The sequence below is a fragment of the Cetorhinus maximus genome, chromosome 4, assembly GCF_964194155.1.
Source record: "Cetorhinus maximus chromosome 4, sCetMax3.hap1.1, whole genome shotgun sequence".
Lineage (NCBI taxonomy): Eukaryota > Metazoa > Chordata > Chondrichthyes > Lamniformes > Cetorhinidae > Cetorhinus > Cetorhinus maximus.
In genome coordinates, this window is record NC_135882.1 from 107,376,726 (window position 1) to 107,486,963 (window position 110,238).

At 42.6% G+C, this 110,238-nt stretch overlaps 1 protein-coding gene across 1 annotated transcript; it reads right to left on the reverse strand.

The window, feature by feature from the left end:
• Positions 1-38,181: 38,181 nt before the first annotated feature.
• kcnk9 (potassium channel, subfamily K, member 9) lies at positions 38,182-101,554 on the reverse strand. Its single transcript, XM_078539719.1, has 2 exons — positions 101,005-101,554; positions 38,182-39,023 (listed from the first exon to the last, which is right to left on the reverse strand). Exons 1-2 carry the CDS (start codon positions 101,552-101,554, stop codon positions 38,182-38,184), a joined length of 1,392 nt encoding a protein of 463 aa, XP_078395845.1.
• Between the last annotated feature and the right edge of the window lie 8,684 nt (positions 101,555-110,238).

A 110,238-nucleotide genomic window follows, 5' to 3' on the forward strand; every position in this document is an offset into this window, starting at 1 on the left:
CTCTTCAACAGAACTAAGTAAAAATAGAAAAGAGGTGAAATATAAGCCGGTTTAAGGGGGGGAGTAGAGGGGGGAGGAAGAGCTGGATAGAGGGCCAGTGATAGGTGAAGATAACCAAAAGATCACTGGCCCTCTATCCAGCTCTACCTTCCCCCCTCCACCCCACTTAAACCAGCTTATATTTCACCTCTTTTCTATTGTTGCTTAGTTCTGTTGAAGAGTCATACGGACTCGAAACATTAACTGTATTCCTCTCCGCAGATGCTGCAGACCTGCTGAGTTTTTTCAGGTATTTTTATTTTTGTTTTGGATTTCCAGCATCCGCAGTTTTTTGCTTTTATCTAAGTGAATAAGAAACTTGGTAAAGGGTCGGAAACAACAAGAACATTTTAAAACAATTTTGTTTGATTGGGGGTAGCTATTGACTGTGATGCCTAAGGTCTCTGGTTTAGAAGCACAATTGTTTCAAAATGTATGTAAGTGACCTGTGTTCAGAAACTCAATGCATAACGATTGAATTTGCAGATGATACCAAATTAATGGAGGGCAGCAGAATTGGAATAGGAGGTTGAAAAATTACAAAATGAGTCAGTTAATATATTTAAATGAAGTAGCATAAACAGTGAAACAAACCTGTCGGGCCAAATGGCCTGTTTCTACACTGTGAATTGCATGTAAATGGGTTGAGCAATGGAGATAAATTTCAATGCAGACCAGCAGTGTAATGCAGATGCAGTGATCAAACTTAATAACTGGTGCCTTATACATCAGGCATGTGCTCCGCACACCAAAACAATGCACAATCCCCCATCTTTTGTTGCCATAGCTGCAAACGGGTGGGTCCCCTGAAAGGATAGTGGAGAAGTGTAGGGAACTGTGGGGTAGGGAACAATTAAGCTTTCTTAGTTGGGCCCAGAGGAGCACTCCTGCTTTTCTTGGCCTCACCATGAAAGTTAATAAAGAAAAATGTGGGCACCACATTTGTTAACTTTATTAACTCCTTTATTAACTCCCCCTGGTTCCTATTGCTGTAAAATTATCCTGGCCATTGTGACTCCCACATGTGGACCTCCAGTTAAAATTGCAGTTGGGCCCTGATAACATTATCGGAACTCAATCGTCATATTTCAAGAAGGACTCCACTGGCTTCTGGTAAGTGCCCTTCCCCTCTACTCAAAAGAAAGATTAATATCACAACCAGCAGAAAAGCAATGGGATCAGAGCTGGACCATTTTAACTGTCCACCCACAGTTTTCGCTGGTGAGGAGGGTAATAATCAACCCTCTTACTTTTAAAAATTCAGAATTTTCCATAGGAACGAGCCCCTGGAGCTCTTCATAACTCTCTAAAAATGTAAAACCAATTTTGTAATTTTAACCCCTTCAGGCTTCCATGTACTTATGTCCTTTCTCGCTCCATTACCAGTGAAGGACTGTTGGGTGCACCTTCAGCTTACATTACAAAACCCTGGCCGGGATTTTCCTGCCCCACTGCAGTGGGACCTGCTGCAGAGGATGCGGCAGCCCAGCCAAAAGTCCATTGACTTTCAACGGGACCGGATGATCCCGGCAGTGGGCGGACGTGGAAAATCCCACCCTATGTAACTAAATGTTAGGATCATTCTTTAAAAGCCTGGTTTTGGGGACTGTGATAACTTGTTTCAAACTGTTGGCAAATCTCTGCTGAGGTCCTCAGTTGTATGAAATTAAATTGAAGATATCATCAAGAAACAGATTGATTAAACCTTTATTGAAGTTAATTGACTGTACCCTTGTGAATTAGAGTTTAAAGTAAATTAATAATTACAGGAACACTCTAGAGGGACTATTTAAAAGTAAGTCAAACAAAACTTTGAATGGTTTCTTCTCCCCTTATTTTTAACCTTCAGGGTTATTACTGCTCAGCATTAAGCTATTCCAGATCCAGTACAACTAGATGCTGAGTTAGGCTTCTTCCATTCTGCCTTAACAATGTGTCTCAGCCCCAAATTCAGAAAAGCATAACTTACTCTGCCAGTCTGATTTTTCTTTCCATTTCCCACAGCCACAGGGTGGAATCGTCCCAAATTTGCACTAAGTGCAGTCGCAGGCCGGGAAATTAAGTTTAATCCGCCGGCCGCACTGGCGGCTTTTCACATTGTATCATCCTAAACCCGCCGCATTAATTATGCATCCACGGGAAACACGCCATTTCGATGGCAGGTGGGCTCTCATTTACTAGCCACTCCATCACCTCGCTGCTTCATTATACTGGGCACCACATTGAAAGTGAAGCCGTGCACACACCTCTAAGAACTTCCAGCCAGGACTGTTGCACAGAAGGCAGGATGGTCCTGAAAGGCAAAAAGACTGCAGCCCCCCAGTTCAGTGATGCATCCCTTGAGCGCCTTTTGGATGCAGTGGAGGCCTGCCGTGATGCCCTCTACCCCAGCTATGGCTACAGGAGGGCAGCAGCATCACAAATCCAGCATGGGAGGCAGTGGCAGTGGTGATCAGCGCCAATGCCCCACAAAAGAGGGCAGCCACCCAATGCCGCTACAGGATGAATGGACTCACCTATTCCGCCTGAGTAAGGCATTCTTCTCATCACTATCAACTCACACACTCACAAACCCATCACACATCCACAGGGATCTCACACCTCAAGGGGCCACAGCACTAACTCTCACACACACCCTCCCATCTCCATCAGGCTCATATCCTCTCAAACTTGCGACCTCATCCTGTCCATGGCTCCAGTCACCACACAAACATTTCACACAGTGTCATGTGTCCTGCTCACACTTTCTCCATCTATTTCCATGCAGGAAATGCCTGTTCACATCAGCAGGAGTGGAGTGGCCCACATTAGGCCCCTCATTCACTTTGAGGAGGGTGCCATCGTGCTGACTGGTGGGGATGTGGACTCTGCCTATGGCAATGGTGAGGTTGGTGGCGAACACCCACATGAAGATCCTGCACCACATCATCCCCCTTTCAACACAACTGTGAGTGCTCTCTCTCCTGCTTTTGGCTCTGCTGTCATGCACTAATTATCTCTACTTTGGCTCACAGGGAACTCTGCCAAGTGACCAACACCCTCAGCCAGATAGTCCCTCAGCTCCATACAGGTCCTCAAATCCAGCCAAGAGGAGTTCTCGCATTACCTGATGCTGCTGCCCTTCCATGTAGAAACAGACCACAGGCCTCTCACAGCCCTCCTAAACTGCACAGAGACTGATAAAATGCCCATACGCATTCACGATTTCACCTCCATTTGATGTGTTACCAACATATGGCCTTTTATGTCCCAGGGAAGTCACAAACCACAGCTGCTGATCTCTACAGAGCCACAGTAGACCACGCTACTGTCTTCGATTCTATGTTTGTCTCGGAACTGGAAGTATTCTCTGTGACTGCCATAGGCCTACTACCTATATACATCACGAAGATCCAGGATGTCCAACGTGTTCAAACAGAGGGTACTGAATGCATTCAAGTGTGTGAGTTCTGCCTCCAAGGGTGATAAGCCAGTGGAGGAAGTGCCAGCAGTGACAAATGTGGGCAAAGTGGGGTCATAGTGTGTCAGGGTGTCCGAGGAGACTTTAAATGGATTGAAAGGCATTGCATTTTTCAACGCCCCAAAACCATTGCTGGCCTTTCCGTAAGAGGTTTCATAGGGGTTCTGTGAATGTGGCCAAGTTAGGGATAAACTTGCCTACTTGGTTTACAGTCCCTAGGAACGGATGTCTGTGGTACATGTTGGTTGGGAAAAACCGGTAATGGCCTTTGTTTTGTGTGGGTCCACCATAGTACCAAGTCTTTGGATGATATAGCCCAGAAATTTTAATGGTGGTCCTGGCGAATTCACACTTATTGTTCAGCGTGGGCTTGCTTGCTGGAGAGCCTTGAGGACTTCTCTTACCAAATGGCCGTTTTCTGCTCAGGTAGAGCCATATATGAGGATATTGTCCATATGACAGATGACACCTTGTTTGCCCTCATGGACAGTGGACATGGTGCATTGGAATATCTTGGGGGCAGTCGAGATGCCAAAAGGGAGATGATTAAAGCAAAACTGACCAAACAGCATGATAAAAGTCATCAGCTACCTGGGCTCCTGGTTGAGAGGTATTTGCCAAAAACCACCGTTCCCATCAAGCTTGGTAAAAAGGATGCTGTTGGCAAGCTTTGCCAGACTGTTGTCTACTGATATCATTGGGTGGACTTCCCTCTGCAGAACTTTATTAAGCTGCGTGACATTCACATAGAGCCTTAGGTGACCATTGGGTTTGGAACTATAAGACCGGAACACCACATGGTTGGTGTGTGACTGGTGAAATAACACCACTGCAAAACGTGGTCAAGTTCCTCCTTAACCTTTGGCAATAGAGGATGTGGCACCCTTCTGGAAGTAAACAGGCACACTGGCATGGAATTTGGGAGCAGAGAAATTTGATATCCGTTTTTCAGCTTACCCAGCCCTTGAAAAAGATGCAGAAATCCCTGACTGAATGTGGTCCTGGTGTCCTATGGAAGGATTTCATTGACTTTCTGTATGATGCCCAACTGCACACACACATTCCTGCTAAGTAGAGAAATAGTTTGGTTGTGCAGGATATTAAGGGCCTCTATGACCTGTCACACCTTGTGGCATAGTGTGGATGTAACCTGACCCTTGACGTGAAGGTCAGTTCCTCCTGGCCCTTGGAGTTTAATATTTGGAGGCTGAACTGGAACTGTGTTGAGGTATGTACGGTGATCCACCTGTATGATACCCCTGCAACATGTCTAGTTTGAAGCGGGTTGGGAACCCTTTGATCTCTAAATTGACCAATCAGAAGAGTTGGGAATGCTGTTGCACTTCTCCTAGGAAGTGTGAGATGGGCTTTATTTGCTTGTGGTTCATTTCCTGGGAGAACTGTGCATAGCAGTGATTCCGTTGTTTTCTCCATTTGTTGGAGATTTCAACTGAGCAGAAGTGCTGGAAAAGTCCTGTCCTGCTGCATCTGAAGCATTCCCTGCTGGGCAATCCTGCCATCTGCGTTGTTTCATGCCACAGCTTAAATATTTCAAAGGACACGTGTATACCACCCACCACTCACACTTTGGTGGGACCAATTAGTCCAATGCTTGGGTTCTCACCAGATGACTCACACATTACAAGTGAATCGAGCAGATGGTGGTGGCAGGCACAACAGTGCAGAATCCAAGTTGAAGAATGAAGCCGTCTCCAAGCTCTGCTCTGCTGGACATGGATGCTGTACCTCAGGGCTGTTGATGAAAAGGATAATCATTGAGCCACAGTAGACAATATGGGATGCATTGACAGGCTTTCAAGCACCCTGACCAGGATTGAGGATAGAATGGATGAGTCCACCTCAATCATGAATAGGTTTATGTCACAGGACATTGTGATGATGTGTTCTTCCAAGGATAGAATGACAGGTTTCATGGAACATTAAACATTTCAATCAAATGAGTCCATGCACGTCTTGATCATGCCCATGCAGACTCTGGGTGACAGATACCTTAGCCTTGGCCTTATAGTGCTGTGCAAAACTGCACCAAGTGCTCTCCAGGAGAGTGGCAGCAATGAAATGCAGCTGGGCCATGAGAGGGATGACAGCAAAAGGGAATGAGGAAGTGGGGACTCTCAAAGGATGTCCACATCTCACCCATTGGCCCCCCATTCAGTCAATGCCTGACATGCTGTCACATCCCAATGGTCAAACCTGCATTGCACAGGAGCAAGTAGAGCACACTTTGAATGACCCTTACAGGTTCCAAAACCCAGGAGTCATTGGCCAAGAGCACCTCTGAGCAGGGATGTGAGCAGCCTGTTTCTACCTCTCCTCAAGCAGCAGGTTGCATCGTATAGGAGCAGAAGGACAAGGAAGAGGAAAGCTTTGTAGTTTTACAAGGGCATGCAGATAGATGTACAATAAAATGCAATTTTGCTATGTTACTATTATTTAGTTAATCTGCATAAATTTAATGTTTTTGCACCAATTTCCTATTGTGTCAATTCTTGGTTACTGGATGGAAGTTGTCTTTTAATTAGTTTAATGATGACTGGGAAGACATTAATTGATGGGGACCAATGGGAGGATGTACAAGGAAGGGGTGATTGATTATTTCAAAGACTGCTCTGTGTCAATGGTATTGGGCATGCAATGGGAAGAGTGGCCCTAGCATGTGCGTCTAACATCCATCCAATTGGTGCAGCCTAAGTAAGCTTTGCATTAAACCTGGCATCCTGGACAGCAAGGTGAGCAGCTGGGATGCTTTGCCCTCATCATGTTCCTCCTCCTCATCTTAGTTCTCCTCCTCCCCCTTCGAATCATTCAAGGAGGATCTGAGCTCTTCACCTTGTTCCTTAAGCAAGTCCAAACTCTGCTGCTATAAAACCATAAGAAGAAGGAGCAGAAGTAGGCCATTCAGCCCATCGAGTCTGCTCCGCCATTCAATGAGATCATGGCTGATCTGATAATCCTCCACTCCAGTTTCCTGCCTTTTCCCCATAACCCTTGATTTCCTTACTGATTAAAAATCTGTCTATCTCAGCCTTGAATATATTTGACGACCCAGCCTCTACAGCCCTCTGCAGTAAAGAATTCCACAGGTTGACTACCCTCTGAAAGAAGAAATTCCTCCTCATCTTTGTTTTAAGTGGGTGCCCCCTTACTCTGAGATTATGCCCTCTGGCCCTAGACTCTCCCACAAGGGGAAACAACCTCTCTGTGCCTACCCTGTCAAGCCCCCTAAGAATCTTATATGTTTCAATAAGGTCGCTTCTCATTCTTCTAAACTCCAGTGAGTACAGGCCCAACCTACTCAACCTCTCCTCATAAGAAAATCCCTCCATACCTGGGATCAACCTATTGAACCTTCTCTGGACTGCCTCCAATGCCAGTATATCTTTCCTTAGGTAAGGGGACCAAAATTGTTCACAGTATTCTAGGTGTGGTCTAACTAGTGCCTTGTATAGTTTTAGCAAGACTTCCCTATTTTCATACTCCATTCCCTTTGAAATAAAGGCCAACATTCCATTTGCCTTCCCTATTACCTGCTGAACTTATTTGCTAGCTTTTTGGAATTCACGCACGAGGACCCTATGTGCTGCAGCCTTCTTCAGTCTTTCTCCATTTAAATAATATTCAGCTCCTCTATTTTTCCTGCCAAAGTGCATAACCTCACACTTTCCCACATTATATTCCATCTGCCATGTTTTTGCCCACTCACCTAACCTGTCTATATCCCTGTGTAGACTCTTTGTGTCATCCTTAGCACTTGCCTTCCCACCTATTTTTCTGTCATCTGCAAACTTGGCGATAGTATATTTATTTCCCTCATCTAAGTCATTAATATATATTGTAAATAATTGTGGTCCTAGCACTGATCCCTGTGGCACTCCACTTGTTAGAGTTTGCCATCCTGAAAATGCATCTCCATATCTCAACTCTCTGTCTTCTATTAGTTAGCCAGTCCTCTATCCATGCTAACATACTAACCCCCAACACCATGAGCTCTTATCTTATAAGTAACCTTATGTGTGGTACCTTATCAAATGCCTTTTGGAAATTCAAATAAATTACATCTACTTGTTCCCCCTTTATCTATCTTGCTTGTTACCTCCTCAAAGAATTCTAATAAATTTGTCAGGCATGATTTCCCCTTCATGAAGCCATGCTGACTCTGCTTGATTAGATTATGCATTTCTAAATGCTCTGCTATTACATCCTTTATAATAGACTCCAACATTTTCCCAATGACAGATGTTAAGCCATCTGGCCTATAGTTACCTGTTTTTTGTCTTCCTCCCTTTTTGAATAAGGGCGTTACATTGGCAGTTTTCCAATTCTCTGGGATTTTTCTAGAATCTAAGGATTCTTGGAAGATTACTACTAATGCATTCACTATCTCTGCAGCTATTTCCTTTAATATCCTAGGATGCAACCCATCAGGTCCAGCTGACTTATCCTTTAGCCTTTAGCCCCATTAGTTTCCCTAGCACTTTTTCTCTAGTGATAGTTATTGTATTTATTTCCTCCCAACCTTTTGCCCCATGATTATTTAGTATTTTTGGAATGCTATTAGTGTCTTCTACTGTGAAGACTGATGCAAAGTATTTATTCAACTCCTCTGCCATTTCCTGGTTCCCCATTATTATTTCCCAGCCTCTTTCTCTAAGGGGTTTATATTGACTTTGGCCTCTTTCTTCCTTTTTATATATTAAAAGAAGTTCTTACTGTCCATTTTTATATTGCTAGTTTACCCTCAAAGTTCATTTTGTGTCTCTATTTTTTTGGTCATCTTCTGTTGCTTTTTAACACTTTCTTAATCCTCTAGCTGACCACTAATCTTTGCAACATTGTATGGGCAGGGCTTTCCCCCCATCGGGGGGGAAGTTGAGGTCCGGACGTGTGGAAATGCGCCTCCGATCGGCGCCCCCAATCGGGGGCCCTCCTCCATTTTACGTGGGCAGGCCAATTAAGGCCCGCCCAGCGTGACGTCCACACGGAAGCACTACGCACTCCCTGTGCGGGTTGGGGGGGGAATCCCTAAGTGCTGCCCCAGGGAGATCAGCTCTACTGTCAAAAATATTAAAAATAGAGAAAAAAAATTCCCTGACCTGTCCCCTCATGTGAGACTGTCACATGAGTTGAGACATGTCCATAACTTTTTCAAAAACTTTAATTAATTTTTTAAAAACCTACATGAAACCTCATCCCGCCCGTGGATGAGGTATCATGCTTTTTCTAATTCCCACGAGGGCTCCTGGCCTGCCCGGCAACCTTAAGGTAGGACGGGCAGGTCCATTAATTAGTTTAATGACTCTGTCAATGGCCTCAACTGGCCATTGACAGGTCAGCGGGCGCACAGCTGATTTTGCTGAGCCCCCACTACCGGAAAATTTAAATGGGGCACGGTGACGTCGGGAGTTCCGCCCGACGTCACCACGCATCATTTTAAGCGTCGGCAAGCAGGCCCCGCCCCCCCCACTCGCCGACAGGAAGATCCTGCCCTATGTTTTTCCTTTCACTTTGATGCTATCCTTAACTTCCTTGGTTAACCATGGTTGGCTTATCTGCTTCCTACAATCCTTCTTCTTCACTGGGATATATCTTTGCTGTGAGTCATGGACTATTTTCTTAAATGTCTGCCATTGTTCATCAACCGTCTTTTCTGCTAAGCTCCTTTCCCAGTCCACTCCAGCCAACTCTGCCCTCATTCCTTTGCAATTACCCTTTTTTAAGTTTAGCACAGATGTTTCCGAACTAAGTTTCTCACTCTGAAACTGAATGCTAAATTCCACCATGTTATGGTCACTGTTTCCTCAGGGATCTTTTACTCTGAGATCATTTATTAAACCTGCCTCATTACACATTACCATATCCAAAATAGCCTGATCCCTGGTTGGATCCACAATATATTGTTCTAGGAAACTGTCCCAAATATACTCTATGAATTCTTGCTTGAGGCTACCGCTGCCAGTTTGATTTCTGTACAATGTTGTGCAGAGTGCAGCACACAGGGACCATCCTGGAGATCCTGAATAGTGTGAATTATAGGCTACCTCCCTGTCTGTCTAGAAACCTGAAATGAAACCTCAGCATGTTGATAGCTTGTTCAATTATTCATTTCACATTCATTTAGTGCTGGTGTGCTTCATTGTTCAGGTTTCTGGTGTCCTCAGACAGTTTTGAAGTGGGTATCCCTTGTTCCCTAGCAGACTTAAGAGTGCTTGCCGGTCCAAAGGCATCAGGGAGCTTGGAATGCCACAGGGCAAAATAATAATGGCAACTCACCATAAATTTTGCAAACATCTGTGATTACACACCTGTGATTATACTTTTTTAAAATTCATTTACAGGATGTGGACGTCATTGGCTAGGCCAGCATTTATTGTCCATTCCTAATTGCCCTTGAGAAGGTGGTGGCGAGATGCCTTTTTGAACCACTGCAGTCCCTGTGGTGTAGGTACACCCACAGTGCTGTTAGGGAGGGGGTTCCAGGATTTTGACTCAGCGACAGTGAAGGAACAGCGATATATTTCCAAGTCAGGATGGTGAGTAGCTTCAACAGGAAATTCCAGGTGGCAGTATCTGCTGGCCTTGTCTTTCTAATTGATAGCAGCCGTGGGTTTGGAAGGTGCTGCTTGGTGAATTCCTGCAGTGCATCTTGTACATGGTACACACTGCTGTTACCGTGCATTGGTGGTGGAGGGAGTGAATGTTTATGGATATGATGCCAATCAAGCGGGCTGTTTTGTCCTGGACGGTGTCAAACTTCTTGAGTGTTCTGGGAGCTGCATTCATCCAGGCAAGTGGAGAGTATTCCATCGCACTCCTGACTTGTGCCTTGTAGATGGTGGACAGGATTTGGGGAGTCAGGGGGTGAGTTACTCACTGCAGGATACCTAGCCTCTGACCTTCACTTGTAGCTACGGTATTTATATAGCTAGTCCCATTCAGTTCCTGGTCAATGGCAACCCCCCGGCCATTGATAGTGGGGGATTCAGCGATGGTAATGCCATTGAATGTCAAGGTGGGATGGTTAGATTCTCTCTTGTTGGAGACGGTCATTGCCTGGCACTTGTGTGGCACAAATGCTATTTGCCACTTGTCAGCTCAAGCCTGGATATTGTTCAGGTGTTGCTGCATTTGGACATGGACTGCTTCAGTAGCTAAGGAGTCACAAATGGTGGTGAACACTGTGCAATCATTAGCGAACATCCCCACTTCTGCCCTTGTGATGGAAGAAAGGTCATTGATGAAGTAGCTGAAGATGGTTGGGCCTAGGACACTACACTGAGGAATTCCTGCAATTCCTGCAATGGAACTGAGACGGTTGACCTCCAACAACCACAACCATCTTCCTTTGTGCTGGGCATGACTCCAACCAGCGGAGAGTTTTCCCCCGATTCCCATTGACTCCAGTTTTGCTAGAGCTCCTTGATACCACACTCGGTCAAATGCTGCCTGCGATTGCACACTTGTGAATACACACCTGTGATCACACACCTGTAATTTCACACCTGTGATTACACACCTGTGATCAGACACCTGTGATTGCACACCTGCAATTACAAACCTGTGATTACACACCTGTGATTACATGTCAGCTTGACATTAATGGAGTGATTCACAAACACTCCTGATTGCTCTATGGATGTCCGGATTGCCATGTGCTCAGTCAATGATGTCCTGCACATGTGGAAACCTCTGGATGTGACTTTAAATGTAAAGCTAAGTTGAAATAATGCTCCAAACAAGTTAATTGAGTTAAATGAGGAAGTTGGTGGGCTGGAGCTGTCTTCCTAACACACTTGCATTTTTTTGTCCTTTTTAATCTACGCTCATATCCAAACCCAGGGGCTCCTCCAGGTTAAAATTCCTCCCAAGGTGCCAGTGTAACAAAAGATTTTCCACATTATTTAATTATGCTGAATTATTAAATTGCTTCCTTAATTAATAATTAGGAAGTTCATGGAAAATTTAAATAATAATGATAATAGGATTTGGTGACCACAAAATGTATATTGAAGCGAATTGATAATTTGATCTGCTTCAACTCTTACATGAAAAAACTGTAAAATTATCTCTTGCATGACAGGAACATTTATATTTGCTTGCCTTGAAACTTGTTATTACTATTATTTTAAGAAGCTTTTTAAAATAATAGTACTTTTTAAAGAAATGAAGAAATGTAATATATGTCCAAAAGTGGGAATCACATTAGAGCTTGAATAAGCTCTGAAAGTCAAAATGAATATTTAAGTGGATATGTCAGGAGTTTTACAATGTGGTAACCAACCAAAGCATTTCTATTGATTCAGCAGTGATCTAATCACTACCTGTCATTGAGCCATTAGTCATGGCAGTTACTGCTGCAACCTGAGGAGTAGTAACACAAGCTGAAGGAAGTAATGACCCTCCATCATGCTTATTTCACACATCAAGATGGGTTCTTACCTTTTATCACCAAACAAAAAATTATTGATCACAGAACAGCCACCTATTTGAAAAGAAAATCAGGCAAGATGCCAAATGGGCAGTTAATTCACAGTCACCCATTTTACGCCCGTGAGAAACATTAAAATAATCCCCTTTTTATCTGTTTTCTTTTGCCCTCGCTGTGTCTCTCACTTATTTTTCATTTTCTCCTCAAATGCTTCTCCCCCTTTCTGTATGGTTCACAGACCGTTCTCTCCCTTCATCTCTGTATGTTTACCAATCTCTCTTTTCTTTTCAGCCTAACAGAGTTCTGAAGTTAGAAATATTATTGTCTTTTACTGAGTACAAAATCTCTACTTTCAACCTGAACACCACCTTAATCTCCAAAATACCATAATAATATTTCAGTCAAACTATACAACAAAAGACTTCTTTTATCACCATCACCATCAGTGATGACATTTCACAATGCCTCCTTCAGCATTGTCAGGGGACTAAGACCTCACACTCTACATTTTTATTATATATATATATAGATATCCTCATGGCTAATTTCTTAAATTTTAAAACTGGACAAAGATCTTTTAAAATGGCCAAACTTATGCCTGTCTGTGACCCTTGAACAAAAGGAGCCACCTGGCAGTTTCGCAGAAACTGACACCTTGTTATCTTGAAAAGACACAAATTACCCCATTTGGGCTATAGAGACCAAATTCAAAGAGAACTGTACAAAGGCCATTTGCATTTCATAAGCCAAGCCTGGTCAACCAGAGCCTATTTGTCTGCCAGGACGAAGCACCCCGCAACCTCCCTTTCAAGTCTTAATGTTTGGAACATTTAACAATCTCAAGGACCCAGACAAAGGGATACACACCCTTTGTCAAAGCCAGGGTGGAGAGGTGGGGGTCATGTGGTATGAACCCCTAGCTGGTGGAACCAATTATATTGCCTTGCTGTACTGAAAACTCAAGTCTGCCATTTTACCATTCATAAGCAGCAGCACAGAAAAGAGGCTCTGCTCAGATTGAATACCTCACCCAATCTATACTGTTTTTAGTGGAACTTCTGGACTATCGCCTACAGAACTGATTTATCTCTACATACCCATCACCTTGTGTGACATCAATCCACTGGAAAAATGAGTTACACAGCATCAGCTTACAGCTTGCTGACCTATCTTAAAGGAATACCTCATTGGACTTTAATTCTGCACTCTGGACACATGTGAAACAATAATTCTTTTCTCTGCGGCCTTTGCCCTGTAAATCTCTCTTTTCTCTACCACTCTTTTACTGTATGAGTGCACAGGGGGCTACGTGGCAACCCCCCTCCTGTGTTTTGAGCATGTGCAAATAAATTAACCCTTTGAGCTCACCCTTTCATGAGTTTTCTGTGGGGTTATTAATAGAAATTGGATCACAGCAAAACAGGGGTTGGGAAATACGCTACTGCTTATAAAGTGGGGAAGCAAATCAAAAACACCTTTCTGTTTATGGACAAGTGACGAGAGGAGAAATCAGTGCTGTTTAAATTAACCCCTCTCCTGACAATATCAAGCATCATCTAGTTAAAAATCTTTTACTTGATATGAGAGAGAGAGAGAGGATTAAGTTAAATCTCAATGCTCAAATCTGGTGTCTGATCCAGTGCGGTGCCCTCTACAGGGGTTTGTGCCATCTGTGAGCAACCAGGCTTATTAACCAATCACATTAAAGAATCCTACTGAGAAACATGGGGTGGGAGAAATTCGTTTGTGTAGCAGCGCTTCTAATCTGCGCCCATTTTTGGGGACTATCCAGCTTTGATGCCCATTTGTCCAAATAGATTATTTCTGCAGATATATTTAAATAGTTTATATATAATATCCAAATGCATACATGTGTTCATGCATTAATGAGGTTGAGTTTACTCATCAGAGTCACGAGCCCAACATGGGCTAAATTCCAATTCATGAGTCCTGACGTGTGTGTGATGAGATATCTGGCACAATCTTCCCAGAGGAGGCCAATTAAGAAGCTACCTCTGGGATCATGTCCAAGAAAGGATAGTGGGTAGCCTGAGGATGCAGGATAGCCAGTTAGAGTGCCCAAAGTGAAGGGCTGCTATCAGACCTACTGTGAATGTTGTGTGCTGCTCAGGTGAATGGAGAAGGAGAGGGCAACACAAACTGTAGGTCTCACTACTGATGGGACTGGCACCCAATTACTCACACTCGACACTATCTGGTGGATTCATCTGCAGGGGACAAGCAAACAATTGCAAGAATTTCTCTATGTATGTCCTAAGGTTTGCCATTTCTATTCTTTGAAGTTACTACTACATGTGAATCTCATGGTGCTCTCCCCTGGCCTCCCATGAGAGACAAGTTGCAGGCACAGCAGGGGTCCTATGCGCTTCCTGAAAAATTCCATAGCCTTCCAAAAATGCATGTTAATTGCCTCCATAATTACCTTGTTTGGGTTTCCCTGCACTGCTGACTGGGGGCGTTTGCCAGGATCAGATCCAGCCCACACTGGGAAAAGCACAGGGAGGCAGGAACGCATTGGAGACCCAGCTCAACACATTTTTTTCAAACTTTCCCAGCAATCCCACCTCCAAACCTGCCTCCAAGAGGCTGGGAAAATTTCCCCGTAAGTCTGATCTGGTACCTTCACATAGTGAAGGGAAATCTGTGGTTTTCAGCCCCCATTAACACAGGTACAGAACTTCACTTTCTGCAATAACAACACTCATGCTGAGCTCTAACTCAACCAAGCACCTCATAAAATATAAATGGTAACGTGTTTCAAGGAATACTGTGTGAGAAACAGAGTGCTGAAGATGAATGAGGAGAAGTGCAAGATAATAATAATCAAACAGTTGGAGGGCAGATGTCTTGCAGGTTGCTAGATCTTTTTCTATTATTCTATTATTATTCCACATGCTTACCTTATATGACCAGTTTTGAGATATAACAAAAACTTAATCAATAACTTGAATTTACATAGTAATAAAACGTCCTATGGTGCTTCAGAAGAGCATTATAAAACAAAATATGACACCAAAACACATAAGGAGATATAAGGACAGGTGACCAAGGGCTTGATCAAACAGGTAGCTTTTAAGAAACATCAAAAAGGAGGAGAGGTAAAGTTGGATAGCTTTAGAAAGAAAATTCCAGAGTTTTAGGTCTAGAATTGCTGGAAGACATTCAACATATTGAAAAATCTCTTATCTCCATACAATTAATACCGGTGGAACATAGTCTGGTGAGATTTCTTCAAACTAACATGGGCTGCTTTATGATTAAGAATCACAGACATGAAATGTTAACTTCGTTTTTTTCTCCACAGATGCTGTCAGACCTGCTGAGCATTTCCAACTTCTTCTATTTTTATGCGCAACTTTAGTTTGTTTGGAGGATAAACAGGTAGCCACAAGGGATAGATTCCTGGAACACATGGATGCCCATTGCTGTACACTAAGAGAGATCGAGGGCCTTGTGGATATGTACAATCAGTCGTGGCAAGAACCAGAAACCCAAAGCAACAATTTGGCCCTTGCTTCAGTTGCAATACTGTGCCATCATATAGCTCTGCAAAAGTGACAACCAGTACAGCACCTGAAAGCACTGAACCCCCAGTGATTGTGCTAAAGAGATTCTTGGTACAGATGCAGGGATGCAAATATATAACAAGAAGTCACATGAATCTAGCCAGCGATATGAATACTGCATGTGGCTGCCTGCCTTAGTAAATGTCTACATCTGCTGCCTCAGCAGGAGGTGCATTTAGGATTGGGATTCCTAGTGAAGCTCCGTAAAGATGTGCATGACTGAAAGGCAGTGGTTAAAGTGGAATTTATTAAGAGGTGTACACTGGAATAAACTTTGACTTCATTCCTATCCTTAGATCATTGATCATAGAATCACAGAATCACACAGTACAGAAGAGGCCCTTCGGCCCATCAAGTCTGCACCAACACGTGAGAAACACCTGACCTACCCACCTAATCCCATTTACCAGCACTTGGCCCATATCCTTGAATGTTATGACATGCCAAGTGCTCATCCAGGTACTTTTTAAAGGATGTGAGGTAACCCACCACTACCACCCTCCCAGGCAGTGCATTCCAGATCGTCACCTCTGGGTAAAAAAGTTTTTCCTCACATCCACCCTAAACCTCCTGCCCCTCACCTTGAACTTGTGTCCCCTCATGACTGACCCTTCAACTAAGGGGAACAGCTGCTCCCTATCCACCCTGTCCATGCCCCTCATAATCTTGTACACCTCGATCAGGTCGCCCCTTAGTCTTCTCTGCTCCAACGAAAACAACCCAAGTCTATCCAACCTCTCTTCATAACTTCAATGTTTCATCCCATGCAACATCCAAGTGAATCTCCTCTGCATCCGCTCCAGTGCAATCACATCTTTCCTAAAATGTGGCGACCGAAACTGCACACAGTACTCCAGCTGTGGCCTTACCAAGGTTCTATACAACTCCAACATGACCTTCCTACTTTTGTAATCTATGCCTTGATTGAGTGGGACCACCCCACTAACATGCCCCTCCGCCTTCAGAGATCTATGGACACACACGCCAAGTTCCCTTTGTTCCTCAGAACTTGCTAGTGTCATGCCATTCATTGAATACTTCCCTGTCAAATTACTCCTTCCAAAGTGTATCACCTCACTCTTTTCAGGGTTAAGTTCCATCTGCCACTTATCTGCCCATTTGACCATCCCGTCTATATCTTCCTGTAGCCCAAGACAATCAACCTCACTGTTAACCACCCAGCCAATCTTTGTGTCATCCACAAACTTACTAATCCTCCCCCCCATATAGTCATCTATGTCGTTTATATAAATGATGAATAACAGGTGACCTAGCACAGATCTCTGGACTCTGGCTTCCAGTCACTAGAGCAGCCTTCTGTCATCACCCTCTGTCTCCAACTACTAAGCCAATTTTGAATCCACCTTATCAAATTACCCTGTATCCCATGTGCCTTTTCCTTCTTTATAAGTCTCCCATGTGGGACCTTGTCAAAGGCTTTGCTGAAATCCATATAAACTACATCAACTGCACTATCCTCATCTACACACCTGGTCACCTCCTTAAAAATTCAATCAAATTTGTTAGGCATGACCTCCCTCTGACAAAGCCATGCTGACTATCCCTGATCAAACCTTGCCTCTCCAAGTGGAGATAGATTATCTACTTCAGAATTTTCTCCTTGTTTCCCTACCACTGACGTGAGACTCACTGGTCTGTAGTTCCCTGGCTTATCTCTACAACCCTTCTTAAACAGCAGTACCGCATTAACTGTTCCCCAGTCCTCTGGCACACACCCCCCCACCACCCCCCTCCTCTGTGGCCAGAGAAGAATTAAAAGTTTGGGTTAGAGCCCGTGCGGTCTCCTCCCTTGCCTCCCTCAGCCGTCTGGGACACAAATCACCCTAACCTGGAGATTTGTCCACTTTTAAGCCTGCCAACACCTCCAATACCTTGTCACTCCCTATATCAATTTGCTCAAGAACCTCGCAGCCTCTCTCCCCGAGTTCCATACCTTCAACCTCATTCTCTTGGGTGAAGACGGATGTGAAGTATTTGTTCAACACTGTACTGATGTCCTCTGGTTCCACCCATAGATTGCCCCCTTGGTCCCTAATGGACCCTACTCTTTCCCTGGTTATCCTCTTCCTATTGATATACTTATCGAATATCTTGGGATTTTCCCTACTTTTACCAGCCAGAGCTTTCTCATATCCCCTCTTTGTTCTCCTAATTGCTTTCTTAAGCTCCACCCTGCACTTTCTGTACTCCACTAATGCCTCCGCTGATTTGCTTCCCTTGTACCTGCTAAAAGCCTCTCTTTTCCTTCTCATCGTATCCTGAATATTTCTGGTCATCCATGGTTCTCTGAGCTTGTTACTCCTTCCTATCACCCTAGAGGGAACATGTTGAGCCTGTACCCTCCCTATTTCCTTTTTGAACACCCCCCCCCCACTGCTCTTTAGATTTCCCTACAAGTAGCTGTTTCCAAACTACTTTGGCCAGATCCTGCCTTATTTTACTAAAATCCACTGTCCCCCAATCCAAAACATTTTTTTGCAACGTGTCTATTTCTTTGTCCATAACAAACTTAAATTGTACCATGCTGTGGTCGCTATCACTAAAATGCTCCCCCACCACTACCTCAACCACCTGTCCGGCTTCATTCCCCAGAATTAGGTCCAGCACTGCGCCATCCCTTGTTGGACTCTCTACATATTGACCTAAAAAGTTCTCCTGTTCAAATTTCAAGAAATCCACTCCATCCAAGCTCTTAACACTATGTCTATCCCAATTAATGTTGGGAAAGTTGAAATCACTTAATATAATTGCCCTATTGTTATTGTTTTTATACACCTCCGCGAATTGTGCACATATTTGCTCCTCAATTTCCCGCTGACTATCTAGGGGTCTATAATAAACACCTAACAATGTGGCTGCCCCTTTTTTATTCCTAAGCTCTACCCACAAAGCTTCATTCGATGCCCCCTCCAAGATATCATCTCTCCTTACTGCAGTAACTGACTCCTTAACTAATAATGCAATGCCTCCTCCTCTTTTACCCCCTCCCTTGTCTCACCTGAAGATTCTATATCCTGAAATGTTGAGCTGCTAATCCTACCCCTCTGTCAACCACATCTCTGACACAATTCCACGTGTCAATCCTCACCCTTAACTCATCCATTTTACCTGTAATACTCCTGGCATTAAAGTAGAGGCCATCCAGCCTTGCATTACTCCCTTGAAACTTAATGCAGCTATACTCCCTCTGACTTGATTGTTTTACTGTATTGTGGTGTGTCCCTATTCTGCTAACATTCTGTGTCCCCTCCCCCTACCGAATTGGTTTAAACTCCTCCCAACAGCACTAGCAAACCCGCCCGCAAGGATATTAGTCCTGCTCTGGTTCAGATGTAGACCATCCCACTTGTACAGGTCCCACCTTCCCCAGAAACGGTCCCAGTGATCCAGGAATCTAAAACCCTCCCTCCTGCACCAACTCTTAAACCATGTATTCATCTGTGCTATTCTTCTATTTCTGTGCTCGCTAGCAATTGGCACTGGCAGTAATCCAGATTACAACCTGAGATGTCCTACTTTTCAGTCTATTGCCTAACTCCCTGAATTCTTGATGCAAGACCTCATCCCTCTTTCTACCTATGTCATGGTACCAACATGTACCATGACCTCTGCCTTATCACCCTCCCCCTTTAGGATGCCCTGCAGCCGTTCAATGACATCCCGGACCCTGGCACCAGGGAGACAATACACCATCCTGCAGTTACGTTGACGGCCACAGTAGCACCTATCTGTTCCCCTGACTATAGAATTCCCTATTACTATTGCTCTTCCTCTCTTCCTCCCCTCCTGTACAGACAGGCTGCTTGTGGTGCCAGAAGCTTGGCTCTGTCTGAACTCCTTGGAGGAACCAGTGCCCTCATCAGCCTCCAAAATAGAATACCGATTTGTGAGCGGGACCCCTGGGGACTCCTGAACTACCTGTCTGTTTCTCTTGGACTGCCTGGTGGTCACCCATTCCGTTCCTTCCTCAAGCCCCTTCAGCTGCGGTATGACCACCTCGCTAAACGTGCTATCCACGATGCTCTCAGACTCGCGGATGCTCCACAGCATCCCCAGCCGCCGTTCCAGCTCTGAAACCCGAGCTTCCAGGAGCTGCAGCTGGGCACACTTTCTGCACATATGCTAGTCCCGGGCACTGGAAATGTTCCCGGCTTCCCACATGGAGCATGAGGAGCACACCACAGCTTTGAACCCTCCTGCCATGACTTATCCCTTTAAATTAAACCTTTCAAATCAATTACTCTTGGGCCCTTCTTTCCTGATCATCTTTACTATAGAATATACAAACTATAAACCACAAAAAGACCTTAAACAATAAGCGATAAAAGTAATAAATACTTACCCGACCTTACCCACTACTTACCAGTCATTTCTTTCCCTTGTCGCCTCTACTGCTGCAGCAGGGCAAGACCACTCTCCGAAGATTTAAGAAGTTGGATAGCAAAGAAAAAATGCAGAGAGCACCTCTTCCCCTCTGCACCGAATTCCCACTGTGCACCAAATTGCCAATACCCACACTCACTCTGGCTGTGTCTCACTCAGGATGAGGTCTCTCCCCTGCTCGTGTGCAAGCTCACTGATCTGTCCAGGTATTTTTTCCATTTCCCATGCACACTTTACTAAATCAATTCAGTTCATCATTTGAGAATTACCTTTTTAAAGGCAAGGAGAAAACAGCAAAGTTGATCTGTTCCAAGTTAAAAAGAACTTGTTCAGTGAATTTGAGTGAAACAAGGAATGGAGAAAGCTGAGTAAGTTTCCTCATTAACAGAATGCAAAAGAGTGGAACTTCACTCCCTCAATCTGAATGACTGAAATTCAGTTTAGCCCACTGTAATCCAAATAGGTGTCATTGAGCTGAATGATTCGACTTTCTTTACCATGATTACAGATTTACTGAGACCACATGTTCATCAAACTTATCTGAATGCCTTGTTTGACTGATGAAACCGCAATAGGTTTGTGCAGCTGAGGGAAGAATTGGGATGAATTAACTGACTACAAAGCAGCATTTATACAACAAAAACAACTGCACTCTTGGTCGCTGTGACTTCAAATTGAAGAACTTTGACTCAGATTTATTGGACTGGAGTCTGGGGTGCAGATATTGTGGTACATTAGAGAACGGGAGGGTTGGCTGTACATTTTGACTGAGGAGGTCACACACCTTAGGTTAGGTAATGGTTTAGACTTGGTTAGTGGTCAGGTACAAGAGGTTATGACTGTGGCTCAGGCAAGTAAGGGGACCTCGGGTTCTGGTGGAGTCTCAGCCTTTGTCATTGTTCAACAGGTACAAGGTACTCGCTACCAGTGTGGGTGACAACATAAACTGCAGGGAGGAGGAGCAAATGGAGCATAGAAACATGGTACAAGAGGCCATTTAAGTGGGGAAAGTGAAAAGGAATGTGGGCTTGGTAGGGAGATAATATGGTCAGGGATATAGATACTGTTCTCAGTAGCCAATACCAGGTGTCCCAAAAGCTGTGTTGCCTGCTAGTGACTGTCACATTTGGAGGGGAACTCGTTGAAGGACGGGCAGGCTCCCAATGTCATGGTTCACGTGGAAACCAATGACATAGGTAGAACTAGGAATGATGTTCTGCTGAGGGAGTTTGAGGAGCTAGGGTACAAATTTAAAAACAGATCCTCAAAGGTAATAATCTCTGAATTACTACTGAGATACACACAAATTAGCATAGGGACAGACAGATTAGAGGTTTAAATGCCAGGCTGAAGGAGTGGTGTGGGAGGCAGAGGGTACAATTCATTGGGCACTGGCATCATTACTGAGGAAAGAGGATGCTGTTCCAATCAAGTGGAGAACACTTAAAAACTGGGCTGGCACTAATGTCCTGGCACATTAAATTACCACGTAATAGATAGGATTTTAAAATAAGAAGGGAGTAGGAGGGCTCAGGTAAGGGTATATCTAAAAAAATGAAGAGAAAAATTAGCTCTGTAGAGAACAGTGGTGATTTGGGTAAAATCAAATAGATTGTGTCAGGAAGGAACAGAGAGTTTATATATGCCAGTAGAGCATTCATGACCAAAGTCTCATCAGGGAAAAATATTTAAAAATGTAAAATTAAAGCAGGAAGTTTCATATATAGATGAAGTAATGGTAGAAATAGAGATAAATGGGTTTGTTCTAGGAGACATTACTGAAACTAAATATTCCAGGGTACTTGACTTTTCAAAGGGAGGGGCAAAATGAAAAAGAAGGTGGGGTAGATCTGATATTAAAAGATGAGATAAGATATGTAGGGAGAAAGGATCCTAGCACAGAAAATTAGGATGTAGAATCAGTATGGGTGGAGATAAAAAATAACAAAGAGCAGAAAACATGAGTGGGAGTTAGTTTATAGGCCCTCTATCAGTAATCATGGTGTAGGGCAGAAGATGAAATAGAAAATGAGAGGAGAATGTATTCAGGGTAAGGCAACAATCCTGGGTAACATTAATCTTTACATAGACTGAGTAAACCAAATTGGTAAAAGTAGTTTGTAGGTTGAGTTCATGGAATGTATGTGAGATAGTTTTGTAGAATAATATGTTAAGGAACCAACTAGAAAACGAGCTATTTAGATCTAGTAATGTGTAATGAGATAGGGTTCATTTAAAGACTCTTCTGGGGAGGGGTGATCATAATATGATGGAAATTTCATATTAAGTTTGAGAGTGATGTGGTTAGATCCAAAATTAGGGTCTTAAGTTTAAACAAAATGATTATGGAGGCTTGAGGGGCAAGTTGGCTGAGGTCGATTCGGAAATTAGATTAAAAGATGTGATGGTAGATAAGCAATGGCAAGCATTTTTAAAACATTTTTATTCTCAAAGAATATACTATCCCTTGAGGAATAAACACTCCACTGGAAGTTTGTGCTACTTGCTCATTACCATGGTTGCAATGTGCAGCTGGCGCCAACATGCTGTTGATTGGCTGCATGCTTCAGCAGGGGTCTCAAAATCATGAGAGAAATCAAAAACACAAGCTAGAACTAGACTGCACTGCTTAATGTGTAGGCTCCACCTCTTAAAGGGGATTTGCATTGTGTTTGAGGCAGTTGGTAGAAGTCCTTATACAATTCACTCTGACATGGAATAAGGTTAAGTAATGACACAACATGGGAGACAGCATGCTCCAAGTTTTTCAAATGCTGCACTGGAAGCTTAGTGGAGGTTGTACAAAGGCGGAGAGAATGCTGTATCCACAAAGGATTAGGAGGCCCTCCAGACTTCATGCTCAAAAGGCAATATGAGTGGATAGCCATAGAGGTCAATGCTGGGAATCAAGCCCTAGGTAAAGAAAAAAGTTCAATGATCTCACTAAAGTGGTCAAAGTCAGTGCATTCTATTCAAATGTCATATCCTACCATTTGCCTCATGAACCTCATACACTGACCAATGCACCATAACCCTATCACTCTGCTGCCAGCAATTTTTATCAATCAGGACACTTACCTAACTTTCATAGCTGCACCTCATCCTCACACACTTCGTGCTCTTGAAAGCCACACACCTACATGCCACAACTTACACACACTGTCAGCAATTCAAACATTACAGTCAAATCACCAAAACAGAATACATTACACTCACTGATACATTTCCTTCTCTCTAAAAGACAAGGGTGGCATCCAAACAGAGGTGGGACCTGCACGTGACAATGTGCATTAGTGACCTGCAGACAGGCCATGGGGCAAGAGGCTTCACATGATTTTTGATGCAGAGAACTCCGATCAGCACTTTGATGGGATGGCTACAGAAGAAGGCCAAGGGGATCCATTTTGAAAGCTTGCTGCATTAAAGGGTCTGCCAGAAATCTTGCAAGCAATGGCAAAGAAGATGAAGGAGTCCAGCACCAATTTTGCACAGGGCTTGGAGTCCATTCTTTCCAGCGTGGAAGTTACAGACAAATCCATTAGCAAACTTGCAGATCTAATCATGATGCAGCGTCTGATGGCTGATGTTTCAGCTTCCACTGCAGCATGCAGAAGTCACCCAACATCTGGGTGCTGCAGTGGAAGATCAGACTGAAATGCAAGCTCAGCTTGCTGCTATGTTTAGGGCAGCATTTGTCCTCCCACAACTATCACAGCAGCAGTACCTCTGCTGTTGTTTGTCAGCCAGCCAGCCCAGACTGCTGTCACCCTTACCAAAGTGGTGAAGTCAAAAGGCAGGCCTTTTAGGCCCAGAGCTATCCAAGGTCCTCCTCCAAGGCCACCTGCAGTCCTTCCACCACTAAAAGTCAGCAACCTTCCAAATGGTATACTGCAGCCATCGGGATAGTACTACATAGGAGCACTAGGACAGGCAAAGGTACACAGAGGGGATTTGTTTACATTTATATGCAATATGGCATGGCATGGCTTGATTTATAAATTTGGTTAGAAATGGGTTTTTTTGTTGGCTTTTATTTTTGTATTGTGGCTAAGAGGATGCTTTGATGGCCAGTGACAAGGGAAAGATAAGGTATGGAATTGTTGGTGAATGAGGGATGGGATTTAAATTACTGGTATCACAGTCAGATGAGTTATTTACAGGCAGCTTGGTCAGAAAGAGGCTGTCTAGGTTGCCTCTTCCCTTTCTCTTTCTCCTTCTCCTGCTCCTCAGCTGTTTACCATATATCTGATGGCAAGATGGTTTCCTCATGATGGTGAGCTTGCACACCATACAGCAGACTACAACAAACCTTAACACTTGCTCTGCTGAATATTACAGGCTGCTTCCAGAGTGATCCAGACAGTGGAAGCAATTTTTCTGCACACCATTGCTCTATCACATTCCATGTGGCAGATTGGCTTTAATTATATGGGTGCTGCCCACATGTGTGTGGTTTGCATACCAGACTCACGAACCATGTTGTCAGTAGTTAGCCCTTGTCACCCAATAGCTATCCTTTGGTTTGCTGTGGTGGCTCAAACACCGATGCCACAGCAGATTGCTATGGAATGAAGGCATTATGACTGCTGCCAGGATACCAGGCATTGACCTGCATAACTGGCTGCCTACAGTCACACACCAGTTGGACACTGAGGGAGCAGAATCCCTTTTGTTTGTGGTTCATCTCATAACTAACCTGTGGCATCTATAAAGCAACTTGTATGTAGTTAATCACCCTGCAACATGGGGATCGCTACAATCCTCACAAAGCTACAGGCTTACTCCATCTACTGATCCCTGGCAAGAGAAAATTAAATGTAATCATCTCTCTCTGAATAGAGATCCTCAGCGGCCTCCTTTACCCAACAGTTGGATGGTAAATGGTGAGATGTTACAAACACGTCCAGGTCCAGTCTAGAAGGGTCCAGACACATAAAAGTTTATCACTACAGTCACCTCCACAGCCAATAGCATGCAGTCCTTGCCCCTTTCTGAGATTGTAGTTGGGACTGCAACAGGAGGCAGATTTCAGTGACAGCGTCCTATCTGAAGACATTTCATACACTGTCTCTTATGAGGTTCACATAGGAGAATTGCTCCCTGAACACCCTGGATGAATATGGCCTCCTCCTAAGAGAACTTTTTCCTCTCCTCCTCCCTCTTCTAGCAACTTGTCCTACTCCACATCATCTCTACCTATTCTCCCAGTCGTGCTGTATTTCATAAGGAATGCCTACCATTGTAACCATGACAGGGAACAGAAGCTTGAAAGTCAGGGCCAAGTCCTTTAGCATCGGCCGCATTACTCCCTGTAGACTATAGCCACTTTAAAGAACTCTAGAAAGCACCAAACACTCACACAATCATAGCAACAGAAGAATTCAATCAGCAATCACCCTAAAAGTAGTTCTGATCCCTTTAAATACCACTGGTGGGGGCTCCTTCCAGCTGTTGAACCCATGTTCAGCCACATGTGTTTAGGAGAGGGCCTTAGCTGAAGTGTGGAGCTTCAAAACATCAGCACAAGGATCAAAGCAATGATTGATGTCATGATCTGTCTACTCCGCTTAATTACAGCAGAAGCGCACTGTTTACGCTCTAATGCCATCACAAATATAACATCTGGCATGACTTGTACCAGAAGTGTGTGTGTGTGTGTATGTACACACATTGGTGAGACCATACCTAGAGTACTGTGTGCATTTGTGGTTTATTATACAATTGTGGTATATGAGACACTCATTAGACCTCAGCTGGAATATTGTGTACAGTTCTGGGTGCCACATTATAGGAAGGATGTGAACATATTTGAGGGGGTGCAGAAGAGGTTTACAAGAATGGTTCCAGGGATGCGAAACTTCAGCTATGAGGATAGGTTGGAGAGGTTGGGACTGTTCTCCTTGGAGAGAAGAAGGCAAAGAAAAGATTTGATAGAGATGTTCAAAATCATGAGGGGGCTGGACAGAGTAGATAGGGAGAAGCTGTTCCTGCTCTTAAAAGGATCAAGAACAAGAGGGCACAGATTTAAAGTGATTTGCAAAAGAAGCAAATGTGGCGTGAGAAAAAACTTTTTCACATAACGATTTGTTCAAGCCTGGAATGTGCTGCCTGGAAGTGTGGTGGAGACAGGTTCAATCGAGGCAATCAAGAGGGCAATAGTTGGGCCGACCCATGAGTGATTCTGGCCTCGTGCAAGCACTCTCACACGCAAGCAGATCCTTCACGTTTCATACTCATCTCAATGTCCTGAGCATTTTCAATACTGCCTGCTGGGATTCGCTTTCAGTTGTTCACCTGAGCTGACCTGCATCTCCGCACACCCAATGATCACACTCCCATGCAGCACCTGATCTCATCCATCACGACTGTCTTTTCACTTTCGATTTGGACAGCATGGTGCTGATTCAGTTTTACTTTTGCTCCACTGTCCTTTACCCTCCCCCAGTCAACCATTTCCTCTCCCCCATCACAGTTGATACCCCCCCGGCATCACCTTCCACTTCCCCTCTGTTTCCTACCAGCCCCAACCCTATTCCTTCAGGGATGTCCAGGTGAATATGCATGTTCCCTTCCTTCATGAAAATCCTACCCCCATCCACATTCACCTCCCTGATCTTCTCTTTCCCATCCCCAGGGTACGTGTCCGCCTCCAAGTCCCCACCAAACCCCCTTAATGTCCCTACTATGGCTATCATCGAACACCCACCATCCCACCCTACCGCCTCATTCTGCCCTCGGTCATTCTCACCCTTCCTCCAGACCATGCCCACCCTTAGTTCGCTCCCCAGGAGGCAGACATGGACAAATCAGACCTGTCCCGTGCATGTTCACCTGCACATCCGCCCTCCGCACCCCTCCCTCCGCTGGAACCCCTTCCCCACCAGAACCCCCTTCCCCTTCAAACCCCTTCCCCCTTCACACCCCTTCTCCCCTGGAACCCCTTCCCCCCCAGGAACCTCTTCCCCTTCCCATAGTCCTCCCACCCCCCCCGGACTCCCTCCCCCCGCTTAGTCCCTCCCCACTCCTGATTCCTTCCTCCAGCCTTACATCTTCCTCCAGCCTCACTTCTTCCACCAGCCTTATTTCTTCCCCCTTCCTGACTCCTTCCTCCACTCTTACTTTTTCCTCAACCTTTATTCCCTCCTGTCTCCACACCCCTTCCTCCCCCCGGACACCCTCCCCTCGCCACACTCCTTCATCCCCCCGGACACCCTCTCTTCTCCACATCCCTTCCTTCCCCTGGACACCCTCCCCTCTCCTTCCCTTGCACCTTACACCTACCTCCCCAGTTGTGGCCTTCTCCCTGTTTACCCCCTCCTCCCCCCGTTTTCCCTCCCCCCAGCACCTTCATTCCCCACCTCCCAACCTCACCCCATCGTGATACCTTCATTCCCCCCCTCCCGACAAACTCCCCCGATCCTGACACCTTCATTTCCCCCCCTCCCAACCTCAACCTCCTCCAATCCTGACAACTTAATTTCCCCCCTCCCAACCCCCCCACATCCTGACACCTTCATTCCCCCTCTCCCAACCTCCTCCCCCCAACACTTCTTCCTCTCCCAGCTGATCCTAGCCTTTCCTCTCCCATCACCCATTGTGAGCATCAACGGTAACTATCCAACTTCCATTCGCTGCTTCACAGCAAAGCCATGTCCATGAGAATCCATCCAGCATGCCATGGACGTTCCTCCAGTGTGCCTCTGGTGTCAGGCTATAGCATCTTCTGCTCTTCGGTTGCCCACAATGTGAGCAAACCCCTGGTAGGTAAGTCCCAACTTCTGCACGTCACAGTTGTTAAAATGTGTTCTATACCGGCCTGCTTTCCCGCCAATGTGGGCAGACGATCCAGCGGGTGGGGGGCGATTCCAGTGGGCAGGCCTCAGAATGATATGTTGATGTGTTACAATGAGGTTCACAGTGTCCGATGGCAGAGATTGCGAACTGGTTTCACGCTGTCATGAAACCGATCGCACCATGTTGTCAGTTCATGCCACCGAACATGCCTGATGCCAGCAGGCATGAAAAATCCTGGCTGTTGGCACAAATAGATTGTTTGTATAAAATATAACCCAATTTTGCTATAGCAGACCATCTAATATTGTCTATCATAAGACAGACACAACAATGCACCCTTCAGTTTAAATTTTAATATGTTAAAAATTTGAACTTTGACTTTTTAAAATTTACTAAAACAGTTCACATCACGAAAGAGTGAGACTCCACACTTATAATAGTTAATGTTTGGTGTCGGAGAGGCGATTGGCAGTCATTATATTTTCATGTCATTAAAAGGGCATCCTTGTAATGACATTCGTAATTACTATCCCTAAATATCTGTGGCCTATTTGGTCCATGCAAATACAGCAACTTCATGACATTGAATGCTTGTCAATCCTGAGGAAGACATTGAAGCACCACAAACAGCAACTTTTGGATATGCGCATTTAAGCTCCTTGCATGTTGCACCATTAGCCTCACCATTAGTTTGACAGTAATATGTGGCCCATAATAGCTTTCAGCTATTGGCGGGTCGTACTACTATTTAAACGCATAATTGAATCTGAAGGTGAGCCTCCTTAATTGTGAAATAATTTTGCATTTCTAATGTAACAACACACATAAAGATAATAGAGGAGGAAACAGATGTGCAGCACTCTCAAAGTCATTAAGGAATTAATAAAAACTGACCAAGAATCTCATTATCAGAAATCAATTGACAGATCAGTTATAATGATTTATAACTTTTTCAATTCTCTGTATTGCTTGAAGAAAATTTTTGGTTAAACACGATGACTTAATTGTAGCTACTGGTTTAGCACATACGTAACTGGTGCTGAGTCATTCCCGAGTTTATGATTGTATCTTTATTCAGGTTATTTAGCTTCCTTGCAATTAGAGTCAGTAAATGCTTCAAGTCAGTACTCTAGGGTGATATCATTACCAGTAATAGCTGAACAGAAACAGTTTAAGTAAAAAAAATCTGACAGAAATAGTCAGAACCATTGCATATCACAGTTAATAACAATTTTGTTGCAATTATTTGATTTTTGAAACAAACTCAGATGCTGTGATTTCCAATTCCATTATTTTGCTTAATTCTAGTCAATACATCAGGCAAAACTTTACCTAATTAGACTAAGAATCAAACATAAATACTGTTACAATTTAAAATCCCTTATATAAGTTTCTTGGACCCATATGTCATATAGATAGGCTTTGTGAGCTATAATTTATTGCATACATTGCTTCAACCTAGGGTTGGATATTCCTGACACCTTGGAGACAGGGTTGGAGGTGAGAGGGCTGGGAAAATTGCAGGTTGGGTTGGCTCCCCAACACATTACTGCAACTGGGGAAGTTCCGCAGGGGCAGGTTGGGAACAGGATCAGCTGCCCGCACTATGGAGGCAGGCAGCCACTCAGGGTGATTGAGACTCCAATTAGGGGTGATTTTACAGCCTTCCCAGCATCTTTCTGCTGGCAGAATGGTCACCCACTGTGTGCAGAGCCTGCCAGCTCAATGGAGAAGGTTTTCCTGTAGCAGACTGGGGGCCCATCAGAGCTAGAGACTCCATACCCCATTGACGGCACCTCAAGCATGAAATCAACAATTGTGGCCAGTCCAAATCCAACAGAGGGATTTCTCTTCCATTCAGATGAACCTGCCAGCCTCGATCCTGTTAATTTCTGCACTGCAGTGGAAGCCAGCGAAGGTGTCTGGCAGTCCTTGACCTGCCTCAGCAGCGCCCACCATTTTCAGTGGGGCTCCCAAGGCTCTAGTGTTGCTGGCTTTCTGATTGGGCTTGCCCATCCACCATCTTTAATTGGACAGTGAGCTTGGAAGTGACTGATTAAGAGGCTGCATCCCAGAAGATTGCTGAGCCAGTCTCGCTGCTGGCAAGTGTGGGCTGAGGACCCCTATTTGGTCCTGACGGAAGGTTCCTGAAAACCAGGGGAAAGTCCAGCCCTAAAATTCACTAACATAATCTATTTCAACACAATTGTCACTTAAATTATGCATTTAGGCAACTAGGCAAAACAATGACTTGCATAGGCTCATGTTCTGGCTAAATGCTTCAATTAAGTTAACTTCCTATTAAAGGCAAACCTTTGAAGACCAATAAATTATTGTAATGACTATAATGTTAAGGGCATTTCTTTAATTTAGCTAAAACATGCACTGAAGCAGGCTTGTGTAAAATGTGATTTTTGAACTGGAATGCTATACATAGGAATATAGGAACAGGATTATGCCGCTCAACCCATTGAGTCTGTCTTTCTATTTAATTAGATCCTGGCTGATCTGCATCTTAATTCCATCTACCCACAATGTACTTTTAAAAACTAAACAATAAAGATATAAGCCCTGCTTGAAGTATATTCATATGTTGAAGCAACACACTCAAGGCCTTCCTGCTGTATGTCTCAATTATTAATATGGCTTTGGGAATTCCTAGTGTTAACACTGGAAAGCAGGCAACAACCAGAGAACAACAGCCTGAAGTCTGACAATATCCTAGGGAGATCTAAGAAATAAATAACTTCCCTTCTTCTTTTCTCTCAGGCTTCTCTGTGGACCCCCACAAATGCTCTGATCCAAGGAGGCCCTGGTACTATTCCCAATACTTGGTTTCTTTAAGCACTTTGTTGATTGGGCACCCAATGGAATGATACGAAGGAATGTGAGGTAAGGGGTGGTAATGCTTCTCCCACTTCATTTGGATCTCTGAAAGGTGCCTACTTCTTCTTTAGTTGCGGGCTCAGCTCCTTCTTGGACAAGTCACAGAAAGTCCAAGGCAAAGTAAAGCAGGCAAAGCTTCAGATCTTCTTTCCTGATCTTTGCACCAAAGAAATCGGCATGCAGGCCTTTATCTCCTCATTGTCCTTTATTTTATGAGGAGTTAAACACATTGACCTGAATTTTACTCTTAGCAGGCGTGTGTGATCGGCGGGCCCAGGAGTGTCTGGGAAACGGACCCCTGATCGCAATTGGCTCTTGACCGTGATTTCATGCTGGCTGGCCAATTAACTGAAACACCCGCTGAAAAGCTCAGCGCTGTCAGGGTGGGGGTGGGAAGAGGGCAGGCAATGACATCACTGCGGGTGCAGGTGAGTGCTGCAAGAAAGCTCCCTGAAGGCAGACAGCTGCCTTAGGGAGCTGCAGACCTTCAAATAATTAAATAAAGGTTTAAAAAGCTGCAAAAGAAATGTCCATGCATCACAATCAAGCACCTGACAATATATCTCATTAAAATGCTATCCACTGATATTTACTTTGGATGAGGTTTGATGAAAAATGCAAAAGCCGCCTAGCCAATTTGCTCGTTTGCCAACCGTAAGGTTGGACGGGCCATGAAAAATCGGAGCCAATTGTGCCATTAATGGGCTTAATTGCCCACTTAATTGTCAGAGAGCGTGCTTCTGACTTTTGCGCACGCCCACCAAGCAGAATTCACACAATTTTACGCTCGATCGGGTCAGGCATGCACCCGCCTGCGGGATATAAAATTCTGCCCATTGAAGCCCTGTCCAGTTATGTCAACACCCTGCATCTCATTTTCTGTATTTCTCTTTCTCTCTTTGGAAGGTGGGTGTGAGATTTTGGAATTTTCTTTCTTGCTATCTCTTACTTGAAAGTAGGAAAATAAGTAAATGTCGGGCTATGCTAGCAGTTGTAATACTGAAAGCCCTCCATTAATATGATAAATTCCATCTGAATTGAGAATTTTCACAGTCATTTTTTATATATCTCACATTTATGCGTTTTGGGATAGCCCTGCCTACCTAGCAGTGCTTTGAATTACTAACACAGTCCAAATATCTATCCTGAAGCACTTATTAAACTCCTGAATGTAGACGAGTTAGTAGGTTCCTATCTGTGTCCTAACTGTTCTACATTGGCAAAGTGTCACAAACTGAATGATTTTGATGGTATTGACTGATTTGATTGATAGCAACAATCATGATTACATTATTTATTATTCTCCATCACTTTTGCCATCTCTCTTCACCCTCTCTCCTCCTCCCCTGGAAATAGGAATCCTAATTGCAACATGGCTCCACAGACATCCAGTTTCTCACTCAAGGGAGCATTTGTAATATGTGAGTCTTGAGATTGAGTTTTGACAGGCTACCTGTCCAAGAAAGGCAACTAAACTGAGACTGATTTTTCCCTCAACTAACATACACACATCGGGACAGCGAGCTGGAGTTAGTAAATGGTGATCAGGTCGGGGATCCGAACTGTTTTTCTCCTACCTAGCACAGAGGCACCAGCCAATTGTAGAGGTCCACCCCCAACCCAGCTGAACTCAGCTAAGATTATATATTAAACCAAGGACTAACTGGAATCATAATTGTTTATTTTACACATATGATTTGGATGCTGAGTGTCAAATAAAACAGGTAAATCACTGATGATACAAAATAAGGGGAGGGGAAGAGTTCAAAAGTAACAAATAAAACACAGGGAAATTGGATCATTTGGAAAGCTGAACTCAAAATGGCAATGGTCTGATACAGCAATGTCCAATAGAAATCACTGACTAGCAACAGGTGTGGCTACGGTGACACTATTTGCCACATACTCAGAGCAGAATTTTGCTGTCGGCAAGCAGGTGGGGGGGGGGGCTGCTTGCCGATGCGTAAAATGACGCGGGATGACGTCAGAGGGAACACCCTACGTCATCCCGGCCCATTTAAATTTTCAGGAAGGCGGGCCCGCAGCAAAATCAACTGCGGGCCCGCCGACCTGTCAATGGCCAATTAAGGCCATTGACAGGATCAGTTATACAATTAAAGGACCTGCCCGTCCTACCTTAAGGTTGGCGGGCATGCCAGGAGCCCCGGCGGCAAATAGAAAAAACATGAAACCTCACCCAGTGGCGGGATGAGGTTTCATGTTGAGTTTTAAAAAGTTTAATAAAGTTATTATGTAAATTATGAACATGCCCCATCTCATGTGATATTGTCACATGAGGGGGACATGTTAAGGATTTTTTTTTCTATTTTTAATATTTTTAAGAATGTCAGCGATCTCCCTGAGGCTGCACTTAGCCTCAGGGAGATGTGCGCTCTTTCGTGCACATGCGCAAAAGAGCGCACTCTCGCTTTTGGGGAATCCCCCCCACCCCGCCCGCTCAGGAAGCACATAGCGCTTCCCGCCGGGCGTCACACTGGGTGGACCTTAATTGTCTCACCCATGTAAAATGGCAACAGGGCCCGCTTCTCTGGCGGGGATCGGCTCCCCGCCCGCCGGAGATTGGGTCAGGCCCGCCCGCCCAACAGGCAGAAAATTCTGCCCACTAACTTTATACATACATGTGCACAATACAGGTAAATGTGTTTCACTTGTATGTTTACTTAACAAACACTTATCATCATTCGCTACGAAACTTTGGAGTTTCTTCTCTTTCCCCAAAGTTTGGATTTCTGGCATGAACTTACCAGACACACACATCTTACTGCAGCTTCTAAGATTTTGCCCAGCAGCATCGAGCAGTATTTTGAGTCCATCAGAGTGACTGCTGAAAATGTCCTCTTGCACAACAAGATCCATCAGATCGCATGTGCTCCCAATCCAGTGGCTATATTGGACAACAGGAGTCTAATGTGAATAAATGCAGAGTATGACAAAAAGGCGAGGGTAAAAGTAGAAAGAGTATAAAATATTGCTGAAGAAAGACATTTTGTTGAAGCTTTTCATCTTGCACTCATCAGAATCGCAAGAATGCCAATGTCAGGGGAAGCAACAACTTTATACTGTTGTTGCTTCCCCTAACATTGGTATTCTTGCAATTGTGCTGATGAGTGCAAGATGAAAAGCTTTGACAAAATGTCTTTTTGCAGCAATGCTCAAGTCCTGTACAACCAAACGACTAAAGAATATAAACTTAGTAGTCACAATCTAAAGGATGAGATACTGGAAGGTTATCTGGAGGCACTAGATGAAACAGTAAACACAGCAAACATGATTTTGCATAGAAATTCAAAGGATTAAATCATACATATCAGGCCATGGTACTGAATTTGTGCAGAGTATTGGGCTAACCCTCTCATAGAAACTATAAAATTCTAGCCACTGTACTGCAGTGGGGATGCCTATGTCCCAAATTTCCTGTCAGGCTATGCTGGCTGGACAGAAGAGATAAAGTTCTCAGACAAACATGCAACCTCGACCCATAGCACTTTTTCATTTACTGCTGGAAATTATATCAGACATAAAATACATCCACCCTACTCAAATAATATAGTGAAAGGCAAATTTGTAAATTGCATCAGGGAAGTCACCACATTTCGTAGTTTTTTTAAAAAAGTGTTCAGAGACCCAAGGTCAATGTACCCTTTTGCAAGATGCTACAGCGATTGCCCTCCCTCTCATCCAAGGTAGATAATGCAGAAGCACTGTAAATGGCCCAGTCACTGGCCTCCTTCCCATCCCCCCAACCCACTCCTAGTCTTTCCTCCAGAAAATTACCATCCGCAACGCCCAACCCCTCCTGTCAGACTATACAACATTTCTGCTCCCTCACACCCAACCCTCCATCCCACTCTGCCTATCTAGTCAAATTTTGCCCCTCAAGATAAATTTCTGGCCTCCATCCCACACCAATCCTGCATGTTTTCAACCTGCTTCCAACCCCCTATCAAGAAAGATTTCAACTCCTTGCCAAAATAGAAATAGCTTGAAGAATGTAAGTGAAAGGATGCAGCAATTATGTTAGATACTGAAATGTTGAAGGAACAGTATTTGCCTGCATTTGATTAAAATGAGCAGCAAAGAAACCTCCCACCCCATACCTGCATCTTTCCCTATGACCTAGAAAGCAACTTCCTTCACTAAACGGATATGATGGGTCCTTCCCAATTAGCAGTAAGTCATGGATTGCACTCTTCCCTATGCACTCATTGGAAGTTCCTGTTATGGAAACTGACTTTACAAAATTGTCACATTGTAATTATAACCTTCTGCCAGGGGTGGTGCTGCAGTGTGCCACTTCTGTGTCTCTTATCTCCTCAATCTGTATTGCAGAGAAATACATGAACTCCAACTAGCTCTACATCTCTGCTTCCCAAACTGCCTGTTTTGTTATTTAAATATATCAATCAAAGTATAATATTAAAATATTATGACTTTTTATATATATGACTTTAAAATATACAGTGAATATGTATATACTTTATATTATGTGGCCCTGACTTTCAGCGGGCTTTCAGTCACAGCATTATGGTAACCTTGCTGATAATTTAACAGAAACCCATCTTCAGGAAACACACCTTCAGTGAAGTTATGGGAATGCAGCAGCAAAATGTCCAAGGAAATTCAGGGTAATATAGGAGGAGGTGGTGGCATAGTGGTATTGTCACTGGACTAGGATTCTAGGAACCCAGGGTAATGCCCAGGTTTGAATCCCACCATGGCAGATGGTAAAATCTGAACCCAATAAAAATCTGGAGTTAAAAGCATAATGATGACCATGAAACCATTGCCAATTGTTGTAAAAACCTATCTGGTTCATATCTGGTTCATTTCCCTTTAGGAAATTTGCTGCCCTTATTTGGTCTGGCCTACATGTGATTCCAGACCCACAGCAATGTGGTTGACTCTTAAATGCCCTCTAAATTAGGGATGGACAATAAATACTGGGTCAGCTAGTGATGCCCACATCCCATGAGCAAGTTCTTTAAAAATCCTATTAACAATGTTGCATATGCTGGTCTAACTCTAACCTCTATCTGCACTGCGCTGAAGACTGCCCTTGGTCTGACATCCTCCCATTACCATCCCATCTCCTCCTATGCAACACTATGGGGCATTGACGAGTATTAATAATGTTTGCTAGGTCACGGTTAAAAATGCTAACCCATTTATTTTAAATTCTTAACGCCTCCATTAAAATAGTAGACAAAGGAATGCGCTAAGCATTCAACCATTAACATCGCCAACAATAATACCTAGTCACACATTTTATAAGTGAAAAAAAAACTTTAACTTAAAGGGCAAAAGGTGCAGAGGCATTAAAAATTACATTGCTTTACACACATGATAGGGAAGGTATGCAATAGACTGCAATGGGAGACTGTGGTATGTTTAAAGCAAGCTAAACGGTTAGTTGGTGAAGGAAATGAGTGATGGGGATAAGAGATGGGGTTGTATACAACATTTTCTGACTTTTCAGAATGGTCTGAAGAATCATTATCCAGTCCAGTGCTTTCCAGTCCATGTCTGTATGACTCAACTGCACACTTGGCCATCAAAGGAATGATACAGAGTTCATTTATTGAAGCGCATACAGCAGTAAATGATGGTCAAGAAAGGTTTTTTTGCAATTATCTGAAGTTGATCATTTTGATAATTTGTATTACATCAAAGGTTTGTTTCTCACAATGGCTGATTAGGCTGGAAATGTGGCTTGATATCTGCAGGCCATTTATATACAAGTGCATGATGATTCCTAGCACTGTACATCATTATAAGCTTGTACAGTGCAGTCTGAGTGAGGTCAATCCTTTGTGCTGGTAAAGCTAACATGAGTTCACTTTGACTTCACCATGTGGCCTGTACTGAGTCTAATATGTTACTACAATCAAATTATGAAAAAGTTGCAAGGATTTCTTTAGCACCTATAGTCACTATCATCCATAGTTAAACAATTAAACCAAAAAGTTCTTTAATCCATTAATGAAAAAAAAATCAAACTCTCTGGCCATATTTGGTAACACAGGTGCTGCCATTATGTTACATAGAAAAGAGGGTACTGCATGGGAAACTGATTATCTTTTACCAGTGTATTCATTTGTCCAGTCATTGTAAACGATGACTGTGATTGACTATAAAGTTTGATTGACTGTAAATTTGATTTGGGAAAGTTTGTGAATGTCACTTTGCACATAAGAGTTGTTAAAAATGTAATTTTTATTGCATGCAAAATATTTGTCATTTATAACATCTCTTTATACTTAAATTCATCAGTTAAATCTTCTCTGTACATTTTCATTCAAATTTGAATATATTATATATATATTCATAAATCTCTATGATGTCTGTTCTTTTGTACAAAATACTACTACTGAAGTTAGCTTCTGTGGTGCAAATTTACATGATTTCTGTTAACCATGTACATTCGTTATAAAAGCAACAATGTACATCTTGAAACGTGCCATATTTTAATGAAAAAATTAGAAAAGTGCATTATTTTACAACATCGCAGTAATTGTAAAGACAATGTAAAATATATACATGTTAGTGCAATCATTACAAAAAAGAAGCAACCCCAATAATTACATTTTGTACATAAGTCTGAGAGCTACCTTGAGTTGTAAACATTTTGTTACAGCTTCCTATCATTTGAACTATATCATAGAACAGCAAAAAAAAATCAGTTTTGGAAATAACAGTTAAAATCACTTAAACTGTTAGACCTTCTAAAGAGGAAAATCTTTTTTGTTGTTGATTTTCTAGTCTTATTGTTTTTATCCAGGCATTCAAAAAGTAATTCCAGGTCATGCCAGTCATAACTGCACTAAAGTTACTAAATGCAACTCCAGCCATTCATTTTCACTCCCCACACTCCACCAAATCCCCACAAAAGGCAAGAAAGAACGAATGGCTGGAATTTCCGCAAAAGCATAAATACTCATCATAAATCAATAAATATTAATGGTTTTATTAATTTCATTGCTAGTTAAGTTGTGTTTTCAGGTAAGTTACAATGCATACCAGTTGTACAAAGCGCATGCATTTTAACTGGCATGCTAAAATGATCTTTCTGCACTTTACAATCCAGTAATAAAGAGCCAGCTGTTGAAAATACAATGGCACATCCGGTATACCGGCTGCTTCATGTGTTATCGCGCATGCTGTTTTGGCAACAGGATTTGGGTTCTTCTGTTCTGTTAGTCAAATCTGAAACTCAGTATTTAAACTGTTTTACAAAATTAATACCTGATGCATTGTTTCCACACACATCCCACTTCCATAATAACACTCTCTCATTCTAACAGTTTACTGTCTTTGCCAAGCAGAATAATTCCCATCTATTGAGTCCTCTTGCTTGTAGTTTCAGTGGATGCGCAACGTGTTGCTTGTTCCTAAAATTCCAACTGCCACCTGTAAGGCATATTGTTGCTACTGTAGAGCTTTTATTAACCATGCTTCATGCTTGGTTTCTGAGTTCCAGAGAAAGGTTGCTTTATTTTCCTCATCTTCTCCAGCACGCTCAAAAACAAATCAAATTAAAAAGTGTTTCAAATGGACTTTCTCCTTCTCATGAGCCTGTGATTCTCATTGAAGCTATTTAAACCTGGTGACACAGAACTCACCGGGGACGGGAACAGACTGTTTTTCAATGTGCTCGGTGAAATCTCTTCTATCTTGTAAGATACTGAGTGAAAGTACTGTGGATTGAGTTGGGAACTGAACGAATTCTGGTGAGATACCACCTGATTGGTATATTCATGGGACCTGTAGCACATGCAGGAGCAAACGGACTGCAGATCTGTCACCTCAGTTTTGTACCGCTGCCGACCCTGTTGGGGATCCTCCTGGATGTGGATGATCATGCTGTTCCTATTTCCCGCCAAAGAAGCTCGCTCTTCGGCATCCCGCCGCTCGTCTTCACTGTTCATGGTCAAAAACCTGAGAACTACCAAGTTGAGGAAAGCTCCAATAACCGTTAAACCCACTAAAATATACATAAAGCTAAAGGCCACATAGAGTGGCCTTTTCTGCAGAGCCTTATCTTTTTGGAGGGCCACAAAGTCCCCGAACCCTATTGTAGTCAATGTGATGAAGCAGTAGTAATATGCATGAAAAAAGTTCCAGTCTTCATAATGTGCGAAGGCGGCTGCTCCGATGCACAGGGTCCCCATGCAAGAGAAGAAGCCCACGGTCACCATGTTCTCCATAGACACATCCGTGCTTTTCATGCCAAGGCATTTCTTTATTCGTTTCAAAAGGTATTTGACAAATGTGTTCATCCGTTCTCCCAGACTCTGGAACATGACTAGGGTCAGTGGTATTCCCAGCACGGCATAAAACATGCAAAAAGCTTTACCTGCATCAGTGTCTGGAGCTGCATGGCCATATCCTGCAAAGCAAAAAAAAAACACATTCATTAATCAAATTGTACTCAGAATCTTTGGGTGTTTGTGAATTTAATCTTCAAATCTTACAAAATTCCCTGGAGAGTTAATATCAGCCATTTCTGACTGGAATACATTTGTTTTATTTCTTGTTGGCCTTTGGCACCTGAAACAGGTATTGTGCTCTCTCTACATTGCAACTTGTTTGTCTTTGAAATGTTTAAAATGTGCACATCACCAACACATAGGAACATAGGGCTGAAAAATTCTCAGATGTTTTTGTCATTAAAGTATGAAATAACAAATGTCTTTAATTTCCAAATGATTTCATATCAATTTTGAATGTCAACAACAGTAAAAAGAAAGCATAGAGATAGTATAAACTTAAATAAACACAACAATCCAAAAACAGCCTGGGGTCTGGCAAATCTAAATTTTCATGTTTTAAGGAGAAAACAGCTGAAAATTATTATACTGTGGATTCATGTTGACTTGGGAACTGGAAACTGGGGACTTGATTGATATCAACCAAACTCAACCAAATTTAACATATGACATTGGTAAAAGCAATGTTCATTACCAGAACATTCTTGGACCCATGTCTCCAGAGGTTTCAATTCACAATATCACTCAACTTCTACATATGTACTCTTCAATCCTAATAAATACTTAACTGGATTGCCAAGGTTTGAATTGTGATTTCTATACGCAATAGACAAAAATTGCCTTTAGCTATTCTTTCATTCAGTCAGCAATTCAAAAATATATGTGGCAGAAAATTTTAAACAAAGAGTAGTTTGGCTTCTAAAATGTGATGCAATTCCAGGTTAAATGTAGCAACATATTATCAAGTATCCTGTAGACTTGTAAGAAAAAAAGAGAGCAATTTATTTCTGTGCATTGTCTTGTTTGGTCATTTTAAACAAGGGCAAAAATGGGAAATGCATTGGTACAATTGCTTTTTACAATTAGATCCCCCAGAGTGAACAAAGGTTATTCAAGTTCTAATAATAGCATGAATAACATTAATAACATTAATAACAACCATGTCAGGACCCACTGCAGTGTCAGAGGGTAGGCCTGTCCCACTCCTCTGATTGAAGGGGAAATTGGCATGGAGGGAACACACAGTAAAATCACTGTATGAAAAATTCATTAAATGAAGGCAAAATTACAGTTAAATATTTGAAGGCATTTGATTTCTTCACATCTACACAAACGTGCAAGATTCTTTCATTAATCAGCACCAAGTAACATATCAGCCAAGAGTTTCCTGGAAAAATTTGGTGTAATTACACCGTGAAATTAGAATTGTGCCATTTTGTACCAAATTTTCACATTTCTGATTTACACCAGTTTTTCCTCAATTATTTGTGCCACTCTTTAGTTATGTCTGCCAAAATCCAAATTAACGCAGATAGCCCTGTTCAAAAGTCCAGAGAATGTAGGTTCTTCTGAATGAACATAAATTTCTCCCAAAGGTTTAGGTGCAGCAGTATCCAAAGTCACCATTTCTGGTGTTTTATACTGATTTTTATTTATTTCTCCATACTGCGACCTGCTCTGCATTTCCTATGGGCAGAATGTTCCGCTCGTCGGGCGGGTACGCACCCGACCCGAACGAGCATAAAATTACGTGCGATGCTTCGGGCAAGCGTCCCACTTGCATGCTATTTTGGTCGGTGGGCGCACGCAGGAATCAGCAGCGCACCCACCAACAGTTAACAGGCCTATTAAGGCCAATAAAGTACCAATTGAATTAAGTTTATCGCCGCCCATCCAACCTAGCGGCCCTTGGATTTTTTGGGAACCCTCATCCACGGACAGGATGAGGATTCTAACAGCAATTAAAAATTAAATAAAAATGTTAACATTTCATTCATAACATGGTCCCTGCTCATGTCACAGAGTCACATTAGGGGACATGTTTTTTAACATTTTAAAATTCTTTATTTTTCATTTTTTAAATCTCCAGCTCCCTGAGGCAGCTCTGAGCCTCAGGGAGCTTTCATTGCACGCGCTTGTGCTTGAACTTGTGTGCTTGCCCTCCTCCTCCCCCCACCCCCCAACCCACACACAGGCATCGCTGAGCACTGCACATGTTTCACAATGAGAGGGCCTTAATTAGCCCACCAGCGTGAAATTACAGTCATGCCCTGATCGCGGGCAGCGTCAGCTTCCCACCCCCACTGAGCCCGCCCAACAAGGGAAAAATTCTGCCCTATATCTTTGAAAATTTTTATAGCTTCTGAATTTGTAACGTTAAAAAGAAAAAAAAGTCTGCTATGATATTTTCTTAGACATGCAATGCTTAATGCGCATAAATGATTATGTGATAGCTTCAAACTTTATTTTTCAGTGCATCAATAAGATAAGGAGGAACTAAAGAAGGAAGACCTATATTCTGCACTTTTCCTTGTGCACCAATTGTTTACACTGCTTTCTGCCTGTTTTACACCATTTTTTTAATACTTACAGGCACTGAGACTGTCAGGAAATTCTGGCATGAGTTGTCATCATCAAGCTCAGTGTAATTTTGTCATGAGTCAGCTTGAGGAAATCCCATCCCATTAGTTAGTTTGTCATCTGATTGGTGCCTGTGGGATCCTCTATTGCATGAAATTGCTGCTGCATTTGCCTACATAACAACTAAATACCTTAGCTGATTATTTTTACAATAATAGGCTCTTAATAAATTAAAGTTGTTGCTGTAGGCATTGTGCTTCATGGGAAGTCATTGTATGTGAAATATTTTGAGACATTTCAGAGATATGTAAATAAATGCAACTTGTTTTTTACCCACAAAAATACCTTTACCAAGGTAATTCTTTCCACCTCACACCTCAAAACAATTAGGGATTGAGATTCTACCATTTGCTAAACTGTTGTATCTTTGCAATGATAGGAGTGTTGGAGCAGGCATAGACCACTCAGTCCCTCAGGTCTGTTCCATCATTCAATGAGATCATAGCTAATCTGTGACCTACATCCATGGGCAAAATTTTTACCTCGGTGGGCAAGCGTGCATCCGACCCACTCGAGTGTAAAATGACGCAAGTTGACATCAGGCTGAGTCCACTGGACAAGGGCTAAATTCTGCCCCGTATGACCGCTTATGCTCCAAATCCCTTACTGCCTTTGGTTAACAAAATCTATCAATCTCCATTTTTTAATTGAGTACCAATTGCCATTTGTGGAAGACAGTTCCAAACTTCTATCACCCTTTGTAAGTAGAAGTGTTTCCAAATTTCACTTCTAAAAGGCCTGGCTCTAATTTTTAGACTATGTGCCCTTGTCCTGATTTTCCAACCAGCAAAAATAGTTTCTCTCTGTCTGTCCTTTCTGTTGCCCTTAATATTTTGAATTCAAAGCTATACAACACTCGTTTGTGTAATTTGACCTCATAATTTAACCATTGGAGTTAATTTAAACTGCACGCCCTTCAAGGCCAATGTATTTTTCTGAAGGTGTGGTGTCCTGAAATGCTCATAATACTTCAGGTGCGGTCCAGGCAGGGCTTTGTATAGCTGAAGCAAGACTTTTACCCTTTGTCTTCCAGTCCCCTTGCTATAACAGCCAACATTCCATTAGGCTTTTTGATTTTTTTTTTCAACCCGTTCAAGACATTTTAATGACCTATATATCTGGACTTCCAAATCTCTTTGGGCCTCCACTGTTTTTAACCTTTCACTATTTAGAAAGTACCCTGTCTATTGTTTTTAAGTCCAAAGTGGATGACCTCACTTATGCCCATAGTTTTGCCTGGTTCCTTAATTTATCAATATCTCTTCATAATGTTATGCTTCCACCTACACTGCTTACAATTCTGTCTATCTTTGTGTCATTGGCAAAGTTGGATTTGTGGCTTTCTATCCAATCATCAAAGTTTTTAATAAATACAGTAAATAGTTGAGGCCCCAACACATATCTTTTCAGGACACCACTGGTAACATCCTTCCAATTCGAGTACTTGTCCATTATCCTTGCCCAGCCAATTTCTAACCAGATCAATACTTGGCCTTTAGTTCCACTGATTTCAACTTTAGCTAGCAGTCTCTTATGAGGGACATTATCAAATCCCTTCTGGAAGTCCATATAAATAATATTCATAGATATTCCCCTATCCACTACTTTCATCACCTCTTCAAAATTTCCATTAGATTTGTTTAGGGATGACCAATGCTTTAGAAATGCATGTTCACTCTCTCTGATCAACTGAAAATTTATAAAGGTATCCAGTCACATTATCCCTCATTTAGAGTCTAATAATTTCTGGACAACAGATGTCAGGCTAACTGACCTATAATTCCACAGATTCCCTCACTCATCTTCCTTAAATAGCGGAGTGACATGTGCAATTTTCCAATCTAAGGAAATGGTTCCTGAATAGAGAGAACCTTGGAAGGTGATAGTTAGGACATCCATTAAGGCTTCACTTACTTTGTTTAAAACCCTGGGATGGAAACTATCTGCTTCTGGAGATAGGTTGGTTTTTAGTGTCATTATTTTCTTCATTACTGTTAGTTTATGTTAGTTTGGGTGTGTCACTGACGCTGACTCAATATTAGTTTCCTTGGAGTATCTGGCATTTTTAAAATTCATTTCATGGGATGTGGGCATCACTGACGAGGCCAGCATTTATTGCCCATCCCTAATTTCCCTTGAGAAGGTAGTGGTGAGCTGCCTTCTTGTACCACTGCAGTCCATGTGATGCAGGTACACCCACAGTGCTGTTAGGAAGGGAGTTCCAGGATTTTGACCCAGCGACACTGAAGGAATGATTGTATATTTCCAAGTCAGGATGGTGAATGGCTTGGAAGGGCACTTCCAGGTAGTGGTGTTCCCATGTGTCTGCTGCCCTTGTCCTCCTAGATGGTACCGGTCATGGGTCTGAAAGGTGCTGTCTAAGGAGCCTTGGAGAGTTCTTGCAGTCCATCTTGTAGATGGTACACACTACTGCCACTGTGCGTCGGTGGTGAAGGGAGTGAATGTTTGTGGATGGGGTGCCAATCAAGCAGGGTGCTTTGTTCTGAATGGTGTCAAGCTTCTTGAGTGCTAATGGAGCTGCACTCATCCAGGCAAGTATTCTATCACACTCCTGACTTGTGCCTTGTAGATGGTGGACAGCCTTTGGGGAGTCAGGAGGTGAGTTACTCGCCACAGGACTCATAGCCTCTGATCTACTCTTGTAGCCACAGTATTTATATGGCTAGTCCAGTTCAGTTTCTAGTCAATGGTAGCCCCTGGGATGTTAATAGTGGAGTATTCACTAATGATAATGCCAAGGGGCGATGGTTAGATTCTCTCTTGTTGGCGATGGTCATTGCCTGTGTTTTGTGTGGCACAAATGTTACTTGCCACTTGTCAACCCAAGCCTGGATATTGTTCAGATCTTGCTGCATTTGGACATGGACTGCTTCAGTATCTGAGGAGTTGGGAATGGTGCTGAACATTGTGCAATCATCAGCGAACGTCTCCACTTCTGACCTTATGATGGAAGGAAGGTCATTGATGAAGCAGCTGAAGGTGGTTGGGCCTAGGACACTACCCTGAGGAACTCCTGCAGTGATGTTCTGGAACTGAGATGATTGACCTCCAACAACCACAACTATCTTCCATGGAAGTAGGTATGACACCAACCAGTGGAGAGTTCTCCCCCTGATTCCCATTGACTCCACTTTTGCTAGGGCTCCTGGATGCCATTCAAATGCTGCCTTGATGTCAAGGGCAGTCACTCTCACCTCACCTCGGAGGTTCAGTTCTTTTGTCCATGTTTGAACCAAGGCTGTAATGAGGTGAGGAGCTGAGTGGCCCTGGCGGAACCCAAACTGAGCAGTTATTGCTAAGCAAGTGCTACTAGAAAGCACTGTTGATGACCCCTTCCATCACTTTACTGGTGATCAAGAGTAGACTAATGGGGTGGTAACTGGCCGGGTTAGATTTGTCTTGCTTTTTTGTGTAAAGGACATACCTGGGCACTTTTCCACATAGCCGGGTAGATGCCAGTGCTGTAGCTGTACTGGAACAGCTTGCCTAGGGGCGTGGCAAGTTCTGGAGCACAAGTCTTCAGTACTATTGCCGGAATATTGTCAGGGTCCATAGCCTTTGCAGTATCCAGTGCCTTCAGCTGTTTCTTGATATCACATGGAGTGAGTAGAATAGGCTGAAGACTAGCATCTGTGATGCTGGGGACCTCCGGAGGAGGCAGAGATAAATCATCTGCTCGGCACATCTGGCTGAGGATGGTTGCAAATGCTTCAGCCTTACCTTTCACATTGATGTGCTGGGCTCCCCCATCATTGAGGATGGGAATATTTGTGGAGCCTCCTGCTCCAGTGAGTTGTTTAATTGTCCATCACTATTTATGATACGATGTGGCAGAATTGCAGATCTTAGGTCTGATCCGTTGGTTATGGAATCACTTAGCTCTGTCTATCATTTGCTGCTTATGCTGTTTGGCACACAAGTAGTCCTGTGTTATAGCTTCACCAGGTTGACTTCATTTTTAGGTATGCTTGGTGCTGCTCCTGGCATGCCCTCCTGCACTCTTCCTTGAACCAGGGTTGATCCCCCAGTTTGACGGCAGTGGTACAGTGGAGGATATGCCAGGCCATGAGGTTACAGATTGTGGTTGAGTACAAATCTGCTCATGCGGATGATCCACAGCACCTCATGGGTGTCCAGTCTTGAATTGCTAGATCTGTTCAAAATCTATCCCATTTAGCACAGTGGTAGTTCCACACAACACAATGGATGGTACCCTCAATGTGAAGACAGGACTTTGTCACCACAATGACTGTACGGTGGTCACTCCTACAGACACTGTCATGGACAGATGCATCTGCAGCAGGCAGGTTGCTGAGGATGAGATCAAGTATGTTTTTCCCTCTTGTTGGTTCCCTCACAACCTGCCGCAGACCCAGTCTAGCAGCTATGTCCTTTAGGATTCGGCCAGCTCGGTCTGTAGTGGTGCTACTGAGCCACGCTTGGTGATGGACATTGAAGTCCGCCACTCAGAATACATTCTGCTCCCTTGCCACCTTCAGTGCTTCCTCCAAGTGGTGTTCAATTCTCTACTGTAAATACAGATGCAAAGTTACTGCTTAGTATGTTTGTCATTCCCATATTTTCATTAATAATATCACTATTATCAGTTTTCAAGTGGCCCACATTGCTCCTGAACACCCTCTTTTTCCAATGTAATTATATTTTGTGTGCTGATTTTGATATCTTTTGCAAGTTTTATACTTCCTTTCTGTAGCTCTTATCTGTTTAGTCACCCTTTGCTGTTGTTTGCATCTTTCCCAGTTGTCACAATCTGCGCTATATTTTGCATTTTGTATGCATTTTGTTTGCCTCTTACCTCTTTAATTGTCCATGGTGTTACGATCTCTGTAGAGAACAATAACTTTTAAAAAGAGATTCAAACTTCCAGTTACTAGCTGAAAGAATGACACAAGATTGCATGTTTTAAAACTTTTACTGCAACAAATGACTAAATAAAACATTAAACACTATTTCCTTTTTGGCAGCAACTTATACTTTAAACTACAGAAAGTGACGTCCCCCTTTTATACTTATCACCCATTGCACTCTCCATGGAATTACAGTCCTTTTAGCAAATAATCCACAGTTGCTCCCAGCTTCCAGTGAGTTCCTATATCCCCATTTCTGCAAGTGATAATTTTGAGTGACTGTCTCCAGGCACTTTCCTCAGTTTTCGGAGTGTTTCTTAAATCCACCACTGGCAGTGAAGCCTGTTCTAATGATTCTTCTTCCCCTTACCCATGCCAGGATGAATCTCCCAGAACCCTTAGATGGCTGTAGGATACAGCTCTTTGGCTAGAGACCGCCTGTCTCCCTCCTGCATCTGGCAGTGGTAGTTTGCAAAACCAAAACAGTCTCTTCTCTCTGTCGACCACACAGAACTGCTGTTGGACTGTGATATTCATTGATTCGTAGGGAAGCTTGTAACCTAATCTCAAAAATGACTTCCTCTGCCCTCTTCCCCATGGCAACATGAAACACATTAACATTGCATCCAGGTAGAAATGCTGATTAGTTATTCGTGACCCCAATTCTTTCATCTTGGAAGTAAGTGGGCAGTTTGCAGCACAACTGTTTACAACCCAATACCGCCAACATTTTTCTTGGACTTTGGGAGACTCAGAGTCAACCCATTGTGAACTCAGAAAGTGCTGCTATTGTCTCCAAGCGTAAATATCTTGCACCTTCTTCCCAGGGAAACAACCTAAGCCTTCCTTTAGTCTCTGACAATCAAATTACCCAGACTTACTGTCAGGCAGATTTCAGAATAGGTCACATGACCCCTTTCATTTAAAGATACAATCCAAAACATAATAATCTCATAAACCTCATGACATAAATCTCAAACAGTGGTTGTCTTGCCCCTTTTGGGTATAAATTGTTTCTGTATCGCATTAAATTATTTTTGAACACCTCCCACTGCTTTTACCCATTTCCAGATTTTTCCAATATACTGTGGATGATTATTTCTTTCCTGTTGCAATTTCTAACTGAGGTAGTTCAGCCATTATTTTATATATCTTCATCTCTTCCCATATCTTGGTGGCACATGGGGCAGAAAAAGCACACATGCCTATGTCTGTTTCCTACAGCTAGGTTTTACCTGGAACAGGTCACTATCCAGTGCAAGAAGTTATAGCTTGAGGGACACTCTTCCACATCAAGCATAGCTGACCAGAAGTTTCTTATGCTCTTACTACCTGCCATAGACATTGGAAGGATCTACAGATTAATAATAAGCCTGTTTGGCCACATTATGAACACACCTTCCATGCCATCAAGTCCTGGAGTGGGACTCAAACCCAGATTTTCTTGCCCAGGGGCAGGGACACTACCCACTGCACCACAAGACTTCTCATGTTATATATGGCAATGTTTATTATGTTCTGTATTGTTCATTTTATTTTAGGATTATTACTGATTGATAGCATTTTCAATTGAAAGATTATACTGGACACATTGGGCCAATTGGCTCAGATGCTTCGAGTGTGGTGCTTAATAACCCCAACAGTGTGGGTTAAATCCCTATACTAGCTGAGGTAATTTTGGGACCCACCTCTTCTAAATGCCTCATTGTGATATCATGGCATTCTGGAAAAACTGTAGAGATAGAAATGTATAGAGAGCCATGATAAGCAGCCTTTAGACAACCAAAAGAGAGAGAGAGAATACTCTATACTGTATTTCTTTGAAGGCATATATTTAAGATATGGGCACATAAATACTATTGTATCATTGGGTATAGATAAATATTAAACTGTCAAACTGTGAGAGCAAAAGTAGAACAGTACAATACCTCAAACCCAGCTATCTAAAAACCAGCAGTGTCCAAAAACCAGACATTTTTTTAAGCAGGCCATGCAAGATTTTTAATTCCTATTAAATGAGTGAAAACACTTACTAGCTTGTTCAAGGAGTTGCTGCATTAGCATGGTGGCCAATAGTTATCCCATTTGTGCGCCTGACGTTTTCTGCACTCCAAGTGGCTCCGCTTATCTTAGTTTTCTGCAGGGGTGGATTCACAATGAAACACACTGGGCAGAATTTTCCCCCCCATTGGTGGGATGTTGATGGGCGGGCACGTGCAGGCCCGCTTCCAATCGGAGGCACGGCGCAATTTTACGTGGGTGGGCCAATTAAGGCCTGGCCAGTGTGATGTCTGTAAGGATGCACTATGCGTTCCCTGTGCAGGCGGGGGGGGATGCCTAAAATCGAGAGTGCGCTCTTTCACACATGCACACGAAAGAGCACATTCATCTCCCTGAGGCTAAGTGCATCCTCAGGGAGATCACCTCTACTTTAAAAAATATTAAAAATAGAAAAAAAAAATTCCCTTACATGTCCCCTCATGTGACAATGTCACATGAGTTGGGACATGTTCATAATTTCCAAGAAAACTTTATTAAAATTTCTAAAACCCTACATGAACCTCATCCCGCCAGTGGATGAGGTTTCATGTTTTCTCTATTTGCCGCCGGGGCTCCTGGCCTGCCCATCAACCTTAAGGTTGGATGGGCAGGTCCACTAATGGCTTTAATTGATCTGACAATGGCCTCAATTGGCCATTGACAGGTTGGCGGGCGCGCAGCTGATTTTGCTGCGCCCCCGCCTTCCTGAAAATTTAAATGAGGCGCGATGACGTCAGGAGCTCCACCCGACATCGTCGCACATCATTTTACATGTCGGCGAGCGGGCCTGTGGCACGGGACCCACACACAAGGGGGACCCAAAATTAATGAGTTTCAAAGATGTTCAAACTGGGTGTGCGAACTGATGCTGCATTTGCAAAGTTAAAAAGGGAAGCACTGAGTCAATGAGTTATTTTGGGGACCAAGTCCCCTGTGTGACGGGAATGACAGGCACCCAAAGTGGTCTCGGCAACATCTCTGCCTCTGATCAGCTACAAAAACATAGCTGAAGAAAATACCATTCAGATGCACTCGCTTTACTGACAAATGATCATTTCGCAAAGCGGGTCTGTCTCAGTCTCTGTCAAACTTTCACAAAGTAAGTAGTAAGACTCCGCTATTCTACCAGGAAAATTATGCTTAGAAAAGTAAGTTTGAAATGAGATTGAAGTGTTCAGAAATGATATTAACAGATAACTAAAAATTTCTCCTTTTCCAGCCAGTTGCTACAGCAATTATATTTCCCCTTTTTTTTTGATAAATTCCTCTCCTCCCACATACACTCTCTGTCTGATACAAGGCGTGCCACTTGCTAAAAGCATAGAGCAGACCACAAGGGGCACATGGTGAGCCAACTCACTTTACCCAACAATAGTGAAATCTGAAACAAAAACAAAAATAGCTGGAAAAACTCAGCAGGTCTGACAGCATCTGTGGAGAGGAATACAGTTAATGTTTCGAGTCCGGATGACTCTTCATCAGAATAGCTAAGTCTGTCCACTCCCCTCAGCCCATGATCGCCAAAGCAAGTAGGGAGCTCACTCACTTGTTTGAATGAATAACCAGGGCCATAGGTTAAAAGGTGTCGGCGGTGGCTCCAGTGCTAGCAGTCTAGCCTCTGGGTCAGACAGTTGTGGGTTCAAGTCTCACTCCTGTCCAGACGGACACTCCAGGGAAGTGCTGACCCGTCAGAGGTGCCACCTTTGGCTGTAAAAGATCCCATGAGGCTATTTTGAAGAAGAGCAGGTGAGTTACCCTTGGTGGTCCAGCCAATATTTATCCTTCAATCAACATCACACAAACCAGATTTTCGTCATTATCACATTGTTTGTGGGAGCTGACTTAATGCAAACTGGCTGCAGTGTTTCCCACATTTCCACTTCAAAAGTACTGCATTGGCTGTACAGCTTTGGAACTTCTGGCGGTCATGAAAGGCACTATATAATTGCAAGTCTTTAAATTTTGGTATGGCTATGAGGTGGTTTTAAAAGTACCAGCCCACCATGCTGGGACAGGAGGAATTGTTGGCAACACACACACTTACAGCGAGCTTCTTACCTCAATAATGCCAAGTTAGGACAGAACAGGAAATAAATAGAGACAATGTTGGCCTGACACTGCTCTGGGCTATATCCTATCAGCTGGTTTCATAGTCACATCTTCAGAATCATTCCTTGGCTTTCACTCCAGACATTGTGTCCAGAGAGACACCAGAAACTGGATTGGAAAACAGACCATGGTCGGATGTTGGAGGGATGGTGCTGGGCAGTCCCAGAGCCTCACTCCACATATTCTCATTCTCTCTTAATAACCAACAGGCTTTGATGGGGAGAGGAGTTTCAGTAAAACCTCGGACAGTTTGGTCAGAGGTTAAAGCATTGACCTCGAGCCGAGTTTTAATTTGATTTTAATTGAAATGATTGTAATGCGGGCCAGCCTGAATCCACAACAGCAGCTCATGCTCAGTGTCACGAGTGACACTATTATGAGATTTTCCAGCAAGTGATGAGGTCTCAGGAAATTGCAATGTTTCTCGAGTCTCCTAGGTAACAGATGTGTTGTCAGTGATGTTTCGCCTCAGTAAACTGTTGGCACCGGAGCAGGACTCCAGTCTGCTATTTCCATCTCTGAACAAAATTATACCAATAGACTGACATATCGATGTTCGAGTGGGCATCTAGTCAGTTCCCCTCTCCTACCTGCAAACACTCTCTCTCCCTCTCTCTCTCCATGTACAATCTGTCCTTGGTTTTTGGCTTTTCTCATCAGCAAGTTCCATGTTCGCTTGCCTCACGTTGCAATAATTACAGTCTTTACCATCACTCAGACAAGAGGTAAGCTTAGATTTCATCAAGGCAATTGTTCATGTAGGCATGTTTTTATTTGAAGAAGCACTGATCAATTTGTGTATTTTCTTGGCTTCGCCTTTTGGGTCCTGGTGGTGGGGGAGGGAGCGAAGGGTAGGGGTGCAAAAATGAAGTTAAGCACAAGGCCCCACTAACTGTAAATCTGCCACTGGTTTTCTAGCAGATCCACTAGCACACTCGTAATTTAAATCCAACACACCCTGTGAGTCAGCCTTGCCTACCTTACCAGTGAAGACGGCTGAACTATTTCTAGAGTTGGCCGAGACAATCGATGAAAACGATTGGGATTTAAATGAAGTCAGTGCAGATGTGACAGAGATGGTTCAGCTCAACCAGGAAGAACAAAAGATGCTTGCAGAATATTTACCTATGTATTCTGCCCATAACATATTTTCAGTAAGGATAAAAGCAGCAGCACAATTGCAGAGAAAACTTCAGAAGTTAAAATCCAGCAGAAGAGTGCGAATTCATAAGTAAGAAAAGTCTACCTGAAAATAAAATCAATGTGTCAGATCCATCTTTGTTAACATCAACAGAAGGGACTGGTGAAGCACCTTGGCAGGAAAGTGTTCTAGAAAGGCTAGAAACTCTGATAGATAGAAAACACTTCAATATATATTCTAAAGGAACTTATTCTCTTGATTTAAAAGCAAAATACTGCGGATGCTGGAAATCTAGAACAAAAACAAAAATACCTGGAAAAACTCAGCAGGTCTGACAGCATCTGCAGAGAGGGATACAGTTGACGTTTCAAGTCCGTATGACCCTTCATCAGAACTAAGAAATATAGAAATGAGATTAAATATAAGCTGGTAGAGGGGTGTGGGACAGGAGGAGCTCAATAGGGGCCAGTGATAGGTGGAGGCCAAGAAGAGACTGCCAAGGATGTCATAGACAAAAGGACAAAGGGGTGTTGACAGTGGTGATTATCTATAGGATGTGCTAATGGGGGCATTGAGGGTAGCAAGCAGGACAAGCTAGTGGCAGATGGCCCTAGTGGGGGTGGGGGGAAGGGATCAAAATGGGCTAAAAGGTGAGATGAAACAATAGATCCAAAAAAAATTTAAAATAGGTGGGAAAAGAAAAATATATTTGTAAAAAAAAATTATAAATTATTGAAAAAAGGGTGATCGGAAAGAGGGTGGGGATGGAGGAGAGAGTTCATGATCTGAAATTGTTGAACTTAATATTAAGTCCGAAAGACTGTAAAGTGCCTAGTTGGAAGATGAGGTGCTGGTCCTCCAGTTTGTGTTGAGCTCCACTGGAACTTTACAGCAGGCCAAGGACAGAGATGTGGGCATGAGAGCAAGGGGGTGTGTTGAAATGGCAAGCGACAGGGAGGTCTGGGTCTTGCTTGTGGACAGACCGAAGGTGTTCTGCAAAGTGGTCACCCAGTCTGCGTTTGGTAGAGGACACCGCATTGGGAGCAGCGAATGCAGTAGACTAAATTGAGGGAAGTGCAAGTGAAGCGCTGCTTCACTTGAAAGGAGTGTTTGGGCCCTTGGACGGTAAGGAAGAGGGAAGTAAAGAGGCAGGTGTTGCACCTTCTGCGGTTGCATGGGAAGGTGCCATGGGAGGGGGTTGAGGTGTAGAGGGTGATGGAGGAGTGGACCAGGGTGTCCTGGAGGGAGAAATCCCTGCAGAATGCCACCAGGGGGGGTGAAGGGAAGATGTGTTTGGTGCTGGCGTCATGCTGCAGTTGGCGGAAATGGTGGAGGATGATCCTTTGAATGTGGAGGCTGGTGGGGTGATAAGTGAGTACAAGGGGGACCCTATCATGGTTCTGGGAGGGAGAGGAAGGTGTGAGGGTGGATGCGCGGGAGGTGGGCCGGACACGGTTGAGGGCCCTGTCAATCACCTTGGGTGGAAAACCTCGGTTAAGGATGAAGGAAGACGTGTCAGAGGAACTGTTTTGGAAAGTGGCATTATCAGAATAGATGTGATGGAGGCGAAGCAACTGAGAGAATGGGGTGGAGTCCTTACAGGAAGCGGGGTGTGAGGAGCTGTAGTCGAGGTAGCTGTGGGAGTCGGTAGGCTTGTAATGAATATTGGTGGACAGTCTATCACCAGAAATTGAGACAGAGAGGTCAAGGAAGGGAAGGGAAGTGTCAGAGATGGACCATGTGAAAGTGATGGAGAGGTGGAATTTGGAAGCAAAATTAATAAATTTTTCCAGATCCAGACGAGAGCATGAAGCGGCACCGAAGCATTCATCGATATACCGGAGAAAGAGTTGTGGGAGGGGGCTGGAGTAGGACTGGAACAAGGAATGTTCCACATACCCAATAAAGAGACAGGCATAGCTGGGGCCCATGCGGGTACCCATAGGCACACCTTTTATTTGGAGGAAGTGAGACGAGTTTAAGGAGAAATTGTTCAGTGAGAGAACAAGTTCAGCCAGACGGAGGAGAGTAGTGGTGGATGGGGATTGTTCGGGCCTCTGTTCAAGGAAGAAGCGGAGAGCCATCAGACCATCCCGGTGGGGGATGGAGGTGTAGAGGGATTGGACGTCCATGGTGAAGAGGAGTCGGTTGGGGCCAGGGGACTGGAAATTGTTGATATGATGTAGGGCGCGAGAGGAATCGTGGATGTAGATGGGAAGGGACTGGACAAGGGGAGAGAGAATGGAGTCAAGATAGCAAGAAATGAGTTCTGTGGGGCAGGAACAGGCTGACACGATCGTTCTGCCGAGACAGTCCTGTTGGTGGATTTTGGGTAGCAGGTAGAAGCGGGCTGTCCGAGGTTGGGAGACTATGAGGTTGGAAGCTGTGGAGGGAAGATCTCCAGAGGAGATGAGGTCAGTGGCAGTCCTGGAAACAATGGCTTGATGTTCAGTGGTGGGGTCATGGTCCAGGGGGAGGTAGGAGGAAGTGTCTGCGAGTTGATGCTCAGCCTCTACAAGGTAGAGGTCAGTGCGCCAGACAACAACAGCACCACCCTAGTCAGCAGGTTTGATGACAAAGTCAGGGTTGGACCTGAGAGAACTGAGTGCGGCAAGTTCAGAAAGAGACAGGTTACAGTGGATGAGAGGAGCAGAGAAATTGAGATGACTTCTCAATATTCTCTTGATTTCATGTGCCCTTATTCATTGAATTAAGATTACAATCTTTTTTTCGAAAACTAGCAAAATCTAAAAATCGGCACAGACTCGGTCCTGAGGTTTCCAGTTTAGAGACACTCTTCCTGTAGAAGGACTGCAGTTCTTATAACATAACAGTATCATGTGCCCAGAACTGCAATATGATTGTGGTTCAACAAGAAAGGTGGCAATGATGGACCTAGCTCTAGGAAATTGATTGGAGCAATAGGTATTGTAAGGGATGATGAACATCCAGGAAATAATAACCATAATATAATTAGGAAGGGGACCGATCAGCTGATGGCTAGCATGTGGTTCAGATTAATGTAAACAGCATGGGTTTGATCCCCATTCTGGCTGAGTGGGCTTGGGATTCACCTCCTCGACCTGCCCTTGAGGCTGGAAGGCAATGGCAAAGCACCACTGACAAAACTACCAAGAAAATGGTTCTGGATAAAGCATCAGCAGACAATGAGCTGGACCTGTCGTTGGGCAGAACACACATGAATGAATGATTGAAAAATATAATCCGGTTTAGTATAAAAATTAAGTTAAATGTTAAACATACTTAAGTTAAGAAAAGCCAATTTTAATGCGATAAATAGTAAACTATTTTGGATAAATTAGAAATAAGAATTGGCAGATAAGAGGGTGCTTAAACTGTGGGAAGCTGTCAAACAGGAGATGCTTACTATATAAACCAGAGGTATCTGCGCATGAAGCAAAGTTTTTTTAGCAAAAGCTGAGGCTCCTTGAATGAACAGAAAACTTAAAAGGGTAATAAAGAAACAAATGACAAATCTATATCTAGTAGTAGAAAAGAAAATCAAGCAGAATATTGAAAATAATATTATGAGGAAGGAGAAAAAAGAGATTAGAAGATTAAGACATAGTATGAAGAAAAACTGATGTATGGCATAAAGGGAAATACAGTTGCAAACAGTTAAAACATTCATTTCCTATATTGGCCAAAAAGCAATAACCATTATACAAAAACAGAAAATGCTGGAAAAACTCAGCAGGTCCAACAGCATCTGCGGAGAGAAAAACAGAGTTAATGTTTCAAGTCTGTATGACTCCATATGGACTTGAAACGTTATCTCTGTTTTTTTCTCCACAGATGCTGTTAGACCTGCTAAATTTTTCCAGCATTTTCTGTTTTTGTTTCAGATTTCCAGCATCCGCAGTATTTTGTTTTTTGCTTTAACTATTATACGTTTATATTAATGTCAATTTCAAAGTTGCTGTTTATAATGTTTTTAGTGCTACTTTTATTTCAAACAGAAACAGTTATGTTTACTCAGTTGTTCACATAATTATATAAAATAAATTTGAGAATCAAATCCCACTATGGCTTCCAAGTATATTAAATCCACAAGCCTCTGTTGTCTATTTGGTGTAGCACACCTAATACATTAAATAGGATTACATAGGATAAATGGCACAGAAATAGGCCATTTGGTCCAACCAGTCCATGCTGGTATTTATGCTCACTCAAGCTCCCTCTGATCTTTCCTCATCTAAATCTGGCATCATAACCCTTTATCCCATTCTCTCTCCCTTAACTGCATCTAGACTATTCACTTCAACCACTCCTTGAGGCAGCAAGTTCGACATCCTCACCACTTCTGGGTCAAGAGGTTTCTTCTGAAATCCTGATTGGATTTCTTGGTGACTATCTAATACTGATGGGGTATAGTTATTCTCTTCCCCACAAGAGGAAACATTCTCTCTGTATTCACTCTATCAAAACTTTTCATAATTTTGAAGACCTCTATTTGGTCACATTTCAGCCTTCTTATTTTGAGAGATAAGAAACCAAGCCAATCAACCCTTTCCTTATATGTATACATACGCTTTTCTGGTATCAGCCTTGTAAAATTTCTCTGCGCCCCATCTAGTGTCCCTATATCCATGGCACAATATGACAACCAGAACTGCATGCAGTACTCTGGCCCAGACCTTTCTAGAAGTAGCAATGATCATGGGATTGCCACTTCACTTGTAAATTCCCCCAACTTAACACTGCTTTGCATTTCTTCCAATGCCTTCCGAGCCCAGCTTCCACAGAAATACACAGCGCAGTGCAATATGGGGAATTCCACAGTAGATTAAGGGGAAGACAGGACACACCCCTCTTCTATGGCACTAACTGCGTATAATAAATTTAATGGTCCAGTTTGAATGTTAGTGAATGAATATTATGAGTGAATGGGTAAGTGGATGAATGTCAATAGGTGAGTGGATGAATGTCAATGGGTGAATGACGGACTGGGTAGGATGGGTGAGGTGTTATGTGGGTGAAGTGAGTAGGGTGGGTGAGGTGGGTGAGGTGGGCAGGTGTGGGGAGTGGGTAGGGGGTGGTTCGGGGCTGAGATGGTAAGTGGTTAAGGTGAATGGGTAGGTGGGTATGGTGGTTCAGGTTGGGGGGGCGAAGGTGGATGAGGTGGGTAGGGTGTGTAAGGTGGGTGAATGTGTAGTCAGATCGAGGGGTAGTTCGGTCAGGTCAGGGAGGTAGTCAGATAGGCTAGGGTCGGGAAGTAGTTGAGGTGTCGGGGGACTAGTCCGGTCCCGGGGGTAGTCGGGTTAGGTTGAGGGCATAGTGGGTTGGGTCAGATTGGGGGGGTAGTTGGGTGGTCCAGGGAGATAGTCAGGTGCGGGGGAAGGGGTAGTCGGGCCAGGTCACGTAGATTGCCGGGTCAGATTGGAGGGGGGGTAACTGGTCAAGGAGGTAGTCAGGTTCTGGGGTAATTGGGTTGGGGGTAGTTGGGTCAGGTTGAGGGGTGATGGGAGGCACAAGTTGTGTAGTTACCCAGGTGTTAGACTAGGTTTTAATTTGCCTAACATCCCCTGGGTAACTATTCAGGCAAGAAGTGTGGATCTGTCCAAAGTCTGCGATTCTAGCTCAGAGTCAGAGACCTTCGTGCAGGGTCTCAAGGAGCACGGGAATTTCCCATCAGAAGTGAAATTTCCAATACAATTCCCACATAGAGATCAGCACTCCAGAATTTCCACAAGTGCCAGATGCACATCTTCAGTTGCAGGTCTGGTCTCTGGCGACCTGGAGACTGGAAGATTGGCCCTCTAAGTGTGGTCTAACCAAGGTTCAATACAGATTTAGCATAACTTCCCTACTTTTTAATTCTATCTCTCTGGAAATGAAATTTAGTGTTCAGTTTGCTTTTTTTATGGCCTTGAAAACCTGTGGTGCTTCTTTTTGTGATTGGTATATTTGTGCTCAGAGATCCATTTGCTCCTCTTCCTGACCTAGACTTCCACTTTCCAAGTAAGGACTGACATCTCTATTTCTCTTACCAAAATGCACAACCTCATGTTTTTTTCTGTGTTGAACTTCATTTGCCAATTATTTGCTCATTCTCCAAGTTTATTAATGTCCTCCTGTAATTTGTTGCAGTCCTCAATATTGGCTAACCCCCCCACCCCATCCAATTTGGTGTCACCTGCAATTTAGAAATTGTGTTTTTGTTTCCAAAGTCCAAATCATTCATGTAAATCGCTAACAGCAGTGGCTCCAGCACTGGCCCACTCTACTTTCTGCCTTGAAGCTAGCTTGCAATTCATTCTGCCACTTGTCTCCTGACTCCACATTCTCTGACCTTATTCATAAGGCTATTATCTGGCACCTTATCAAAGGTCTTTTGAAAATCCAGAAAAGTTACATCTGCATCTTTACCTTTGCCTATTCTCTCTGTTACCTGGTCAAAAATTCAATAAGTTTTGTCAAGCAAGATTTTCCCTATTGCAATCCATGCTAACTATTCATTACTATATTTTTTTTATCTCTAGATGTTCTTCTATTCTCTCCTTCGGTAGGGATTCATTTATTTTTCCTCTCACCAATGTTAAGCTGACTGGTCTATAATTCCCACGGCAAGTTCTACCCCCCTTCTTAAATATAGGAATTGCATTAACTATCCTCTAATCTACTGGCACTACATCTCTTCCTAACTAATTGTTAAACATATGTAGTAATGTCCTTTCTCTAGATTCTTTTAAAATACTTGGATACAATCCATCCAGACCAGAGGTGATATCCTTTTTATGTTTGATTACTATATTCAAAAATATTCTTCTTTTTCATTTTAAATGCATTTCTCTCTTTGCTCATTTCATGATTTAGTGCCATGTTTACCTTTTCCAAAATAATTATTTAATGTTTCTGCCATCTCTCTATTAATATGTGGTATTTTGCTGTCTATTACTTAATAGTCCTATTCCCAGCACAGCCTTCCTTTATTATTGATGTGCCTGTAATATATTTTACTGTTTTGTTTAATGTTCCTTGATAATTTCATTACATGTTCCTCTTTGCCCTCTGAATTGTTTTTTTCTACTTCTCTCCCAAACGCTTTTCTCTCTTATCATGCACTCCTCTGCTGTCTCTATCCTTCGTGTATATCTTTTTCCTAACGTTCAAATGTTCCCTTATGTCTTTATTCATCCTTGGAGTCTCGCTAGTGTTTAGTTTGTTCTTTCGTTTTCGTGGAATATATATTTCCCGCACTCTGTTGAACACAGTTGTTCTACGTGATTTTTTCCAGTTTGTTTGTCTATTTTATTTCCCTAAATTCTATTCTCTGCCACTCATAATCAGCTTTTCGCCAATCTATAATCCTGGTTTTCATCATACATATGTCCTTCTCTATCATCATCTTAAAGAGTATGATTATCCAGAAAGTTAAAAATGTTTTAATGCTGGAGTAAAGTGGGCAGTTTGTGCATTCCTAACATGATAAAGTATTTTTGGGGGAATAGAGCTCTTTGCGTATGTCCAAAGATGGTCTGCTAATGTGTATTGTTACAATCCCCATGAAGAAAATAACTTTTTAAAAAGAAGGAAAACCACATGACTCCAATGGAAAAAAAACCACTGGGCAAGATTTCACTTTTTAAAACTTCTACTGTGACAAATCAACTAACATGAAAACATAATTCAAACATTAATTAACAGGTGAAGGCTATTGCAAATAAGAAAGGTAAATTTCACTTTAAAAAGTCAATACAACAAAGATATGTCTCACATAGTTACAAACACTCACATTACTTCCTGCACAAATGTGGGACCACATGCAATCTCACAGTCTATCCAACTCAGCCTTTGCTTTGTACGATCTCTCACTCCCACTCAATCATTTTGGCCATTGAATCACATTCACCAGCAGCTGCATTCCACCGAAGACCCACGATACAGTTACTGCTGACAAGACTCAGGTGTGGGCACCCTCTTTCACTCAGGTGTCTTAACGGCACTGTATCCCCAAAGATTCCCTTCTCCAACCCTTTTAGATAGTCCAGTGAGCTCTAAGCAAAACTGAAACAGCAGCAATGGGTCTTGTCCAATCCATTGCCCTTCCCGTCTCCAGCTCACTGCTCTTCCAACAGTATAACAAACACAGTAACACAGTCTGTGCTCTATTCTCAGAAACCTGCTTCAACACCAGGACCTGTTTGAAGACTGGCAAACAGAAAATTGTTCCAGTTGGGGAGAGCCTTGCTTGTTTCCTCTTCACCTGAATTCTCAATTTGAACTGAATTGCCAAACAGAAAAACACAGGCTGACCCAATCCCATTGCAATTAGCTTTCTATTTACCATTTGCTTCTAAGCTGTTCATCCCCATAGTAACATCAGGTCAAAAGGGCACTTTTGGAACCTAATAATGTCATAATCAGAAAATCAATTAACCCTTTTTCCGAATTCTTCCAAGCCCACTTTGGTCTTAAAGGGACATTGCATAAAAGAAAATACAGGGGCCTGCATTTTTCCCGCTTTGGGTGGGCTCAGCAGGAGCAGGTGGGGGCAGCCGGGGAGCCGAACCGCCACCCGTGGTCGGCTCCGCACCGCACTGCAATTTCACGCAGGTGGGCCAATTAAGGCCCACCCTGCATGGATCACGAGTGGTAGCGCTCAGTGCTACCTGTCCAGCCGGGGGGGAGGAGGGAGAGCAGGCCTGATGCGCAGTACATGCATGCGCATGAAAGAGCGTTTCAATCTCCCTGAGGCATGGAGCTGCCTCAGGGAGATTGAAGCACTTTTTGAAAAAATTAATAAATACAATAAAAATTCAATGAAGCGTGCCCCCGCCTGTGACTGTGTCACATGAGATGGGGCATGTGTTCAATTTCAAAAGAAAGTTTTTATTTAATTTGTAATAGCTTCAGGAAACCTCATCTCGCTCATGGATGAGGTTTCCTAAAAAATGTAAAGGCCGCTTTGCCTTTTCGCCTGCCCGCCAACCATTAGGTTGGACGGACAATGTAAATTTCAAGTTAATTAGGACCTTAATGGCCTTAATAGGCCTTTCAATTATCGGCAGACACGCAGCCGACTCCGGCGCGCGCGTGCTGATCAAAATATCGTGCTAGTGTGCCATGATGTTGGGACGCACACCTGATGTCATCGTGCATCATATTATGTTCCAGCGTGTCAGGCACGCACCCACACGCCAAAGATAAAATTCAAGTCAAGCTTTTCTCAGCACTTGGATCATCACATTATTGCACTTCACGCATTGTAGTTAAAACTGCATCAAAGTTGTTTTTTGTCCCCCCCACAGGACACTTTGTCTTCGTCATAACATTAGTCTTTACTTACAAGTTCTACCCAATAACTACTCAGGAGCAATTAATGGGAATGATTTTTAATTTTATTAATATCACCACATTTTACAAGCCATCGGCAGACAAATTGCTCCCACATGAACTGTGACTAGGAGCAATAGGGGCGATAATGAAGGATTTTATTTTGTTTAAAAACTAAAAGAACAGTTAATGGAAGTATGGCACTGATCAGAGATGGAAAAGGAATTCTCACAGAAGATCAAGGAATGGCAAAGATATTAAATAAGTTATTTGTCTTAATTTTCATAAAATCATGATAGTGAAATTACATGCATCTTAGAAGGCTGGAAAATCTCGGAAGAAAAGTGTCAACGGCTCTAGGCAACAATCCTTCAAACACACTTTGATATGAATCTTGCGCCAAAGGATAAAGGGTTGCTAATGTAACATGCTGTTCAAGAAAAAATAAAGAAATTGGGTAGCTTTATGTCAGCCAGCCCAGAATTGGTAGTGGGTAAGTTATAGAGGCCATAGCATGGGTGAAAATGAATACTTACTTAGAAAAACATGTTTTATTATGGGCAGCCAACATGAATAAACTAGTTGTACCTGACAAATGTAATAGACTTTTTTGAGGATAAAATAAGTGCATTGTTTGATTACAGTAATCTACTTTCTTTTTCCTTTCCACCTTTTATCTCCTGAAGAATTAACTCCATATAAATGTATTCTTCCATTTATGCTAGCTAACCTTCAGTACATCTCCCAAATGTTCATTATTTAAATGTGAATACTGCCCAAGTCAAAATTAATTGGCTTAAAAGCAAAAGCAATATAGGAAAAAAGCCTTTTCATGCAGTGACCGTTTAAGGTCGGGAATGCATTCCCTAAGAGTACGGTGGATGCAGGTTCAATCAAAGCATTCAAAAGGGAATTAAATTGTTATCTGAAAAGGAAGAATGTGCAGGATTATGGGGAGAAAGCAAGGGAATGGCACTAAACAAGTTGGTCATTCGGAGAGCCGGTGCTGACACAATGGCCTCCTCCTGTTCTGTAATAATTCTGTGATTCCGTGATAAAGAAGACTGTAAACAACTTTAGAAGGAAATGTTAATAGATTGGGCATATACATATCAGATGAAATGAAATGCAGGGAAAATGCAAGGTGATATATTTTTGGAAGGAAAATAATGAAATGTGCACTAAATGGTAGAATCTTAAAAGGGGTATCATAACAGAGAGCTAGAGATTCAGAAATGCAAATCCTTAAAAGTAGAAAGATAAGCTGATAAACAGCTGATAAATCTTTGGATTTTTTAAATTGGGCAACAAGTACAAAAGCAGAGAGGTAATGCTGAACTTATTCAACTCATTAGTTATTCTATTAAAAAGTTGGAATATGATTTCCAGCTTTGGATGCAATGAAAGGGTACAGAATAGATTCATTAAAATTCTACCAGGGATGAAAGATTTTAGTTATGATAGCGGACTGAAGACACAAGGGTTCATGTTAGAACAAAAAAAGATCAAGGGGAGATATAATAGAGATGTTCAAATTATGAGGGACTTTGATAAGGTCAATAGCGAAAAATTCTTTCCACTGGTTGGTGAGTCAGTAAACAGAAGTCATGAATTTAAGATCACTAAAGAACAGATGGAGAGGTTAGACATTTTTCACGCATAGATATGTTAGTATACGAAGTACCCTATCAGAAACATTGCCAGAAACAGGTTGCATAACAATTTTTAAGAAGAGAAGTAGATAAAAAGGTGAAAAATATGTTTTTTAAAGGGATATCGCAGAACTGTTGGGCTAACGGATTAACTGGGCAGCTCTTTAAGCGAGCTGGAAATGGGTATGATGGGCCAAATAACCTCTATCTGTCATGTAAAATTCTACAATCTCATAAGTTACAAAAGTCATAAAACACAGGAAAGTTGACAATTGTCAAAAGATGGCCTACTACTCACAAGTTTGGAACATCCACCTTTCACCTTGGAGACCCGAGTTATACCAGGTTTCAGTGCAGACTGAATCATGCTTAGGTATCCCCTAGGGCCATACAGTGCTCAAACAGAGATCCTAATGGATGGCCCATTGGAAATGTCATTAGGTTGGCCCATTTCATCCTCCTGATAGATAATATTATATAGAAGTTTAAATGTTATGAAGAGACATAGCTTTTGAGAAAAGAGAGAAAGCATAGCGAGAAGAATTACTGGCCAACAATTAGTTATAAAAGTGAAGTTACTACTGTTAATAAGATTAAGCCCATTTGTTGACTAAATGTTTAAAGCTCTTAGCATAACTTTATTGAGTACAGAACATTCATGAACAACAACTTGCATTTACCTAGCTCTTTTAATATAATAAAACACCACAAAGTGCTTCACAAAGAGGAGCTGAATATCAAACAGGAATTGAAGGAACTTTATGACAGGAAAACACAGATGAATTTAAAAAAACGAGGTTTTGAAAGTGTGAGAAGATTTTGACAAGTGTGTGCCAGAATATTGAATGTCAAATATTGAATGTCAATTTCATTAGCATTCCCTTTTTTATTGTTGTGGCTAAACTCAGAACTTGAAGTAGATTGAGAATAGTTTTTAGTACCTAGCCATGGACACTGGATGTCCAAAATGCAAAGTGTTCTGTTCCTAGCACTAACATCCTTTACTGATAAATTCAAAAATATAAAGCACAAAACTATTTTTCTAGATTGGTTTTCTCACTGTGAGGATATAAATTGATATGACCTGTGGTTAATTTTGCTTCAACATCTGACAGAGGAAAATATGATTGCGTTCATTCTGCATGCTGATATTGCACTTTGTGCAAACGTTATATGAAACAAAGTAATATGTCTTTCTATTAAGGAATTCTATTATGTGTCATCTGACACAAATGTTCCAAAGTCCTGTATCATCCAATTTCACAATACTATTTAATTCTGTTGTTTGTGTCACATTGCATTAAACAAAGTTCTTATACATTTTTTTCCTCAAATCACATCACAATCATAAATAAAAGATCAGAAACATTTTAATACAAGACTTCCTGGTTTACAGCATTCCTCCTATTTTCTTTACCTTGTATTTAGTATAGCTAATCACCATTCACACAATATATACAGTGATAAAATTTGAATCAAACATGACTTTTGTCACATATTTCTTACACCTAATAACAGTTTTCTGGTTGAAGCTGATAGACAACAACTCATATCAAAATTCCAACTTCTGAAAAAGTCAAGTTAAAAGTTGAATTTTGCCATTTCTAAATATTCCAAGAACTATGTCAGACTTTGGGGAATAGGAATACTCAGATTCCTACAACTGTGGGAATTGTCATTTGATATGTAGATCCATTGAAAACTTTAACTCGTCATTTAAATATTCCCGTGATATCAAATTGGGCAAAGACACTAATAAGTAGAGACTAAGGCACAAAGACCAAAAGATCCAAAGTTTGATTCCTACAAAAATTGATATCAGCTAGGTACCATCAGGAGTGCTGTAAATTCTCTTAATACCATGGGGCAGAAAGAAAAACAAGAGGGTTCCCAGTTCCTGATCACTAATTTGCTGAAAACTTGTGTGTATGGAAGTCAAATAATACAGGAGGCAAGAAATTTGGATCATTTGTACATTTTATGGGAAATATGAGTGCTCTTTGAGCTCCCAGATGGCGTCCATGATGCATGAACAAACTTTAGGGGGAGTTGGAGGTGGTAATGTTATTGGACTAGCAATCCAGAGGCCCAGACTAATACTCTGGGACAGCAGCTGGTGGAATTTAAATTCAATTAATAAATCTGGAATTAAAAGGTAGTGTATCTATGCTCCTGCTGGCCTTGTGCTTCTAGGTGAGAGCGGTCAAGGGTTTGGAAGGTACTGTTGAAGAACCCTTAGCAAATTGCTGCAGTGCATCTTGTAGATGGTACACACTGCAGCTACATTGTGCTGATGGTGGAGGGAGTGAATGTTTAAGGTGCTGGATGGGATGCCAATCAAGTGTGATGCTTTATCCTGGATGATGTTGAACTTCTTGAGTGTCAGAGGCAAATGAATAGTGTTTGATTACACTGCTGACTTGTGGAAAATCTTTTAGAAGATAGGAGGTGAGTTACTCTCCAAAAAAATACAGAGCTTCTGATCTGCTTTTATAGCCACAGTATTTAGATGGCTGGTCCTGTTGAGTTTCTGAACAATGGCAAGCCACAGAATGTTGATGGTGAGGATTTCAATGATGGTAATACCATTGAGTTTTAAGAGGAAATGGTTAGACTTTCTCTTGTTGGAGATGGCATTTTTGAATACATGAATAATACTTTCCACTTAACAGCCCAAGCCTCGATCCTTCAAGGCTGTAGCTGGAGATATTTGCAACATTTTGCAGTTTGCTATACGTTTTGCATAAGGGAGGTCACTGACACTCTGTACTGATTGACAGGTAGCTACATTTTATTCTTGCTTCCCAGAGATAAGTAGACAGAGCAAGCATGCTGCTTTGCTAGGCTCATGTTGCAGAGTACCATCTTTGAGAGAGCCGGATGTCAACTCTGCCTTATACCGGAACCAAAAGAAATTCCGCTTCCTCAAAGTCCATCTGCTGTGTTACCATAGGCAAAGAATTATTCATGTCAATGCCCGCTTTCCTGGCAGCAGTCAGGATGCCTTCATTCTGTGGCAGTTTCCTGTACCAGCTACATTTCAGCTACCATAGCTAATCTAACGGGGGCTACTGGGGAACAAGGCTATTTGCTGACAAAATAGATGATAAATCCAATGTGTAACTCACACACATGTGCACAGCAGGCAGACAATGAAAGTCATGCTGTCATATGAAATGTGATAGAACAGGCCATTCACATACTGAAACATTGCAACTGCTGCCTGGACTGCACTGGAGGAACCCTGCAGTACTCAGTAACGTGGGTGACAAGATTCATGGTGGTTTGCTGCATGCTGCACAGCTTCACTATCATGAGGGGACTTCTCTTGCAACCAGCTATACAGCGAGCAACTCAGGAGCAAGAGCATGAGGAAGGGAAGAATGAGCAGGAGCATGAGGAGGAGCGGGAGGAGAGGAGGAAGAGGAGAACGAGGAAGGCAGTTGGCAATTTAGATAACCTCATTCTGACCAACTGCCCATGAAGAGTTCATCTGAGTGCAATACCAGTAACTACGATGGGCCAAATGACCTCCTTCTACACTGTAACAATCCCTGATTCTATGATTCTGAATTACCACCCCAGCTCCGTCTTCACCAACAGTCCCACATATTACCTTTCCCCTGTCACAGCATCCACTTGACGACAATGCAAAAATAAAAGCCAACACAAAATAAACATTCCAAACTAAATTTATAAATGAAATCATGATGTATCGCTTACAAAATTAAACTAGTCATACTTTTGCATTTGTTTGTGGCTGTTTTCCGTTTGCTTCTGCCTGTCCTAACACTCCTGCAGTGCTACATCTGTGGCTGCAGCCTGGCTGGCAGAAGGTTGCTGACTTTCAATGGGTCAAAGAGTGCAGATGACCTTGGAGGACAACCCCAAACAGTTCTGGGCCTAGGAGTCCTGGTTGCAGACTCCACTGTCTCAGTCTGGCTGGCAGGGTTGCAGGATGAATGTTGCCCTCTTGAGAGAGGACAGCCAGTTTATGTTCCATGAAGCCACTCCCTCAGGGCAGCACCTCAGCAATCTCAGTAATCTGAAGGAGGACAGATTGATGGATTGCTGTGAAGCCCCTTTGCAAATTGTATTCCACAGCTATGGTGGCAACAGTCTGATCTTGCATGGCTGTGGTCTGAGCTTTCACTATAGCATTCAGATATTGGATGACTGCTACTTGTGTGGCAATAGAAGTTGCAATATTACCATCAGATGGGGCATCATGGTTGGGTTTGCACCATGTGAATGGAGTTGTTGACCATTTCTGGAAAGGATGTACTCCAAGCTCTGTGCAAAGCCCTCTGCCAAGTTTGTACTGGACCCCGCCATACTCCCTAATGTTGACCATAATTTTTCAGTCAGCTTACCAATGCACCAAGCATTCATTATGCATACCCACTGGTGTTCTTGAGTAGGTTACCCATTTGAAGTGCTTTGCAGCAGAACACTCATGTCTGCACTCATGTCCGTATCTCACCATGTGCAGATATTGCCTCTATGCTATCCTCCAAATTATATGCAATGTCAGTGTCTGAATTAGTAGCTGCAGATGTAAAATCAAGTAATCATGTATCGCCATCATCACTGTGTTCTTGCTGTTCTTCCACTACCTTGCCAGTTCATACATCTTGGATATCTGAAGGGAAAATAGCAAAGGGTAAGGTTGTGTTGGAGCAGGGGTGAAAATAAGAGGTGCGTACTTACATCATCTGTAGCTTGAAAATCGGAAGAAAGTACGGGTGAGGGTGAAGTGTGATGTGCGAAGGAGGATTTGTTATGAGGATACCATCATATTTGATGGTTTCAGCCCCAGCATTGGTCACAGCCTCAACAATGGCCATTCCAATATTGGCCAGCATCATCATCTTCATAGGTATTAAGCCATACACAGTTGTCACAATGTGAGAGTTTTCAACTTGGAATCATGATCAAAATAAAGTGACACACTTTACAGGTTCTTAGTTATTCTAAATTGGTTGCAATAGTGTTAACACACTTTAAGTCTGCAACTTCCGTATGTCTCTTTCTACTTTGCATGAACAGCAGACAAGGAGGCCCAAAGATCTGACAGATCCACTGAAGCAAAAAACAAACAAGGAAAGAAAAAGAAGAGACAATGGTGAATAAAATGACCAGGCAAAAGCTAGACAGCTCCAGATGCAAATAAGTAACAATGAGGAGGGCAACTGCACTTTGAAAATAAGACAAGATTATATTGAGGACTAAAGGGAGAATGGTGGAAAAAATATTTGGGATCACAGAGAACATCTTTGTCCTCTTATCTACTAATCTAAAAATTTCATTATATTTTCTCAAGAACTGGCAGTCATATTGAGTATTACTAGTCTGCACAGAGAATTTATTTTACTTATTTAGAAATGCAGTTTCTAAATTGGAAAGAATTCAAATATTTGATGTTTTCTTTTCTTTGGAGTTACAGGCCCATCAAACGAAACTAAAGGACAATAAAAGACCTCTTCAGTAGAAATGCCAAACAATTAAATATTGAATAAGGAGTAAAACCTGAACAGCATAGAGGATTTTTCTACGATAGAATCTGAAAGCCAGTTAATGGGCAAGAGATTTTTTTCCCAGTAAAGCTTCTTCAGATTTTAGTTGAAATTCCTAAATTTAAATCTGCACACTTTGAAAACAGAAATGATCTTATTATCCCATAATTATATCATCATCCCATAGTTCTGGTGTTTATGAATGCAGACTCAGACCATATTACATTTTGTGCATGTGGTCAGGTAAAGATTTGTTTCAACATAAACTTTAACCCTCATGTACAACTGGTATTCATTTGTGATGTCTCCAGGCTATTTAAATAGAATTTGCAGCACGGAAAGAAGCCATTTGGCCAACAGGTTTATGCTGGTGTTTATGCTTCAAACAAAACTCCTCCTGCCTCACTTCATCTCAATCTATCAGTATTGCCTTTTTTCCTTTCTCCCTCATAAACTTATCTGACTTCCCCTTAAATACATCTATGTTTTGTGCCTCAACCACTCAGTGTGGTAGTGAGCTCCACATTCTCATCGTTCAATGAATAAAGAAGTTTATTTTGTGTTCCTCATTGAATGTTTGCTTTATTTATACGGCATTTGTAAAATTCTTAGATAAAATTAAATTTGCTGTTATCAAAAATAACCCAATTAGTGGCCTGAAATCATACGTGTCCTGTCTTTTAATGCTATGTTGCAAATGCCATTTTCTTAAGAAAAAAAGCATGCAAACAGATTAGCTGATTCAAGCCTGTTCCTTGCCTAAGTCTGTGTAATCTACCCTGCTGTGGACAATATTTCACTATTTAATCATTTCAGAAGAAATGCTGCATAAAATCTTACTTTTTTAAATTCATTCATGGGATATGGCCCATCCCTAATTTCCCTTGAGAAGTTGGTGGTGAGCTGCCTTCTTGAACCACTGCAGTCCCTGTGGTGTAGGTATACCCACGGTGCTGTTAGGGAGGGAGATCCAGGGTTTTGACCCAGCGAAGGAACAATGATATATTTCCAAGCCAGGATGGTGAGTGGCTTGGAGGGGAACTTCTAGCTGGTGGTGTTCCCATGTGTCTGCTGCCCTTGTCCTTCTAGATGGTGGTGGTCATGGATTTGGAAGGTGCTGCCAGAAGATCCATGGTGAGTTCTTGCAGTGCATCTTGTAGATGGCACACACTGCTGCCACTGTGCGTTGGTGGTGGAGGGAGTGAATGTTTGTGGATGTGGTGCCAATCAAACGGGCTGTTTTGTCCTGGATAGTGTCAAGCTTCTTGAGTGTTGTTGGAGCTGCACTCACCTAGGCAAATGGAGAGTACTCCATCACACTTCTGGCCTGTGCCTTGTAGATGGGGACAGGCTTTGGGGAGTCAGGAGGCAAGTTACTCGACACAGGATGCCTAGCCTCTAACCTGCTCTTGTAGCCACGGTATTTATATGGCTAGTCCAGGTCAGTTTATGCTCAATGGTAACCCCCAGGATGTTGATAATTACCATTGACCAGAGGCTGAACTGGACTAGCCATATAAATACTGCAGCAACAAGGGCAGGTCAGAGGCTTGGAATCCTAGGAACTAATCCTCAAAGATCTCCAGAATATTTATCCATCAACTCTAACCAACACTGATCTGCTGCATTCTGAGCAATATTCTCCCTCTCATGGCTTAGCTGCACAGAAATCCTTTTTTTCAGTGAAGTACTGTGAGACTGCTGATCAAATGAATTTGTAATGAAGCCAGGTCACCTGTTGTCAATTATTATTTCGGCATTGTGTTCAGATTATAAATACTATTAGGTAGCCATCAATTAATTTAAGATACAAATCTAGTCAAGGGGTTTAAATGGCGTGTAAACTGTTTGAATTTATTGTCATCTAAACAGCTCAATTGGATCATTTGTCTTGTTATTCACTGAGAGGTGATTAGTGTCCTCCCTTCCTCCCTACACTTTTAACATAAACATCCACATTACTTGAGTTGACTGATTGTGAGAATGCTGTTACAAGTGATTCCCAAGTCCAACAAATTATCAATGCTTAACACCATTTATAAAGTATCTCTTAGAGATGGAAGAGGTAACTCCTATAAATCACACCAATAAATATTGAAATGAACATTTTTAAGTATCTATAACAGCAAATTGTGTCTAAAGAGGATAGTGCCTTATCTTTATACTGGATAGAATGCACAAATAGATGGACGAATAATGAAATATGTGCAATGGTGACAATGGAAGTTTGAAATGAAAGTTATATACTTAAAATTGTGGGGTTGATTTTAACTCTCAGGCAGAACACAGGCCAGCAAGCAGACGGTGCATCTGGAAGTGAAACCATGGAAGCTTTGTCAGCTTTAATGACCAGGCCTCCTTAACATTCTGCAAGATGGTTTCTCACCCAAACTGAATGGGAATGATGAAGACACTGGCAGGAAGACAGGAGCAGGAGATCAACACCAGACACCCAAGGAAATGGCCTCCAGCATCAGGTAAGTGATGATGAAGAGGGCCAGAGACAATGACATGAAGGGAAAGGAAGGACCACAATTTCATTATGAGCCTGGAGAAGCACTTCTCCTCCTTCTGACCCAAAAGGAAATCATTTTGTTTTCAAACTTACTTTACCAGGCCGCTTCTGACCCTAACTCCTGTTTTGGGCAGGTTTGGTGTGATGGGAAAACCATGTGGGTTTCCTCCTGCAGGCCTGGGGTTAATATTGACATAATTGGAACACAATCTGCATATTTAAACAAGGACCATACTGACTTCCGTTGTGTGCCCTTAGCACCTGCAATTTAAATTACAGTCTGCAGGACCCAGGCAGGAAGGGCCTGGGTAATGGCCCTGCTCTAATTTAACTGTCCAGAAACCAGGCAAGGAGTTAAAATTTTCCCCCTATAACTCTTATAACCATACATTTAAAATAACACTACTTATATTGCCATATACTTAAAATGACACAATATTTGTCACCATCCCCTTAAATGAAAGTACCAGTATTAGTCTATACTTAAAATGACATACCAACATTGCTATATATATAAAGTTATATTACCATACATTTAGAACCAGTAAATGCCATAAAAAAGAATAAGGGAAGAGGCTTGACTTTAAGATAAACAAACTTGTACAGTTAAATGGAGTATTAGTGAGAGGCAGCATGGTTTTCGTGTCTCACTAACTTGATCGAGTTTTTCGAGGAAGTGACAAAGATGATCGACGATGGAAGGGCAGTGGATGTTATATACATGGATTTCAGTAAGGCCTTTGACAAGGTCCCTCATGGCAGACTGGTACAGAAGGTAAAGTCGCACGGGATCAGAGGTGAGCTGGCAAGATGGATACAGAATTGGCTTGGTCATAGAAGACAGAGGGTAGCAGTGGAAGGGTGCTTTTCTGAATGGAGAGCTGTGACAAGTGGAGTTCCGCAGGGATCAGTGCTGTGACCTTGGCTGTTTGTAGTATACATAAATGATTGGAGGAAAATGTAACTGGGCTAATTAGTAAGTTTGCAGACGACACTAAGGTTGGAGGAGTTGCAGATAGTGAAGAGGATTGTCAAAGGATACAACGGGATATAGATCGGTTGGAGACTTGGGTGGAGAAATGGCAGATGGAGTTTAATCCAGACAAATGCGAGGTAATGCATTTTGGAAGGTCTAATACAGGCAGGAATTATACAGTAAATGGCAGAACCCTTAAGTGCATCAATGGGCAGAGGGATCTGGGTGTACAGGTCCACAGGTCACTGAAAGTGGCAACGCAGGTGGATAAGGTAGTAAGGAAGGCATATGGCATGCTTGCCTTCATTGGCAGGGGTATTGAGTATAAAAGCTGGGAAGTCATGCTGCAGCTGTATAGAACCTTGGTTAGGCCACACTTGGAATATTGCGTGCAATTCTGGTCGCCACATTACCAGAAGGATATGGAGGCATTGGAGAGGGTGCAGAGGAGGTTTATCAGGAGGCTGCCTGGTCTGGAGGTTATTAGCTATGAGGAGAGGTTGGAGAAACTCGGATTGTTCTCACTAGAGGGACGGAGATTGAGGGGCGACTTGATAGAAGTTTACAAAATCATGAGTGGCATGGACAGAGTAGATAGTCAGAAGCTTTTTCCCAGGGTGGAAGAGTCAATTACTAGGGGATTTAGATTTAAGGTGAGAGGAGAAAACTATGGAGGAGATGTGCGGGGCAAGTTTTTTACGCAGAAGGTAATGAGTGTCTGGAATTCGCTGCCAGAAGAGATGGTGGAATCAGGTACGATAGTGGTGTTTAAGAGGCAGCTTGACAAATACATGAATAGGATTGGAATAGAGGGATACGGACCCCGGAAGTGCAAAATGTTTTAGTTGACGGGCAATATGATCGGCGCAGGCTTGGAGGGCGGAAGGGCCTGTTCCTGTGCTGTACTTTTCTTTGTTCTTTGTTCTTTGTTCTATATTGTAATTGAGGCTCTCTGCTGAAATGTACAATTATTAATCATTGTTTCCATCAATTCAATGCGTGTTAATATGACTGGGGTTTCTAAATGTAATACCCAGTCACCAGCTTTAACTGATTTTTAAATTAATAGTAGACTATTAATAAACTGGAAGGCTAGCTTCAAAAATGGGTTACTTTGCTTATCTTTTGAAAGCTGAGGGAAGGGCATTACGCACACATGAAATGAGTTGCTAGAACCTGCATACTTATATGCAAAACCTCAATAGTTTCTGAACTATTTTACCCAACACAGATGAGCTTTGCTCACTAGGTGATAACCTAAATATTTGGAACTAGTTTGCTCCAATATCAGTGTCCCATTTAACTTCAACAGTTTAAATTCAACTCTATTTCTATATAAACACAGACTCTATCATCGTTTGTGAACCATAAAAGGATTAAAGGAAATGACGTGGCTGACAAGAAACAATTAAGTGCCATTTCCAGTCTGTGTCTAAAAGTACTTGTTATCTGCAATATTTTTAATGATTTACGTCAGTTGTGTATAACATTACATATTATGGCTGAGAAACCTACTTCAGGTCAACCTATAATGACTTTAAATATATCGTTGCTAGGAAACACTGCATTAGAATCTAGGTGGTATTAGGTTTTTTTTAAGTTCAACACCAAACACTGATTTGAATGAAGTGGCAAGTTTTTCTTACAGTGGAAGAGGCTTTGTACAAATATGTCACAAACTCTTGTGCTCTATAATATTATTTATAAAACCTAAATTATGTTGGCCAAATTATGGTATTTTCTACCTGAAGTCAATTTTTTGGGAATTATTTATTTGCATCCCAAGGTGTCTCTGCTCCTCTAAATGCATCAGCACCTTTGAATTGATTTCCATCGTTGCTTATGCCTCTCAAAATATATTACCACATTGTATTAAATAGTATCTGCCACCTATCTATTCATTATGCTAACTTATCTATGTCTTCCTAAAATCTGCTACAATCCTCCTCACAGTTTGCCCACACCACCACCCAACCTGCCACCGCACCCCCCCCTCCGCACCCCCCCCAACTTTTGTGTTAGCAGGTTTCAATATTGTGCTTCTGAATCTAAAATTTACATCATCTAAGGAGATTGCAAACCAAAATGATACCAGCAAGAGTTACATTATTTCCAATCCTTCTCCAATTCCTAGGATTGGGATTCAATTTGTACACGGATGCACTCTGTTGAAACTGAAATCTGTGAACAACGATTATTAGAACTTAAAAGAAAATGAGAGAAGACATTAGAGAAATTATAGCATATTCTACTAAATGACCTGAAAGTATTCAGAACAATTGGTCAGCCCAACTCTACCCTGCCCCCAATCTGATATCAGGGAACATATTGAAAAGCAGGATTTGCAATTTGTATTGAGTTCAACTTTTTAACAGCTCCTTACATTTTTAGTGCAATCTGAAGTGTGGGGAAAATCTAAAGCTGAATTCCCAAATAGACTTTGGTTGATTAGTGATGCGGCTTTCTGAAATTGAAGTACAATTAAGCAGAAATCCTATTCAAAGCCACTGACCTATCATAAATGTATTTTTGTTTGTTTCATTAATTTTCTTCTCATTTACTGGGATCAGATGAATTATATTAAAAGCTGCTATTAAATTACTTTGAAGGCACTACTCAGGGTAATGTACCAAGTCCCTGGCCATATAAGAGATGAGATCAGATGTCAAAATCTACCCATTGCTGCATATGGATCTGAACATGGCTTTTATAATATTATTCATAGCACATATTCTATCCTTGGAGTCTTGGTATTTCTAAATATTGCTCCACACTCATTATCTCAGTGCAGAGGAAACCAACGGGAATATCCTTTTTCATTTGCTGATACATAGTGATTGAGATGTCAACAATAAGCATTAAGAGGATTCATCTCATATGCCCAACAATGATTAAGATTATAGGTTACTCTTACACACAAATCGTGATGTTCCTAAATATGTTGTAGATTGACTGGGGAACAATAGAGTAATAGGACTGGTGCATAATTAAATTCAAGGGATTGCTTTTTCTCCTTTCAACAAGAGAAAAGCATATTTTCATTCCAAAACAAAGTATTTAATTTTTTCCAATTCTACCATTTCTTCACTAATTTTCCTATTTCGTTCTCATTCGAAAACTTGCTGCTTTGCTGAGAAAACAGGTCCTCAGCCCTCACTCATTCTCCTCCAGTTCAGCATATTGAAGGTATTAAGGGAAATGGGACAAAGGCGAGTATATGGAGTTAAGTCACAAATCAGCCATGGCCTCATTGAATGGCGGAAGAGGCCCATTGATGTTCCAAGTTATATAGAGGGCAGAATCTTCTGGTCGGCATGCGAGGGTGGGCCCTGCACGCCGACACGTAAAATGACACACAGTGATGTCGGGCATGCGTCCTGACATCACCGCGCACCATTCCAATCTTCAGTTCAGCAGGTGCACACCGGAGTCAGCTGCACACCCACTGAACTGTCAAAGGCCTATTAAGGCCATTAATCATCCCATTAAAGTCATTGTCAGGGCTGCCCGTCCAACCTTAAGGTTGGTGGGCAGGTGAAGAGCCCAGGACGCCTTTGCATTTTTCATGGAACCTCATCCAAGGGCGAGATGAGGTTTCATGAAGGGTTTACTAATAAAATGTTTCATGTAAATTGGTAAACATGTTCCATCTCATGTGACAATGTCCATGAGAGGACTTCTGAATTTTTATTTATCACATTTTTATGACTTTCCTTAATGTCCCTGAGGCACGTGTGTGAAAGAGTGCACTCCCGACTCTCCCTCCTCCCCCACCCCGCACAGGTAGCACTGAGCGCTTCCAGGTGCGCATCATGCTGGGTGGGCCTTAATTGGCCCGCCCACGTAAAAAAGGCGGTGCGCAGCCGATCGGCTCCGCACCCGCCCATGCCCGCTCCCACCCAGCCCACCCGACGGGGAGAAAATTCTCCCCAGAGAGTTGTAAAAAGTATGTGGCTGCGTTATTCAGTCAAGGGCTTCAGTTGCACATCATGTGAAGTCTGAGATGAGATGAGAGATATTTAGATTAGTTTAGAGGATAGAAATCTGATGTGATGAAGGTCACAGGAATGCTTTGTGCTCATTAAATGTTCACGTGTACATTATTCCTGCATTGATGTCAAACCTTATTTCAAAGGAAGTCTACTTTAAGGAAGTGTCCTATCTGCTTAATTTCTTTTTTCACACATCTCAGTCAGACAAATTAGCACTTTATTACATTTAGCTGGTACATAATTTAAAAGTCTTGGGCTGCAGTTCATTTGTTTTTTGTTTACTCCTCTGAGTTAGATGTTTTTAAAACAAAATCCAACCAAAATTCATGACTGATGTAAAGACACAAATTATCCAATCACTTCTTAAAAGGAAATGGCCCAGATTTTACAGTCAGTGGCAAAGAATGATCTAAACCAGCACAATGCCCGCAACAGAGGATTTGTAGTATATCTGAAGCAGTGAGGCTCTTCCACCAATCAGATTGAAGAAACTAGGACACTCAGGACTGATTTTCCCTGTGGGCTTCTGAACCCTTTCATCAGGCTCATATTGGGGTCAGAAGCCTGCACTATGTGGGAAACAGATATCCACCTGTGCTTTTCCCCAAGTTGGCCAATTAATAGCCAGAGGGTGAGCTCACCATCCAATTACAGATGGTGGGAAAGTTCTCAAAGCTGGAGAACTTATCAGAGGCCCTCTCGCTTGAAAGCAGGATACCATAACATTTTTTTTTAAAATTACCTTTGCTGCCAAGTCACCACTGTTTGAATGGGGAATGAACCCCTTCTATAGGGCAGCCTGCAGCTGTTTCTGCACCCAGGGAAGGAAGGAGGATCCCTAGGTCTGCCAAAAGCCTGGCTCCCAGGAGGCTGGCTCCAGGCAGTTAAATTGGTCCCCACTGCCTGCAGTAACATGGAGGAGGACTGGAAAATCCTAGTTTCCCTCCTTCAATTGGCCTTAAGTGCCTTTAACAAGCTTAATGGGCTACCCACTACTTGCAGGCGTGTAGCTCAGCCACACCACCCCGCCACCACCCACCACCACCCGGCCCAAACATATTGCACCTTCAGGAAAATGGCCTGGGTGTTGGGGCTGGAGGTGCTGGTGGAGCTGGGGAATAGGCACCTAGGCCAGCATTATTTTTAACGTCCACCTACTTCTGTTCCCAGCTCCAAAAATCAGACCTGCAGTTTTTAAACTAAGAATTATAAATTAGTCAGGAAGTGAAATAAAGCAAGGGAATGAAAATTGGGAATAAGAGAAGGACAAAAGAGACAGAGTGATAAAATTGAAAGCAAAATTATTTTACACAAAGTAAATTCTGAAGGAATGGGATTCCATATTTGTAAAATTCAATTTGCAGAACCAGAGAGATTGTTTGGCAGTGATTATGACCTAGCACGCCTTTAAAAATTAACATATACCTGAATGCAACAGTCTAACTTTTTCTGCTATGTTTAGTGGTACCACAACTTCACACCCTTGGAGTCATGAACTACAAATGTGTTTGTGCATATTAGTGTGCATATATGTCAATAATTATGAATGTGTTTGTATACCTATTAGTGTATGCATGTCAGCAACTATGAATGTATGAATCTGTGAATATGCATACATGTTACTAATTACAACTGTGTCTGTTTGTGAGTCCGTGTGTATGGCATTGACCACAAATGTGTTTCTGTGTCTGTGGATGTATTTAGCTGTGACTGCGTTTGAGAGAGAAAGACAGAAAAAGAGTGTACGATCTGAAGAGGATGAAAATATCGGCATTTTCTGTTGGCACCTTCTTATTTTGAGGTGAAGAATACAGTAAATATTTTATGACAAATGTAAAGGACACAGATTTATTACTTCAATATGAAAAATGTTCTGTTTCCCATATCCAGATGAGAATTTCCATTGTGTGACATAGAACCTGAGGCAATACTGCTCAGAGTAATGTGATGTAAGGGTACACAGCTTCATAGTTCAAGATTTGAAACTATTATGCGACAGCTTATTTTTACTGCAACTTTTGTATACAATATTCTATATTTTGCTATTTCTATTTGTTATGAAGCAGGAAACTGCATAGCCAAGAAATAAACCTATAAATCAATATCATGTTAAATTTGTAACATCTAATTTTAATACTGCATTGGTTGCCTTAGTGATTTGGTATTTTAATATTAATATTCTAATTGTTTTTTTTATGTTACAAAAGGTTACCTGAGCTTATTTTCACCAAGCCTGGTTTTTTCTTATATTTCACCCCTTTTCTATTTTTCCTTAGTTCTGTTGAAGAGTCATGCAGACTCGAAACGTTAACTGTGCTCCCTTCCACAGATGCTGCCAGACCTGCTGAGTTTTTCCAGGTATTTTTGGTTTTGTTTTCGATTTCCAGCATTCGCAGTTTTTTGCTTTTATCTTAGTGTTTAATTGACTGCCACTTCTCTTCAAGGATTGCCTACTTTGAAGAAGTTTTGCCCTTCTCTCTGTCAGGATTTTTGTATCTCTCTTTTGCCTTGTTCACCTTCATTGCTTTCCATTTCTCTCCTGGTATTTGACAAGGTGTTTACTAAAACCCGCTTTCATAGCCATATTTCCTTTCTCAGTGACTGTCTCTGTCTCTGGCTTACCCCACGTGGATTTCAACTGAAGTTCCATCCCTCATGTTTCGAACCCACCCAGGATTATAGGTATCTCCGGGACATACAACGCTCCTCGGACTGCTGTTCTCATCGCATTCTGAGATCCACACTCAGTGCCATGCACCGCAATATGAACACACTCGACCTCTCCCTCCAGCAGCACCGCCGCACCCTTTTCCAAAGCTGCGCGTGCCCCCAGTTTCATTTTATTCTTCGTCTCATCCGACGCCTCAACAAGAAACTTTGTCTCTTTCTTTCAGGTGCAAATGAACGCAAGCTCCAACAACTCATCAACACCAACGCCCATCCAGGACCCTCCACCCCTGCCCGTCCCTCTGTCCCCATCCCGTCTTCCAATCCCAGCCCCGGCCGTGTATTCACTATACCCCCTGACCTTCCCCTCTCCGACGCTGAACATTCAGTGCTCAGCAAAGGATTTAGTTTCATACCCTTACGCCCTCATCTCAATGAATTTCGGGCCCGGCACGATGCTGAACTCTTCTTCCGCCGTCTCCGTCTCCGTGCTCACTTCTTTGGGCAGGAGTCCTCTCCCCGTTCAACGGATCCTTTTACCCACCTCCAATATTCTCCCTCCACCTGGACCCTGGAGTCTTACCTTCTCTTGATCTATTCATTGAGAACTGTCGGCGTGACATTAGTCATCTCAAATTCTCTGCTCCTCTCACCCATTCTAACCTGTCTCTCTCTGAACTTGCTGCACTCCGTTCTCTCAGGTCCAACCCTGACTTTGTCATCAAACCCGCTGACAAGGGTGGTGCTGTTGTTGTCTGGCGCACTGACCTCTACCTCACAGAGGCTGAGCGCCAACTCGCAGACACTTCCTCCTACCTCCCCCTGGACCATGACCCCACTACTGAACATCAAGCCATTGTTTCAAGGACTGTTTCTGACCTCATCTCCTCTGGAGATCTTCCTTCCACAGCTTCCAACCTGATAGTGTCCCAACCTCGGACAGCCCGCTTCTACCTCCTACCCAAAATCCACAAACAGGACTGTCCCGGCAGACCGATCGTGTCAGCCTGTTCCTGCCCCACGGAACTCATTTCTCGCTATCTTGACTCCCTTCTCTCTCCCCTTGTCCAGTCCCTTCCCACCTACATACGTGATTCCTCTGACACCCTACATCATATCAACAATTTCCAGTTCCCTGGCCCCAACCGCTTCCTCTTCACCATGGACGTCCAATCTCTCTACACCTCCGTCCCCCACCAGGATGGTCTGATGGCTCTCCGCTTCTTCCTCGAACAGAGGCCTGAACAATCCCCATCCACCACTACTCTCCTCCATCTGGCTGAACTTGTTCTCACACTGAACAATTTCTCCTTTAACTGCTCTCACTTCCTCCAAATAAAAGGTGTGGCTATGGGTACCCGCATGGGTCCCAGCTATGCCTGTCTCTTTATGGGGTTTGTGGAACATTCCTTGTTCCAGTCCTACTCCGGCCCTCTCCCACAACTCTTTCTCCGGACATCGATGATAACATCGGTGCTGCTTCATGCTCTTGTCTGGACCTGGAAAATTTTATTAATTTTGCTGCCAATTTCCACCCATCTATCATTTTCACATGGTCTATCTCTGACACTTCCCTTCCCTTCCTTGACCTCTCTGTCTCAATTTCTGGTGATAGACTGTCCACCAATACCCATTACAAGCCTACCGACTCCCACAGCTGCATCGACTACAGCTCCTCACACCCCGCTTCCTGTAAGGACTCCATCCCATTCTCTCAGTTCCTTCACCTCCATCGCATCTGTTCTGATGATGCCACTTTCAAAAACAGTTCCTCTGACATGTCCTCCTTCATCCTTAATCAAGGTTTTCCACCCAAGGTGGTTGACAGGGTCTTCAACCGTGTCCGGTCCATCTCCTGCGCATCCACCCTCACACCTTCTTCTCCCTCCCGGAAACATGATAGGGTCCCCCTTGTCCTCACTTATCACCCCACCAGCCTCCGCATTCAAAGGATCATCCTCCACCATTTCCACCAACTCCAGCATGATGCCACCACCAAACATATCTTCCCTTCACCCCCCCTCGCGGCATTCCGTAGGGATCGTTCCCTCCGTGACACCCTGGTCCACTCCTCCATCACCCCTTACACCTCAACCCCCTCCCACGGCACCTTCCCATGCAACCGCAGAAGATGCAACACCTGCCCCTTTACTTCCCCTCTCCTCACCGTCCAAGGGCCCAAACACTCATTTCAAGTGAAGCAGCATTTCACCTGTACTTCCCTCACCTTAGTCTACTGCATTCAATGCTCCCAATGCGGTTTCCTCTACATTGGAGAGACCAAACGCAGACTGGGTGACCACTTTGTAGAACACCTTCGGTCTGTCCGCAAGCATTACCCAGACCTCCCTGTCGCTTGCCATTTCAACACACCACCCTGCTCTCATGCCCACATGTCCGTCCTTGGCTTGCTGCATTGTTCCAGTGAAGCTCAACGCAAACTGGAAGAACAGCACCTCATCTTCCGACTAGGCACTTTACAGCCTTTCGGACTGAATATTGAGTTCAACAATTTTAGATCATGAACTCTCTTCTCCATCCCCACCCCCTTTCTGATTTTTCCCCCTCCTTTTTGTTTTTTCCAATAATTTATATAGATTTTTCTTTTCCCACCTATTTCCATTATTTTTAAATGTATTTCCATCCATTGTTTTTATCTCAACCTTTTAGCCTTTTTCGATTCCTTCACCCCACCCCACCCTCACTAGGGCTATCTGTACCTTGCTTGTCCTGCTTTCTACCCTCAATTAGCACATTCCTTTAGATAATATCACCACCTTCAACACCTCTTGGTCCTTTTGTCTGTGACATCTTTTGGTTATCTCCACCTATCACTGGCCCTCTATCCAGCTCTCTTGTCCCAACCCACCCCCACCCCACTTAAACCAGCTTATATTTCACCCCTTTTTTATTTTTCCTTAGTTCTGTTGAAGAGTCATGCAGACTCGAAACGTTAACTGTGCTCCCTTCCACAGATGCTGCCAGACCTGCTGAGTTTTTCCAGGTATTTTTGTTTTTGTTTTTGGCTTTTTCTTTAATTTGTTAAAGGAATACTTTAATTTTAATAGCTATTTAATTTATTCACGGTTAGAGTTTTCTAATCCAAAATTGGATAAAGATCAACAGCTAAAACAGTACAGGATTGACTTTTTTGCTTCAGGAAGTATTTTTAGTTTGCTTGTTATATTTTGAGGTGGGCAGCCATGATGAATGAACTAGAGGGGGTTATAAATTCAAATCTCAATGCTGTCAGGCATTTGAACATATCTGTCCTCATTGAGAAAACTCTTTGCTGAGCCAATAAACACAATTTTCAGGAAAATAATGTGTTTCATCTTAGACAAAAAAAATGACACATCCAGTACATTTTCATTCCTTCCTCTAGCTTCCAACCCTTCATGAAGAATGCCGCGCTTCCGATAGATTACAGAATGGCATTGATGGTGGTCAACAGGATGTTCAATCCTGTTGTTCTATTTAGAGAAAACAGTCAGCATTGGAAGCCACATTGGCTGATCTAACATGAGGAAAAATCAATGATGAAATGTAACGAAATAGAAATGAGGCCCCAGAGCCTGGACCCTTCCTATATTATTATATTTCGAGCATGTTATGAAGATAGCATAGCATCCTACAACACAAAAGGGGACCATTCGGCTCATTGTGCTAGTGCTGCCACTCTGAGAGAGCTATCCAATTAGTTCCACTCTCCGGCTCTTCCCACTTAGCCCTGAAAATGTTTCCTTTTCAAGTATTTATCCAATTGCCTTTTGAAAATTTTGAAAGCTTAATTATGTGTGTGCCTTTCATTATATGAGTATGAGTGAGCTTTGAACAATATGTAGTCAGACTGTATCAGGAAATGTTCGAGTAAGGCCTTACCAATTTTAAAACTGTCGCATACATTCCTTGCCATGTAATCCATAGGGAGACAATCTGTAACATTACTTTTCATGGACTGCAGTTTTATTGGGCCCTAAGTAGCCATTCCACTACCAAACAAACTTATAGTTCACTAATGGCTTCCAATGGACAATAATGATCAGAGTGATAGTATGAAATAACATTATTAATTGGACCATTATCTATTTTGTCTCTTTAATTAACTTTGTAATAAATCTAGTCCTTGAAGTTATTAGCAAAGTTTTTATTTCATTGGCTTGCTGGATGACATATTGTTTAATTTAATTTTGCTTGAGAATCCACAAGTCTAAAATTAAATTGGCCATTCTATCATGATGAAATGGTATTGTGACACCACAGAGTATTTTCAGCTCCTGAAAAATAAATGACTGAATAGAGAATTATATAAGAGCGATGGAGAGGAAAAAATATGAAATTGCACAGAAGAGGCTAACTTTAACCTGTGACTTGAAGAAACCATAAATTCTTTTCTTGCCAGTATTTTCTTTATGCCTTACAAATTCAAGGATATTTATTAATATAATTTGGTTTTGAGGTTGAGACATCATTACAGAAAGGCTATTCAATAATTTCACATGCAATATTGCACTAACTATCGGTTGTAGTTTGTGCTGTCGTTGTAATGGGGAGCGTTTATGATTTACCAAGAGTTCATTGTTACATCTTTCAGATTAGACTTTTGAATAACCCAGGAAAGGGAAACCTCAGTACAGAAAGACTGTTGTAATTGGGTGTTTATCCTGATTTAATTTACTGAGTGGTTAATAACCAACATACATCTCTGAGACTGATATTAAGTGGCTCAGGCCTCAACTAAGCTCTTACCAAGTTTTTTTGACTAACTGCCAGGAAGGGATTTGGTGCAACATGATTTGGAATGTTGGTCTCACTTGAATCCAATTCAACTTAACAGGCAATGCAGAGCTTATCTTTTTAGCTGCCAACAGGGATTGCATGCAAAAAGAATTGATGTACGGAATGCCTTTTTGCATGTTTTAGAATTTGCATTCTTTAGATTGGCCAAACATTTAAGATCGCTGGTGGCACTGATTCAATGCAATATTGTGCGTAAATTGTCTAGCATGGTGGAGTAACATTTGTGAGGGTTGAGTGAATGTGGTATGTACAGTCCTTGTGGTGTATCATCCTGATTAGGCCCTTTTGCATTTTACTGCCTTTGATGATATTGAGAGACTGCATCCAAACTTCTGACCCATCTTCCTACATTAACCAAAGACCCAAGTCTTGTTCTGAAGCATTTCTTCGGGCAGCCTTTTTCAGTTGGCATGCGGGGGCGGGCCCAACACGCCGACACGTAAAATGACGCGTGATGACGTCGGGCGTGCTTCCCAACGTCATTACGCTGTCTCGCAATGTTTCGTTTGCCAGGCGCACACCAGAGTCAACAGCGCATCCGCCGATATTTAAACAGCCTACTAAGGCCATTAAGGAAGTAATTAAAGTCATTATTCACAGTGCCTGTCCAACCTTAAGGTTGGCGGGCAGGCAAAAAGCCAAGCAGCCTTCATGCTTTTTAGGAATTCTCATCCACAAGCAGGATGAGGTTTCCTAAAGCTTTTATTAAATAAATAAAAAATTATGAAATATAAAAATATGTCCCATCTCAGGAGGGGACATGTTTAAATAAATTTTCGATCCATTTATTTATTTATTTGAAAACTGCCTCAATCTCCCTGCGGCAGCTCTGTGCCTCAGGGAGATTGAAGTGCTCTTTTGCGCGCATGCACGCAAAAGGGCGCTGGCCCCAATTCTGTCTCATTATCCCGGCCGCACAGGTAGCGCTGAGCGCTACGGCTCGTGCGTTACGCTGGGCGGGCCTTAATTGGCCCACCTGCTTAAAATGGCGGTGCAGCGGCAATCGGCTCCGCGACCGCTCCCGCCTGCTTCTGCCGAGCCCACCCGCCAACTGAAAAATTCAGGCCTTCAAGTTTAGTGTGCTTTTTCTGTCATGAAGGTGAACATAGTGCACAGGATGCAGATGTTTCTAGGGGCTGGGGAATAGACAGAGTTTCAGGGGTCATCTCACGATAGAGTTCATGATCTATCATGAACTGGATTTCGGAGAAAGTATGAAATTGAAGGTAACAGCTTAGTTTTTTCTGGATAAGGGGTTAAAGTAATTGGTAGAAAAATAGGATATGGCTCTTGTGGAAGAGGTTGGTTTTATTTGGTGAATTTTTTTTAACCCCAGGATCTAAATCAAGGCTTGCAGAACATAGGCAAGAATTTTCCCGTCGGCGAGCGGGGGCGGGGCCGACGCGTAAAATGATGCGGAGTGATGTCGGGCGGAACTCCTGCGTCATTTGCATTTTCAGGTCGGCGGGGGCGCAGCCGAGTCAGCTGGGACTGCAGAAATATCAAGCCCATTAATTGGAGGCCCTCTTGGCTTTCTATCCCAATGGCCCACCTTCGAAATACTCAAACTACCTCATAGGAGAAGAATACAGACCAGTATGAGGAATCTACCCTTGGACAGCCAAAGACAATAACCCTAACTAATACAACTACTTGCAAGCAATGATAAATTGGCTTCAATTGTACAGCAACTTGAGTGATTCATGATTCACAGGATATCTCTTCCTCACCATAAGTTGTTAGCTGATTTAACCACCAATAACAATGTGCATCATTCACATATCATTATTTCATTTCAGCAAATTCTGAGCCAGTACTTGCGCATTAGTTTAGTCAAGAAGATGGACCATTCACATGAATAGCCTCAGGGAAGTCAACATTTAAAACAACAACCACAACTTATATTTACATAGCACTTTTAACATAATGAAACATTCCAAGTTGCTTCACAGGCACACTATAAAACAAAGTATAATGCCAAGCCACATAAGATATTAGGTCAGATGACCGAAAGCTTGGTCAAAGAGGCAGATTTTAAGGAGTTTCTTGAAGGAGGAAAGTGAGTTAGAGAGGCAAAGAGGTATAGCAAGAGATTTCAGAGCTTGGGGCCTAGACAACTGAAGACATAGTCACCAATGGTGAAGTGATTAAAATCAGGACACTCAGAATTAGAGGAATGTACATATCTTTGGAGGGTTGTGGGGCTGGGTGAGATTACAGAGATAGGGAGGGGCAAGCCAACAAGGATTCGAAAATAAGGATGAGAATTTGAAAGTCAAGATATTGTTTGACTAGGTCAGCGAGCACAAGGGTGATAAGTGAACAGGACGTTAAGACACAGACAATTGAGTTTTGAAAGACCTCAAGTTTACAGAGGGTAGAATATGGGAAACTAGCCAGGAGCATGTTAGAATATTCTAGTCTAGTCTAATCTTGAGCTTGCAAAGGCATGAATGAGGATTTCAGAAGCAGATGAGCTGAGACAGGATCAGGTGGTATTATGTAGGTGGAAATAGGTGGTCTTAGTGATAGCGTCAATATGAGGTTGGAAGCTCATCTTGGGATCAAATATGACACTAAGGTTGCAAACAGACTGGCTTAATCTCAGACTATTACAAGGGAGAGGGATGGAGTCATTAGCTAGGGGTAAGAATTTGCAGTGGGAATCAAAAACAATGGCTTCAGTCCTCCCAATATTTAATTGGAGGAAATTTCAGCTTTCCAGTACTGGATGTCAGATATGTAGTCAGATAATTTAGCAACAGTAGAGGAGTCAAGAGAGGTGGTGGTGAGGTACAACTCGCTGTTGGCAGCATACATGTGAAAACTAAGGCTGTGCTTTCAGGTGATGTCGTCAAGAGGCAGCATGTTGATGAGAAATAGGAGGGGCCCAAGGCTAGATCCTTAGGGGACACGAGAGTTTACGGTGAAAGAGCAGGAACAGAAGCCATTGCAAGTTCTTCTCTGGCTACAGTTAGATAAATAAGTATGGAACCACTGCAGAGCAGTCCAAACCAGCTGGAAAATAGTAGAGAGTCATTGAAGGAGGGTGGTGTGGCTAACTGTGTCAAAGGCTGCAGAACGGTCTATGGAAACATGTCCTAGTGTGAGTTATGCCTTAAGAAGACATTGGCGGAGAGTTAAGGAAAGAAAAAAATACTTAAGCAACTGCATGGATGCATTGCCTTCTGCTTCTTGCAATGTCCCACCATAAAAGCAACTCAACTTTTGTTTATTTTATGATCGTCCTGCCTGTGAGGCCTTGCTCATGGGATGTGGGTGTCATTAGCTAGGCTGGCATTTATTGCCCATCCCTAATTGCCCTTGAACAGAACAGCTTACTAGGCTATTTCAGAGTCAACCACATTGCTGTGGGTCAGGAGTCACATGGACAGCAGATTTCCTTCCCTAAAGAGCATTAGTGAACCAAATAAGATTTTTACAATATTTACAGTCATCTTCAGACTTTTCATTATTGAAATTAGATTCCACCACCGGCATGGTGGGATTTGAGCCAGAGACTTACCCAGGGTCTCTGCATTACAGTCCAGTGACCATATCATTGCACCACCATCTCACCTGAAGCTACAATGATCTTTTGGAAGTTTAGACACTCTCATCTATTATCGATACTATTTATTCATAACTAAAACAGAATTTGCAGAAGAGTGGAAATTCAGCATAATATAAAAGAACAATAACATTTTTAAAATGGCATCATATTTTCATCAGACACCAGGGAATACACTGTTATTGTATTTGTGCATATTAAAATATGCATATATCTATTATAAAAATAAATCAATTTTTCCCTAATTCTTCATATTTCAAATATAATAAAATGACAATAGCAAACAATTGTTTTGATTTCATTTAAATGCAAGGCACACGGCATTTGATGAATGTTTTGAATCACTATTACTGAACTCAAATTCAATCATTGAGTCAATTATTTAGAAAAGACATTGTTGTATGCTTAGTTTTAAGGAGGATTTCTTCAGTACGAGTGGTTACTTATAATGGGGAGAACTGACACTATTGGATGGTGGAATGATTTTTTTTGCTCAGTTAAAGCAAAGTTCATGCCAAGTAGATGCCTCACATTGTTTTCTCCTCATGCTGAACTTCCATGAAATATTCCTGAAGTTCCAAAGCAAAGTTACCCTGGTACAATTTAATTAATTTTAATTTAGTTATAAATTGTGCTTTTAAATATGTGTTATATATTAATTTTTTTGAATCTTATATTTATTAACATTTGGTGTAGGCTTTGCCTGTGGATGACAACCCACCATAATATGGGAGAACGTTTGACAGTGAGTATTGCTTGGACATGTTCATTCTGGTTTACTGCAATGCCAGACAGCATCGCAGCTATCCTTCAATCAAAACCCACAACTGCCAGCTTTAAACGGGACACTATCTTGTGCCAGCTCACTGTATGAATATTGAGAAACACCGGGCTGAATTTTAACAGCCTGTAGGGAGGCCTTGTAAAATGGCAAAGGAAGGCATTGTGAGAGGAGCCCAATATCTTCTCACTGCCACACCATTTTCAATGATGGGAACATCAGTAGCATGGCCTCCCCCAAACCAGAAGGGGCCCCCAGTGGCCATGGCCACCCCCACGGCTCCAACACCATGGCTCCAACTCCTTGCTCCAGCACAGTAAAAAAAAATTACCTGACCTTTGAGAATGCCTCAACATGGAGACACATTCTACCTCTTCCTGCCCCTCAGCAGTGGCTATCTTTATTGGTGGCTCTGCTGGGTCTGCTGAGCTATGGGACCTCTGATTGTCCCAGCAGCTCTCTGATGTAAGCTGCCATCTGGATGGTGGTCCTGGCAGCATCGCTTAATTGACCAAGGCCAGTAAAATCCCTCCCCAGCTCCTGGCAGTGGGACAACCTGAGATTTGATAATATTCCAGCCACTTGTTTAGACTTTTACAGTACCAAAGAAAACAGCACAGTTGGTGCACTAACAACACGCAAGCTTCTGGAGTTATTCATCTATAGGTCACTATTACATATTTATCTTAAATCACACAAAGTAATGTTGAAATGTAACGTGGCATCTTAGAAAATATCGAAGAGTTTATATCCAGGTGGTATGTACTTTAAAATGTTTGGTTTCCAAGCGTTATTACATTGATACATTTGTGCAAAATTATGGTATACTTTGCCTTTTCTTAGCACGTACCTTAACTATTCTTTACACACAGAAGTCTTCCTTGTTCTTATTTTTGCATGAGCAAAAGATCAATTAATATCTGCACACTCCATTCTTACACCTACCCTTTGTTTTCGTAAAGGCAAATGCTTCAGGAATGATTGCTATTTTGCAATGATATGACTTGGGAATGAAAAGTCATTCATTCATACCATGTATTAAACATGAGCAATAAATTGAATGTCTTTAAACTAACATTGAGACTTAATAACCACAGAATCCATCACTGTAAGACATATGTCAAAGCCCTACGCTTGAAAGATTCTATGACATATAATAATGTTGCATGTAGAGAGAAAAGTTATTTAAAAAAATAAATTTGAGTGAGACTCTGATGTTAGAGTTTAAGATTGCCAATGCATGGTGACATATATGTTACAGCAGGCGTGAAACTCACCAAGACTAGTGAGTTCCTGATCTTACCTCACTGCTGTCAGGAGGATTATATACTATTGTATCTTCCAGTGCACTGTCCACTACAACATAGCTTTCTAAACATCCTCCTATGTTGTTGTGAACATAAATTAGAGGATTGTCCTTCCCATAGTAGTACAGCTGAGATCAGGAAATAAGTGGTTGTGATGAAATACGCACATGCATCAACATTTTACGACTTTAGGGCATGATGTATTACCATTTACAAACTTGATATCAGGGAGCTACCTTCTTCCATAACTTCTGCATGTTTTAGGGATGTCAGACAACTGAAACAAATCCAGGGGCACACCCCTGATCCCCCGCCGGTGGGTATGAAGGTGCGGAGGGTGGCATGTAGAAGCCAGCGGGTGGCCTTCCTGCCAACTGCCTGCTGGCCCTCGACTGATCTGAAATTTTGAGGGGCTGGGGGAGGCACAGGCAGCTCAATGCCCTTAGGCCAATTGTAGCAAGTAACTGGCCAATTAATGGCTTCATCCCACCGCCACTGGTATTTTACCTAGCTGCGTGGGATGGTGATGGGCAAAGGACAGGAGCCTGCTTTACAGGCCCTCAGTGCCCATTGGAGGTACCCTGCAATGGTCATTCTCCCCTTTAACCTTGCTCCCTGGTGTCTTGAACCCATCCCCTCACCCAGGGCACTGAGAGCATTTTCCTGGACTTAACTGGGCTTCTTGGTGTGGTTGGATTGCCTGTAGTTCCAGCAATGGCCACAGTTCCTGGCTGGTATTGCTGGGACTACAGAGAGCTCTCTAAGGCAGGATTTCCTTCTGAGAAAGGGCCGAAAGTCTTGTTTTAAATCAATTAACAGTACTCCCAGTGTTACATTGTTGCAGGGCAGCCGTTTGGCTCATGGGTGGGCTCCCATCAACTTTTTAAGAGGGGATGTGGGTACTGTAACATCCTGTAAAATCTAGCCCAAGGACACAATTTTAAAAAGTAGAGTGTGTATGATCACTAAACTTACCATGTTTTCTCTCTACTGCTCAACAAAATTAAGATTTATTTTGATATTTTTGAAGGCAATAAGTTCAAATGTTTAACAAATAAAATGATTATGTAGGCTATATGTTAATTCAATGACTTTTTATCAAGGGTTTACCTAACTGAGTTTTTTTTGTAATGTGGGATTATAACATGTTGCTATATTAATATACCTCAGAGAAAGTATCAACCAGGTAGAGAGTCTGGAGTTTTATACCCCCACCAGGCAGGCAGGCAAGCAGGCAAGGGAGGTATAAAATCAGGACATGTCGGGGAACACTGTGCCCATCACCTACCTGTCTCCAATGCTATTTTACCAGTGGTTGGGAGGCATCAGGCAGCCCACCCACCCTGAGGCCAATTGACGCCCTTAGGTGGCCAATTAATTGCCACTTAAGCTCTCCTCCTACAGCCACTAGTAGTTTCCCAGTGGCAGGGGATGCCCACGCCACATGGTGAGACTGCTGGGACACCTGGCATCCATGTTGCAGGCTGGAGGCGGGGTCCCTCCTGTTCAAGCTCCCTGTGCCAAGCATATGCACCACAAATACAGTAATTTCCAGCTCCACTTGGTCATCCTCATGGCAGCCCCTTGCTGGGGCCTACCGGACAGGTCACGACAAAACCGCCCACTTACTTTGGTGTCCAGCCTCCAGTGATGCTCTTCATTGGTGACTAGCTGCAGTCTCAGCAGTGGCCACCACTCCTGACCATTTGATTGGGCGTGGAAGTCTTGCCCTGGGCCAGGTAATGGCCCAATGGCCATAACATCAGCTCAGGGTTTCTTGGTCACGTCTAGGCTAGCTTGCTTCTAGCTCTTCAGCCAGAATGCAGGGCCAAAACCTCAACATAAAGTTATGGCCAGTACTTCTTTGGAGGGATGGAGGGAAAATCAGACAGTGTCAGTGCCTAGTTGCACTTATATACCAATGACCAGTTTCATTGCTAAAGTCATCATAATAAAGTCACAGTAAGAATATTAGAAAATGTTCCTCAACCAACTTTAAAAATACAAACCATAATTAGAAAATTGCAGTGTCAAAATTATCATTTTTGGAACAGAAATTGAGATAGATGGTCAGTCCAGCCTTCCTTGAAATATGATCATTTATGGGATATGACAGTAAAGAATTAATAGTACCATCCCTGTGATTCGTATAGCCCAACAACTACAAATCATTGCTTTAAGCAATGGAATAGGAGTTTCAATAATAAGAATTCCTTGCTGAACGCCTAATCTTTGATTAATTGGTCTATTATATTTCTCAAAGGTATTTGATTGGAAAACATTTCTTGTGGATTACATGCTTATATAATCAGCTACCTACCCACCCTTGCTGGATCCAGTACAAAACAAATAGTTAAAGGCAAAATCCTGCGGATGCTGGAAATCTGAAACAAAAACAAAAAATGCTGGAAAAACTCAGCAGGTCTGACAGCATCTGTGGAGATAAGACAGAATTAATGTTTCAAATTCATATTACTCTTCTTCAGGGCTAATGGGAAGTAGAAATGTGGTGAAATATGTACTGTTTAAGGGGGGGGTGGAACAGATAGAGCTGGACAGAAGGCCAGCGATAAGTGGAGGCAAAGGAGAGATTGCAAAAGATATCATAAACAAAAGGTCAAAGGGTTGTAAATAGTGGTGGTACTGGCTAAAGGAGGTGCTAATGGTGACATTAAGAGTGGAAAGCAGAATGTGATAATGGCCGGACCAGGGCAAGCACTCTAGAAAGTGACAGATGACGCTAGTGGGAGTGGAGTGGGGGGAGGGGACGGTGGTGGGTAAAAAGATCAAAAATAGGCTAAAAGCTGGGGATAAAACAATAAATAAAAATGGAAATAAATTTTTTTAAAATAATAATTATGAAAATAAGTGGAAAAAGAATAAAAATAAAAATGAATATAGAAAAAAGGGGGATCAAAAAGGGGTGGGGATGGAGGAGTGAGTTCATGGTCTGAAGTTGTTGAACTCAATGTTAAATCCGGAAGGTCATAAAGTGCCTAATCAGAAGATGAGGTGCTGTTCCTCCAGTTTGCGTTGAGCTTCACTGGAACATTGCAGCAGGCCAAGGATGGACATGTGGGCATGATAGCAGGATGGATGTGTTGAAATGGCAAGTGACAGGGAGGTCTGGGTCATGCTTGCGGACAGGCCAAAGGTGTTCCGCAAAGCAGTCACCCAGTCTGCGTTTGGTCTCTCCAATGTAGAGGAGACCACATTGGGAGCAGCGAATGCAGGAGACTAAATTGAGGGAAGTGCAAGTGAAATGCTGCTTCACTTGAAGGGAATGTTTGGGCCCTTGGATGGTGAGGAGGGGGGAAGTAAAAGGGCAGGTGTTGCACTTTCTGTGATTGCATGGGAAGGTGCCATGGGAGGGAGTTGACGTGTTGGGGGTGATGAAGGATTGGACCAGCGTGTCCCAGAGGGATCGGTCCCCACAGAATGCTGACGGGGGGTGAAGGGAAGATGTGTTTGTTGGTGGCATCATGCTGGAGTTGGCGGACATGGTGGAGGATGATCCTTTGAATACAGAGGCTGATGGGGTGAAAAGTGAGGACAAGGGGGACCCTATCATGGTTGTGGGAGGGAGAGGAATGTGTGAAGGTGGATGCGCGGGAGATGGGCCGGACACGGTTGAGGGCCTTGTCAACCACCGTGGGTGGGAAACCTCGGTTAAGGAAGAAGGAAGACATGTCAGAAGCATTGTTTTGGAAAGTGGCATCATTGCAACAGATGCAATGGAGGCGAAGGAACTGAGAAAAATGGATGGGGTCCTTACAGGGAGCAGGGTGTGAGGAGTTGTAATCGAGGTAGCTGTGGGAGTTGGTAGGCTTGTAATGAATATTCGTGGACAGTCTATCACCAGAAATTGAGACGGAGAGGTCAAGGAAGGGAAGGGCAGTGTCAGTGATGGACCATATGAAAGTGATGGAGGGATGAAAATTGGAAGCAAAATTGATAAATTTTTCTACGTCCAGATGAGAACACCAAAACAGTCATCGATGTACCGGAGAAAGAGTTGTGGGAGGGGGCCTGAGTAGGACAGGACCAAGGAATGTTCGACATACCCCATAAAGAGACAGGCATAACTGGGGCCCATGCGGGTACCCATAGCCGTATCATTTATTTGGAGGAAGTGAGACGAGTTTAAAGAGAAATTGTTCAGTGAGAGAACAAGTTCAGCCAGACGGAGGAGAGTGGTGGAGGATGGGGATTGTTCGGGCCTCTGTTCAAAACAAACAGTTGCTGCTATTGAGAAATCAGTAGCCAGGATTTCACAATTAACAGTAAAGCGACAGTGCTCACTGCAGACCTTGAAGAAAAATGCCCACAAAGCTCTAGTGATCCCAGTGGTGTGGATTTCCCCTTTTCCAACATCAGTTTGAATTGAGTGCCAGGTCAAGGGGATCACCAGGCATCCAGCAATAGAGATGTGATCAAGCAGGATAAGCAACCCACCATGAAGTATCCTCACAGACAGCAAATCAGGAAGTTTTTTTAATTAAGGAATTGTTTTTTATTCATTCATGGGTCATGGGCTTCCCTCTCATTTATTGCCTATCCCTAATTTCCCTTGAGAAGGTGGTGGTGAGCTGTTTTCTTGAACTGCTGCAGTCCATGTGATGTAGGCACACCAACAATGCTATTAGGGAGGGAGTTCCAGGATTTTGACCCAGCAACAGTGAAGGAACGGCAAAATATTTCCAAGTCAGGATGGTGAGTGGCTTGGAGGAGAACTTCCATGTTCCCATGCATCTGTTGCTCTTGTCCTTCTAGATGGTAGCAGTTGTGGGTTTGGAATGTGCTGCCTAAGGAGCCTTGGTGAGTTTCTGCAGTGCATCTTGTAGATGGTACACACTGCTGGAACCATGCATCAGTGGTGGAAGGAGTGAATGTTTGTGGATGGGGTGCCAATCAAGCGGGCTACTTTGTCCTGGATGGTGGCAAGCTTCTTGAGTGTTGTGGGAGCTGCACTCATCCAGGCAAGTGGGGAGTATTCCATCACACTCCTGACTTGTGCCTTGTAGATGGTGGACAGGCTTTGGGGACTCAGGAGGTGAGTTACTTGCTGCAGGATTCCTAGTCTCTGAACTGCCATTGTAACCACAGTATTTATATGGCTGGTCCAGTTCAATTTCTGGTCAATGGAAACAGCCAGGATGTTGATAGTGTGGGATTCAGCCATGGTAAAGCCATTGAAATTCAAGAGGCGATGGTTAGGTTCTCTCCTGTTGGAGATGGTCATCGCCTAGCATTTGTGTTGCTTTCCACCTGTCAGCCCGAACCTGGATATTGTCCGGGTCTTGCTGCATTTGGACATAGACTGCTTCAGTATCTGAGGAGTCGAGAATGATGCTGAACATTGTGCAATCATCAGCAAATATCCCCACTTCTGACCTTATAATGGATGAAGCTGCTGAAGATGGTCGGGCCTAGGATACTACTATGAGGAACTCCTGCAGTGATGTCCTTGAACTGAGATGATTGACCTCCAACAACCACAACCATCATCCTTTGTGCTGGGTATAAGTGCTAGGGCATTCAGGTGGGATTAATATAGAAGCTGAAACACCTGTACATCATCAATCTTAAAATATTATTTTAAAATGTGATTTTTTTTCATCATTATGGAGAAATTTAACATTTCACAAATATAAGAATAGATCATCAGGGCTGTTCAGTAGTGATTATGAATTTAGTCGGCCCTTAAGAACCCCGTCAGACCTCATTCAACAAGATGTAACATTTTTAAGGGTTTTTATAAGATCAGTTGCATAAAAGGGCAAATTCTGCCTGGTTCACTAAATTCCTGTTATTGCAATCTGGGGCGACTTCAACAGCACACCCTATGGGGAAGCCTAAAATCACTAACAACAACTTCTGAATTTCTGTGTTTTAATTGTGCATGTGTGGACTCCAGAAGTTGCCTATAGTTGTGGAGGAGTAATTACCACGAACACAGAGTTTCACCATCATTACTGGGATCCAGTGAAGAATATGGCAACTGTGGCTATTGATGGCGCCTATAATATGGCAGATATGTATTTGTGTGTATGTGAAAGGTGGCACAATCTGTGTAACGTGGAAATGTTTGATTGTGTGTGGATGGGAAAGAGATTAAATAATCGTGTGTGTATGGCAAATGTGAGACGTACGTGTGTGTACAGGTGAGCGAAATATGGCACCGCTGTGTGCGTTTATGTATACATTTAGAGTTTCCAATTCATAACAAAAAAAAGAGCCGAACCTTCTGGGTGAATACGTGGCCATGTGCTTGCATGAAATGTGCGCTGCAGCGGTTAAAAATATAGTGCAAAAGATGCTTTCCTTTTTTAATGTTTACACTATGAGCAGCACGGGGGGATTCCCGGGAGTGACAGGAGGATACCAGACCACACGCAATAAGTTCTGAGCTCCAACAGAAACCGGTGCGATTTGACGCTTTGCAGAGATGTGCAAATGTTAAGCCCGCGACTGAAGAAATTGTATTCCAGAGCGTTATCCCTGGAGGTTGTGGTGAGGTTTAGCAGCACTTTGTTCAAGCGCGTCCTCTATAACCTGGACAGCCATGAAGAAGGTTCAGAAAAATCAGAAAGAAAATCGTGCCAGGCGATGAATGTACTTATCATATGAATTTGAACAAGATCCGCTGGTTGCTCGGCGTTAAAACTGTTAAATAGTGCTCCGGTGATTTAATGGAGCTTTTTCATTTTCCGTAATTTTTCTTCTGAGAGTGACCAATACGTGTTTTAATGCATTTTCAAACACTTTAGTTTATTATCCCTGCCTAAAATGAAAACAAAGCAAGTTTCGTGACCCAAAAAAACAATCGGGGGTGGGGGGTGGGTCGGTGAATCAAGTTGAAGACTGCAAACCAGAACGATGAAAAAAGGAGGAACGCGGGGAGGTGAGAAGGACAAGATGAAGAAAGTCAGGAGGGAGGGAGAGAGTGAATAGGGATGAGAGGATGTTTGAGGTGAGGCTTGTAATATTGCAAAGGTAGAACCCTATAGCCGAAAAGAAAGATTAGAACAGAACTAGAAAAACGCGTGGAAGGAAAGACAAATAGAGAAAGTGCAAAGTGTTGTGCTCAAGTTCTGGCTGAGAGGAGACCAGTTCTGGAGCTGAATTCACAGAGACACAGCGATCAGCCGGAAACCAATACAAACAAAACCCCAGAAAAGCATTATATAAAACAAAGTCGTGACGCGGCATGGTTTAACCCCTCCCTGACTATGTTTGTAGAAAAATAAGCACAAAACACTAAGTCATTTAGTCACCCCACTACTCACCACCCCAATAATAAGGAGCAAGATCAGAACCCAGGTAAGAGTGAATGGGGACAGCTACTACCCCAACTTGGAGTACTCAGTAAACTACCACACGACCTTCAGCGTAAAACTAATCAGGATACAAATCGATTTAAAGTCACATCCCGGCAGCCAGATCCTTTGAGTACATCACACCGGAGCTTTAATTTGTCTTTAAAAAATTAACTTTTTTGCTATCCCTAGGTAAATTGGGGTATACCTCTAAGTTCATAGCGGGACAGAGGCAATGAGTTTAAAAGATTCGGTAACAGACCTAGTTCAAACTAACAATTGGAATCAACCTGTTTTGCTAAAGATTTATTCCAAGGTGAGTTAGCAGTCATGTACTGAGGGATGAGACAAAATACAAGGTAAGGAAAGAAAATATTAAACACCAAATTCCAATATATTAACATTAACGGTGAATGGAGACTATCCTTGGATTGTCAGCATCTGGGGAGCGATTTTGTGAAGTTGAAACTGAAAAAATTGCTTCTTGTATTGGATAAGCACCTGAAAGTAAAAAAAATTGCAGGGAAAGAGCGAGAGAGTGGGACTAGCAGAGAGCTGGCAGGGACCCAACAGGCCGAAGAGTCTCCTCTTGCGCTATGATTCTACTCCAAATTTTGAGCCGTGTTGTTTTTTAGAAACTATGCGAGAAACAAGAATCTACCCTGTCTCTCTCCCCAATCCCCAGATGAGGAGGGAGATAGTTTTGGTGCCAGACTGACCATGAAGATCTAAAAGGATAAAACTATTAGAGACGCATCCCTCCCCTATGTGCCCAGTGGTAGCTCTGAGTGGAAATGCACCTCTCAATTTCATGTCGTCATCTCTAAATTCCAGCCTTTTGTTCCCTCCTGTTTCTCGGCTTGTTTCATCAATTCAAAATGTTCATTGCTGCCCACTGATGATCTGAAATCAGAGCTTTGTGAAATGCCTCCCTAACCTCCAGAATAATCACTTTGAGCTCCAGGACATCAATCTAATATTGTAATATACATTATTCAAGTCTGGTTATAGATGGGATTTCCATGTGCAGCAAGGGAATCATCTTGTTCCCACTGGGAAGTCTCGAATGACCTACTCCTTCCCCTATTTCCTCTGTCTCCATGTCTTTAATCATCTCCAGTTCCCTTCTTGAACAGATATGTATCTATCACTTTTAGAAAGCTGTCAAACAGTTAAAGCATCAAAAGTTTTTACTATGAGTTGACTCGATATATTTCCATACTCCTTCCATTTTCTCATTAACTTTACCTGCTGTAAGGATTAGAGAAGCTGGTGCTGAATGGAAAACAAAGGTTCTTTGGAGAGCAGATTAAAAAGGCTGGGCCTTTTCAAAATTTGCAGGAGTGGAGTCATTATCACCCATCTCTCCATACAAAGTTATCGCTTTTCAAAGTAGGCCATTTGCCCCTGGATCTTTTTCCCATCCATTTACTAGAGTGGTATCAGATATCTCCATTAATTACTAAACAAAATTATGTGATACATCATTTCACAGAGTCATTGTTTAGTTACCTATAATTATCGCCTATAGTTTTGGTTATTTCTTGCCCAGGCACTATTAGTTTTCAACAATTATTATGGAGAGTGCAAGCTGTGTTGAATGGACTATGGATTGGAGAGCAAAGCTGACTAACAACACTCCCAACTAACTAACAGGGCTCCAACAACACTCAAGAAGTTCAACACCAGCCAGGAAAAAGCAACTGCTTTATTGGCATTCCCTCCATCAACTTAACATTTGCTCCCTCCACCAGCAATGCACAGCAGCAGCAGTGAGTACCATCTGCAAGATGCACTGCAGCAACTCACCAAGGCTACTTCGACAGCGCCTCCCAAACCCATGACCTTTACCATCTAGAAGGACAAGGGCAGCAGATAAATGGGAACACCACCACCTGGAAATTCCCCTCCAAGTCACTCACCTTGGAAATATGTTGCCCTTCCTTCACTGGGTCAAAGTCTGGGTGCTCCTTTCCTAACAGCACCGTGGGTGTACCTACACCACATGGACTGCAGCGGTTCACGAAGGTGGCTCACCATCACCTTCTCAAGGGCAATTAAGGATGGGCAATAAATGCTGGTCTAGACAGCAAAGCCCACATCCCGTGAAAGAATAGCAAAAAAAACCTGCCTGTCCGTTGTGAGATTAAAGAGAAGAAAATTGTTTCCCAGTGCCGAAATTAATCCAACTTTCGGGAAGTTTAATCAAGTTCCAGTTGATATCGTCTTTCAAGTAGGAAGGAGCAGGCAAGCTATGGTTGGCGGGGAACGTGCGTGGGGATCGGGTGTGATATTCTAAATGCGTAATGTACTCTTATTGAGGCGCTACAGTTCTCTGCCATTAACCTTGACACTAAAAGACTGTCCTATAATAGATTACTGAACCGTTTGCCTTCGCAAACATAAAGAATGCACGAGAGTACAATCTAGGTGATGACAGTTTATTTATATCCTAACCTAATTCGAATAGCTAAATATGTTTGTTAATAGCTTTGAGCTTCAAAGCACAAGATAGTTTCTAACTTCAACAACTGAATCATTCCCATATGTTGAACTATGAGGTATTACAGTATCACTGAAACACTCATCTTCTCGCAGTCTAATTATATGTATACAATAGATTCAAGTAATATTGTATGCATTAGGTTCTTGATACACAAAAAGCTGAAATAATGTATACATTATAAGTGTCTCTCTTTGGCACGGCGGGTGCACTCCTCAGGTCCAATGATAGTACACCAGGATATACAAGGTATTCAAGATAAGAGAACCCTCTTGCCAAATGATCTGCACCTGAATGTGCGTGGGTACCCCCGCCGAGCTCTGACACTCTGTTGTGATTCTAACTTAAATGCATCTCCAAGCCTGCGCTTGTTGTCGGTAATTAAATAAGCAGCGTTGGTGGAAACATTTAAAGCAATTAATCAGGAAAAGTGCACTGGATCGAGTGACGGGAAGGCGGATGGAAATGTCATTTCTTACACTTAGGGATCAGCAAAGAGGAGCGGTTGTCAGAGCAAAGGCGGTACACAAGATTTAAGCGTAAATTACAAGAGGGATTTTCACTCAACTGGGGAATCATGCCGTGGCAACTGGGATTCCATCTTTTGACTCGCTCCAAGAAAACTAAATATGTACAACAGCAACTTGCATTTAAAATGCGCCTTTAACGTGGTAACACGACACGGGCCTCTTATAATGTACTTGTCTGAAAGTTTTGGGAAATAAATATAGAGATATCACAAAGTGGCTGGAGTGGGCTGCAATCAGATCCAGCATTGGTGTGGTCAGATTGAGTCCATTTGCATGAGGAAATTGGGATGTGGGATTTACATGTTTTATTGCAATCCCGTGACTACCTCTAAGAGGTAACGTCCCCCTTCGTGTTCAGTATGAGAGCATGGATGATATGGTGGTGATTCACCTCCCCCTATCATCATCCACCGACCCACCCCCCCTCCACTCTTGCGCATTTCAGTTAAATGACATTATCATTGGTTATTATTGCAATTTCAAAAGGGGGAGGGGACAGTTTGTGTATCCCAGGTACTGGGCATCACTTGCTGCAGTGCTTTGTTCCAAATACAAATCTACTGCCTTTGGTGCAGAGGGAGGTTGTTTTTCCCTCTCGCAGGGCCTGTTATTAACACACGCCGCCAATAATGACCATATTCTTTTAATATCTGAAAGTATCTCGGTCTAATAAAAATCTTTTAAGTATTTCATATCCTTCTCTTACTGTCCTATCCACGACGAATAGAAATTAAATCTTCAACTCCTTTCTACAAACTGCCACATGCATCTTCACTGAAAATTAGGTTGCGCACCTCATTGAATATCCTCCCATATATGTTTATTCCCTGCTCGTACAATAGCACGTCATTTTTCGCGCTTGCTGCACTGCACACACATGGGAAGCAGGTTTATTACATTTTGCTCACATTGCGGTTTTCTTGAAAGCATTTCCAATTCATTCCTCCTCGTTATTTCGGACTTAACGAAGTAACACGTCACACAGTGAGAGGAACTGGGTTCAAAGAAGCAGCCCACCTTGTCCCTCAGCCCACCCCCCCCCCCCCCCCCCCACCCCCCATCGCCTCCCCTTACACTTTACAGATACTTTTGGAATCTCCTATTTGGATCTTCTATAGGCAACATGAGCACTGCAGCTTTACATTCAGCCAGCTGGTTTAGTACTCCGCATGCAACAGGACACAAGTTCAGTGAAAAGACTCAAGTAAGATGCGAGTGCAGTTGCGATGTGATCAGGATCCCTGGATATCACAAGGAAATGATAGCCGTCCATCCAGGAGGACTCTTTGAAAACCATGCTAGTGTGTGTTCTCAATACGTATAAACATTACAATAATGAAAAATAGGCATGATCGTATTTCAAACAGACCACTTAGAGTAACCGAGAAGTTGCAAGTCACGGCGAAAGCCAAGGTGCCTGGCTTTGTATCTGAAGTAGAGTCTGTCCAGCAGTTTCATTGCGTCTTTCAGTGAAACTGTACTCAGAGGCAGCAATTTATTTACAGAAACACACAAAGGTGAAGGGCTCTCTTTGTAACTGTATTTGGGGTACTGTTACCCAGGGAAAGGGTTTAAACTAGATTTGGAGTTCAGAATTGAAAGAAGATCGCGTGTATAATCGGTTCCATCACCAGGCAGCTTTGTGTATCTGCCAAACATGAACTAAACAGAAACCTCTTTTCCCGTTTTAAGACTTCTCTTGCTATCCTGAAAAGTGGTTAACCCAGCAAACCTTCAGGGTTCTGGAGGGTATCCCTCCCGGTTTGTCGCTGTTCATTCAGCACTAAGGTCAGCACAGAAATAGCTCTTTCGTGTATGTGTGTGTTCGAAGTGGAATCACAAAGCATAACCTTACCTATAGTTGTGATCACTGTAATAGCAAAATAAAAAGAGCCGGCGAATTTCCACTGAACTCCAGCTCTGTGGGGCTCCGCTTGCATGATGATCACCTCCAGTTGCTTGTAGTCTTCATCGCTAATGTTATACTTGCCCTTGAGCCCAATCTGCTGCTCCTTCAGCTTTCCACCCTGCTCCATTTCAAACTCGGACTCGAGGGCATCGAAGACAGCGGCTCCCACCAGCAGGTAAGTGAACGTGCAGATGATCAAGGATAGAGTTCGCACGTTCTGCCGCTTCATGGCCTCCAAAAAGCGGCTTGTGAGCGGCTCATGTCCGCTCTCCCTCCTATTCTCCAAACGGCCGAGGTCCACCGAGAAAGCACGGGTGCAGCAGCCAGGATCCCGGCAGCGGTTGTTCAAGTTATCCGAGACGTACTGGTCCTCGTCGATGGCTTTATCGGAGGCGGACAGGCAAAGCAAGCTGCTCGATCGCCGGGACCAGGATCCCTGCAACCTAACTCTGCGCAAGACCTGACCAAACCAAGTCGTCCCAGTGCGCAGGGCCATCAAAACAGCACGCTCTAGGTGGGGGGATAATGTTTTTCGCTGAGCGATCTGTTCACAAAGGATGCGATCGGGTGCCCAAAAGCTGTGGAATCTGCGTCAAAGCCCGCTGGTGACAGTGGAGAGATGCTCACGGCGGATGGACTGAGTGGGTTTGGCGGATTCCTGGTGGATCTGGATGGGATACCCACCAAGCTGGGTTGGGTGTGATTGCTGGAGAGCTTTTCCTCCCCCGGGTCCTCTGTCCTGTCTAACTACACCCAGTGGGATCACAGCCATCTCACATCAGGGTACCTCCATCTATTCATTCTTTTAAAGAACAGCTATTTCCAGATGGATTTTTATAAGGAAGAGTCGCTACCAGGCAGCAGGCTGATGTCATCTCCATATTTGTACTTGAAACGCGAAAGGCGGGAATTAAATAACCTGTTAAAGGGGGTGGGGGGGGAATTAAGTCGGGTCAATCTGAAGGAGAGAGGGCGGGAACAAGGCAAGCGGAAGGCCATCAACGGGAACTTTCTTACAAAAATGTTAAATCCTGTTGTGCATAAACTTCTACATCCCCACCCCCACCCATTCCTCGTTCCACATAGATCCCCTCAGAGGCAGCCTGGGTTAAAAGCCAGTAGCTTAACATTTAACACGATAACAGTCGAGCGGGATAAGTGTGTTTGCTTCCCATTTTTACGTTGTGTGTATGTTTTGATGAGTGCTCAGTGTTGTAACACTTTTACTTAGAATTTTTGGGTTATACTTGTCATCCCGAAATATATTTTCCTTTATAAATGTATAGTGAACCAGGACAGATAATTCGTGACACTGAGCATTAACCCTCATAACCAGGTACAAACGGCTGTCTCTATCCCTGCGCTGTTAAACCGTTTTGAATTCAAGTACACGGGAATCGTGATTCTCCGTATCTCCACCTATCTACCACATGATATCTCCAACCATGTGTTTTTTATTCCCTGACATGTCATTTCGACTGAAAGAAAGGCAAATACGGAAGGATGCAGCAGTGAAACAGAGCCCTAGAGCGGCGCTATACAAATGTTTACCTCATTAAATGGAGTATAACTACAGGGAATTGATACAACCTAGATTTGGATCACACGTCCGAATAACCCGGTAAAGTTAGTGCTGTGAAAGTATATGGAAGAATCCAGCAAGTAAAACAACAGAAGCGTCCTAGGGTGGTTGAAGACATTGGGAGATAGTCCCGAAGATTTTGTACATAATTACTCATAATACTGCCAGCCCATTGCCCTTGTTACATTCTGTTCCTTGTCCAAAGTTGCTTGCACCATTTAATCGCACAGGGAAGGGGTTGTAGTCAACTTAATCTAACACTAAAAGTCTGATGCTTTACTGTGTGGGAAAATAAATCTCCTTAAGATCCTGTTACATAATAGATAATTCAATCCATGTTTTCTGCCCAATATATAAATCCTGATTTAAGGGTAATCTCAATTCAAGCGTGGCCTTATTTGTCCATGTAATCATGCCTTTGTTAAAAAATGGTGTATCTCCAGAACTTGAAGAAACACATCTGCTGTAAATAGGGATATATTTTTTTTTGCAATTGATCGTGTATTAAAGGAGTCATGATTCATGCAAGATCCAATTGTTGTCCCAAAATGGCGTTGGTTATGTGGGACCATCGTTGTGAAAAGGTAATTAGTCTAATAATAAATAGCTGCCTCATGGAAAAGAAGCCACGTTGTCTCTTTGTTGTTTCTGCACTGTCCGTGGTCCTGAAATGCAGCGTAAGGCACGAGCTCCAGGGCGGGGTTTTCCTGCTGTGCGTCACCGGCAGCAGAAGAAATTGACATCATGGGTGAGATACATGGAAATCAAAAGATACAGGAGGTGAGACGTGAAATGGTGTGGCCGAGTCAGCCTTCTCTCTGCTGAGTCAGCGGCTACCCAATGCCATTAGCCGCTGAAACTTCAGCCAGCCTTAAACAGCTTCTTCGCGTTGATTAGTTTAGCAGGCGCACTGTAAATTGACATACAGTCTCCACTGACTAAGGCGTTCATTTTTTTAAAGAAGTCAGTAAACGACCAATTATTCAAACCACAGCTCAAAGTGCTGTTATTTTAAAAGTGCAACTTGTGTTGGAAGGAATAATTTAGTTTCAAATGAATTGTTCTCCTGAGTTCGACGCAACAGCTCATTGAAGCTATAAAGTAAATTGTTCCGCATAATCTGATCCACGAACAGGACCATACCCCATATGGACACCAGGTATTGTTGTTCCCATATCGTCTTGCACATCTTTTAAGCAGAGTTCGCAGGAAATATGTGTGATCAGCAAGACTACTGTAAATGTAACCATTTTACTTCAGGCTAAAATATTACCCTTGGACCGTGTGCAGAAATAGGCTATGCCGAAGGATTAAGTACATTTTACTGCCCCACTCACGTGTGATGCTTTAAGACGTCCGTTTTTATATGCTCAAAAAGCAACCCTCACTGACACTGCTTATCCTTTGACTTTTCAAGCCTGTTAAATAACTCGGATTGCCAATACCCGACGAACGGTGAGGCTAGTTTGCTTTAGTTGTGCCCAGGACTGCGGAAAAAAATCACTTAAACGAAAAAAATCTCGCATTCCTCATCTATTTTAGCAATTGTTTGGTCCATTTCATCGGGACCCCAATAACAGGCAGAATTTGAAACACATGCGTTTATTGTTGCAGTAATATTTGAGTTAGAGGAAGGTGTTGCAATTACAGTGCTGCCTAGTCTCTTTTCTGACCATTATTATGACAACCACGCAATCAAGTGTGGTCGGAGAGCTGCTATTTATACTTTTGCAGACATGCACACGTTTATATATTGACCAGAATAGAGGGAACAGCTTGCAGTTAGTATCGTTGTTATAATTATATTTTCTATGAAGGGCTTGACCTAAGGATATTACAATTCACAATAAAACGGATGTGAAATTTACGCGCCACTGGACAGTTGCTGTGAAACAGTTTATAAATGCAAATGATCTACCCTGCGTCTTGGACTCAGCCTGTAACTTAGCAAAACAAAACACACAGTGACAGGGAATAATCGTTGCACGTTTTTGACTGTTCAAGTTACAGGATGAGGACAATTGAATGCAAGAAGTTTTTTTGGGGGGGGTGGGGGTTATGGTAAGTGTAAAAGAGATGCAAGAGAATAAATAAGGCTTAAAGACGTCACTTGGTCCCATTCACCCTAAAAGTGCTCCTTTTTTAAAGAGTGCTTTATTCTGAATGTTATTATGAAACTGAATATATTATTGAGGCGAGCAAGTATAACTCCACCATTTAGCGACTTTAGGGAAGCCTTCTCGAAACAAAATATTTCGGAAGTGAAGGGGAGCACATGACCACATCAACTCTAGTAAAGAATGGGCTGCATTTTAACTTTTACAGTGCTACATATAATTTCAAAGTACAAAGTCTTTTTTATTTACTTTATTGGATTACCATAGTACAGAGCCTTGCGTTTGAAGTGACAAATTGATTAGTGCGGTCGCGGTAATCAGTAAATTCACAGCAGGGGTTGGACGTTGTGCAATGGTTCTCTTGAGATGTTTTGTTTTACATCTCCAACTTCAAATATCAGGTCCCCTCATGCATTATCTCAGACTGGGTTGGGAAAGAGATTAGTTGAGAAGGTATATTTGTCCGAGAACCAGTTGCTTCAGATCCCCTTATACATATCTCAAACTGGGTGGCAAAAGAGACTAAAAACAAAAATAGCTGGAAAAACTCAGCAGGTCTGACAGCATCTGCGGAGAGGAACACAGTTAATGTTTCGAGTCCGGATGACTCTTCATCAGAACTAAGGAAAATTGTCTAGTTGAGGCGATTTAAGTACCTCAATACTCGTTGTCACAGAACCGCTTATCAATATTTTAGAGAAGATCGGGGAAGAGATTAATTGAGGAGGCATATGTACCTGAGTACCCGTTGCCCCAGATCGCCTCATACGCAGCTCAACCATGGTTGCCAGGAGAGTATTTCGGGTGGTATATGTACCCAAGCAACTTGCTCTAGATGTCCTCAGACATGTCGCAGATTGGTTAGGTTATGATTTGTTTTTAAGGCAAGAGTTACCTAATTTGAGAAATGTTCTTTCATCCTGTTAAAGTTAAAAATTAAATGGGCTGACCGCTAGTTCGCTCCCCGGGGATCAATTTTCAAAATTCTGTTTCCTAAAGACTGCATTCTGCATTTTAAGTGTATTATTTACAAGCATTTACATTTTAGTTATAATATATACTGTGTCTTTTCTGTAGGGCTAGAAATGTGAATGAAACAAGAGCACCAATACTTACTTTTAGGTGTCCTAGATTGTGGTTTGGGATGGGTTGGTTAGCGTAGTCGGCTAGATGATTCCCTCTTCACAACCCAAATTTGAGCTGAGGATGAGGGAATCTGGGGCAACAGGTACTCGGGTACATGTACCTCCTCAACTAATCTCTTCCCCTACCTCGTCTGAGAACTGGGTCCATGACAACAGGTGTTGAGGTACATAAATCTTCTCAAATAACGCGAACAGGTTCACTGCCCGTAGCGGCTGAGGTAGGTCTAGGGGCCTGCCTCCTCGCCTTGACCCATAGCGGTATCATGGCATCGGCCAAGCATTCCTTGGACAACGAGGACGCTACAGAGAGATGATTTTCTAATGCTACTGTGTGATCTGTTTATTTCCCCCTTTACTAGCACGTAACCTGATGAAAGAGTTGATCAAAATTATTGAAGTGAGCTGAAGATATATAATATTTATGATATACTGTTCTTTAAATGTATTTTGCCTCTGTTGTCAGCTCACACCTCCTGCAAAAGCTAATCTCGTGGTACCCTCCCCAATGCTCAGCTGGGGCCAGCTCAGGTAAACAACGATAAACCCTGCCCGCCCTTTCTCACACTCTTGTACTCACACTCACTGCCTTTCATATACACACCAATATTATCTTCGTCCTCCTTGTCTGTTCCTCAGTTTTTTGTTATCTATCTTGTGCTCTCGTTTTTTTCTTCAGTTGATCAACTTCTGGATTGGGTCTTTCCCCACCTTAGTTTCTTACTTGTCTCTCTACTTATATTTAAATTAACCATTTTTACTTTTCACAATCGCTGTTTTTGTCTCTCATTTTTGTTTTTCAACCTACCCCTCGCTTGATTTTTTTTCTCTTTGAATTATTCTTACGTTCAATTCACCCTTTCTTGAGTTGATGAAGTAGCTCCAGTATTACAATAACCAGCGACAATGCACACACAAATCTATGGAAACAGGCTGCTAAGGTAACGTCAACTGAGGGGATGTTGTTCCCTTTCTAACCTGCTGTCCTTATAGCGGTTCTTAAAATAACATGCAGTCTCACAACAATTTATTTTTAATTGGATCTCAGAAACTGGGCACCATTTTAAAATTGATCAAGAACTTCCTTCAAACACACAAAGAACCGATATGGATTGGTAAAGGATCTCTCATTTTCTAGAGTATTCGGAATTTTAGTTTTACATTGAATCAGAAATTATATGGACTGGAAATTAAATGAAACTAGATTAGCAACAAATGTTTTTTTCACCAATTATTGGAATATGATTTCATTAGTGTTCGCCATGCTTCAGGATCTTGCACACGGCCATTCTTAAAACGTGGTCATCGACAAAGTCAAGCGGTTCTTTGATCATGAAGGACTTCCCAGCCACGTTCAACGCTCTCCCCAACAGATGTTCATGCACTTCCGGCAGGGGTCACTATATAGGAATCAGGAGCAGAAACCCGAGTAAACGTTCCTCTCTGAGCAGGAAACACCGAGGGCATTTATGGTGCTCCTACATTGTCCTGTTGTATATCAACTAATACAGACCCAGATCAAAGATTGAGGCTGGGTTCAGTAATTCATGGAAGGATCATCGCGGGAACTAGGCAGATCATTCTGAATAAGACCAGTCGACACGCAGATTTCTTTTTGATATTACGTTTACACGGAATACAACTGTGTTAATTAATGGCGACATACTCTACAAGATCTTAACAAGCTATTTAATGATTATCCCGTATTGTTAATATGTGTTTTGTTATTCAGTGACTGGATTTAACTGTTGTTCAGATATATTGGCCAATGAGAAGATTGGGGCAGTTGTGAAATGTCTATATCCTTTATAGTTTAGGGCTACAAGTCCTCTCTGGCTCTATCTGGGAAATGAATTAATGAGAAAGTCTCTTTTCGGATTTCATAAAGAGAATCTGAGGGATGTATTTTGGTACTATTTGGAGCAGATTTTTAGGAGAACCTTGAAGGCATTTGTCCAACAATAGCAATTAGTAGATTAATCGAACTTTTACCTAATTTGGAGTGCGTCATATGGTAAAATTCCATGAGACCAACTATTATGTTTATAGTTAAATGGTATAAAGCTGGATGAGTTATTTAGAGGGAAACTATTTCCGATTGGATGGCAGGTGTAAATGCAAATTTTTCTGTACTACCTGGTGGACCGAATGCCCACCAAAATCAATTTTAGATGCACTAGAAATATAATTAGTGAATGCAGATGTGTGGATAAACATTCTTTCTGATAACACGAGTTCGCCCGTGTGTTAGAGTGGTTATAAAAAATGTTAGTGGTCAATATTCAATCACCATTAAAACATAACGACGAGTTAGAATACTTATGCTAAAATCTCTGCTCATGCATTTACGGGTAGGGACTCGAGCAAAGAAAGAGACTTCTGATCTTTATAGTGAGCAATTCTTTTCCTTGAATATAGGTGGAAATCCACATCCTGTAGTTAAGATAAGTTATGAAACTTGGAATATCAAGATGGCATCTTCATCGAGCCTTAATTCAAAAAGTTAAGAACCATCACTCTTTCCCTTGTAGCTCTCGAATTCAATGATCTGGGAATGTGCATGCTATTCCGCTCCTTCTCGAGGGGGAGCCCATTTCCTCCGTCCAAAAGACTTCTCATTGAATGATAGTCAACACCAGACAAGAAAACTTCAGTTTACCTCTTCCTGACTCTAAGCCGGTTTGTGACGAGTAACCTGAATGTTCCAGTCAGTAAATTGGGTAATTAGTTTTCTCCCGGATACTTATTTTGAATTTCACAGATGTGCCTAGGGAAAGTGTTAAAATGGTTGAGAAAATGAAAATACTTATCTCCCAAAAGGACCTGGGAAATAGATTCACAGAACCATTATTTAATGTAAATGTCTTGATTCCAGAGATCTATGCAAAATCGACAGATAAAGATAGATTTCGCCTGCTGGCTTATTATTTAAACTGTGAACGTTGTCCGATTAATTGTAATGATTCCTGTTATTCCTACCTACCCCTCCTCTAGATCCATCCTTTCTTTCTTTACAAAAACTAAGTGCAGTGAATGCTGGAAATCTGAAATAAAACAAGAAACGTTGGAAATGCTCAGCAAGTCTGGCAGCATCTGTGGAGAGAGAAACAGAGTTAACCTTTATGGCCTTCCATCAGAACTTGTCCCAGTACCATCTCGTTTTGCCTTGCACCATCATCATCTTTGACATTTGAGCTCTTCTGCCTTCCACCTGATCACAGACTATGTCTTGTTCTCCTCCCCTGCCCTATCTTTCCCTGATCCTGTACTTGCTTTAAATCGGTCCAACTTTTTTCCCAAGTTCTGATAAAAAGTTAACCATCTGAAACGTTAACCATTTCCCTCTCCATAGATGCTACCTGGTCTGAGTATTTCCAGCATCTCCTGTTTTGTTATATTTCAGATTTGCAGCATCCGCACTATTGTGCTCCTGTGTTACTTTGTACCCAGCTTGCGTCTTGGCCTGCAGAAGCAAAGGTGAGCATTACTATCCCAGTTCTTGAAACAGTCAAACCACCTGACACATCCTGCCTTTAATGAACTCACTATGGCTGATTGCCATTTTTAATTTGAATTTAACCAATAGGCACATCTATTTGAGTACTCTGTCTTCAAACTACCCCCTTGGTCTCATATAAAGCTACCCTCGTCTCTACGTGCCATGGAAAAATCACGCCCGGAAGATACGAAAGTGGAATCATTAGAAATTTTGTGGGGCCGTAAACATCTTATCCTGTCTGTGTGAAATTGCTGCGGTGTTGCACGTTGTCCCCGATTACACAGAACGCGAGACAAGTGCGCTTTTGCGAGAAGCCGGAATGTGCTCTGGTTCAGTTGGTCTACTCCTCAAAGAAGCGAACGGTATCAATTTAATATGCCACTCCGCCCTTGAAGGGAAAACAATTACTTTACTTCCTCCTCATTAAACCTCACTTTGACTTCAAAAAAGGGACATCTTCACGTCAGCCAATAGCAAAAGGGTATCCAGTGACGCTCGCACGATAATTACAGATGGAGAGGATTCAGCCCATCTCCATTCATCTACCAAGACTATGATATCTCCTCATAGGGGCAGCCAGTGACTCCTAAATTAATCCAGGATTTTGACTTTCACTGCTCTGATAGTCTACTCTGCGATATCGCCTTTTGTTAGTTTAAACCTGCAACCCCTTGATCTATCTTCACAGTTTCATTTATACTAATTTTCCGGACTTACCTTTTCCACGCTGCTTATTGTCTTTCATATTTCTAACATCACATCTCAGAACTGTTATTCCCAGGTTAAAGAACCCAAGATTCGCTGCGTTTCCATATGACTGAGGCCTCTCGGACAGTTATG

Bases quoted from the DNA above. Each gene is read 5' to 3' on its own strand.
- kcnk9 (XM_078539719.1), bottom strand. From the start codon at position 101,554: ATGGCCCTGCGCACTGGGACGACTTGGTTTGGTCAGGTCTTGCGCAGA. The intron at 39,024-101,004 runs GTAAGGTTATGC...TTTGCTTTGCAG, and splicing joins TACAGTGATCACAACTATAG to GATATGGCCATGCAGCTCCA.